At 36.5% G+C, this 127,722-nt stretch overlaps 6 protein-coding genes and 1 non-coding gene across 8 annotated transcripts; 5 read left to right on the forward strand and 2 right to left on the reverse strand.

Moving 5' to 3' along the window:
• Positions 1-16,398: 16,398 nt before the first annotated feature.
• LOC136821355 (uncharacterized) lies at positions 16,399-19,211 on the forward strand. The gene is made up of 4 exons (XM_067077592.1): positions 16,399-16,637; positions 17,778-17,900; positions 18,705-18,879; positions 19,140-19,211. The coding sequence occupies exons 1-4, from the start codon at positions 16,399-16,401 to the stop codon at positions 19,209-19,211; spliced, it is 609 nt and encodes a 202-aa protein (XP_066933693.1).
• An 11,021-nt stretch (positions 19,212-30,232) lies between these two features.
• LOC136821336 (uncharacterized) lies at positions 30,233-35,274 on the forward strand. The gene has a single exon (XM_067077574.1). The coding sequence runs from the start codon at positions 30,625-30,627 to the stop codon at positions 35,272-35,274; it is 4,650 nt and encodes a 1,549-aa protein (XP_066933675.1). The 5' UTR covers positions 30,233-30,624.
• Positions 35,275-48,481: 13,207 nt separating this feature from the next.
• Trnal-cag (transfer RNA leucine (anticodon CAG)) lies at positions 48,482-48,565 on the forward strand. The gene has a single exon. It is a non-coding gene; the product is annotated as a tRNA-Leu (tRNA).
• An 8,410-nt stretch (positions 48,566-56,975) lies between these two features.
• LOC136821301 (aspartyl/asparaginyl beta-hydroxylase-like) lies at positions 56,976-66,831 on the forward strand. The gene is made up of 8 exons (XM_067077533.1): positions 56,976-57,012; positions 57,470-58,212; positions 58,722-58,913; positions 61,128-61,267; positions 61,545-61,627; positions 62,209-62,348; positions 62,894-63,024; positions 65,472-66,831. The coding sequence occupies exons 1-8, from the start codon at positions 56,976-56,978 to the stop codon at positions 65,620-65,622; spliced, it is 1,617 nt and encodes a 538-aa protein (XP_066933634.1). The 3' UTR covers positions 65,623-66,831.
• Positions 66,832-72,106: 5,275 nt separating this feature from the next.
• On the forward strand, positions 72,107-83,588 carry LOC136821361 (neuroglobin-like). Its single transcript, XM_067077598.1, has 5 exons — positions 72,107-72,318; positions 73,238-73,348; positions 74,435-74,555; positions 81,399-81,510; positions 82,873-83,588. The coding sequence occupies exons 1-5, from the start codon at positions 72,134-72,136 to the stop codon at positions 83,016-83,018; spliced, it is 675 nt and encodes a 224-aa protein (XP_066933699.1). The 5' UTR covers positions 72,107-72,133; the 3' UTR covers positions 83,019-83,588.
• A 1,862-nt stretch (positions 83,589-85,450) lies between these two features.
• Positions 85,451-110,309, reverse strand: LOC136821365 (metabotropic glutamate receptor 6-like). Its single transcript, XM_067077601.1, has 10 exons — positions 110,235-110,309; positions 99,736-100,113; positions 98,384-98,633; positions 97,177-97,517; positions 94,694-94,930; positions 93,612-94,179; positions 92,182-92,370; positions 90,548-91,212; positions 88,044-88,218; positions 85,451-86,226 (listed from the first exon to the last, which is right to left on the reverse strand). The coding sequence occupies exons 1-7, from the start codon at positions 110,242-110,244 to the stop codon at positions 92,310-92,312; spliced, it is 1,845 nt and encodes a 614-aa protein (XP_066933702.1). The 5' UTR covers positions 110,245-110,309; the 3' UTR covers positions 85,451-86,226; positions 88,044-88,218; positions 90,548-91,212; positions 92,182-92,309.
• A 3,380-nt stretch (positions 110,310-113,689) lies between these two features.
• LOC136821317 (uncharacterized) lies at positions 113,690-123,215 on the reverse strand. 2 transcript variants are annotated; one of them, XM_067077553.1, is made up of 11 exons: positions 123,066-123,215; positions 122,812-122,882; positions 122,056-122,213; positions 120,742-121,589; positions 120,212-120,362; positions 119,294-119,456; positions 118,800-118,976; positions 117,963-118,105; positions 115,849-116,037; positions 115,441-115,579; positions 113,690-114,103 (listed from the first exon to the last, which is right to left on the reverse strand). In XM_067077553.1, the coding sequence occupies exons 3-11, from the start codon at positions 122,197-122,199 to the stop codon at positions 113,760-113,762; spliced, it is 2,298 nt and encodes a 765-aa protein (XP_066933654.1). In that variant the 5' UTR covers positions 122,200-122,213; positions 122,812-122,882; positions 123,066-123,215; the 3' UTR covers positions 113,690-113,759. The 2 variants fall into 2 exon arrangements, with proteins under 2 accessions (XP_066933654.1, XP_066933652.1); XM_067077551.1 differs by lacking the exon at positions 123,066-123,215 and having other exon boundaries at positions 122,812-123,002.
• Between the last annotated feature and the right edge of the window lie 4,507 nt (positions 123,216-127,722).

A 127,722-nucleotide genomic window follows, 5' to 3' on the forward strand; every position in this document is an offset into this window, starting at 1 on the left:
ATTTCAATGAGTTTATTGTGTTCATTGTTTAGTAGTAGCTGCATCCAAAAATGAATATCTGCAGTACTTCTTTTGATTATCCTACAGTAAATCTGATAAATGTACAATGAAACCCTCCTGTCTACGTCTAGGTAGATTTCCCTGAGAATCTTTTGGACTGGTAAAAAGTCCAAGAAGAGAGTCTTGTCTAACTTCGATGACAATGTAAAAACAAAACACAAAGCGACATTGTAATCTTAAAATAGCATATAGCAGATACCAGGAAACTTTGTGGACCTCATCATGGCATGAACCCCCCCCCCAGCCCGCAGGGGGGGGCTACAACCAAAATCTTCCTGAAAAAGGCTGGGGCTGGATTTTTTTTGAATTTCAGGGGGTACCTATGATCTCTGGGGGTATCTAACTTTTATGCAGTAAGGTCTGGGGGCGTGGGAACTATATTTTATCTTGCTTTTATCTAACTATCATTATTCTTTTTAATTGTAAAAATATACAATTTTTTCATTTCTTGACATATACTCAAATCACAGGGGGTACCAATCACAGGGGGTACCTATTAACGTCTGTTGTTTGGGGGTACCTAAAATTCAGGGGTACCTATTTTCTTAGGGGGGTACCTAAACCCCTGGTCCATGCCATGCTCATCAACAACCAAGCAAACCAAATTTTTCTTTGTGAAAGCTGATTTGAGAAATTTTTGAGCTGTACTGTTTTTAAGCCACGTCTCTGGAGTACCAAAAATCATGTTGAAGCCCTTCATGTCTTCTTGGACAGCACAAGCTTTAAAACCAAGTGGTGAGCTGTTAGCCTCATGAATCTGGTCCTTGATCAATGCAATCAGGGGTGAAACCACAATCACCAAAGGGGAAGGTGCCAAGTCTAGGTTTTTAGCAAGAACAGGAAGCATTTGATAAATCAAACTCTTTCCAAATGATGTTGGTAATACACACAAAGTGTCTTTACCATGTACAATATTAGCAACAGCATCGAATTGCTTTTCCTTAATGGTAAAAGGAAAGACTTCCATTATCTTCTCGACATGATTTCTGATGATTTTCTTCTTTAAGTTTTCCATAATTCCTTAACTGCTAAATTTGCTACTAACTTTGAGAATTTCTGATTTGTTTTTGTTTGGAACCCTGGAATGGCGGTCAAAATCAATAATTAAGCCGTGGTTTATCTCACTAAGATGAAAACATAATTTGAAAATTAACAACACGGTCATTTTATTAAACAACCACGGATATTGCGCAATTTTGAATTATTTTCAAAAGTTGACGCATGTGCCGACAGAAAACTGTCGAGGGGTTCCCTCTGACGTCCTATCGCAGCGCCATCATTCAAATCAGAAAGCGAAGGTAGTATACGGCAGATTTTCTGAGTAATATCATTCAAGATTTACTTCCCAAGGCTTTACGCAGCATAAATTGTCACTTTTTAGCTCTTTAAATGGAATCATATTTCAAAAGGTTAAGTTCTTTCTCGTTATCTTTTAAATTACTTTAATGTTATTATAGTTCAGGGAGATCAATGAGCCTTTCAAAGGAATTTCCCTGTAGGATCAACAGAGTTAGGAAATAGACTTGTCACAGACTTATTAGATTTGGAATTTCTATTTTCAGTAAAAAGAAGTACTATGACGGTAACTCATCTTTGAAAATGATTGGGAGAGACTGCAAAAACTTTGAAGACAATATTGGAAAGTTTATTAGCTTTTTCATCAAAGAAAATGAGGCAGTAGATGATAAAAGCTTTTCTAACACGAGGCAAGTAATGAAGCTGTATGAGTTATTCAGAGACTTGGCAAGAGATATCAGAGCAACGACAGTAGATTTGAAACGTATTGACACTTTCCAAGAAAGAGTTGAAGTCTTTTTTCAAACATTCAAATTGTTGGCGACTTCCACAGGAAAAAATCTTTAAATCCCAAACTAGTGAAAATTGAAAAACAGATTGGGAATTTCAACGCATTTCTTTTAGGATTAGGGAATGTTAACTTGGGATTCTTTGGAGCATTGGGTATCTGTTTTTACCATTCTGGAATTAATTTCCCAAATCTGTTTGGCATATTCGGGATCAATAAAATCCTCTATGGCAAAACCTAAATCACAAACTTAAAATTTTTGAAATAGGTAAAAGTTGTGACCAAGGTAGGGAAACAAAATAACACCAACCGCTAAAATTCATTCTAAATGAAAAAAGAAACCTATCCGAAAATACAAATTCACAAGTTTGGTAATCTAATTCATAAAGAAACTAGGAAAAATTAGAAATCACATCGTGAAAAATAGATTACATCGGAAATGGAAACCTATCCGAAAATACAAATTCACAAGTTTGGTAATCTATTTCATAAAGAAACTAGGAAAAATTAGAAATCACATCGTGAAAAATAGATTACATCGGAAATGGAAACCTATCCGAAAATACAAATTCACAAGTTTGGTAATCTAATTCATAAAGAAACTAGGAAAAATTAGAAATCACATCGTGAAAAATAGATTACATCGGAAATGGAAACCTATCCGAAAATATAAATTCACAAGTTTGGTAGTTTGGTAATTTAACTTAATGGCAAAATCGGAAAAATGAAGTATTAGTATGGGAAGTACAATATTCTATACATTCTAGGATAAAACGTCATCCGGAAATACAAACTTAAGCAGAATCATGTAAAGTACCAAAATTAACACATCATTATGTACCTTTTAGACTAATTTAAAGTTATTACCTCTGAAAACATTGAATTTTAATTGACAGGTTTTTCAAATTCGAATCGTAGGAAAAGAATTATCAAGCCTGAAGAAAGTTATTTTTCAATAATCAAAAATACAGCATATTAAAAAAATATAACTGTATTGGAAACAAGTTGTTTTAAAACCAGCGCATCAAGTCAACAGACAAAGAGCTGTTGAACTACATTAGAACTTGGCGGGAGGTATTTCATCGGAAACCGCAAAGCAGCCATCAACGAACACAGAGCTCAGTAGATTTCTACCTGCTCCATCAAGATTGACCATGAAACTTAACCAACCGAGGGCAAGTGAAGTGAAACTTACTTAATAACTTACTGTGAAGGAAAAGTATGGCCAATCCCGACCTCGCACGTGTCTTGTTTTTCGTCACGTTCAGACGGCGTTTACTCAGTTTTAAGAGTAATCATGCCTGACTAACCAAAGTCCTAATTTGATTAAATTCGGTTTTTAAAGCTTGCAATTCATTCATAAAGGTACTATTTCACTTCGTCCAGAAGTTTTAAAACCTGTCAATAAACAAAGCCTTGAATACTTCAACAAATTAACCTTAAAAATTAAGATTAGAAATAAATATATAAAAAAGAAATGTTTAAGGTAAAACTTCGAAATCAAAGTCGAAATCTAGACGGTCGTAATCGATATAAAATAGGAAGTCATTATTTCCTTTATACACAATAACCTTTCTTAGTACTCTGTCCATTTTAACTATGTTCCGAGTATTGATGGGCAGAAGTGTCTTAAATTGTTGAACCATCGAATTCGTAAGACTGCAACCGAACCAATTTTGTTGAGCAATCAGCACTTTTCGTAAAAATAAATTCTTCGATTTTTCCGACACTCCCATCGTCCAAGACAACAAACGAGCCAATTTTCAAATGTGATCTTTGACGGAGATGATAGCACGATCGAAACGATTGGTATATTTCTATGTCCTCTTTATCGAGCGAAGACAACACTACTTTAAGTTCAGGATCAACAATGTGAACGTTTTCGAGTGACATGGATGTTACGCCAATAACAAAGAGGGGATGCTGCGAATCACAATAAGATTTTGCTCCTTGAAGACTCGATGCAAGCTAAAAACAAGATAGGTCGGTCCTACTAAAGGTCTATTTATTGGGCTCTTCCAGAAATAGTAGGTGGCCCCCCGATGGAGGATATCGGACATCCAGGGGGTTAATGATTTTTGTCCAAAAGTAGATATCCAGTGGGTTAATTATCTACAAGAGAGCGGATATCTAGGGGGTAAAGGGTATTTCCAAGCAAAAAGTACGATATTCAGGGGGTAAGCATCTTTATAAAAGAGGATATACAGGGGGTTGAGTATATTTTTAAGAGCGGATATCCAGGGGGTCATTACTGATAAGGTAGGATATCCAGGGGGTTCGATACTTCGAAAAATCAATATCCTCCACCGTGGGGGTAAATTTTTTTCTGGAAAAGCTCATTCGACTTCTAAGAGTAAAAGTTTCGATTTCGTATACCGTATAACTTCGAGAAAACGCCCGGGCGTTTATTAAATTCTGTGGATTTTTGAGGGGTGTTTAAAAAAGGGGGCGTTAGTTAATAAATAATTTTTATACAAGGTCTAGTAACGTAACGGAACATTATTTTACCTTCCATATTATTTAAGTGTCAATTTAGGGATGTAGAAAAATATAAATATTCTTAGAGATTAATGAACGGGGGGGGGGGTCCTAATAAGGTCCGGGGGTTGGAAAATTTTCGAAAAATTAACAAGCGGGGGGGGCGTTTATTTGGAACCTAAGAGTATAGAAAAAACTGGCAACTGGAAGGACTACCCAGGACTACCTAAACTGAATTCGTTTATTTGATGAAAACACAAAATATAGCTTAAACTCACACCGTCATTGTAATCGACTTTGCAAGTCGTCTTTTTGTTTTTTTGTAATAAGGATAATACTTCCACGGCAAAAACTGGTTGGTATAATAAGTTATTCGGATTCCGGAAATTTAGGTTTTCCCGAAGTTTTCACAATTTTTACGAAGTTGTAGAATCCTAGGTTTAACGTACGCGGTTAACTTAGGTAATCTTCGGATAAATTTGGTAAACAGTTCGGACGAAAACTGAAGTATACGAAGTTGTGAAAACCACGGTAAACTTTGAAAAACTTAGATTGACTTGATTAAGTGATTTTACAAAGTTTTTAGAACAAATGACATGTTTCACAGTGCAACATATAAGTCTAAAGGCTTTTTTTAAAATTGCAATAGTAGGGTGGGGAGATTTTTTTGAATTAATTTATCAATGGTCACAAATTTACCCACATTTATATAATGATCATAAGTAGGCAGGATAGTTCTACCAATACATTCATTCATTTTACAATTAGAAAAACAAAGAAAGCGGCATCCAAAACAAAAAAAAATATATACATAACCCGATGAGGCCTCAATTGGTACTTCAATTTCATTTCTTCAAAATACCTGGAGAGATTGAACTCCTCCAAGTAAAAAGTGCATTATTTCGAGCCAAGTAGGCAATTAGAGTCAATAGCGGAAAAAAGCATTTGGCTTTGGGCGAGAAAACAGCTCAAGAAAGACACATCCTGCAACCAATGATATCATCCCCTTGAGGGGATTAATATTCACAGGAAGTTATTTTTGATAGGCGATTTTTTCGCGAGATTTGGCATTGTAAATTTTTGCGAGGATTAAATTTCGCGAGTTTCGTGAGAAGTGGGCCTATTTTTTGAAAATAAAGGGAATTTATGTCTACAAAATCCTTAAAATTACGTAAGTCTAAAAACTTAATTTTCGAGAGAATTATATTTTGCGAATCCAAAGGTTTTTTAAACTTTTCGCGAATTTATGGAAAAACTCGTGAAATTAACCCCCTTAAGGTATCTAGCGGATTGTATGTCCTTCTTGCAGCAACTAAATTAATTTTTGCATGGTTCTTGGCCTCTGCTAACCAAAATCTGATAGAAGAGAGTTTCAAATCGGAAGTTTCTAGGATGCAAATAATATAAGAGAAAAACCTTTGACAAATTTTGGTGTAATTTGCCGGATTTTTTTTGGCGATTTAATGAAATTTCTAAATTTAGCGAGAAATTATTTATAGGCCCGTATTTTAAAAAATATTTCAGCTGAAAAAGGAGGGTTAAGTTGTTTCTCAGGGAAAATAATGAAGAAAGTGAAAGAGAATTCAGTATGCTATCTGATTGACTTCCTAGAACATTTAAAGAGAACATACAAAAAAAACAATTGTGTCATTAAGCTAAAAAAAAGGAGAAAATTTGTTCAACTACGGGCCCGACTGATCAAGATCTTTTCAAAAAATAACTATTATACAAAGTTTTTAATGTTGAAAACTAGATTATTAATATTTCTAAGTTATTTTACTTGAACAGTTTGAAAACTAAATTGAATTCACAGATCTGGCGCTTCTTGCTTTGTTATTACGCAATAATTAGACTGACTTCTTAGGGTCGTCCCTTTCATTTCATAATAACAAACTAAAATTGTACTAGATTTCGCGCTTCTTGCTTTGTTATTACGCAATAATTAGACTGACTTTTTAAGGTCGTCCCTTTCATTGTATAATAACTAATTCCCCTTAAATGATGGATTCTGCGCTGCAACATTCAATTATCATGCAATAACAAGACTAGCATATAGTGAATCATGTGAAAAATACGAAATCATCAAGATATTGTAACTCATTTTCGAATAATTAGCAAAAGAAGAATAAAAACTTCAAGGCTGAGTTTTCTCCGTTTTTTAAATGAAATACATAAAACCGACGGGCCTTTTAATACACTAATGTTTACAAAGGAAAATAATCGCTAAGTAATTATATAAAGGTCAATTTGACGTCATTTGTCCGTAGCAAAAATCCCAATGAAATACGAAGAAACCAACTCTTATTTAACGAACTGAATCATTTCGGTTGGGAAATAATCCCCTTTGTTGGACAAGAGTTTAACACTCAAATGTTCAATTTCTGCCTTTTCTTCCGCAGGGGTATGAACCCAAATTCTTTTCACAATAGACGATATCAGCATTCCAAAACTATATATATCCGAGCTAAAAGATGGAGGCTGTTTACCTTCCAACACTTTAAATGGTAAGTGATTTGTCTGTGCAGACCTTTCTCGAAAATACTTTGAAAAGACTTGTGCACCATTCTTATGACAAGCCCAGCTGAAATCTACAATGACAGGCATGCTGAATTCTTCATATTTAATTCGAGTAACGGAATGTTCCGTAAGGAAATTCAAAATAATCCATTTTGAATGAATGAACTCCATCGCCGACATCAAATGCTTTAAAACCCATTTCAAATGTTGGACCTGGAAGCCACGAAATTCTGCAAGACTGGTAGCCTGGATATCCAGACCGTAAACTTTTTCACCGTCTAGTTTTTTTAATATTTTGTCTCAGGTTTACGGTCTGGTTCAAGTAACTCGTCTGCAGGGATATCTGTCCCTGCATATGCGAGTGTCGCTAATTGGTCAGTACGCGCCCAGTCACTGAGCAGAATTTTCGCGGGGTTTGTGATATTTTTCGATGCGCGCGCATAATTTATGGAAAAAGCTGACCTTGCAAAAAAAGATAAACAAAATGAAAATGAAAACGCAGGTTCATTTTTAAACAAAATGGCTGATGGAAAGGAGCCTTAATGAATGTGGCTTACGTTTGGATATAGTTTAAAGTAGTTTTGAAAGTTTATTGAGTTTGTAAAAGAGGTTTTATGGTAAGTGATTATGTGTGTCTGCCTGGGTTTCCACGGTTTTGAGATTCTGTCAACAAGGGTTCACTCACAGACTGTGTCATTCAAAACTGTACCAGACTTTTTTAGTTGCACCAGACTCTATAATTTTAGAAACTTTGTATGTTGAGGTAAGAGTGTTTTTTTCTAAAATTTTGAGTCTGGATACCCAGGCTACAAGACTGGACGATGGCACGGACTCGTAGACTGCTGTTGGTTTATTGCGTATTTCAGTAAAACCAATTTGTTTAATTATGTTTGGAAGGTAAGAAAGAAGGGTCAAAGTTTTCAATTCGTAAGATAGAATGAGACGCTCATCGTGGTTATTTGATAACAATTGCTTTGTGACTACTTCTTTCCCAAAATGTTTTCCGTCGTGATAGCGAAAGCGCCCAGCATATTCCCAACGATAACCAAGGCATATTTCCCCATCAAGGATATCAATGTCTATATTTAGTACATCGTCTAAGATTTTCCCTGTAAGGCCATTGCACATTGAAGACATACACAGTTCAGCCGTCCTTTTAGAAAAGACTTTGTTTAGGGTACTCTGGTTTAATTCTTTAATAACAGCATCGGCAACAGACTCAAACATCCTTCTTTCCACCAAGCTCATTCTTTTATACGTTTCATCAACATTCTAAAATTAACAAAAATAAATCAGTATTTACCTAAGAGGATCCAGGCAAAAAGAAGCAAAAAGAGTTTGGAATAGGCGGGGTGGATCGAAAAGTCTTAACAATTAATAGGCGGGAAGAATAGGGGTTGGAATAAGAATGTCTTGCTTAGATATTTGTCGAAAAATAATTGTAGCGGAGGGACGCTCATTAGTTACGCGATATTAGTGGAAAATCTTCTAAAATTAAGTTTAAGAGAGTTTATTGGATTCCACAGACGTACTGAGACAGGAGTGTTATTAATCTTCAATCAAATTTTGCAATGATTACAGAACTTGAAAATTTCAACATATCATTCTATTTATGACTGAGAACTTTGGGACCAAAGTTACTACTCACCAGCTCCGTCATTGCAATAGAGTCATTTGTAACGGCTCCTTTTTGTTCGGTTATCAAGTCAAACCTCTTGCTTATACTGTGGATAAGGCATTCTTTGATTTCATCACCACTCGTTGTCTTTATCAGATCTTCAATCTGGTTCTATAAAAATAAAACAGGTTCAGTGGTTTTAGCGTTATGAAAATTACATTCGAGTTTGTCTGCGTTAACTTTTTATATTGGTGAAAAATTAAAACACAGCACATGTTGACCAACATTTTAATCAACATACCTTCAAAGATCTTCCCAATCTTCCTTTTAGCCTACTAAGATGGCTTTTCGCAGATTTGCCTTCGACTGGAGGGAACAGTGAAAGAATTTCACCAATAATTTCTGTTGTTATACACATTTTAGTTACTTCTAAAAGAAAAATTAAATCTGAAGTAATTGATACCATGATAGATTGCGAGACGATAGATAGACATAAATCTTTATAGAAGTATTTTGAGAAGACACTGGGGGTGGCATAAATTTTCATCGTTCTATAACAATAGATTTTTTTGTCAAGTCCCCACCCAAGTTATGCTTATCTTACAAAAAATGAAAGAAAAAATAGTCAGGACAAACCTGTATAAAAGAAGCTTTATTATAAATTTTAGTTTCCTTTAAAACTCAAATATAAAATGTCAATCGACACAAGCAACAAACATATCGTAAGTTAATAAAAAAACCATCTCGTACGAGGTTCGTACCGTCGTTAGACAAAACTTTCAATGTTGTTATTTACCCATTTTTGAATTTTAGGCAAATTTGTTGAAAGTTTTGTCTAAGGACGGTAGTGTAAGAAGTTAAAATTAAAGAGGGTCAATTGAAAAACATGAGAAAAATAAACAAGCAAAATGTCGACAACTTTGAAAAGATTTAGAAAATAACATTACATTCACAAGTTCTTAATCGAGATGGTACCATAGAAACGAAGCTGAAGATGAAACCCTAATATTAAATCCTATAATTAAAAATAAGATGCAAAGTAATAATGTAAAAAATAATCGCCAATGAAAGAATATAAAAAATCACACCGGCAGAACAAAGTTAACAAGATCAGATTCTGTGCCTTTCCTTTTCTTGTATATAGGATGGCGTTTGAAAAATCTACACTTTTTCTTCTGTACAGCAATAAACTTGGATCGGACACTTGACAAGTGTATAAAAGTGTTAAAATCCCAGTGTTCATACGTTGTGTTCCAAATTTTCAACGGGCTACCATAACCGAATTCCTCTCGGTAGGGATGACGAGCGAACCAACGGCATTCAGCGATATAATCGACAGTTGTACTACCGTCTTGATTTAAGATATCAACCTGGAAAAGATTTACAATTTCTGCGGGTCGAAATTCTTCTGCTCCATTCAAATCATTTACGACTGGGGCGATTACGAAATGATCAGGGGAATTTCCTCCACGAAATTCTACCGAGGAATATTTACACCCATTGAAATGCAAAACCTTGAAACATTTAGCAAACTTCGAAACCTTTGAACCTTCAAACATTGAAGATAGTAATAAATGGTCTTCGTCTGAAAAAGTGAATCTGTCTTTCAGCAATTTATCGGCAGGAACATTTTTCGTTTTAGATGTCTTGAAGAAAGGTAAATACATACTGTGGTCCAGGGACTTAACGGTTTGGTGAAACACAACTTTCTTCATATAGGTACTCACGATATTATAGTTATTCGTGTGATAGCTTCCCAGAGTGCCATTGAAACGTTCGAACGAAAAGCACCAGAAGCTATAAACTGGACCAAAGTTTTCAATACATTCCTTCAAGTGTAGATGAAGGTGCATGTTAGGGGTACAATGTTCTGCACCATACAGGTTGACAAAATCTTTCAGGAACAGAATAAGAAGATTATGGGCTTGTTTCACTTCGTCAAGAGTAACAGACTTTTTGCATAGCAGTTTACAAGCCCTAACGTATTTGTACACGTTTTGGTATTTTTTTCTACCCAGCAACCGTTTGCAGCAATAAAGTGCATAAACTAGAACAAATGCTTTACATTCTTCTGCCTTCAACCGCTTATAGTATTTAGAAATCTGCCTAGGTAGTTTGGTTTGACCCTCTGGTACCTGAATGTGTTGTTGAAGGTTGTCGATTTTCTTCAATTGATCCTCGGTGAGCGTACCAGTTTTCAATCAGATTTTGATAAAGAGCTTTCCAGTTCCTAAAAGAAACAAGAAAGTGAAAAAAAAAATTAGCGAAGATGTTGGTTTTTGTAACATTTTTTAGCTGGTGGTTTACATTAGGCTGTTTGTTGTTAAGAAAAAGACTAAGGCTTGAATAATTTCGAAGCAACAAGCAAGGAATGTCGAGAAGTAGACAAAGGTTAAATTGAAGCTTGACAAATGTTGGATAGTACCAAAACTTAAAATCAAAAGGGTTAAAATCGCCCCATTTATTCATCTACAATGAACAATGAAACTCAGTCATTCATAAACATTACATGCCAAAAGATGTATACCTCAATACCTCCAAAAATAACTATGAATAATAGGATGTAGGAAAAGGTGAAGCGCCATTCAACTTACCCAATAAAATATTGTGCATGGGGTCGATTACATGCATTGTTATGGGATCAAAGTAAGGCAGGTCAAACAATTTTGAATATCTCGCACTATATTTCTTCTCCAATTTAGATTTTGCGGTTTTATTTTTGGCCTGTTCAACGATCTGTGCGGAGACTTTATGGATGGCACCGTTTCGTGAAATCCACTTGTTGAAACGAAAACCTGGATAGTCAGGTTTATTGTTTGGAAACCTTCCTCTGGGAAACCTCTTGAAACACTTACTACAGCCTGAAAATAATAATAAAATAAAAAGCATTTTAGTGTCTTTCTCGTCCAAGTTTTTTATAAGAATAAGGTAATTTCCCAGTCCACCACCCTCTAAGACCCCTATTTTTGGGTATTTGTAAGAACCTGTACTTTGGACCATCCGACACATTGAAATTTAAGCAATTGGTCATGATTTTGCTGAATCATGAAAATTTAGCACTTTTTAGGGTAAAACATAACTTGGCAGCCTTATGATCACATCAGTTCAAAATCTCATAGGCCCCTTCAATGAAAAAAGGGAGGCTGACACTGTCGCAAGGCTGAAGTCTTTTCAAGAATTGAGCCTGGATATGTTATAAAAATGTGTACAATGCATAGTTCAATCTTGATCTTAATCTTAAATCGTAATCTTGCTATGCTAGGCCCTATCAAACTCTTGTAACAGCTTCATTATGGATAGTGTCATATGCTCTATGACAAGAGTTCTTACCTAAATTAGCAAAGAATCCAAGGAAACCACAACATTTTCTGGTAGCAGGAATATCACTTGACAAGCTGATCAAAGCATATTTGTATAAGCTTTTCCCAAATAAACTGCTATCCTTTATCAAAACACCATTCCAGCCAGCGTGCAAGTCATCAACAATGGGACCCAAAAAAGTATTTACATTAAGAGATGGTTCTTTTGGGCCTGGTATAATACCACATACAATAAGATTATCATATTTGAACCGTTCCTCTCTTGGAAGATTCAAGATTACCATATAAATAATACCAAGACTGTATTCTGAATTGTCGAATGGTTGAAACCAGTCAATATTCATCATTAGACCAAGATTTCTGCGGTCAGAGAAAAAATACTCGCCATCTTTCCCCTTGAACGTTTTCCAAATTTTGCCATCATAGATGTCCGTCAATTCTTCATCAGAGTCAGAAGTGTTTCTTTGTTGAATCAATAGATTTTCAAAGCCTTTCCGCTCAAGAAATTTTTCAATGGTTACATTGATTCTTCTGGAACAGTATTCTTTCCTAGGATATAGGATTTTTTTCCCAGTTGAACTATACTTTGAATTCAAAAGTCTGCTGTTACAAAGTTGATTCTTTTTGAATGGCATTAAAGAAGAACAGTTTTTGGATAACTTAATTCTATCCCTTGTTAAAACACAATCTTCAAATTTATAGAGGGTATTGCACTTTGGGCACACAACCCATTTGTCAAAGTCATCAATTGATATGCCAGCAATTTTGTAGGCTGAATAAAGTGTTGTTGGGAAGGCATCCACAAAACTTTGAAGGCACCAAGCAGTAGAATGATCGATGCATTTGATGTAAAAGTATGGACTTGAAAAAGGAATACGATGCGAAGAACGACAGATAAACATTTCTTTAATGGTGACATTTCTCTGGTTTGTTCGTTGCTTTCTACTTCCTCGTCTTCCTAAAACAAAACATGAAGATACACTTTAGAAAGAGAAAAAGATGTGCGAAACAACAAGAGTTCATTAGGCAAGCCTTGATAAGTATTAATTATGACTTCCAAGAACATTTGAATATATTTTCAGTTTCATTAAATGAAAAAATTCAAAAAAAAAACAAGAAATTATTTTGTCACCATGTTGACCCTTAGTTTTGAAAAATTTATTTTTATCACACCAAACCCCTGCTTGTACAACAAATCTAATTGACTTGACTTTATAGAAAAGAATGTGCTCTCTTGTATAGAACTTTAAATCTCCAGAATGTATTTCTTTCCAAAAAAAATTCTCCAAAAACAAACGTTTTCATTCATAAGACTTCTCAATTTCTAAATAATGCTTTATCTTATATGAAACAGCCTATTTATTCCGGTTTCTGTCCATCCTAAGTCCATACATTTGAAAGATTATTTTACCTCACTTGAGCTATCACTTTCATCAGTAGTATCATGGGGGCTTGCTGGGTAATCCTCTTCCATTTCGTGTTCACTTGATATGCCTATGTAAGAAAGTGAAATGCATCGTCAAAAAATAAAATCAATATGAAAATACTCTAAAATACAAATTTTTTTGGATTACCACTTTTTTGAATTACTAATTTTTTGAATTACCATTGAAGAAATTCAATCTGTCAATTGTTCTTCCGAATGGAGGGTAGTAAAGGATGGGCGATTATAGCTCTTGCGAGAGGGTGATAACTGCCGCATGTATTATCAAAATTATTTTTTATTTTCCTTCGAAGAAGATTTGCTAAACCATGCTCTCAGGCCTTGGGCGTTCTTAAAAATTCATCTATCTTTCCACCCAGACGCACCCGGTGAAAACTGGGCGTCCTTGGGGGTCTTAGTGAATGGAGGTAATGGGATGTTTTTTCTTCTTTATTTTCTCTTAATATTTAAAAAAAAAGTGTGTGGAGTTGTAAAAGTTAAGTTTTGCTAATTGGAATCTTCTATTTTGATTTTCTACTTGTTTCTTCACATGAAATTACAACAAGTGCCCTCCCTAATCAAGGTCTTACGTGACAACCACTATTCTATGTATTTTGCGTACTATTCAAGATGGCTGTGGTATTATGGTAAAGGTCTATTAATTTGACAGTTGATTGACAATGTCTGGACATTTCTTCCAATAATTTCAGTGCCGACCAACCAATCAACAACACACATTATGAGGCTCTCTTTTTCAAGTTTATGGAACTAATCAAACTCCTCAAACACTCTCAATTTTTAGAAAAATTTAGAAGCTCAATTACCTAACCTAATCATTCTATTGGATTTCATAGACCTATTTGGATAATGTCGCGGCCATATTGAAATATAGGCAAAATAGCAACTATTGAGAAAAAGGCAAGTCGTTTCGGATTGGCTAATTATGCTATTTTCAATATGACCCTTGCATTATCGAAAAGTTTATTATCAAAAGTTTGATTAGAAAAACAGTTCAATTGATAGTACAAGGACCCCTGAGGACGCACGGTTGTTTCATCTGGGAGTCATCCGGGTAGCCCAAATCTATACATTAATAGCGCCTGGGTTTTTGTCTTAAGAAAAGCTAATAAAACCGACTTTCCCTAAGGGAACGTAGGCAAAAAAGGGTTTGTTTACCTCCAGAGACCAAACGGTGGAGAGCATCAAAATAATGCGCGCGCATTAGTTTTATGAATTACGGGAAAGGTGTATTGAACACAATCGAATAATTGCAATTGGATAGACCTTTTTTCAAAGAGGACGTTCTCATAGTTTGCAGAGGGGTATGAACCCCCCTAGGTTTATTTCATCCCCCCCTATATACCCATCCCCCCCTTTTGTAATGAAATCTTATCCCCCCTTTTTTTTACAGAAAATCTGTTTCGAAGGAAACTCGCTTTCCCACCTACCAGCAAAATTATCAACAAGAAAGAGTATGAAGTATTATAGTCACGAGCCAACAATGACAGAATATAACTAGCAATTTGTATTTGATTAGAAAATTGACCAAAATTTCCAAACCCCCCCTTTTTTATTTGATCCCCCCCTACATTCCCATCCCCCCTAGTTTTTTCGGCAGATCTCGGTACCCCCCCTACAAAGGCCCTCCAGAAAGTTGGCATCCCCCCCTATTAAAAAGGGGGGGGTGCAAACTATGGTTCTGTTGAATAATTATGTACTCCAGCCATAAAAACAATGATAGAGCCATGCATAATTTCTGTATCATGCATATTGTAATAATTATGCGTGCTTTTATCCAGGCGTAGTTAATCGATAATCTTGAGTAATCGATAAATAATCGATAAGTAATCGATGGATTAGATATCAATTAACCGATAGAATCGTTAGGTAATCGGACTAAATATTTTTTCAAAGCTCGATTATTTATCGATCAATTTTGTCATCGATTGTTTATCGATTATAGATCGATTATACTTCGATTAAATTAAGTATCGATTAAAAATCGATCGGCTATTGATCAGAGCTGTCGGTCACGATTGATCGATAACGATAACGATACGTGAGCGAAGATAAGTAACTGATCGATACTCAAGATTTTTTTAAGGTCTGATAACCTATCGATTCTATCGGTTAATTGATATCTAATCCATCGATTATTTGCCGATTACTCAAGATTATCGATTATATCGATTAACTACGCCTGGTTTTATCATTGTTTTTCTGCTGGACTACATAATTATTCAACAGGGTGGCCTCTTTGAAAAAAGGTCTATTGTCGAACGGTATCGAATCACAATTGAATATTTTACCCAGGATTTGCCCTTCGATTGTTCGATTGTATTCAAAAATGTAGATTACGTTCAATTGATTTAGATTTTATTCGCTTTCGGACGATACTTAACTGCTCCGGAGTGATCCAATGTAATTTAATTGCAATCAAACTCATCGAACATCATCACGCCGTGAGAAAGACCATAATATAAACCACGCTTTAATTTGCCTGTGTGAACGCCCGCTGGGCCCGGGTGAAGAAGTTCAATCTTTCAATCATTCTTGTGATGTGATTGAGAGGCCTGCTAAAAAAAGTTAGAGAAGAAAGATTACCTGTTTCTTCAGTGAAACTTTCCAGAACATCTGCAACAGAAACAGTGTCATTGATGATCGATGTGGTTTCAAATTGCTGCATTCCATCATCACTTTTGCTTTGTGTAAACAGTTTGTCTGTTGTCACTGTTTGTGTTTTCTTTTTTGCTATTTTCTGCAAGCACAAACCTTTATTATGTCCAAGTGCATAATAGTGAGACCTTGAAAAAGTTAATTTGCAATGATTACAGTATTTCCTTTTGTCTTTCATCTTTACTTTTTAAATCTTCTAAATACGTTGCTGCTGATCTCTGATTAGAATTCCAACAATGGCGACTGATGGCGACTGTGTTGTGAGAAAAGCGCGGTTCAAAACCGATAAGAATCAGTCAACCAGAAAATATCGGGAAATTTCGGGAAATCGGGAGAGCTGGGAAAATAGCGAACGAACGTACTACGTTATAATGATTTGAAAACCAGCCATAAATTATTTTTCAAGCTAACCACGGAATTTTCTCAAATCGGAAGACCGCGTGAGTTGATAATATGTTCTTTCCAATTTGCACTCCGTCGAAGCCGGTCACAGAATCTGAAAATGTCGTCCATCTCTAAAACTCAATTTTATACTTCAAAATCACAACAACTCAAAAGAAGAAGAAATATTACTAAGAGGAAAACAACTGCCTCGAAAGATCCTGATGCTATTTTTGCTGCCCAGATCCTGTCGACTCCACCCCCAACCGAGAAAAGAGCAAAAGTTCTCATGCCAGTCCACAATAACCCCGATAACTCTGACAACGACGAGGTTCCTTTGACAAATGGTAATGAAGAAATGTAAGTTTGAATTTAGTACATATGTCAGCACATGTATGTAATAAACTGTTCACTCAACTTTTATTGCATTTGAGACATTCCATCCATTAATCCAGACTTAATATTCCAATATCTATATTCAAAACTTCCAATTTCTGACAAGTCAACCCATAACCTCGCTCAAAATTCTGATTATTGGTTGATCGTTAATTGTTTTGATTTGTTAATGTTTATGTGCGTGAGTGGAGTTGATTCAAGCGTTGATTATGCAGAATTATATATTCAACGACGTCTTGTTTGAGAAATTTTCTAGGCAACCTTCAATAATGTGTTCGGTTTGCGTCTCAAAAATGTCCTTAAATCCAGTGGGTCAGGGGTCACACAGGTGTTAACCTTAAAAAGTGGATCTTATTTTCAGTACTCTGCGTATTGGTCCTACTGCGATGCTGAAATTTCAGGAAGGCGATCATCAAAAATATGTTCTGTCGCATCACAAAACATCTCCAAATCCAGTCAGTTGGCCGTATATTTCTTCGGGTTTTTAAGTTTTAGTAAATCCCGATATATCAAGTCAGCAATATACAAATAGACCTTTTTTCAAAGAGGACGTCCTGTTGAATAATTAAGTAGTCAAGCCATAAAAACAATGATAGAGCCATACATAATTACTGTATCATGCATATTGTAATAATTATGCATGGTTTTATCATTGTTTTTCTGCTGGACTACATAATTATTCAACAGGGTGGCCTCTTTGAAAAAAGGTCTATTCTTTTGCTGCCAACTTTGATTTGCCAAACTAAATCCAGTGAAATGTGCACGCGCAAAAGTTAACCTTTAGGTATCAGCCCTATACTGCGTTGCTGAATTTCGACTTGAAAATTTCAATAAGGGTACATAATAAATCTCAAATGGGACTCAATGTAGGTTCAGTAAACAAACACTCGTAGCGAATGGATGATTCAAAGAAGTACTTGGCTATCAAAAAAATTTTCCAACTCGTTCGATTAGGGAATGTTTTGAAGATGAGTCGGTCGGGTATCGCAAACCGAACATGTTATTGATTGTTGCCCTATTAAGTTTTTTTAATCGATTAAAAGCAGGTCATAGGTTGCTGCTCAAATTGTGAAAATTTTGACTGTCTTCTCAATTTAATTTTAGCTCCAATGTGGAAGATCCTGATATCGCAGAAATTTTGCAAATGTCAACTGACAGCATCAACAATGGAGTAAATAAAAGCACACCTAAAGTTAAGAAAACAAAGAAGTATGCAGAAGTTTTGCGGTAAGTTCTTTGGTCAAGCTTTGACCATTCGTCTTTCCGTCTGTCTAACAATTTTCTCTATTTGCTATGAAGTTTGTGCCAACAATTGGGATTACTTTCATAAGTGAGGGGTAACATTCATCACCTGACTACAACAGACTACAACATTTTCTCTGGTCCTCAATTTACAAAATCCAGAAGTCATGACTTGTTACATTTTAGCTAAATTTACAAATTGCAGACCAGAGCAGTCTGCTGTTTGGAAGTGATGAAAGTTACCCCTTGCTTTTGAAAGTAACCCCAATTGACGGTATAGAATAACTTTAATTGAAATTTTAGTTTAATGGTGTAGTTTGAAATCAAAAGATGAAATGATTGAGTCAAAGCCTTGCGGTTTTTCCTTGAATACAAACGACTTGCCCTATCTACCATTTGAAAACTTCCATTAATAGCGGAAATGCTGTAATTACTGAGATGAAATTATTTTATAACGGGAATCGAAGAACTTTCACCTGAATCTCCATGTTTTTTGAAGGAAAATTTAAAGTCGTAAGGTTTTTAACTTTCAGAGGTTGACAGGTCTGTAATCACACAATATGTACAAAATCTTACATTAATATGATGGTTTAGTTCATTCACATTGAAAAAATTAAGTTTCTGTTCTTCTGTTTGATCACTTTTATTACTTGCTGTAGCATCCCTTTGTACAACCTTAACAATGGCTCAGTTTTATGTGTATTGTTTTTATTGTGAATATATCATAATACTGTTCAAATTTTTTAATCATAGTACCATAATACTGATCAACTTTAATTTTTTTTACAGCACTATCAAGAATCATCATGATAATTACAAAGAAAAATTCGAAGAGCAAGATAATTTGATCAAACAACAAAAGGAGGCTATACAATTGTTGCAGGACAGAGTTACAGAATTGGAAGGCACGATGCAAGCAAGGGCAAGTGGACCTGTGGTTGAACCTATTGCACCAGAACTTGCTGTGAGTATGAGATTTACGATTGGCCTTTGCCAGTATCATTATTATTATATTATTCAGACAGAAAAAGAGCAATTTTAAGAGGGATTAAAAAAGTAAAGCCTGACAATAAGTGAACTTATTCAATTATTAAAATCAACTTATCATTTTAATTCATGTACAAAACTTTCTACAACACATGCACTAGATTTTAACCAGTGGTATCTTTAATCCATCTTGAAGTCTTGATTTTTCAATTCTTATTATTCATTGACTCTCTTCAGGATAAGGTACGCAGTATATTCAAATGTAAAGCCAGTACTGGAAAAGAAGTGTGGAATTTCAATTTAAGGTAAACTATTAGTAAATTCATGTGTTTGTTTATCTAGACAAGTGTGGTACAGTGATTATTACTTTTATTCCAAAATTTTCAGGTTTGATGCAAAAGAGAATGAATGTCCACATCACAGAACTTTTTGTTGATGAAATCACACCATTCACACCTCACTTTCATGAAAAGCTAGTTAAAAGTAAGAAACTTTCCAGAAAAATAATTACTCCTTTAAGTTCCAAAATAAAACTTACAGAGATGCAATGCTTGAGAAATATCATTATTAAGCCCCAAGTCCAATATGATTTTACGGCAATATGTATTTGTATTCTTTTCAAAAGATCTCAATAAATAGACAATGCCCTGTCTTTCACTTTCCACACACTAAATCTTGATTTGACCTATATTTTGATTTTTCAGAGGCTTGTAATCGTTATTTTAACCACCTTAAGAGGACTGAGAAAGAAAAGGACCTGTTAACGCCTGAACTTTGATTTTCCGATTTTTCAAACTGCCATGTTTCAAAAAAGGCACCCTTAAGGCCGGCACATACCCATACCCTTCTCTTGCCTAAGTACCCCCTCCCCCAGGCTGCCTTTTTTCGACGAATCGCATGTCATGTCTATTATTTCACTCCGCTTATCTTGACATCAAAGTTTTCCGAAACATCAAGAACTACGGCAAATATAACGCGAGCGAAGCGAGAAAAGAAATCTAATTGCAGAGCCGTCTCGGACGTCGCTGGTCGCCGGTATGGTGTTATTTGGGATGACGCCCTTTCTGTTTTCTGATCACTTCTGCCACAAAAATCTTTTTCAAAATATGGTTAAAAGATACGTCACCCGTCACGTCAAACTTTGAAGAGAATTCTTCCCTTTAATTTTGATTTCATCATGTTTAAGCCACCTTCCCAACATCTCAAAGGACTTTAAATGCGTTCAGCAAACAGCTAGTATTTCATAATCTATAATATGGATATAACGATAATGTTTAATTAATTTTATTTATACGACCCTAAATACTTGAGGACCAAGCCCTACTAAATCTAGCTTCCAACCACTATACATCACTCCACATTTTCCAGCTTTCTTGTTGCTTGTTTTGATTTTGTGGTTTGTTTACAAAAATCCTCGTCTTCTGTCCATCTAGGTCCGAACTAAAATCTCAACTCCAAGTCCCTGGCTCTTTTCTTCGCCACTCGATCATTGTGGGGTCCGCACTTAGGCCCTAGGAGGCAAGACCGCTTTCGAACATCGGATAGGCCCCGCTGGCAAGATCGATCTCTCCTCCATAGGGCATAGCGGATATCCCGTTTTTCTTAAATTTCAGTGCCCTATATCATATCATATATTACTGTTGCTTTTATTTTTCAGCAAAAGCGAAGGTGTAAATTTTGTTTTATAGCCTAAAGTAGAGGATATTGTTTAGTTGCATATACCAAATTGTTTTTGGTGGTAAAAGAGAATTTAATAAAAATAAAAAACAACAAAGTTGCTTGAGAAATGTGGCTTCTGCTGTACCTTATATAAGTAAATGAGTTGGAAAGTATGGGGTATGTCTAATTCATTGTTATTTTTATTTTTGACAGAAACAGAAAGCAAAAATTAACAACAGTGAGGGAGGATTTAAGTAATTCATCTGAACGTGTTCAAAAGCATGGAAGTGCACTAAAAGTTCGTCTTAACTTTAAAAAGAACAAAATCAATCAAAAAAACCTTATAAAAACATTCCCCACACAATAAAGTGCGATAGCAGAAACTTGTTCCGAAACTTTGACACCAAAATCAAAATTTTCTGTAGACGAACAAGTTGATTCCGTCATCGAAGACATCTATCAATCTATTGCAAGTAAAAGAGACAATGTATCAAATTTAGCTAGTTGAATACTTATGCATAACTTTGTTAAAAGAGCAGGCTCAACAAGTTGCATAGGAGCTATAGCTGACCATCACTTCAGAGCGCGCAATCTGGAGATTTGTCGTACATTATTAAATATTACAAAACAACAAAAAAATAAAAAAACAAAACATCTCTTCAAACGAAAGAAAAAATTCCTCACAGAGATTGTGTATCACGGCAGCTGCCTCACCAAAGTTTGACACGTAAAATCAAAGATTCTGAGGGCAATTATATGCGTGTTCCTGTTATGGAAATAACTCTTTTTAAAGCTTTTGTCTGAACATTCTGAGGTGAAAGTCTATCAACGCAATTACGCGACGGTCGGAATTAGCATCGGCAGTCCGAAGTATCTTAAACTTTGAAGTATCTTCTCTCGACGGTCGGAAGTAAAAACAAATTATTGCAGAATCAGTAAAATCTTGCTTTCAACGGCAAACAAAACAATGGCTTCGTTCAGTGATGTGCTGAGCGAAAATTGTGAGTAATTTTACTCTACGTCGAATGCAGCATCTGTCCATGAGAAAATGTAGATAAAGAAGATTCAAAGCAAGAATTTAGTATTTTCTATTTCCTTGCTATCGACTGAACGTCAAAGAATCAAAACATACCTATTCTTCAAGTTGCTTTGCAGCACGTGATTTTATAGCTGGTCTAACATTATTGATTCGTATTTTTACCTTCCCAAACTAAAACTAAATTCTTTCGTTTCTGGGGAATTCGTCAATAGTAAACATGTATATTGACACAGTCTGCTAGACATTAATATGGTAATATTTGTTCCTCATCTTTGATTCTTTCTACAGTGATCAGATTGACACATGCGCAATAAAATTTATTTACTTGGTCCTCAGAGGTTGATATGATTTTTTGAAAACTCAACTTCTGATACTCAGGGTAATTGTGCAAAGTGAAATCCCTGAAAAACGCTATCTCACAATACACCCTAGATGGATAAACCTCTTATTTTTTGGCCTTTTTTTATTTAGCTTTATTAAAGTATATTTAATTTCGCACTATCATAAAAGTTTCATGTGATCTTAAATCTACCGCTAAAACGATTCTTTATGTACAACGCATGCGTAAGAAACCAAGACTTCATTTTTAACAAAACTGACCAATACTTGGAAATGCCTCTTCACTCGTTGCGCTTATTGCAGTGGCAAAAATTAATCAAATATCCATTAGGTTATATGTTCCGAAAGCTCAAAATCGTTTTTTTTTTATTTAAGGAATAAAATTTGATGAGTAATATTTAAACTTTATTTTCTAGAAAAGTCAAAGTTAACGTCAGAAAAGTTCAGATAAGACATGGCAGATGCAAAAGAAGACCAAACCAAAAAAGGTAAACACTTAAAAACTCGTTGAAAGCCTCAAAATGTTAGACGATAGTATCAGGAAAGATTTCTTTTAAATCGTAGGCTTATTTTGGTAAAAATGGTGGTTCAAAAGATTTCGTGTGGATTTAATTTCGTGAATCGACGATCCCAAAAAATCGAGAATTTTGCTTTTAGAAATTTAAAGCGGTTCGTGTAATTCACGATGGGCAATCCAACGATGCATGATTTATGTCGACTTATGTTAATCATTCTAATTATGCACGAATAAGTGTTCATAATGCTAGCTACAAACATCATATAACAATAACGAAAAAAAAAAATAAAAAAAATAATTTATCATAATCAGAATGATTAAAATAACGTATATCTTCTGTGTAGAAAAACCAAAAATTGATAGCGAGAGAAAGAAAATGTTCGCCGCATGCCTCACTCGTTTTTAAAATGAAGAAAGAAAAAACCTCTAGAAAATGCCTGGACGTCATAGAAAAGTTCTGGCGCGAAAAATTTATTAAAACACAAACTCACTTTTGTACGTTTATGAACAGTGAATAAGATAAATAAGGAATCACTGGCTTCATTACTTTTGGCATGTTCTTATAAAAGCCTTTCACCAGCTGAATGGCAACTGGTGCTTTTATTTATTTGATCTATTTCTTTGTTTGATGATCAAGTTAATTCGTTTGATCTTTGATCTTTCCTAAAAAAGGTGAGTTTATACACGCGCTCTTCATTAAAAAAACGTTTCCTCTACTTTACCACAGTATTGTAAATTTTTTTTTATAACCCTGTCTCAATCCAATGCATTTGGTTGGTTTAATCGGAGAAACGTTTTTTTTAAAGAAAGAAAGCAAAAAGGTTACAAGATATTCAATTCAAAGCATGGGCTAGGCTATGTCATATCTCCCTCGCACCGTGCGTTAAACCTTCTTCTCTTCGGGATATGCGCTTTTGTTACAACTCCAATATTTCGAGATTTTCAATATTTTCGATATTTTTTCCAAGAACACTGCATTGGTGTTGCAATAGACGAGGCCCATGTAATGGCAGATTGGTTAGTGTCAAGTATTAATTAAATTCATTGCAGCATTGATTCAAATTTTGAAAAGTGCTGGCAATTTTCTCTTTAAAGTTTTCCATTATTTATGTGTTTGCTGTATATACTCTTGAGGATAGACCTTTTGCAGATCACGATGTCATGTTGAATTAATTAAAAACTCCAGCATCAAAACAATGACAAGAAGAAATTTCTTATGATATTTTGTTAACTTGTTGCTGTTTTGTCAATGTTTTTAAAAGTGAAAAGATTGTTGATAGTATATATTTTCAAAAAAACTTATATATATTATATACTTATATGACCTTTGCGCTATTAATGATAGAGATGATTTTTTCTCATATTATAATGATATATATCCGGAAGAGCTACAGTTGAAAGTTGAACATCATGGAACACATGCAACGTTTTTGGATCTAGATATAAGCATTGAAAATAACATCTTTCGCTACAAATTGTTTGACAAGAGAGACACCTTTCCCTTTTTCATCGTGAGAATGCCACATAAAGATAGTAATTTACCATCAATCATCTTTTACAGTTCTATATATTCTGAGGTCTTACGCATTGCTCCACACTCTTCTTTTTGAAGATGTTCTGCCCAGAATTTCAGAACTTTTCAAGCGCATGCTCAATCAGGGAGCTGAAAGATCTTTCTTGCGAAAACAAATTGTAAAGTGTTTTGATAGATTTCCAGAGACTTTTATGAAATTCGGAGAATCTTTAAATGTTGTGATAAACTGGTACCAACAACAATCAATATTTATTTTTACGATATATTTCGGATATATTTATCCATCATCAGGTCTAAAAGAATAAAAACAGTTAAAAACAGTTATATAGATTTAAAAATTATATAAGGTAAATTTCAAAAAAATGCAACGCATCCCTTCACTACATACACATAAGACACTATAAATGAATAAGCAAAATTGAATTGATACAGAAAATAAAAGGAAAAATTAGAAAAAATACATACAAGTATATGAATTGCTCAGGGAGTATAGACGTAGCGTTATTATGAGACTTTGTATTGAAAAGACCATTAGGCCGTCGATTTTGCAAAATAGTTCTGAAAAATTCGAACGAGAACTTTATATATTTGCAATATTTTTCTGAAATCTAAGTATGCTTATAAAAAGAAAAGATGTAATGCAAACATTTGAGGGATGATGCGTGATTTTGGCTATTTTTTGCGTGATGACAAATTTTAGCGATTTTCGTAATGCGTTATAGAGAAAACAATTTGCATGATGAGGGGTGCTGCTGGGAGGGAGGGCTCATTGTACGCCAAAGTTTCTCTTTTTGGTGTATGTTTAAGGGATTGAATTTTTGTTAACATTAGGAACTCTCTCTTTACCTTTATTTTCCCTTCGCCTTTCCTCTGTGCACGTATAAGTTTGTGTAGCAATAGAGACATATTTGAGACTTTTTCCGAATAATTGAAATTTGAATCTTCGGTAGTTCCTTTAATTCATAGATTATTTATTTTAATGTCCATAGTAAATATTCATAAAAATGGAAATTATACGCCTTCATATGTAATATAGTAAGGAGATAAAGATTCTTGTAAAAATATTTATTTCCATTTATGTCATATTAATAAATTATATTTTCCCAAAGACATGTATAATATTAAAATTGAAGCTGAATGTTGTCTATCATTAAAATTCAAACAGTTCTGTTCCCCTTTTGAAAAAACCATTTTCAGAGCTCTTCGCCCAACGTGGGCACACTGCATGAAATGTGTTTCTGGCGGAAATCTGAATTCCGAAAATTTAATTTTTTCGGAGACCGAATATAGAAAATATAAAATATCGTTTTCCGATTTTGGTTATTTTAAATTTACGCAAAACGACCCATCCGTTTTTATGATGTTTTCGTGAAACACGAAACTTTGAAATTTTCGCAAAAAGGAAAATGTGCGAAAATGTCATAAAAACGTGTTACCGATTTCGGAAAATATGTACTATCGAGAATATGCGAAAAGAAATACTTTTCTGAAAGCGTAAATATGCGAAAAGTTAAAAGAAACGTATTTCCGATTTCCGTAAATATGTACTATCGAGAATATGCGAAAAGAAATACTTTTCTGAAAACGAAAATATGCGAAAAGTTAAAAAAAACTTATTTCCGATTTCCGTAAATATGTACTTTTGAGAATATGCGAAAAGAAATATTTTTCTGAAAACGAAAATATGCGAAAAGTTAAAAAAAAGGTATACGGTGAAATGATATATGAAGTATCTCTAGTCCGAAAAAGTCTTGTTTCCTGGAAACAGAAGACGGCTCATCAGAGGGTTGCTAGAGGTTTGAGAGGTACGAGTTATGATGATGCCCGGGACAAAAATCGATTTTAAAACTGACTCTGAGGATATTTTGGAGCTTTTCAGTAGCGTGATTCTTGGCCAATACTAGAGAGGCAAAATTGAAAAAATCTCTTATTTTGCTCCCCCTTAAATAGAAAATGTTTTAGTAAAATTAGGCTAATAACTGCCTTTTTATGGGGTGAAAAAAGGGAAAGGGGCACAAAATTTACTTTTCCGAGGCACCTTTTGATGCCCCTTCCACTTCGGCGCCCCCTAAAAAACCTAATGGGGACAGTTTCCCTCACCATCCATCCCTGCAACCAAGCCATTAGAGAGAATTTTCTTAAAGTTTTAGAAATAAAGCACTGAAACTTGATGGGGATTGATATCTCCATTTGTTTTCACGCTAGGCATTTGAATTTTATTGTTTTCATTCCATAAAGTGCTGTAGGGATGGAAAAATAGTATGTGCAGGATTTGATATGATATAGGATTGGGGTGCATGTCACTAGTCCGACACTTTCTAGTCCGACAGTAAAATAGTTCGAATCTATAAAATAAATTTACAATTTGGAAGTCTTTTTTTCCGACGTCACTTTTGTCCGAAAACGAAAGGTTTTAGAGTGTCGAATGTTGAATAAGGGTTTTTCACTGAGAAAATATTTTAATAAAATTTCATTTTGGCGGCATTTTGACATAATTAGAAATAAAGGGCCAATCAGGGTTGTAAATCACTAAAGAAGGGTCGTTAAAACAGCCAAATCCAATTTCTTGACTCTTAAAAGCCTAATCCTAACAAGCTTCCCAAAATTTAAGAAAAGTCGGGTTTAGGGTCCTAACCTCAAAATCGGGACTTTGGATTTTTAAATAAAAGATGTGCCTCCTCTTCCGCGATTCATATTTCGTTTTTTATATGTTTTTTTTTGACTTGTTGTCGGACAAAATTGTTGTCGGAATACTGACGCATTCGTCAAATTCAACGTCGGATATTTTTACTGTCGGAATAGAAAGTGTCGGACTACTGACGACCTCCCATAGGATTGGTTTATTCATTTTCAGCGGGGACATAAAGTTAAGTAAATTCTTCCGGGTGGAAGGATCTCAAAGGGTCGGGGTAGTTGGGAAAAAAGGGGTGCGGGAATGCTCCGCTGGTCACCCGGGTAGGGTCGCAAAATCACCAAAATAGAAAAATTAGTCTAACGTAGGGTACCTTTTTGGAAAATTTTGTAAAAAAGTAGGGAGTTTTGAGAAAACTTTGGCAGTACCATTTAGAGTTACCTTTTCAAAATGTTCCGGGTAGGCTCAATTTTTTCGGAGCGGGGCAACCTGGTGGGTCGACAAGGATAGTACCCTTTGGGTGAAAACGACCTGTACAAAATCTAAGGTTAACAAAACGTTACAATAGCAAACTTTCAATCTATTTAAAATGAAAATGATAGAATTTTTCTACTGAAGGTCGATTTCCACTGTGTGCTAACGTTTGCCTATTTCAGGAGCTTTTATCACACTGTGACAATGTGTGATAGTGTGTTCTTGGTTTGAAACGAATTTAAAAAAAAACTGTGAGATAACGCGTGACAAGGAAAGGTTAAAAAGGCACCGCCACTCACCTGGCCAATTCTACGGCAAATATCTTTGTTACCTTTGTTGGAAATTGAATAGAGAGAAAATAACAGCTCAAGTTTATCTCACACACCATCTCACAGTGGAAACCGACCGACCTTGAGACATATTATTTTGTTTACAAATCGCTTTTACAGCTTGTTAAATAGGGAAATCGGAACTCTGAAGGAAAATTTTGACAGAAAGATGCGGATAAACAAATATTATATAAGTTCTTTTAAAACCAAAGTTGTTCATAAACGCAAGCAACAAGCTCGGGGAACAACTGCAATCAATTTTTGGCAATTTCTTTCAAATTTGAAATGTACGAATTTGGCAAATGTGCGCTGAACGGGCATAAATGAGGAAGCCCCGTTAGGTTTCGTGAGAACATTGTCCCATACTTCAACTGGCTTACCAAATAAATCGTGTTGATCACTATCAAGAAACCAACAAATTTTTGCAAATACGTGTGCATAATCTACTTCTTGAAAGAAAATATTGTGCTTGATAAAATATAAAATCTGACCAGGCACTGGTTTGAAATACATTTCACCAGGTGATTGAATTGATCCATCGTCAGACGGCCAGAAAGCAGAGATGTAACTGGATTTATGGCTTCTTGATTTAATTGATCCAAGCAAATTTTCGCCATAAACCAATTCTGTTGTTTTCCATGCCGTTTGTGGAATTACAAGATTGTTGTAATCTGTAGGGTAAAGGGTCGAATACGTAGACTTTAACATTTGAAATTCCCCTTTCTCTAGAGTGAAGGGTTGCAGTTTCCTCGAAAAGCGAAAATAATCAAGATCCATCCAGCATTTTTTGTCCGTAAAATCAAAGTTACGGGATCTTTGCATCATGTGTGAAATGTAATCTTGTGATAACTGGTCATTGAGAGTCCCACGGTTAGTGTTTCGATTGATCAAATCAATAGAAAGCTGTTCTAGTTCTTTGAACTCACTCTCACTTGGCTGATCGTCGAAATTCATAACCTGAACAAAACATTCAAAACGACTTATATGAACAAAGGTTTTGAAATTTCCGTAAAATATACAGGGTGGGCAAAAAAGAGATGCTCAAACAAAAAAATTTGATACTTGCAGAGAGATAGTGTCATTGAAATTTTAAAAAACTGAGAGTGTTTCTCTTTGTCTTTTTATACACCCCTGTCTCAGTGCCCCGGTGGCCTGATTTCAGTACATGATTTTTTCCTACGTCACTGCAGTAATCAAATTTTTATTGCACTCATTTGTAATCATCCTAAATGGCTTGGGAATTCAAGAACTGTTTTTTATTGTCGCTGTCTTTATTCAATTTATATCTCAATTCACAAATGAGTGCAATAAAAATTTGATTACTGCAGTGACGTAGGAAAAAATCATGTACTGAAACCATGTACTGAAAAGAATCATGTACTGAAATCAGGCCACCGGGGCACTGAGACAGGGGTGTTTTTATGTCAATTCTCAATGTCTCAGGAGACTTTCGACTGAATTTTTAATAATTCTACTTCCTCAGGACAGTGAGACAGGGGGTATGTTACTTATGGAAAGGGATTCTCACCTGATTATCTCTAAGGAAGCGTTTCATGATCTGACATTCGATATTTCGCTTGTTGTTGGGTAAAGCACCAAGAAGACCGTTATATCTCTCAAATGAGAACAACCAAAAAGAATAGACAGGACCGAATTCTAGCAAGCATTCTTTTAAATGACCATGGAGATGGATATTTGGCGTAACTCGATCCGACGTGTACAACCGCTGGAACTTTCTGCAAAACCTCAGGAGGGCAATATCTGCCATTTTGATATCTTCGAGTGTTATAACTCTGACACAAAGATGGGTACAGGCAATGACAAACAATCTCCAGCATTCTAAATCTGCTTCAGGGATGATACCTTTTAAGGCGTATATCGAATATATCAGTGTCCAGTTTTTGAGTTCGTCTGCTGTGAATCCATCAAATCCACTTTCCAATTTAGTGGGGAGTTTTCCTACATCAGAGGAAACAACAGCTGAATCAACTCGTTTTTGTAGAACTGTGAGGTTGATGATGATGAATAGTAAACTATAATGAATAATGCAAAGGAGGTTGGGACTGAGCCAACACGATGTTAATGAACTGAAAAATGAATAGACATCAATAGAGTGGGGCTCAGGCCCTCGAGCTCAGACCTCTGAATAGGGCGAGAGATTATGAGTGAGAAAAGGAAAGAAATCAGGGACTTGGAAAGGAGGGCTCGAGGAAAGAGGACTTGGTAGAAAGAGCTCGAAGAAAGAAGACTTGAAAAGGGGGACTCGAAGGAAAAGGACTTGAGAAGGAGAACTTAAAGGAGAAGGACTTCAGGGACTTGAAAAGGAGAACTTGAAGGAGAAGGACTTGAAAGAGAACTATCGTTAATTACATGCCAGAGTTACTAAGTTATTTGATGCTATTTATGTTACGCTTATTTGATATTTATTGCTTAATTGGAGAAACAGAATTGATGTTGATTGAAATCTATTAGCGTACCTTTACTACGTGTCCATAGACTTATCCCCAATAAGGGATACCCTGATCGAAGGAACAGATAAGTGATCTGAGAGGTCCCCTCAATAACTAAAGGGTGACCCCAATCGCCTAACTTCCCTTCGTCACACTGAAGGTGAACCAGAAGAACTCGCTTCGCAAGATTCAGAGATCCAAAAGGAGGAAGCTACATTACACCAAAGAAACGAGAACAGTAAGAGATTGTAGTAGAGTACTACTTAATTACACCACAGAAACTGAACTATTGTTGATTGGTAGTTTGGTTGATTTCACGTTTAATAAGGACACGTTATTTTGAAAAGGACGAAAGTGATTTTACATCGAAAGTATAAAAAACTATCAAAACGAGAATTTTACACAAAATCAAATATTTAGAATTGATCGAGGAGAGAAATATAAACATTAAATCCTCGCTTGGCATCAATTATTCAAGGGCCTGAAGGAAAGTTGGAAAGAACTGTTAATCAAGCATCTTTGATTACATTTGATTCAAGTCAAACAAGATACGAACACTTGCATAATTAAAAGATTTACGGCGGTTGAAGAAGAAACAAACTTTTCATTGAAGTGCCATCAAACAGAAGTTGAATGCATAAATAGAAATCAGGAAAGTACAACAACTGCAGGTAATACTTTTATTACTTATAAATTATTCAACCGATAAATCTGAAGAACGAGAAGAGGAGCTGTGAAAGAAAAACAAGATGGCGAACGTGAGGAGAAGACTCAATAACACGCCGGTGCCAATCGACAGAACAACGCCAAGACTGCCAGCTCCGCTGCGTCGAGCACATCGAGACATCCTCGACACCTCTTCTTCGAGTGACGAACACATTTACGAAGAGCCATACGCAACCAGCTCGAACGACAGCGTTGCCCCAAGTGGAAATGGAAGAGCAGTAACCCACGTTTTCAAGATGAATGGCCTCCAAGTGACCTTGGACAAAATACCTCAATTCAACGGGACGAGCAACGAGAACATCAAGACGTACCTACAAAAGTTCGAGAACATTGCGACCCTTGGCAAATGGAACTACCAAGAACGCCTGGATGCACTAACGGGTTACGGTTTGCAAGGTCACGCCAAGCACTTTTACAGTGCACTGTCAGACGACGTGAAAACGTCGTACCAACGGATAAAGGATGCGATGCTGGACTATTTCTCGTCGCCTGACACGAGAATGTCAAAGAAAGCGGAATTGGCCAACTTGAAGCAAGAAGGATGCTCGACTCTAGACGCATATATAGACCGTGTTGAAGATCTAACGTATCAACTGGATTACAACGGAGAGCAGAAGCTGGATGCCCTCATCGCCGGACTGAAGGACGACTTACGAACGTCAGTAACACTACAAAGATTTAAGACCTTCAGCGATGCAGTGGCCTACGTTAGACTGGAAAACGCAATCAAACCAAAGGATAAAGGCGATTCTGCCAAGCTAATCAAAGAATTGACTGAGAAAATCGACAAATTAACAGCAGGCGCAGCTGACAAAGTATGCACCGTCCAATCTGCCAATGCACCACGAAAACGAGTATCGTTTGATGACTACCCCGATGACGGAAGAGACTTGGACGATAAAATCTCCGAACTGCTCGAACAGAAGCTACAAATGGTGGTACCTCAGCCAATCAACACATTTGGCCATCCAAACTTTGCATCAACAACAGACGCAATGAGGGAGATCGAACGAATGAAGAATGAAATCAAGGACCTCAAGCGACGACGAAACAGACCCCCTCAAGATAGGAGAATTGGCTTCAAAACCAAATATGAGAGAACGGTGGATGGGCAGCCAATTTGCAACCAGTGTAGGAGAGTTGGTCACATAAGCAAATATTGCCAAGAAATTCAAGGAGGAGGACCAAGACAGTATGATCGGAGGTACGATTATCAACAGTATACCGACTATCGAGGCGGACGATATGGCAACCATAATTATACCGGGAACAACAACAACAACAACAACAATAATAACAACAACAACAGCAACGCCCTTATGTACAGACAGGATAGTGGAGGTCGAGACCCAAGGATCCCGATCACTGACGGGCGCCGTTACATGGCAACCCGAACGCCAGCAATAACAGGTCCAACACCTCAGCAACAGCACCATCAGCAGCGCCAACAAGTCCAATACCTGAGAAATGAGGCAAATGGTAAGAGTATCACATACCCTAGGAAGAGAGATTCATTCAACTTGATGGGGCAGCTGCAAGCAGCCGATCGAGATCACCAGATGGATGCGCCGCCACCAATGAATTTCAACCAAGCAGCCATTCCCGATCTAAATGCACCTATCTCTCCTGAGGACGCAATTAACTATGGTAGTGAGGAAATCCCTATGTTTAGTGACGAGGAGCCCAGCGTAGACATGCTGAAAGAATTCCAAACTCTTCGGGAAGTCGACGTATTACCAAACCTCGACGTTAATGAAATTGCTGTCTGCATAGAGGAAACCCATATGACCCCAGGAAATAATAATGATTCCCTTCCCGGTCTAACTTCTGATAGCGATGACTCCCTTCCTAACCTTAGTGGTCCCCACATTACATCCCAACTCGTTGAGTACCTACCCCCTGAAACAGCTCTAATGGACATTGGTACACCTCCAAACCTTAGTGGTCCCCACGAACCTTCCAGAAGTTATGAAAGAGACACAATCCCTGGGCTCTGCTCCAACTCCTGTTCCACTGAGGGATCCCTGCATAACTCATTTGCGGAGATATTAATAAACGACGACAATGGAATGAAACGAATCATGGCTCCATGGAAAGAGGTACCGTTAGACGAACCTTTCATCCCAAAAGACATGTCGGAGAGGAGGAACGAAGAAGATATTAGTACACCACAGTCGGTCCTCAACGTAGTTCGGGGAACAGAAAGGACAAATTCATTCCAGACAGGAGGTCCTGCTCAACCAGAAGAGAAGAATTCAGACAAAAAGAAAGACGGTTGTCGAGAAGAGCCACCATGCGGTGAAAAGACATCAAAGTCACAGGTGACAGTTACGTTTGCAAGTGGCACAGCGACGTCAGTCCGCATTTGGGGAAAGCTCTTGGGACGATCATGCCAATTCTTAATTGACAGTGGTGCAGCGATCAGCGCTATGAGCAACGACCTATGGAAAGATATCAAACAGTATGTACCGATGAAACTTTCATCGCAGGATCTTCCGAATCTGGTCACAGCCAACCAAGGAACACTAGAAATACTCGGAAGCATCTCTTTACCCTTGGAAATTGAAAAGGAACTTTACCTAACAAAGATGTATGTCATTAATGGTTTAAGCTATAATGTGGTGTTAGGACACGACTTCCTTGATGAAAACAACGGCACAATCAACTACAAAGACCGGAACCTGACATTGGAGATCAATGGGCCCGAAAAGGCGGGAGGTAACAACAAATACGAGCCCCTGCCAATACGAATGTTAACCAGCAAACCTCAAGAAATTGAAGTATTTTCGAGAAAGAAGAAGACTATACCGGCTTGGTCAGAAACAATTTGGCAATTCAGACACCACTTCCCGACGGGCGATGATTACATTTTTGAGCAATCAGAAGAGCTGAAAGTAAAGACGTCGATTTCGATCCAGCCAGCCATTCTCAGAGGAGAAAGCGGGATCATCACATTGAGAGTGATAAGTACCAACCGAGATCCAGTGGTCATACCAGAAGGATCGTTGCTGGGTACGATGTCAAAAATCAAGACAATTGCGCCGATGATTCAGATGGATGGTGATGAAGAGGAGGAAGACACATTGGACGAGGACGCAACACAGAGAGGAATGGGCAATAAAGAACAAGAAATGGGAGATCGAGGACAAGGAGATGACAACACGTCCAGAGCTTCCAAAGTGAAGATAAATCCCGAACTCAACCCGGAGCAAAAGCAAAGACTTCAGAAATTGATGAACCGATACGAAGACACGTTCGCTTCTACTATCCAGGAAATAGGGATCACGCCGATGGTTAAGCATATTATTCACACAGGTGATGCGGCTGCTGTTAGACAAAGACCGTATCGAGTGACGCCGAAGCAGCGAGAAGTGATTGATAAAGAGCTGGATCAAATGCTGGAACGAGGATTGATCCGCAAGAGTGTCAGTCCCTGGGCGTCAGGATTAATTGTTGTGCCAAAACCTTCAGGAGGAGTAAGAGTATGCTTCGATTATCGAGCAGTAAATAAAGTTACGACGCCAGACAGTCACCCCCTACCCCGAGTGGATGACTTATTGGATCACCTCCAAGGTGCAAAATACTTCACGAAGATCGACTTGAAAGCAGGATACTGGCAAGTCCCAATGGAAGAATCCTCCATCCCGAAGACCGCTTTTTGTTGTCATCGTGGTCTTTTTGAGTGTTTGGTGATGCCTATGGGAGTTAGAAACGGAAGTGCGACTTTTCAAAGACTCGTAGAGGCAGTGATGGCAGACGAATTATGGCACTTTGTATTGGCTTACCTGGATGACATCATCATTTTTAGTGCAACCTTCGAGGAGCACGTCGAACATCTACAACGTGCATTTGATAAACTCGCCAACGCAAACCTCAAAGCTAACCCTGGAAAATGCGACCTAGCAGAGACGGAGATTGCGTTCCTTGGCCATATCGTAACTCATGATGGGGTGAGACCAAATGAAGAAAATACCAAGAAGGTGAAAGAATTCCCTCGACCGAAGAATGCGAAGCAGATGAAAAGCTTTTTAGGCCTATGTAGTTACTATCGCCGCTTTGTGCCGAAATTCGCAGACTTATCGGCACCACTGTTTCATCTCACCAAACTAGGAGTCAAGTATGAATGGACACACGAATGCGAGAAAGCCTTCCAACACTTAAAAGACATCCTAACGTCTGATCCGGTTGTCGCTATGCCAGATTTTACAAAAAGGTTTTATCTTCAAACAGATGCATCCAACACTGGAATCGGATGGACTCTTAGTCAGAAGCATGATGGAATGGATAGAGCTGTGCACTACGGAGGAAGAGCGTTAAAGCCAGCGGAAAAGAATTATCCAGTGATCGAGAAAGAAGGTCTAGCCATAGTAGCAGCGGTGAAAAACTTGCATAATTACCTGGCAAACGATCAATTTACTATCCTGACCGATCACAAGCCCTTAGAATACATGCTGAAGACACGGGACCGATTCAATAAGATGATTCGATGGGTTCTTTACCTACAAGCCTATGATTTCGTTATTGAATACCGCCCCGGAAAGGCAAACGGAAATGCAGACGCTCTATCAAGAATCCCATGGGAACAACTTCAAGCTGAAGCAGCAAAAGATCCTATTCAAGAAAAGAAGTCTACCAAAAATAGAAAAAAACGGAACAACCAGAATCAAAAATAGAAAAGGAAGAGGTATTTTTCACCCCAAATACAACGGTGGAAGGAGAAGATGAATCAAACGTCATGAAATATGAATCAGAAGCATTCAAGGAGAGAAGCAAACTCGAGCTCGACGAGAGAAATTTGAATAATTCATCTCCATGCATTATAGATGAACAGAAAGGAGAGAAACAAAAGTTCTCGGCAATCACAGAGAGCCCCTTTGATAAGGAATCGATAATCAGGCATCAAAAGGCCGACCCACAGCTACTAGGAAAAATGGAATACCTCGCAGACAAAGTTCTACCCGAGGACTCAAAAGAAAAGAAGGAAATTCTTCGCGATATCGATAACTACCTCATTGATGATGGCGTGTTATATCACGTATTTAGTCCAAGATTGCAACAACAGAAGGGACATGGAAACAACTGGTTATCCCAAAGAAGTATCGTGCACAAATTCTGCAACTCAACCATGATGAACCGGCCTCTGCCCATTTTGGATTTGCAAAGACAGCAGATAAAATCCGCAGACGATATTACTGGCCCAATATGCTGACAGATATCCAGACTTGGGTGAACACATGTATTATTTGCCAACAAGACAAAGGAACAACCAAAAAGAATGCACCTTTGTATCCAATCGCGACAGGAGAAGTTTTTGAAGCCCTTCATTGCGACGTTGTCGGACCATTTCCAAGAACGGATGCCGGTAACAGGTACGTAGTCGTATTTATCGAGCGCTTGACAGCCTGGCCCGAAGCGTTTGCAGTGGCATCAACCGAGGCAAACGTAATAGCAGAGCTGCTGCTTCACCACATCATATTTAGATTCGGAGTACCGAGGCATTTCGTGACAGATCAAGGAAAGAATTTTCTTTCGAACCTGATGGCAGAAGTCTGTAATATGCTGAACATTAAACAAATAAAGACCACTCCTTACCACCCCCAATCCAATGGTATCGTAGAGCGCCTCAATGGAACGTTGGTAAAAGGAATCTCACACTTTGTAGCCTCCAGACAAAACGACTGGGATCAATATCTGCCATCAGTGCTTTTCGCTTACCGAACGAGCGTCAATGAATCGAGAAAGGAGTCCCCATACTACCTGATGTTTGGGAGAGAAGCAACCTTACCATCTGACTTACAGTTCAATCCGGGTAAGAAGCTATCACCTCAAGTGGAGGATCATCGAGCTCGAATAGTCGGTCAAGTGCAGATGGCGCAAAGGATAGCCAACGAAAATCTGAAGAAAGCTCAACGCAAGAACAAGCATTACTACGACCAGAACGTGAAAGGTAAAGAGTTCAAAGTAGGAGACGAAGTATGGTTACACAACAAGGCCAGACAGAAGGGACTGAGTCCAAAATTGATGGCGAAATGGATTGGACCATTCAGAATCACAAAGAAGTTGTCGGAGGTAAACTACGAATTATCTGATCCGCTCAACAAAAGAAAGCCAACAGCAGTTCACGTGAATAGATTGAAATCATTCAAAGATCCTAACTTCCGAGTGATGGAAGATGAAGATAAAAGCAGTGACGAATCCGAGGATATTGAAGGCTCAGAAGACATAGGAGGGGAACCAGAAGAGGAGAAAGACGACTCAAGTGAAAACAGTTCCAATCAAGAGAACCAAAACGGTGGAACCGAAGAACACGAACAAGGAAACAGTAGTCAAAATCCGGACCAAGATGGTGCAAACGGAAGAATTAGCCAATCTCTCGATCCAAACGATGACGAGAAAGGAGAACAAGAGGAAGAAAAGATGTATATGGTCGAGAGAATACTGAAAATGAAGATGAAAAGAAGCAAGAGATACTTCTTAATCAAATGGCAGGATTTTCCCGAAGAGGAGAATACATGGGAACCAGAAGAGCATCTAGACAGAATTTTGGTCGAGCAATACCTCGAATCTCAAACGCAAATGAATGCAATAGCAGTTACAAGGAATCGAATTAGAGGACCGAGACCCTACATGAGATGGTCAATAATCATGTTATTGGCAATACTGCCCATAGTATTCGGATCCAGACTAGGTAACCTGTACGACTGCACAGCAACGACACCGATGGGAGTATACGAATTTCCAACAATTCCAGATTGTACCCATTCAATGAACAAAGATTCGAAATTGATCACCAAAGAAATGGAAGTATTCAAATATTCCCCCAACATAACGCACTTCCAAATACACTATTGCTCTCTATATGAGACCACCTCAATTTGTGATTGGAAACCTGTCGTAGCATGGAGCAGAAAAAGGGCATCAAAAAAGGAATCTGAAGAATCCGAAGAGACATTCATTAGCCCAGCGGCATGCATCCAAGCGTACAACAGCCGCAGCTTCAATGGAAACCCCCTGGAAAGAAGAAGTGGGAGCCGATTGGTCAGCACTCACCCGAATGGAAAAACCGCAACTTGCAGATATTGGAGAAAAGTCACGTTGGAAATCAAAGAACTGACGATCCGATCATTCCCAGCACAAGTGGTTGGAAGATCAAAATACATCGAACAACATTTGACGCAAACGAGATGTCCCAGTAAGATACCAAAAGGGCAAACCTATGGGGTTTGTCACATGAAAGACGCTACGAAAGCTGCGTTGGTATGGAATGATCCGCATCATCCCGCCCAGGATTGGCATTCTCTCGGGAAACACGAGATCAACCAGATGGAGGACAACATCGTTATACCATCCCTCAGGATTGGAGGATCAATACAGAACACGTACGGTGAAACCGACTCGACGTTGCTATTGGATAACGGTCTGCTACTAAAAGACCCTATCATGAAAGAAAACATGTTCGAAGCACTGAAAAATATTGTCACGGACTACGCGAAACGAATGTCATCAGATGTACTTGGTCCCATACTACAAGCCCACATCATGCGAACCTTGATCAACCAGAAACAAGATATCATAGCGGAATGGGAAAGGACGTGCTTCATACAGCAAGAAGTCACGAGAATTCAACAATGGATGATTGAAGTATTTCCAACAACAGCCGCGCGATGGATTCACCAGGAACGAGGGGTGATGGTACACCTCATTGGTGAGGCAATGCAAGTTCACAGATGTTTGAAGATCTCGAATTACCGGTTAATAACAAGCCGCAGAATAGGAAATTCGTGCTATCATGACATTCCAGTGAAAGCACCTTATCACGAAAAGATAAAATTCTTGCGACTAATTGACCGCCACGTAGTTGAAAAGTCCCACAAGATCAATTGCTCTGAAAGACCACCAGTCACTTATCTCCGAAACGAGGAAGGATCATACGACGTAATTGACAAGGAAGGAAACATAACCAAGGTGATCCCAAAGAAACAATTCAAAGGAAGGAACTTCGTGAAACTACCTAAGATAAGAGGATGGGATCCGAGGATGATACGAAAACCACCACAACATTTGGCACCCTACTCTATGCTGAATATATTCTCAGAGATACATGACGCAATGGAAGAGGTGAAGCAACTTCAAATGCAACATGGGAATGGAGACTTATTAACTGGCATTGGAGTCGGTTTAGGAGGAATCCTTGAAGGTGCTGCAAGTGGGACTAGTCAAATCATTGGAGCACTAGGAAGTGGCATACAAGGAGTGTTAACAGGAGTAGGTAACCTAGATGAGAAGATAGTCACTTCCCTAGGTTCAGCGGCTAGCAACATCATCACATCAACTGGCGACGCTGTTGAATCTGCCGGAAAAGGGATCGGAAACCTGTTCAATGTATTTGGAGGAGTCAGTGGTACAATCAAGTGGATTATTATTCTATTCCTCATTGCAGGATTTGCGTACTTAAACAGAGATTCGTTAATAAAGATCTTTAAAAGAAATGTCAAACAGAAATTTACACCCGAAGAAAGCAAAGCAGGCGAACCAAAACGACTCCATCATGAGGACAATCAAAGAAGACATCGCGAGAGACGCTCCCATCACAGACATCACCACGCGAGACGATTGATGACGGAGACTGTCAACAGACAGGAAGACGGAAGTGCAAACGAAGAAGAACCGTCACAGAGAGATGTATTCACGTACGTGCATCATAACAAGAAACGTGGACACTCTCATAAAAACAGAGCAAGGCGAGGACACGTACTTGCGGTGTCAAGCCAATCTAAAGGAGATGAAGAAAAGAAACATGGAATCACAACCAGAGTTTACCTGTCAATAGAAGGTGAGACAAAACCATACATGGCACTAATCGACACTGGATCAACACACTCACTTCTAAACAAAGATATCTGGGACGCTGCAGAAATAGCACCATTTCTAACACACGTTACCGACACAACGTTGAATTCCATAACTGGAGAAGAAATAGAAACCACAGGAAGTGTAATCATTCCAACGAGCATTGTAGATCCGAAATCACTAAAGAATCAAAACTTCCTGGTAGTCCCCGGTATCGAAGAAGAAGCGATAATTGGGACAGACATCTTAAGTGCTGAGAAAGCCATCATCAATTTTCAGGAGAAGACCATTACAAGCGGCAACAAGAAAACAATTTTCCAGAAAAGTAGCAATCGAGAAGGAGTATCAAAATGCTGGATTGGCCTGGGAATTTTAGCTGCGATAGCGATTACGGCCTTGGGTACCGTTTACGGGTTGACCTTTATGAAACAAAATGTACACGAAGGAAAGGAAATTGACGGAAATCTCACACGAAACTTTGTAGAAGTCCCAACTACCCTCATGATCAAAACCGGAAAAGTATTATCAAAATGGACCAAGCACGTGGTTGTGCTTGAATTCCCGCTGCCCAAAATACTATACCCTTTCCTGAAGAAGACAGACACGAGAATGGTATTGGGAATAATTGTAGGTAGCGGACAAAGGGTTAACGCAACGGAAGAGTTCCAGAGGCTCAATGCAAAATGCCGTTTGCGGATACTCCATTGAATAAAAGAAGCAACGAAGAAAATGTAAATAGATGTAAATAACCTTAATGTTTTGATGTTCGAAATTGTGTTTCAAACTACAAACTAAACCGCACTTATATCACTATGGTAAAGACTCATTAATTTTAAAAGAGTTGCAATCATGGTAACCGAAGTACCGCAAAAGTTTGTACTATATGTATTGTGACGAAACAAAGGAAGCGGTGGAGGAAAGGAAATAACAAACGAAATTTTTGTGAAGTATATAAAAGAAACAAAAAATCATTATATTTCACGGTTCAACATTCTGATGGTTGGCAAGATGGTGCTGCGATTGTCCACGCTCAGCTTTCAAGCACTTCTGGCGACAGGACGAGTAAATCTAGAAATCAAAATGGATAAAATTATGTCACAGAAGCAACAGGCCATGCTGTTAAAGAAAATACTAGTCGACCTCATGATGAGCGATCAATCAAGAAAGAAGGAAAGATGGTTGAACTACACCATCACAAGAATTCGCTTTCAACTTATACAGCTGAAGATAGCGCCCTGTATCGAACTGCAAAGGGATATAATAAACACAAAACCCCAACTTATTCTTTCGTATTTTGGAAGGATGCACAGTGAGATAATCTTGACAAGACTTAGAAGAAGATCACCCAAAGAAGCAAGCAGTATCAGGGAAGAAGACCGCCGACTAGATATCTTAATACGTTTGACAACAGAAGAATACAGAGCTGATTATCTTCGACGAATGGGATTGAGGAAAGAAAAATTCGGAGCGTTTACGGTGTGGAGATATGAGAAACCGCCTCCACCACTGCAACGAGGAGCTCCCGTACATGAGCAATGGCCGGAAGTATTGCAAACAAAGGAAAACTTACCGAGCTACTCAATCACTTCGGCTGAATCCGACAATTCCGAACAATTCAATTCGTCATCCCAATCGGGCTCTTCTTGCTCAGCTTTAATCTGAGCCCAACGCTCGGACGGACTTACGGGGTTGTTCTTCAGTTTATTCCCTGAAAAGTAATGAAAAGAAACCATCAGGAACTGTAACAAGAATGTTATTAGTGAATCATAAAATGAAGATTTGTATATAAAATTTGATTAGAATTTTTCGATTAAAATTTTTTTTGTAGTATTTTATTTATTTGGTTCAATGATCTGGTATCAGAGAACTTTAGGACGTTTTAATATTTAATATTTGATTGTAAATTAATATAGAATTTTTCCACTTACGTTCGATGTTGTCTTCCTTATTATAGGATTTCCGAGGTGGCAACCCATCCCAAGGAAGCACTGGCCAAAATGATGACGGTCGCACAACCTCGGGCTCCGTGGGGAAGCACGGCGCACGGAAAGGCTCGTAGGAATCGGGGAATTCCAGAATCAAGGTGAAACCTATTATTGTCTCGACGACCGGCCGCGGAAGATTGATACCGGAGAGGACACTGCGCATCTCCTGCAACCGCAACGCCAATCCACCAGTAACTAAAGAATTCGTTCCCGTGGCCAGTCGCAGCGTCGAATAAATCATCCCCTCATCCATCCAGCTAGCCTTGTCCTCCGTGGCCGCGATCCACGATCGATGGGATATCTCTTCGGTGAAGAATAACTGCCGGGGAGTTCGTTTCCTCTTGATGGTAGGAAACGACAGCGCAACAAAAAAAAGGTAGAACATTTTGAAAATCGTGATTGATAAATTATAAAATCGAGTCCAAACGAACGATTAAAAACTCAAGAAGCAAATGAAGCTCACTCAAACAAAACGAACTTATCATCCCAAGTGAACGGATGAAGACTCAACCAACGTTGAATAGTCAACACTCACGGACGCGCAAGAATGGCGTCTTATCAAAATCATCACAATCCGACAATTGAAATGGTGAATTTAACGGTAGTGCACTACGTATCAAAAATAACTTTTGAATTCAAAATTAAAGAATGGATAATTGAAATACACATTCAGCATAATGAAGAATGAAATGCTGTTTATATGAAGCAAACAGCTGAAATTATAACCTGGATCCAGAGACAATTTTCGAAGAAATCACGTTCGGCCGGCTTAAGGGCGTGATTTCCGATTGAAACATGCATATGGTAGATATGAATTATAGTATTATGAATTGTTTAAACTGCAGTATTATGAATGAATTATTATGAATTACCGAACTATGAAAAACTTATGAATTTTTACAATGCGCATTGGAAGAAATAATAAAGAGACTGAAAAACTATCTTACGTTGGTAGATCATTAACTATCAACAAATTGACAATTTTTTTTTAAAGTGACGAGGACGTCACTTGTCGAACGTCGGAGATGTGAGGTTGATGATGATGAATAGTAAACGATAATGAATAATGCAAAGGAGGTTGGGACTGAGCCAACACGATGTTAATGAACTGAAAAATGAATAGACATCAATAGAGTGGGGCTCAGGCCCTCGAGCTCAGACCTCTGAATAGGGCGAGAGATTATGAGTGAGAAAAGGAAAGAAATCAGGGACTTGGAAAGGAGAAAAAGGACTTGACTTGAAAAGAGAGAGGACTTCAGGGACTTGAAAGGAGAACTGAGGAGAAGGACTTGAAAGAGAACTATCGTTAATTACATGCCAGAGTTACTAAGTTATTTGATGTTATTTATGTTACGCTTATTTGATATTTATTGCTTAATTGGAGAAACAGAATTGATGTTGATTGAAATCTATTAGCGTACCTTTACTACGTGTCCATAGACTTATCCCCAATAAGGGATACCCTGATCGAAGGAACAGATAAGTGATCTGAGAGGTCCCCTCAATAACTAAAGGGTGACCCCAATCGCCTAACTTCCCTTCGTCACAGTATTACTAAAGAACACTCGATGGTCAGTCTCAAAAAGGCGAAGGAGCTAGAAGTATCTTTTGACGCTTTTCGGTTCCGGAATACGAGCGGAATTATTTACATTCATTGTTCTGTACTGATTTGCTTGGCCAAAAACAATGGGGTTGGAGATTGTGCATTTGAATGCGACGGTGGCTCTTCAAGAAGAAAACGTTCAACTGGTGTCCGAAATTCACGGTCTACGGATGATCATTTTTCGGACAGATACGAGATGGAAACCGGGGCTATTGTAATTCTGGAAAATAACGGTTCGTCTTTTTCTTTATTCTACTTTAATCAGATTCATTTTTGTAAGATTAATTTCGCAAATGAACCAAAAATCAACTGAAAATAATGCCTAAAACGCTAATACTTTGTCTAAAATACAGACAAGTACAGTTTTTACGCCTCAAATATCTTTTATATTGCGTGCGATTCATTATCCCTTTTTTGGAACTACGAATACCCTCAACTCAAGTACTATGTAGTACATATCTAACTGGACGGTTTAAAATGTTTAACAAAATAACACTTTTATTCGCATATTTCTGGAAAACAGGCTCAGTTATGTTTAAGCTACATTTTGAAATCAAGCTCAAATTATGCTGTGATATGCTAATATCTGAAAAAACTTTGTTCATTGAAAATTGAAAAGCAAACCTTCCTAAGTACACAAACCATGACCAATGACCAATGCTAATGAAATGCTATTTTTTTATTTCTTCCCCAAATCCAGCTCTCAAGTATACTTATAAACGTTATGCTTATAAAAAACATACACGTCTTGTCTTTTATAAGAACTATATAAGAGCATAAGGCTTCGATGGCCAAAATGTTAAGAACAACTTAAGAACACTTTAAGGCTTCGCGGACTCGAAAACAGCCAATTTCTTAGGAAAATGGACAAAAATACTCAAAAAAATGCGAAATTAAGAACATATTAAGAACATTTTAGGCTCAAAACTTAAAAGAACATCCGAAGGCTTTAAAAAAATTTTGATGTTCTTATTAAAAAAAAAAACATATCTAACACGAGTTTTTGTGTCTTTTTTAGACGAGAAGAAGCAAAGTAGTGAACATCAACAGGAATCAACTGGACTTTTTCAAAACTCGACAAGTTTAACACTTTTTGTGGTCTTAACAGTTGTCTTGATGATTGGTGCTGTTGTTGTCCTTCTTGTCCACCGAAACCGGAAAAATCAATTGGTGTATAAAATGAACGAAACGGGAACAGCTAATCAAGCAATGGAAATGGAATAGAACGATTGAATAAAATACACCTTTTCGACCGTAGTCGTGCGGTCAGGCGGTCGTGCTACTTTATTATTCCATTTACCCTAAACTTGATCCAATCCTTTTTTTACACTTTTTCATTTTGTCTTTAGGTGCGAAAAAAAGACTGGCGCGGTTTTAGGGTGGTAAAACGAACAAAAGAATGCCCGCGCGGCAATTGGCGGCTACGGTAGAAAAGGTGTATTGAGAAAATCAGAATCCAAGTCTTCCAATAAACTATACGTTTTTTTTTTAATAAGGAACCTTAACTTTGCTCTGAGCCTGGAGTTCCTTATTTTTACAGAGAATTTCAGTCTCAAAGTTCCTTATCGAGTTCCTTACTACATAGGAAATTTTGAACTTTTTGCCCCTTGAAAGATCAAAATTTGGTCAAATTAGTCCCAATAAGGTACATTATTTTCAAATCCACTTATTCTCAGCCTGAGCAGTTCTTTAACAATTCCTTATTTTTTGAACCATTTTCAGCCTCGAGTTCAGCCTTGTCAGTGCTAAGTAGGCAGGATCGACAACTTCTTTGAAGACCCTATATATTTTGAAATTTTGAGAGACCTCGAAGTTTTCAAATCTTCAAAGTCTTCTTTTATTTTCTTTTTCATCAAAATTATCGTGAATCTAGAAGCTCACGAGCTTAATGCTTTGTATCATGTAAATATATCATTATATGTGATGTAAATATATTTTTTCTAATTTTGTTAACATTACTAACACCAAAGTGCAAAGTGCAAAGATGCTTCTTGGATAGCTATTCAGTGTTTTTTTTCTTGACAGCTCTAAACTTATACTTCTAACGGCTCCCAAAGTATAAGGGGTTATAATTTTCTGGGGCTTGAGAAAATGTTCCGAAGGAGAAAAGAAGAATCCCTTTCTTTGCTCTAAATGGCCTTAGTCTATAATTACCTTATTTTTGGGTATTTAGAGGTATGACAACGTTATATGGACGTTGTGAACATTAGATAAACGTTGAAACAACGTTGTGTGTCAGCCAGCTAATAGACTAGTTAACTAGTCGTTGAAAACAGACCCATATACAAAAAATCAAGCTCCAAATAAAAAGAATCGAAGGGGTGAAGTTGCGTCTCTTTTCTGAATTTCAACGACTAGAAGCTTCTTCCCTCAAAAAACGTTGTTTAATTTTACAACTTTTTTTAGGTTTTTGAGAATCCATCAAACTTTTTTGACTAAATGATATTTCATAGTAACATTGAACATGGGAACATATAAATAAATGAGCATTTCTAAAAACGCAATAAACAGAGAGAAAAATAAATGCAATCCCGCACGGGTCAGACATACAGAAATCTGTATGTCTCTCCTTACGATTTTAGGTGAAGAAAAAAAGGCGTTGGAAGTAGCTTCTAGTCGGTTATTTTCCTTTTCTCTCACGCGCGCTGAATATTTAATTAGTGTTTACATTATTTGATTGGCAGTCTTATTATAAGGTTATAAGTAATAACCGACTAGTTTACTAGTCTAGCCAGCTAACTGAGTAGCCCCCCCCCCCCGTTAATCAAAATATATATTAGGCACCTGAGAGTATTAATATCTTTACGTTATACAATGAAGTCAAGGAATATTTTGTATAATACCTAGCACTAGTTTCAGATATGAAAATACAAGTAATATCGTGCATATTGTGTACATTTGAACGACCACGAATGCTGCCTTCTCGCTTAATAGTCCTGGATAATGAGTATCAGTAAGAACGTTTAGAACATGTTTTTTAGGATGAATACACCTTTTCGACCGTAGTCGTGCGGTCAGGCGCGTGTCACTTTATTATTCAAATATCCCCCTTAACTCGATCCAATCCTTTTTTACACCTTTTTCTATGGTCTATAAGTGCGAAAAAAAGACTGGGACGGATTTAGGGTGGTAAAACGGACAAAAAAATGCCCGCACGGAAATTGGCGGTATGATCGAAAAGGTGTATGTATATGAAAACTATGTAAAGTACCCAATCTAATAAAGGTGTTTAAGTCATGTGATTGCGCACGCGTCCTTTTTCTCCTGGCTTAAAAAATTTCAGTTCTCAACATTCAACCAACAATTGAGCTTTCCTGGGTCAGTAAAAGGGTTAGGGTTCGCTTAGACTTTTCTCAATCTTGTCTGATTCATTTAAATAAGAAGTGGTTTGTTTGTTTGTTGTTCTGATAACCTTTTTGTCGTGCTCTCTTTCACAGTAAGGAACATCTGCAAATTGGCTATATTTTCCGACTAACTTGGATATGATATCCAAATTAGGTTACAATTTATAGCCTAATTTAGATATGAGAAAGGAACATCTACAAATTTGATTAAAAAAGATCCGCATGCTGAATTTTTGGTAAAATGTAGTTTTAGATGCTTGAGATTTCCATTGTTTCAATTCATTCATTCAATTCGGTCTTTCCGTAAAAAACGATTACATTACCGGTAGGTACAAAGAATAAAAATATATAATAAAATATCTCCCGACGAAAGGAATTGAGGCATTATCAGCTTTGTCGATAACTAACGAAAAGAAGCAGTAGAAAAAAGTTGTATAACTATCAACGATTTATGATAATGTTCCACTCCTTAGTGTTTTTTGCAATTTCTATTGCGTCGTCCCATTCAATATTTAATGTTTTAAGGTCATTTTTGACGACAACACTGAGCCAAGTTGTAGTTGGTTTCCCTCGCGGTCTTTGGTACTTAGTGTTGGCATATTCGAGTGCTTTTTTCATAGGTGTTGAACTATTTTCTCGTAATACAGTTCCCAGCCACTTCAGTCTTCTACTTTTGATACGTTTGCTCCACTTTACCGCGTTGGTCTTTTGATACACTTCGGCATTCTTCACGATTTCTGGCCAGCTCACATTTAGCACGAAAGTTCGCAACAATCTTCTTTGGAATGCATCAATGGAATTTTCAGCTTGGCAGGTTGTTAAACTCCACAGCTCGCAGTTATACAGGAATATCGGTTCGATGTAGGTCGTGAATGCTGACATTTTTGTTTGTGTAGTCAACTTTTTATGACAGAACAACGTTCGTAATTTGTTGGCAGCTGAAATCGACATTCCTTTTCTTCTTTTGATGTCTTCTGATGTATCAAGCATACTGCCGAGATATTTGCACTTTTTCCATTCGTTGTTATTTCTTGTGATGGTAAATTGTTCCGTTTTGTCCTGATTTATTACTAGATCTCGTTTTTCTAGTTCTGTTGGGACGGTCTGCTTAAACTTTTGCAGTGCGCGATAGTCTGAAGTTACTTTCCCGACATCGTCAGCATACTCCATTTCAATATCGTTTCAATACAATAAACTTATTCATTTTGATATGCGCCATCTTTGTAAACCCAAGGTAAACAGTGATTTTTTCTTTTGCAAAATATGGTCTAATTAGGCGATGGATGGCCAAATTAGGCTTTCTATTCTTATTGTAAAAGTCCTAAAGCTTTGAGGACTCTAAAACACCCAATTTCTTAGGAAAACGGACAAAAATACAGGCTTTTTTTTATTAGAATACACTCATGATGAAAATGGCCAAAAAAAGAATAATGCTAAAAATATCACCATCATGGAATTTTGCTACTCAAGCAAAGAATGCCATTTTTAAAGCATTTTCAATTATAAATTGTCAATTACCCCCAAGTACAGCTCACTCTTTTTACAAAAGAGATGTTTTCTAGAGACTGATTTGTTTATTTGGCTTCCTAGCACTTTAAAATTGGCTGAAATGTTAATTTTCGTTGAGAAATTTAATAATAAAACCCAAAAACGTAATGCCGAGTTATAACTCTTTTAACTCGGAACTTTGAAACTAATTATTGTAAATCGTCACACATCACGTATACTTTGCAAAAAGTTAATTCATTTTCTAATTATTCCACATTTCAAAACTTAAAACTTGGATTAACTCTATTTAACTCCGTTACAACAAATCTTTAGGATTTCTATACACTATTTTAAGGAAAATTTGATCGATTTTTTGTCAAAATTACAAAAGTGCGCAAAAAAATTACAAAACTGCGCACACTGCGCATAACAACGACAAAACAAAGAAATTGACGACGAAATTAAAAAAAAATTGCTACATAGAAGTATTTAATATACGAAAAACTGATTTCCTAATGTTTGTTCTTATAAAAAGACAAAGAGAGATTATCAATCAATTATTTATAACAACAGATTAGAAATTATTATTTCTCTTTCATTTATAATATAAGTCAGGATGGCCGAGTGGTCTAAGGCGCTGCGTTCAGGTCGCAGTCTACTTTCGTAGGCGTGGGTTCGAATCCCACTTCTGACAAATCCTTTTTCGTGAGGTATCATTTAAGCTTCTACCGACGGTATAAATCAAGAAGATTTCACTAATTTATACCACTGTAGAAGTCTCTTCAATCTCGGAATTTCGTTTCATCCATGCCAAAGAAGTCTATATATACTAGACTAGTAAACTAGCCGTTGAAAACAGACTCTATCTAAAAATTCAAGCTCAAAAGAAAAAGCATCGAAAAAGTGATGTTGCGTGTCTTTTTTGAATTTCAACGACTAGAAGCTTCTTCCCTCAAAAAACGTTGTTTAATTTTCAACTTTTTTTAGATTTTTGAGAAACCATCCAACTTTTTTGACTAAATTTTATTTCATAGTTACATTGAACTTAGGAACATAGAAATAAAAGAACAATTGTTAAAACGCAATTAAAAGAAAGAAAAATAAACGCAAACACGTACGCACCTGACATACAGAAATCTGTATGTCTGAGCTTATGGTTTTAGCTGAAGAAAAAAAAGGCGTGGAAGAAGCTGGGAAGAAGCTTCAAGTCTGTAATTCTCCTTTTGCACGTACATTTATAGTTTACTTTTTATTATTATTATTGTATAGTTCTTATAGCCAGAGTAATTACAGACTTGTTTACAAGTCTATAGATCCAGCTCCATTTTGGGCTAACCTTTTTCTTTATTATTACGAATCTAAATATGTACAAAATTTGATATCTACTAGTTCTCCTAGAGCATACAATTTTCATTCAGTTGGTAGATTTATTGATGACCTTTGCGCTATTAATGATAGAGATGATTTTTTCTCATGTTATAATGATATATATCCGGAAGAGCTACAGTTGAAAGTTGAACATCATGGAACACATGCAACGTTTTTGGATTTAGATATAAGCATTGAAAATAACATCTTTCGCTACAAATTGTTTGACAAGAGAGACGCCTTTCCCTTTTTCATTGTGAGAATGCCACATAAAGATAGTAATTTACCATCAATCATCTTTTACAGCTCTATATATTCTGAGGTCCTACGCATTGCTAGATGCACTCTTCTTTTTGAAGATGTTCTGCCCAGAATTTCAGAACTGTTCAAGCGCATGCTCAATCAGGGAGCTGAAAGATCTTTCTTGCGAAAACAAATAGTAAAGTGTTTTGATAGATTTCCAGAGACTTTTATGAAATTCGGAGAATCTTTAAATGGTTTTTTAGCGCAACTGCATTTTTGAAAAATTGAAACATTTTTTTTTTTTTTTTTTTTTTTTTTTTTTTTTATTATTATGTATGTTAGTTTAGTTTTCTCAGTCATTTCTTTTTCGTTCTTTCCCGTACAGACGGCTGCACGGACTTTAGGTGTCGAACCGGGTTCTGGGCCTACTTTTTAAAAAAATTTGTGTTTTTGTCGTTTTGTCTTGTTCTTGTTCTTTGTCTGTTGTTACCTTTTTTGTTTCTTTGTATTTGTGTGGGAGTTTTTGTTTATTTTTCTATGTTTGTTAGTTTGTTTGGACTGCGGGTCGGTTCAGGGTTATGCAATCTGGGGGAGGCTGAGTGTTGGACGTCCATAAAACATGTTTAAAGCCGCTGCACCTGTCGCAAGTCAGGGACTCCAGATTGCATTGGTTGGGTTTTTGAGTGGGTTTTGGTGTTTGTGTTTTTCTGCTTGGCTTTTTAAACTTTATGTCTATTGGTTTGTTGGTTCTTTTTCGCATAAAATTCTCATTTCTTGACAGGATGTTTGATTGGTTTGATTTATATATTTAGAAAAATTCAAAAAAATGGAAAAAAAACGTATAATTATAAAAATATTAGTGCCTTTTTATGTTTCATCTTTATTTTATTTCGTATTTTCAACACTTTCTCTCCTTGAGGTCAGATCTCTGATCTTCACCATATATATACATGAGCTGAGCTCTACGAAACCCCAGGTAGTATAAATGAGCAGAATGAGCAGTACGAATCCTTTGGTGGATGCCCGGGGGGGTACTAGGTTTGCGAGGTGACGGGTATGTCCGAGCCGAAAATCGAAAATCGACCCTTTGAGAGACAAAATTTTGGTGATTTTGGGACCCTTTGAGAGACTTTTTCCTAAATTTTGGTCCATTTGTTCCAAATATTGGTTTGATTTTCACCAAATTTTGGTCAAAATCTTTGGAAATCGTGACCATTTGAGAGAGAAATTTTTAATTTTCGTGATTTTGGGACCCTTTCAGAGACTAACTTTTGAATTTGTACCCCTTTGAGAGACTTTTGAGGAATGAGAAAAGGTACCCTTATGGCTCGCACATACCCGGCACCCATTTTGCCTAAATCCCCCCCCCCCGGGGGTGGATGCCAAGCCTAGATGATTATCGTCAACACCAAGTCCTAAATTTGTATAAACGGGGAGTTTAGCCCGGGACATATAGCCCATATAGTGGCGGAGGTGTTTTACATAGACAATACTCCAAGCTCTACCGCCACTATTTTTTCCCGTAAACCACCGTGATGGCTGTAGCTAAACTATGCGCATATAAATCTTTCCCGCAAGTGAGAAATTTTAGCGGGTTCAAACCATACCCTGTGTCCGATTTTGAAATTTCTAAAAACTAATATGTGTTTTGTGGAAATTTGACACGCAAGAAAAGAAGGGTAACCGATGACTGAGATGATAAACATTACACGAAAAATAATGGAGTGGGAAAAGAGTTTAAGAAAAACAACATAAAATGTCATCACAGATTCTTAAAAAGACAAAAATTGAATTACGAGAGATATGATGTGTAGTGTTTAAAGCTCTGAAGATTTTTTTAATTTTGATAAGATTTTTTTTTATACGAGAGAAATGGATTTTAGAGTGAAATTTCAAAACATGTCTTGAAATACTGTTGTACTGTAGAGCACAAAGGAGTAAAGTAAATTTAGGAGGCCTTATCGGAAGAAGTGATTCATTGGTTTATACTAGAAATTGCGTTATTCAGTCAAATCAAATATTTCAAGAGATAAATTCTGTTAAAACAGCGGGATTTATTTATGGTTTCTTGGTTTGGGGTTTATAGACAGTCCATATCCAGTCAGAGTCAGTCAGAGTCTAACAATCGAGCTTTTATGGAACGTTGGTATGGCCCAAAATCTCGAAGATTGTCACGTCCAACCGACATACACCTGGGAGTGGGGTACTATGTTTGCAAGATGACTAATGTCAAAAATTCAGCCAAAATTTTCATATTTTAGTCCAAATTTCAAGAATTTATGACCATTTGAGGGAGTTCATTTTTGATTTTCGTAATCTTGGAACCCTTACAGACACTCCGTTGTTTTTTAAATTGTTTTTGTACCCCTTTGACTTCTGAGAGTGTGAAAAAGGAACCCTTATGGCTCGCGCACATACCCGGCTGCCACTTTGCCTAAGCTTCTAGAGGAAAATACGTAAGAATTATAAGCTGAAAGAAAAAAACTTGCGGGCTAATGTGTATTCTTAAAGGAAAATCCTTTAACGCAAAGTGTATTGTAAGATGATAATTCGAAATGTTCGATGTATTTTCAAGGGAAAATGATGGAAAGGCTTGACTAAGAAATGTATATAATAAGTCATTTTATAAATCAAAGTTTCAAAAATCCAGAAGCTTGATGGTATAACTGTCATGTACATAGAGTTTTCTCTTTAATGTTTGTTTTGAAAAGGAAATTTGTTTTTGACCACAATTCGGATGTGACGGTTTACACTAGAAAGTCTCATGTTATGTTAATAAGCGCAAAAATATGAAAGTTGAAAACGTTGCGTTTGAATAACATGCATTTAATATAAAGGTTCTGGTATAATTCTATTGAAGCCGGGGAAAGTTTATCTACCGTAGTTTTCCAGAAGGGAAACAGAAAATACTGTCTATGGTGTATCTAGAAAATCAAATAAAAAGGATTCATTTGCGAAAGAGAAAGGAATTTAGCCTGTACGGTTCACATATTTCTAGGGGAATCAATGGCTTTGTTCAAAAAATATATTCGTGAAAGAGGGTATTAGATGTATGTTGATTCTACTGAAAACATTGGAAGAAAAATGGAGAAAAATGAAAAAGATGCACAATATTTTATAGAGGCACACGAATCTTGACGTTAGAGGCTTAAGAATATACGCTATTTTATAAGAACAATTTTATAAGAAAACGAGGCTGAAATTTGCCAAAACCTAAGAGCAAATTAAGAGCAAACTGAGTCTCAGATTTCAGAAATTACTATTAAGACAGTACTGTTTTTAACAGATTTAATTCAAAAGATTCTTAACTAAAGAAACTAAGCGTATTAAAAACATCGCAAGAACGTATAAGCCTGAAAATTTCAAAAATTAAGAACAGCCCAGTCTGAGCGAAAATTTACTGGTTCTTATAAAAAAAAGCGTGTATCGGATTGATGAAACAAGAAAAACCTTTTTTTTTGTTAACAATGATGAAAGAACTATTTATTGTCCATTGATCATCAGCAATAAAACGAATCGATCTTGGGAAAAATGAATCATTACTATAAAACCATAGTTCATACAGTAAACTCCCTTCATTTAATTCAGAAATCTTAACAAAAACCGGTAGAAGTCAAATAAATTCATTGTTATAAGAATCAGTAAAAGTTTTTGCAGAGGCTGGACTGTTCCAACCCCCAGGATTCAAATGTCCCTAAATTGTTCTTATAGAAAGCTTATTAAGTTTATTGGTTTAAAAAGTAGCATAAACTCAGGGTTTTTATTTCCAACTCTTGAGGCTGAAGTTTTGCCAAACGTTCTCATGTTCTTATAAAATTATTCAATAAAAAAAAGTGAATACTCTTATGATGCGTGTTGGTTCAATCGCCTTATATAGAAATAAGCACCCCCTCCATCGCGTGAATGTCGAATCCTCATAACTATCGTCTCTAGCAGGACTAGCATCAAATTTTGTAATGTCACCTGACATTTTGTTAATATTTTTACTCGAAAATTTGTCTTCGATTATTCAATGTGTTTTTTTTTTCGGATTAGAGAAGAAGTCGATTTTCCATGAACTGAGAGACCATCGTTTGAGTTCGAATAATAGAAAATTTCTAATAAGAAAGACCTGATATTTGACTTGGTTGACTAGAACTAGTAAAAGTTAGTACGGCCCCCTAAAATTTTGAGATAAAGAGAGCCCGGGGGGGTACTACCCTTGTCGACCGACAGGGGTGCTCCGCTGAGGTTCGAAAAATGGACCCTACGTGGGACTCGAAATTTGCGAAAAAAGTGACCCTGAATGGGACTGAAATTCCAAAATTTTCTCAAATTTTCTACTTTTTCCCCAAATTTTCCAAAAATAGGCACCCTACGAGGGACTGATTTTTCTATTTTGGTGTTTTTGCGACCCTACCTGGGACTCGTGGAGGTTGAAAAAGGTACCCTGACCAGCGGAGCATCCCCGTAACCCATTTTGCCCTAGTACCCCCCCGGGAAAGAGAGAGACAAGCAAAGTCAACTGTAAGTACATCTTAGGATAAGACAGTCTATCGGCCTATCCAAAGCCAACAAAAAGAAAACTTTTACATATAAGGGTTTGGCCATAAAAACCACATTTTATAGAAATTTACTTTATGATTCTCAAAATTCTTGAATTTTGTAACAGATCTACTGTTTTTAGAAAGTGTTATGAACGTCATAACTTTTTATGGGTTGTAGCGGTTTTACGGATTTTGAATATCTTTTATAGCCTTATTTTTTTATCAAGACCATCATTGTATGGGTGCTTCGAAACTTTTAAAGACATTTGCTTGGACTCTGTCCTGTCATAACTGACGTAACTGAGTAAGTAGCAAGTTTACGTATTTGCACTTTTTTTCACGGAGTGACTAAAGGGATTTTGAATAACCCACAAAATTGAGGACGGTTAAAGTGCTGATTTACCGTCGTCCTCAATCAATTAGGAACTAAATGAATCGAAAGCTACCCGTCTCCATTGCAGAAAATACAAATGCTTAAACTTGGTAGTTACTGCATGCAAGGAAAATCATTTGATAAAGTCAAGTAGTCGTCTGTAGGAGGTATGTATGGAACCCTATGTAAAGTCTGCTTTTTATGTTATTTTCAGGTAGAAAAAGAGATCCTTAGACATTCGAACAGGGTCACAGGTTTTAAAATGATCTTTTCTGTTTTTTCTGTAAGTGTGGTGGGGAGGTCTCTATGTTAGCAATTATCGAGTATGCATTAACTGCTGTAATGTTACAATATACTAAAGTAGACTCAGCAACAAAGATTAAAGCTGGGGATTGGACTTCATTCGGTTCATTGCACATTTTCTTTTCATAAGCAACTCCAATTTCGGGGTCAGACCAAGAGTTGTTTAGCATTCTAGGACATTCTCTGAAATTTTGGTATTGTATGCTTATTGGGGGGGGTTGTACTTTTACGGTGTGACGGGATTGGCCCTTTTTTAGTACGGGATTACGGGATTTGACGAAAAAAGAGACGGGAAAACGGTATTTTAAAATCAGACGGTGACGGTATTTAGGTACTTTTTTGCCCTGTACAAGCCGGTGCGACGGTGTTATTATTTTTTCAATTTTCGGGATTCCGGGATTCAGCAAAAATTTTGACGGGAAAACGGTATTTCGAACCCCTACAAACCCCCCCCCCTTATTGGGTCAAGGGCTATCTATCGTTTGCCATGATTATCTAAAAAGCCTTTACTTTACGAGTTACACGCTTTTTTTATAAGAATACACTTTATAAGAATGTCCATGATGAAAATGGCCAAAAAATTAAGAATAATGCTAAGAATATTACCATCGTGGAATTTTGCTACTCAAGCGCTAAGAATTCCATTTTTAGAGCATGCATTTTCAATTATAAATTGTTATAAATTCTCACTCCAGTCACAAGAATGCCATTTTATGCTTGAGACGTATGTACTAAATGTTAAATCTAGTCTGAATTAGGGTCCTAACCTAAGAATGCTGTAAGAATATTTTAGGATGATTTTCCCAAAAAAGTTAAGAATATCCAAGATGAAATGGATTTACAGCATTCTTATAAAAAAAAAAGACGTGTAGTGAAAAATCTGTTAATTTGAGGGGATGGGGATGAAACCAAAGTCAATTTTCCGGGCTGAAATTGCAGGGTATTTTTCCTACTGGGAAAAGATATAAACCAAATTTTCCAGGGGATGAGTGGTCCCTACAAAGAGGTGTATAGTACTTTCAATCAGGTTAGATTAAAAACATCAAACAACCCAATAAATTTTCGTTTTTTGAATAAAAACTTTTGATAGAGATTATTCCAAAATAAAAAATCTTTTTTGAATACAAAAAGGGAATGATTTTTATTGGAAAATGTAGTTATTGAAATTTACCGCAGACAATAATATAACTTTGTCTGATAACCAGTCTAGCTATAAAGTTAGGTTGTTATGTAATGAAAAATGTTATTGAATATGAAGATGTCGAAAGGCGAAGATGACTTTGTGTCGCGAGGCAAGGCGTTGACAGAGGTATTTTAGAGATTTAGTTATAAAAATGTTAAGGAAAATTTCATTCAAAAAAAGTACAGGGGAATGGATGATTAAATGAATGAATAAATTATGGGACGATCGAACGATTGAATTTGACACGCGATAAAATAAACGAACGAACGGACGAACGGACGGACGGACGGATGGACGGATAAAACTCATGATAACAACACACACTGAAATCGAAATTATTAGAGACGACTTACATTTTGATTCTTGTGGTCAAACAAACTATACTGAACAAAAATAATCCAGTTTGAGTATAATACTTCATTCATATTAAATACTAGAAAGATAGTTTTATCATAGTTTTAGTTAAGTATCGCATCGTGTCATATAAACATGATCTCGTTCTTTTGATAGCACTAATTTTTCATGATGTTCAACTTCCAGAATAATTTGTATATAGTGCAGTCTCCATAACTCAAATACGTACAGGGAAAGCACATTTGTTCGAAAGATATTTTTAACTTCGAGGAACCTGAAATTTGTTCGAGTATTTAAAGGTGAGTGAATTGGAAAGCTTTGCGTGAATAGAAATTGGGCTTTTCCAGAAAAAAACCGTGCACCCCCTGTTGAGGAGGTCCAACCTTTGTGACCTACCCCCTTGGAATTGCAGGCAATTTTAGGATCATACCCCTCTGGAATTCCGAATTTTTACAAATTTTCAATCATTACCCCCTTGGAATTCCGCTTATTTTTGACGGATTTTCGTCTACCCTAATGGAATTCCACTGCATTTCAAACCTTACCCCCTTGGAACGGAAATGGACCTCCTCAACAGGGGGTGCACGATTTTTTTCTGGAAAAGCCCATTGCGCGAAGGCGATAATTTTGAAAAAAAACTTGTGATAGCATGAATTAAAGGTCCGATGGGGCCTCTTTAATGGAGATATAAAGTAAGACTTGCGCACATGTTTAATATCTTTTTTAGAGAAAAGTAGTGACTAAGAAAATAAATATGCCACCACCCAAAAAAGCAAAGACAGAAGAACCAGGTAAGGCTTTATTTACATTTGCACCATTTTGATTAATTTGGTGTACGATTTTGTCTTTTTTATGTAAGATGAATTTGCTCTATTGCTCTAAGTGTGAAAGACTGACAATTTTGAGTCAGCCAATCAGTGGCGGATTCGGGCAAGGGAGTTGTAAAACTATGACAGATGAGTATTTCTTTTATTAGCCATACTCCTTATAATGAGATGAAGACTGTCAGTCGTAAATTTTGAAATCCCTGAGGTCAGCCACACCCCATATCAGTCTTAAAAAGGATGATCTTACAATCCGAATCCCAATGAGATTTTATTTAGAAATTTTATTATGTTTATATCAACAACGTCTGACAGTTTCAGATTTTCTTTGCCTCTTCGACCTGGGCAATTAACCATTTAAATGTCACATACCTTCCCACGTTCGATAAAAAATAGTTAATCACGATTTTTTTTCAAATCATAGATTCTTCAGATGAATTCGAAGAGAGAATTGTTAAATATCACCCGAGAAGCTCAATCTCATCCCTCACATTGCTACTTTTCATCGTATTCTCTCTGGCAACCGCTTACGAAAAGCTGGGATGGAATGATAAAAATACCAAATTACAGATTAAAAACAGTACAATTAAATCGAATCTAGATAATCAAACTTTAGACTTGAGTAGAGACAATAATGCTGATGTCAGCAAAAATAGTAAGAATAAAGACGCTCGACGAAAAGAACGTACTCGAAAATCGGAATCGGTAAAAAGTAAAATTAATAGTATCACGAACGCTTATGATCGCAAAATATTATCAGAAATCAATGACGGTGAACATTACTTCAATAGGGGTCAATACCCAGAATGCGTTTCGCACTTCGAAAAACTTTTAAAACAGTATCCGCATAGCCCGCGTGCCATGTACGGCCAGGCTAAGTGTCTAGACAAACTGTCTGAAAAGATGCGAAGTAACGAACTGCTTTCGAAATCAATTGACGCCTATGGTGAGGTTGCTAAGCAACCAGGGATCACTAACGAACTCTTAAAACTATCATTATTGAAACAATCTGAGCGGCTTATATTTTTTGGTAAAGGACGAGATTCAGTCAACGTTTTAGCAAAGCTGGCAGAGCACCTACCGAAAGATGTTGATGTTCTGAATAAATTGGGAACCTCGTATTTGATTATGGGCTCCAATCGTAAAGCATTTGATATTCACAAAAAGGTGAAACTCGTTAATTATTTAAAAAAAAAACTATTTGAAGCCGTCAATGGGCCTGAGCGAAATTGAAATTTCCCTAGGCCAGATAGATCCCTTTTATTATCTTTACCCATTTTCTTTTGCTAGAAATGAGGACAGATTTCGAAAACAATGAAACATACAACCTGTTTTAAGCATATTATCCCATCCTTCCCTCACTGACCCGAGGGAGGTTTCTCGTAAGTGGAGTTCGAATAAAGGAGTTATATATCCAATGAAAGGGGAGAATATAATCCTTTTTCAATATCTTTTGTTTTCACCTAGAATATTGCTTCAATCCCAGTTTTATTATCGAGAAATAATAGTTTTTCAGTCTATACAGGGACAAGTCAATCTCATCCCCGTGTATTCCAGGCTTTTTTTACGTTAACAATAGACGCTTGAGAATATTTGGCACTATCAGTAAAAATAAAAGAAACCGATAACACGATAATGGTGTCAGCCTTGTAAACTAACCCTCGTTTTATTCACAGGTCATATCAGTGGACCCAGGGAATGGTATTGCAAACGCAAATATCGGTTACATCCTGAAAGCGCTACAGAAGTATCAAGAAGCTATTCCTTATCTGGAGGCTGGAATTGAAAGCGAAGATCCGGAGACTAATCAAGCCAAATTTTATGTTTTCCTTGGTGAGGCATACACCAAGTCTGGTCGAACAGATGACGTAAGTATTTCAAGTGTTTTTCTTTTCTTTGAACTTCGTTCTTATACTTCATTTGAGGATAGAGTGGGTGAAAAAGCGACTCAAAAACCCAATCAATGTACACAGAAACAAGAAAAAAAGACTTTTTGATGAATATTAGTACTGAGGAAGGATACACATCTTTATTTAACTACTAAGAGACTTCGCTAGTGACATAGTCTTTTTTAAGCTTGAGTGTCCATTTTATCGAAAATGCGTTTGATTACATATTCAAAAGGTCTATGCATGTTGAAAATTGAAGCTAAAACCCTACAACAGACTATAGAGTTGAGTTATTTAAAAAAGAAGATACAGACCCCCTTCTCACAGACCCGGTAGAAAACTCGATGGGATTTGATATTCCCATATTTTTTATAGCTAGGGGATGGCTGGAACCCCTCCCCCCCCCTGGCCTGAGGGGGGGGCTAAAAGGTCAAGCGGCAATTGGTACCTGATTTTAGCCTGTGGCTAGGGGGGACTAACCATGTTATGGGTCACCTAAATTTTTTCAGATGGACCTGGGGGCTAGATTCTATGTTTGGGGATTTTTTTCTGAACTTGTTTTTATTTCATCGTAAACTTCACTATGGAATGTCTTCTGTCTAAACAGGTCTAAAACTTAAAATTTGTTATCTAGAATATTATCTGTAAAAATCTTTTAATCCTGTTGCATTTACTTAGATAAAAAATCTGTCTGGCAAGGGATTTGCACCCTGAATAACAAAATGTTTCTGGCATGAACCCTAATGGCGTTTTTTGGACAAAAATGTCCTTCATCCACCAAATTAAATTCCCGCCAAATTTAATTTTTCAAGTTAACCACCAAATTAAATTCCCTCTGAAAAATCTTTTCCGGCAATCCGCCAAATTAAATTCCCGCCAAAATTTCTTCCTTTAAGGTAGCTTATCTCCTATTTCTTAGGGCATTTATTCTATTTAGCAATAAGCTAAACTAACTGTTGTATTTGTTTCATTGTTTGAGAAGGATTTTCGAAAAAATTTGACGCGTCATTGGCTTAGGGGTCACCTAAAATATTTGGCAACCAGGGGTTACCTAAATCTTAGGGGTCACCTGAATTCTTAGGGGGCACCTAAAACCTGCTGCCAAGCTATGTAAGGGATTTCAATTCATTTTCTTTTCAAGTCAGAAAATTCAGTGGGGGGGGGCGATAAGAAAAATAGCATAGCATTGGAGGAACGTTTTTCACCGGGGACGATATTCTGGCCAATGTTTCCAGTGGGAAGGGGTCCCAGTGGGTCTGTCAGAAGGTGGTGCATCATAATAAAAATTAACTTCATACCTGGTCTTAGGTGTAAGTGGGGCGTAAGTGAAAACATCTTCCTCTCCTAAGGAGAAATTGCATCTTCCTTAAAATAGAATCAAATAAAAAGAATCTTCAATACACGGATTGCAAATTTATACCAGTGTAGTCAGAACATGTGATTAGTCGGAAAAGTTCACGTGATTTTATTCACATATTACTTGCTTTACAACTTACAGCTGATAACTTTATTAGTGTCAATAAATTCGAACCAATCAGAAATAAATGCCATGTACATAAGAATTTCAAAAAGCGTGATTTGTCTTCAGACTTTTTTGCAACCTGTGTATTATTGTGGCTCAAATTATTTGATACACGAAAGGAGCATTAAGTACTTGTCACAATACGACCGAGCGCCTTCCAATATCGAGTTTTTGTACAGTTGACTCTCTCTAATTCGATCTTTATAGGACCAAAAACTTTCTTCGAATTAGCGAAAGATTCGACGTACAGAGAGTAATTTAAACCACTTTCCAGCTAAGGGGACCAATATTTTAGTTCGAATTACAGAAAGACTCGAACAATAAAGGTTCGAATTAGAGTGAGTTGACTATATGTGTGTTTTTCTTCAACGAAGACGGTTAAAGGTTTTGTTTTTTAATAAGAGTGGTATCGTTTGCTTACTTGTCAATCTTAATTTGCAAGCTTTTTCACTTTGGATTGACACGGATGTGGAGCAAGATTGGTTAGAAAGAGGAAAAGAAAAACAATTTTTTGCTTATATCAGTATAACATAACAATAAGTAGACACTGTCCTGATATGAAATATGTGTCCGATATGAAACGGGAGCACTTATGCAGAAATAAAACCTTTAACTCCAAATTTGTCTAGATCCAGATTAACTTACCTTTCTTAAAATTTTGTTCTTTCCAGGCATGGAAACTATACCATCAAGGTGCTGAACGCGGCTTCTTCATGTCGGCAGCTCAACGATCTACAGAAAATGCAGAATCTAAACTTCGAGCACAACCTTGGTGGACCGTCGAACAATCTGGTTACGAAAAAGAGATTAGGTACCCTCATCTTCAACCTCCTGCGTATTATCAGCTTTTAGGTGCTTGTTGATGAGAGCCTAATAATACTCTGGTATTCTCTGGCGTCCATCAGTAACTCAAATAAAGCTTGGAATACAGGGGGGCGACCATCCACGAGATAAATTCCCGCCAAAAGTCCTTCCCTTAAGATATTGTCTCTTAAAATAAATCTAAATGCTCTGTTCGAGAAGGATTTTCACTCAGAATGTATTCTGAGATGTCAAAAAAATAATGACAACTTATAATTTTTCCACAGGAAGTTGGAATATTACTGGAAAACGATGCGTGATGAAGCAAATAAAATTCTGAAAAAAAACCGTTTCCCACTAGAAGACGAAGGTATTTGTTGATTGCGCATTTCTTTAGAAAATTATAAACACTTACGAATGCCGAAAATAACAAAAAATTTAGACATTTAGAAAGCTAAAAACACCCAAAGGTTTAAAAAAATAAGAGAAACGTGCAAGAGAAATTAAAGGATAAAGAAATCTTTAAAGAACCATATTGGGGGGGGGGGGTACTTGGTCAAAAAGGAGGTACGGGGATGTGCCGCTGGTCAGGGTACCTTTTTCACCTCCACCAGCCCCAGGTAGGGTCATAAAAATACCAAAGTAGAAAAATCAGTCCCTCGTAGGGTACCTTTTTGGAGATTTTGGGAAAAAGTAGAAAATTTTGAGAAAATTTGCAAGTTTAGTCCCATTCAGGGTTACTTTTTTCGCAAATTTGATTCTCACGTAGGGTCCATTTTTCGGACCTCAGTGAAAGACCCCCGTCGGGGAAAGGGTAGTACCCCTCCCCCCGGGATCATATTCTCGACAATTTCACTTTTTCTCGCTTGAACCAAATCCTTGGCACTTCAACAAATTTTCCAAATCCTTAAGATGCATAAGATAAAGAATGTCTATACTTTCTATTTGCAGGGCTCTTAGATACAGGGGACTGGAGACAATTGACATTATATCAACGTGGTCAACAAAACAAAAAGAATTGCCAACTTGTACCAAAGACGTGTGAAATCATCAGTCAATTCAAGCAAGCTACTGGAAACATAAGAGGACAGGTTGGTTAACATCTAACTCTAACATCTACGTCGTCTACCGCCCCATCCCCCCGCCCCCGGCTCGAAGACTGAGTGTGCGGACCCTGGGGGCCAACTACTGGTGGCATTGCAGTTGCCCAGGTCTCGGAAAATGCTCAAATTTCGAGGGGATGAAAAAAGTTAATTAAAACGAAATCCTGGAGGATCGATAACTTTAAAATAAAGTTTTCAAAATCAACTTTTCTTTGCAAAATGTTGATTTGTCTACTCCCATGGTTTAGCTTCTTGGGGTAGAGGCCCGAGATCTGGTTTCTTATTTTATACATAAATGGCGAAATTAATTGCAACCGTTTTATTAGGCATCAAATTTTGTTTGGTTTAATTGATCTTAATGCAACCTGTTAGAAGAACTCAAAATGTCCAAAGCTCTGTCTGGTATAGACTTTTGGCTAACGTGATCAATTTAATTCTGGGGTTTTTAATTATTCAACATGACATCCTGATTTACAAAAGGTCATTTTGTATAAAACTGATTTTATTTTTTTATTTTTTCAAACAAAATTTAGATTAAATTTTCGATCATGACACCTGGCACACACGTTTGGCCGCATACTGGACCAACCAATTGTCGTTTGAGAGCACACTTGGGTTTAAGCATACCGAAAGGCGTTGAAATCCGGGTTGGCAGTGAAACTAGGTATGCATTTTTGAAGACTATAAGTGTAAGAGAAAAATGCCATAAATGTATAGGAGTAAACCCTTATAGTAGGACCCGCGAATAAGGCCTAGAAAACATGTCATGGCCAAACGAATGACATCACAGGCAAAACTCCTAAATCTGAAATGAGTAAAAAATTGACGATTTTTATAAGTAGAATCTAAAGAAAATGTCTTGAGCAAATTTCTTGGTCTTTTCAAATTTTCGCATTTAATTTGCATAAATAATCCCAAAACTCAATATTAAGTCCTTGTCTCCTTGACAATAACGTGAATTTAGGGTAAAAATTTAAGCACTAGGTCTAAAGAAAGACAGTGCCAAATGTCATCCATATTCGACGAGTCTATACTGCTCTAGACTGTAAGGCAAATGGAAAACAGCTGTTGGATACAGAGGCGTATTTAGGGTAGGTCAAGTAGGTCAAGTGACATAGTTCCGAGAAATTGAAAAATATGAAAAATTTTTATACAGGCTTTCTTATTCCTTTTAGTGATACACAGTCCCCTTCGGATGCTATGTCTTGTATCAACTTTATCAATTTTATGCGTGCGGCAGTTAAAACTTAGACCAAAATTTATCTCCGCAGTTTTACCTCCCTATTGTTTTGCGAGTGAACCTTTCGCTATTTAGAGGCTTTTATTTTGATAATCCGAAAACCTATCTAATACCCCCGACCCATATCGCTCCGCTTGAGTGACCTAGCAACACCCTTTTTGACCCCTTTCGCCCTAGCAAATCGGGATCATATTATTACTGAGCTCAACTTCTCTAAAATTTCACGTGTAATGACCTTGAGTGACTGCTTATATTGCTGGCCGCCTTTCATTTAGAGATAATATGAAGCTGAGAGACATAGCTAGAAATGGCTGAAACGACCTAGCAAAATTTCTGAAAAAATCGGGGTAATAGCTATGAGGCTACGTACAGCTTCTCTGTCGAGTTTATTAAAAAACAATACTCGATTCACTTTTTCTAGCTTATCTCTTTCACATTTTTTATTGAGGGAAGCTCAGTTTCCAGAGCTGAAATTTGCTAAAGCGACCCAGTTAACTTTTGAGTTTGTTCTGAAATTTTGTGAAAGTCCAAGTAACTTTCACGTCTTAACTGTGATTTTATAGCTTTAATTCTTATGGATCGATTATTAAGTATCAGCACCAGTTGTCGCTGCTTTAAGCTGAACTAATAATGTTTATTTTTTAGCAAAAATGAAGCATTTTTCAAAGTCTTTTAAAACTTTGTTTTTCACCTGCTTTTTGGTTGTTGTTGTCAGCGGAAATGAATATCTTAGAATGATTTGACACCATTTAATTACCTCCTATTCAATTCAAAACATAAAAAAATAATTTTAGGGATATAAAGGCCCACAAACTCAACTATTAACTCATCTATATTTCTTGTTTTGGGGAAACGGACATTGCTCCACATCAGTATCTATTTTTTTACCACAAGCGGTTTATTAGCGTAAAAAGGTAGTTAAAACGTGAGACGAGATATTCGTAGAGTAAAAAGATTCTCATAATTTATAACAAAGTACGAGTGCGATACAAACTACGTCTAAACAAAAGTGGAATCTTGCATAGAATTACTCAGATTAGTTTAGGTACTCGAATAGCGGTTAAACGAAAAATGATAAACGCGAGATGCAAGGAATATAGCCTTTCCAAGAACCAGACCTGAACCACTTGGCTTCAAAATTTTGACCTACTTGGCAAAATTCCTAAATACGCCACTGCGGATAGACATGAGGTTGGTTTAAAAAAGACAATTTTTTTACTCAACAGATATTTTTTTAATATCCTTCTGTTACCGTCCACATTTATAATTTAAGACCACAAAAAAACTAGTTTGAGATGTTTTTTGAGAAAATAAGTATACACGCTTTTTTTATAAGAATACACTTTATAAGAATGTCCATGATGAAAATTGCCAAAAAACTAAGAATATGCTAAGAATATCACCATCATGGAATTTTGCTACTAAAGCTAAGAATGCCATTTTCAATTATGAATTATCAATTATCCCCAAGTTAGGCTCACTCCTTTTACAAAAGTGCCATTTTATGCTTGAGACGTATGTACTAAATGTTAAATCTAGTATAAATTAGGATCCTAACCTATAAATATGCTGTAAGAATATTTTAGAATGATTTTCCCAAAAAAGTTAAGAATATCTATGTTGAAATGGATTTACACCATTCTTATAAAAAAAGCGTGTATTATACCAGGATCATCATTGCCTAAGTTTACGCGACCCAGCTGGCACACAACGTTGTTTCAACGTTTATCTAACGTTCACAACGCCCATATAACGTTAGATGAACGTTGAAACAACGTTGTGTGCCAGCTGGGGAAGAAAAAAAGTTTTAACTCTGTAAACTATAAACGAGACTGCTGAATAACAAAGAATCTTCTTACTTTTCATTCTAGGAGTTGGGAAAATGGCAAAGTATTGATTTTTGATGATTCCTTTGATCATGAAGTTTGGCATCGTGGAACAGAATCAAGATTGATTTTGATTATCGATTTTTGGCATCCTGACTTACCTTTATGGGAAAGACAAAGTTTAGCTCCTATTTAGATTTTCTTCTGAAGAACTAGATTTGGTTTTCGAATTTCAAATTTTTAACTCAAATTTTCATTGAGTTGTGAGGTTTCCTTGGTATTCAAATCAAGGACAAAACTAAGTACACTAAGGACAACCAGGGTGTACTTGATTATCCCTAAATTTTTAAGAGTAATGAAAACAAGCAACATGCTGAATGGACCTACCTAATGATTAACATCAGATGAAAATAAGAAAAAAGTGACAATAATTGTACAAAAATTCAGAATGGAAAAAATGGAGCTTGTGTGTTGAATAATGCAAAATGGTAAAAAGGAATTTCCCGAACTACGAAAATCACTTAAACCATTTAGGCCAAAAAAAACCCTATTTTTAAGCAGTTTTTGGCCCAAATTTGCCCAAAAGATTTTCCTTAAAAATCTGGCTCCGTCACATTTTGGGCATTGCAAAAAATCAGAAAAAAATAATAAGTCAACATTGAGAAAAGTTATATTTTCTTATTTGGTTGAAGGGAATTCCCCCACAATCTGTCTTTTAAGGCGAATAAGAATTTTCCGGGAAAAACCACTTCAGCCATTCTTTAGAGAATCTTGCCTTCCATCTTTGTACAAAAAATCAGAAAAAGGTAATGACGGCATTTTGCACAAAGTCCAAAAAACCCTATTTTTAGGTAGTTTTTGGCCCAAATTTGCCCAAATAATTTTTTTCTCAAAAATCGGGCTCCGTCACGTTCTGGGCTCTGGGCATGTTCTGGTTCTAATGAGCCAATCCTGAGAAAAGCTGGTAACAGACAGACGGACGGACAGACGGACGGACGGACGGACGGACGGACGAACGGACATGGGTTAATTTAAAGGACCTCCACCGGGGTACCCGGAGGTAGGTCCAAAAATTAAGTATAAACTATGGATAGGAGCAGCCCAATATTGTAAAATCAAAGCTAAGCACAATTAAGGACAACTTTGGATAGTTTGCTTATTCAAGGATAATCTGATATCTTAATCTGATATCCAGGGACTTTTGCTCCCAAGGTGTATTTTGTTTGTTTCTTGATTTGTCCAAAGGATAACCAAGGATTGTCCTTGATTTGAATACCAGAGTTTCTTTCAAGAACGCACAGGTAAAGCTTTCCATTAAATTTTCCGTCTAGTCAGATTTGGTCGGGTTTAATATTTTCCTTTAGAATTACATTAAAATTTTCCTATGAAAATAAAAAAAACTTCTTACCTTCCTGTGGTAAAGCTACAAAAAATCTTTTACCTCAAACATACAAGCCACTTTTTCCTACAAAAATACAAGTTACTTTTTTCTTCAGAAATACCTTAGGACCCCGTGAGATCTTTTATGCGACGCAACTAAACCTGGTCCATTTCAAAGAATGAAGAATTATTCGGTAACATCTTTAGATACTTCATTCTTTAAAATAGACCAGGTTTGGTTGCATCACATAAAAGATGTCACGGGTTCTAAGGGTTTTGTCCCCTACTAATATTCTGCAAGTATTTTCCCTCAAAAATACAAGAAACTTTTCTACGTCAAAAATTCCGAAAGCTTTCCCTCAATATACAAGAAGCTTTTTCCTTCAAAAATTCAATTCCTTCGAAAATGAATGAATAAATGAATTTTTCCCTATTAAAATACATGAAAAATTAGGGGCGTTCATATTCACTGACTTAGAAACAATTTACCTTATCGGGGAAAAAAATGTCGGGGGAAAGTGACGAAATTTTCAGGGGATGACGAAATTTATCCCTGACATTATATCACCCAACCTAAACTTTTACCCGATCTTTTTATCCCCGACCAAAACTTTTACCCGAAATTTTATATCCCAACTAAAATTCAAATCTAATTTTTTAGACCTTTATTTACCAAAATTAATGCTTTAAATGTCGAATTAAAACATCTGTTTTCAAGCTAGTAAAGGAAACCATTTCATTTAGACAAATTAGATTGATCGAAATGACTAAACTGTAAATTTGGTCGGGGGAAAGTGACGAAAATGCCTCTAGGTGACAAAATTTTTCCCCGACATTTTTTCCCCGATATAAGGTACATTTTCAGCTTTTATATCAAAAATTTTAACCATGAATATATTTGTTTTCTTGAATTTTTATTATCTTTGATTAGGTAGATATTTTTTTTCTTTTAACAAGATTAATTGATTTCCCTAGTTTGGAAATAGTTGAGCGATTTTCTAGGAACTACATTTTGCTAACTAATGGGTATTATTATCCATATAGCGGTCATTAAGTAAGCCATTAAAGGTTCAATCGGCGGGCGGTATTGAAAGGTTTTGTGACTCAAATTGTCATATCCGCGCTGAGGAAACTAAAACGCCAGGCTTCAGAGGGCTAAAATATCATTAACGGCCTGGGTATAGGGCAATAACGTCATTTGCGGCCTGCTCGGAATTGGATTGGAGTCGTTGCATTGAAGCGAAGAGACTAAGCTAACGTCAGAAAAGTAGTTTTGGTCATTTGCGGTCCACTCGCAAGGTGCTAAAAATTTGTTGAAGACATTGCATTGAGCGAAAAGAATTGGTTGACGCTAGAAAAAAACGTCCGATATGGATAATAATAGTAATAGCGTTAAGTTTTCGTTCGTTGTTATCATTAATTCTGCCCTTGCAGTTTGATTATTAGCCCTCTAGTGCCATTTGGGCCCGGCGCGAAGCGGAGGGCGAATAATCAAACTACGCGGGCAGAAAATAACAACAACGACCTCAAAATAAACACTATTGTTATATTATCTAATTGCATTTAGAAATCTAATGAAAATTTGACGCTATATCTTTAATTAACTACATGTTTTTTTTTTTATAAGCAAGTGTAAACCCCTTGGTAAGGCTCGTGTATGCTTAAGTTCTCAAAGCATCCAGGCATAGCTTATGCTTATTATATGCTTAAGAATCATGCTTATGATTCACCCCGAGCCAAGTTTTTAATTGAATTTCAGAAATTTTGTAAAAATTTGTTCAGACTTTGGGAGCAGTGGAATGTTAGTGAACCGTGGAATGTCTTATTTTTTACTTGACCTCTACCAAACCTTTTTAAATACACGTTGTTTTTTTTTATAAGGAACCTTAACTTTGCTCTGAGCCTGGAGTTCCTTATTTTTACAGAGAATTTCAGCCTCAAAGTTCCTTGTCGAGTTCCTTATTTACGCATAGCTGCTAAGTTTGGATAACCATCTCTTACTGTTCCTTAAAACTTGTTTTCTTATTCTCAGCCTGAGCAGTTCCTTAACAATTCCTTATTTTTTGGACCATTTTCAGCCTCAAGTTCCTTATAAACGTGTTCCTTATATAAAAAAAAACGTGTAGATAAAAATGACCTCTTGGAAAATATTTTAGGCTGACTTATATGCTCATGTTATGCTTAGGAATTTTGCAAATCTGAGCCTTCGTATGCTTATAAGCGTTATGCTTATAAAAAAAAACATGTACCTCGTTTCTTTTTATATAAATTTAAAATATCAAACTTATACTATTATTTCGCATCAAACTTGTCTCCAATAACTTTCTTCGAGTCGAAGGTACTAAGATTGCGAGATATAGGGGACATCCGAATACAAAGCTCGAAATTCAACCCTTAGAGACTGAATTTTGAAAATTTTGATGTTATTACGACCCATATAGAGACTATTTTTCCAACTTTTAGTAGAAAATTTCTTCATACTTTCTGTCCAGGTGGGTACCGTAAAAGATTCCTATGAGAGTCAATAAAGTTTCTTAAAAACAGGCAAAAATTCAAAACTGGTCTCGTAAAATTGGACAAAACCAGGGTTTAGGACCTTCCAGAAAATGACCTCGACCAACATAGGATATTTCTTCATGGAAAACTTGATTGTCTTAATTGGCCATTCTAAAGAGTGAGTTATCGAGTACTTAATTAATTAGCCCCTTTAACTGTTGTTTGTTAGGGCAATCGAAATAAGGGGAAACATGAAAACATTATTGTTTGCCCTATATCTCTTCTTATAAGTCTGAAAAAGAAACTTTCTTTTTAATTAATCATATTTATTATTTTTGTTTCAAGAAAAGAAAATATTTTCCCAACAAAAAATTTAATTTGAAAAACAATTTTCTCAAGAGCTACCTATCAGCCCTATAACTTTTTGTTTCATAAAAAATACGTTACAGAACGACGTCTTTTGGTTGTAATATATTTTATTTACTCCAAAACTTTTTCTTCACGTTGGAGCTGGGAGGCTTGGAAATGAAACTTTTTAGAATACAGCATATATGAGGATGGTGACCAGTAGCGTGGTGGATCGACCAAAATTGGGCCAAACTGGGGAGGCAATTTTTGAAAGTTGGGATTTTGGCACCCAATATAAAAAGTGAAATATGTTGTAGAAACTAAAATTTGGGGTTATTTTTTCTATTGTTATTATTTTTCTAAAACGAGATTGAATAAGGACCTTTTTATACAGAGGTCTTTCGTATTCAGGGAATTCGAGAAATATTTTGATCCTTTTTTATGACTTAACACGAAAAATTCTAAAGAGTTAAATAAAAATAAGTTTCTCATGTTTTATATTGTAATGAGAAATTCTGTCAAGAAAAAGCTCTCCCATTAATTATAAATTGCGCAATTTGAGATTCACCTCAAAAATCATTTGAAATTTTCTTTGAAGTTAGAAATTATCGTTTTCTCCTGTATTCCACAATAATTTTACAAAAAAATGAACAGTTCAAAATTTATGACAATAAACATTTTTTTCAAAACTACAGAGGTTTAACATTTCAAAGCAAATATTTTGAAAATTAGTTAAAAAGTTTAGAAGACAAACTGCTTTTGAAGCAAAGCTGGCAAAATGGTAGAACATAATGAAAAAAGTCTTCAAATTTCTTCACCATAGAAGTGATTATAATTTTTTTCGTAACCATATGGTCTGCCTATATAGTCAGGTATGGTAATCGTTCGTGGCTAGAATATTTGCAGGGATTTCTAAGCACTTTTTTATGCCCGTATACCGGCCGTTTTTCTAGCGAATTTAACTTTTTTTGTAGTTTATGAGCAACAATAAATAATTATTATCTAAATATTCTACATATCATAGAGTTTTTGGGAGCTTCGCCCTTTGCTGAGCAAGTTCCATTTCAGGCATATTAGAAACTCAATCAAAGTTTACAAGAACGGCCTCAGCTCAAAGTGCTTGGAAAATCCTTGTATGTAGGATGTAAAATTTATTATTTGTCATGCTTCTGGTTTACCACCTGGTCGATTTATGTCGATTTGCATACTAAAATCAAAGGGGAATGTATGCGTACTTACTTTGTATAATCAATTATTACGATCACTCTTAATGATTAAATTGTGAATTCATGCAATACAGTTGACGCTCTCTAATTCGACGTTCTACTATTCGATAGGCTCCCTTATTCGATGAAACTTAAAGTCCCCGTCAACAAGAAACTCTCATAAACGACACTCCCATATTCGATAAGCTTATTCGATGAAAATTCAATTCCCCTTGAAGATCGAATTAGAGAGCGTCAACTGTAGTTACGATGTTTTCACCTGGTAGATACGGCAATTTTTTCGTTTCTCTGTATTACCAAATACTTGAGGTAATTTTTAAAGACCGTTTTATAGGCCCCAGCCGTTTACGTTAAGGTGTGCTTGGGGTATTTTTCTTGCGTGATGGTGTGATTTAAATAAATTTTATTATTATTATAGAGAATTACAGTTCAGGCACACAAGGGCCTCTAAACCGTTCTTGTACAAAAATTTTTTAGAAATATAATTTTTCACGAAGGCTTCCTTGTACCCTCCATTTAAAATTGTCATTCGATCTGGCTTTTGTCATCTCATCTACTCTCTTTTTCCACGCTTTGATTTGTTTTCTCTCCATTTTCTTTGGTATACTCAAGATTTTGAAGTGTTGCGTGACAAGGCAAAAATGGTGAGTAGTTTTCGGCAATTTATATCGAAATAAATTTTAAAGAGGTTTGACTAACAGTACGGTGCAGTCACCTTAAAGATTTGTAAAGCACACAAATGGAAGAAAGGACAAAGATTTTGGGAGAATTCAAATATAGGGAAATCCTTTGTGTATTATTATAAACGGGTTTTCCTTATTACGAGCCATCAATCATTATCGAATCGTTAAAATCAAAAATAACCCCAAAAATATTTCTCTACGAATTGGGCCATTCCAATTTACATTCATATCCAGTGGTGTGGACAAATATTTCCCAGGGTGTAATCGAAGAAAAATTTCCAGGGGGTCTAAGTAAAGTTTTTTATTTTTACAGGGGTTAAAAAGTTATTCACGAACTTCCAAGGAGTAAAGGACTGATTTTAGTTAGCCCCACTTTAAAGTATGAATAAGAATTTTTCTAAGAGTTTTTCGCAAATTTGCGAAAAATGGATTTTACACAGCAAATCAGCATATATTCTTGAAATTTTATATATGGTGAATTATACAGAATTTTGAAACGGAAAGTCTTCTTTAACAAAAACTGCTAAATATTGGTTTTCTCAGAGTAAAAATAAAAGAACGTGAAATTTATAACATGGGAAACAGTTGTGCACAGAACTCACAAGTAAATATACAGAAAGAGGAGAATTTGTCATCCGAGGGAAATTATTGTATCAATCCTGAACTTCCCATCACAGACAATGAAATACAACTACTGAAAGAATCTTGGGTGACTGTCAGCCAAGAATGGAATGAGATTTGCACTATGGCATTTCAAAGGTACTTTTTTAAGTTCAGTATCACAGGAGGGAAAAATCACCATGATATTTTCAAAAAAGCTCAGGCTCAAGAGGCAAGAGTGTTGAATTAGCTTGAAATTGAAAAGTACGTCCTATTAAACGATTCCAGTTTAAACGATTGGTTATCCCGTATTTCTCTCGTTAGAACGCTAGCGGCCTTGGTCAGCCGTGATGGCTCGGTGGCGCCTAAAGTCACTGCCCGATTCTAAGCCCTCTGGGATCGACCGCACCCTTATTGTATTCTGACTGTAGAAGACTCTTCACAACCTGAAATCTCTCCAAAACTATTTTTTCAATATACGGTCGCACGGTCGGTTGTAGACTATGTTATAGTCTAAGACAAATCACTATCTAAGAAAAAAGTCCAAAGCCGAAGAAAATTCGCAAACGGGTTTTTTTGCCGAAAAGAGTTTACAGTCGGTAGAGTTGCCAGTTTCTTCGAAACTCTCCCGCCGATTTTTTTCCCGTACACCGCCCTAACGCCATACCGCCATATTTTCCCGCCTTTACTATCACCGTAACGGACTAGGTCGGTTGGCTCGATGTTCAAATAGTTTTGATTGGTCAAATTTCGAAATTATATACATACTTTCATTACAGTAAAGTGGTGTGTGTTGAGAAAGTCGAGTCAGGAAAATGTGAGAAATTCTAATTAGTCGATTATCCTGACAAAGATTTTCTAAATAAAGATTCTGAAATCATGGTAAAATGTCACCATCGTCCTAAGTTCGTCCTTTGTCACCAAAGTGGCATGAAACTGCCAGTAGCAGAATAAAAAAATGTCTTTTCTTCCTGACTGATATACTTTCATGGAATTAATTTTCACGAAATTTAATTTCGCTTTATACCGCGAAAATAAATCTTGTGAGAATTTTTTAAATTTTTTGGATTTTTTTCAGGTGGTTCAAGTTATATCCTGAGATAGCGCATCTCTTTGGTACAACACTCAACAATGAAAATCAGTTATCTCAGCTGATCAAATCACACGCTATACAAGGACATGCTAACAGGTCTGTGTACATCCCTTTCTCTTTAAAGGGGACTTAATTTTCTTAAATATCTACCAGCCTGAGGGATCCCTGAAGAGTATAAAGAGAGCATGGCAACACTTTTGATGTGAAAATTCTATTAGTGCTAGTCTATTAGTTACCTTCAAAGATCGATAATCACACTCTTCGATGGCGCGCCAATATTTACAAAATTGATTTTAAAGGGATAATAAGATGTTTTTTTCTTAATTTTTTTTTCATCGATTGTTTTAATTGCATGATGACTCATGCAATTATTCTCGAATTGGGCTCGTTATCATGTGATTACATATACTAATTCATCCAATGTGATGCAAATATGGATTATTTTTTTAGGAAATCCTTCAACTGTTTTTGCACTTTGGGTATGGATCCCATTCGGGGCACAGAAACAGGAGAATTTAAGCGCTACGTGACCAAGGGTCGGAAATCGGGCAGCATATGATGCCCGATAACTAGCAATAGAGATACTAGCCTTTGTACCCTAAAGGTCATGGCTCCTTAACAGAAACTGCCCTGGTTGGCGAACTGCTTTGATCTTTTTCATACAGATGTGGGATGTGGGTTTTTTACGCAGTGATTGGCCAAAGCAGAACAATCGCACCAAAATCAAGCGCCAATAATAAATATAACATTCGAATCCAGTAGCTTTTACTTTCGTTTTCATTTCAAACAAATTGCGGGTTGAATGTTTTGGTTGAAAAACCAAGGTCAGATCGTCACATTCGCCATTATGGCCCCATTAATATTAAATCCCTTTAAAGTAGAGTGTGGTATACGCAGAATGAATGAGTACTCCTCTTTTACTAAAAGAGGCATTGATTTATAAAGCCCGAAGGGCTAGATGTCGTGCTTTGGCTGAAAAGTTTGCCTAGGTTAGGTAAGAAATCCTACCTAGGTCACATGATATTACATAGAATTTCAGCGCTTGACCAATAAGAAGTTTCTAAGTTTTTCGAAAACAATAGCAGCAATATTTTTTGCGATATTCACTTTTTATTTGCTTGGAAGAGATTAAAGCACGACATCTGTGATTGATACACTTTCTTCAAATTTCCTTTTTGCCAGGTTCAAGAAACTGATAGAGAAGGTTCTACAACAAATGACCGAAATTGGCAAACTTTCCAAAACACTCATTGATTATGGAAAATTTCATCATTCGTTTGGTGCTGAACAAAAATACGCCACAGTAAGTACAATTGAAACTCCATTAATCGAACAATTACAACTAGAATTGAAAAATCGCCCCTGTGAAAATGGTAATTATATCACATTTCTACAAGAAGCTGATTTTTTTCTTTTCATTTTCATTTTCCTTTTTTTTTCCAAATTTTTAATTGATAATATTCCACTCAAAAATATCTTTTTAATAAGCACAAAATCGCAACTTGATTCGAATTCTATCAAAAGTTACAGTCATTTTTGTCCCAGCCGCAAATTATTTTGAGACAGACTTTAGATAGCGGTCGATAAACGGTCGATGAATTCTTCTATTTGATGATATTCCACCTTCCACTATCTATCCAATGAGCAAAAAACCGCTATTTAGTTCGAATGATACAGCCTTAAAACTGAAACCGGACCTGACCTCAGCCACGATTCCTTTCGTTACTGTAGAACGAAACAAATAAGAGGTGTGGTCAATCCCAGAAGGCTTAGGATCGGGCAGTGACTTTAAGCACCACCGAGCCATCACGGCTAACCAAGGCCGCTAGCGTTCTAACGAGAGAAATACGGGATAACCAATCCTCAACGGACCACGGTTTAGATAAAGTGATTCAATTTAATACATTCAAACAGTTTTTGTTTAAACTAAACTTGTGGTTTTTGTGTCGAGAATACTACGACTGCGCAAGGATACTTTCACAGATTGATAGCGTCACAGTCATCAAATCCCACTGAAAGTTTTGTTATTAAAAGATTATTGTCAAAACAGACCGTACAGTTATGTCTTGTCACTCATCACAAATCTCAATAAGCCTTTTCATAAATTATTTTGAGTGCAACGACTGCCTCATTTTGAAACCATCACCAAGGTGATTATGTCCCCTTGAGTTTTCAAGTTTTAATTTTTAAATAGAGTAAACCTCTTGTGAACTCTTCCGGGGGGCACTCGATTTCGAAACGACGGTATGTGCCGCGCAAAATCTGCTTTTCAAAACCGTACCCTCACAGTGCAGTTCAATACGCTATTTACCTCTTCATTCCATAAACTGGATGTTGAGCAGCACGAAAATCGTATAGAAAGTTACTACCCCTCTAGGTTGGCGCTACCCGGCACTCAGGAGCTGGTCTAAAAACACATGGCTTGAAGCTGTAAGGAGATTCGCTGCCATTGAGAATAGGGAATACTACTACATAATTCAAAAATAGTTGGACGGTAGGGTCTTTTCTGATACTCATAACTCTTTCTGTGTTTACGACACGCACCCCTCATCAGGCAGAAATTAACGCGCCCACCAGCTCCGTGGTTAAAAGATCTCAACATCAGCGAGAAGCAAAAGGAAAGAGACTATTTACGAACCAAATGTCATTCCCCGCAGTCCGAGCAAAAAGATTGGGATCTGTTTCGTAAAATCCGAAACGAATTAAAAACTCTTATTCGAGTAACAAAATCCAGTTTTTACCGACGCGCACTATCCTCCAAAAGACCGAAAGAAGTATGGTCAACCATCCATCGCATCCTGAAACCATCACCACAAAAGATATCCGCTGACCCCGACACACTCAATGTCCACTTCAACACAACAGCCGAGAGACTTCTTAACCCTATTCGTACTAGGGGGGGGGGGGCTCTTTCTGTTCGGAAGTCAAACTATTGGTAATAGCTCCTGAAATAATAGAGCTTTTGCCGTGAAATTTTCTGTAAATTCCTAACTTTTATTTTGCTTCAAAATAAAAAAAAATTCGGCACCTAAATATTTTCACACCTTGAGCATGATGACATTTCTGACATTAAGGTGTCACAAAAATTGACACTTTTCCAATACAAATTTATTTTTAATGTCAAATATATCGTTTAAACCGTAATTTATTGAATATATAGGATAAAATAAGCATTTTAAACTCAGGCAACTTTTTTCTAAAGCCTTTGTTAGAATACAATAGCTATTTATAAGAACAATGGAAAATTTCGGTTTTTGCTCACTTTGGGAATGATGAATGACGTCATCAAAAAAATTTTTTGTCAAAAGTTACCTTACGTGACAAGGATCTTATGTGCAAAATTTCATCCAAAAAGACCCACAACATCAAAAGTTAAGGGGTGGTACAGGAAAAGCCCCCCCCCCTAGTTCTGAACCGCCCCTAAAAGCCTAGTTTGAATAGGGTTAACTCAAAACCTAAATCAGAGCAAATCCTACATCAACTCATCAACGAATTACCTGAACAAGACAATTCATTCGACATAAACGAAGTTTCCTACGCTGACGTTCGTAAAGCCTTGTGTAATCTTCGAAACGACTGCTCAACCGGCCATGACCAGATACCGTCGAAATATATTAAACTCGCCATCGATGAAATCTGTAGTCCCATTTGCCATATTATCAACTCTTCCATTCGACAATCCGTCTTTCCTAGCCAGTGGAAGATCTCGAAAATCAGCCCTATTCCTAAAATTGAGTCACCCGCTGATCCGAGCGACTACCGTCCAATCTCCATATTACCGATCCTTTCAAAAGTATACGAGAGACTGATTATGACACAAATGACAAACTATCTAGAAAGTGAAGAACTACTATCAATACATCAATCTGGTTTTCGAAAGGGTCACTGCACAATAACCACCTGCATCAAAATCAAAAACGACATCCTGAAAGCGATGAATCGAGGCGAAATCACTCTTGCAGTTCTCGCTGACTTTTCAAAAGCATTTGATACAGTTGATTTTGAAACTCTTATCAAAAAACTTCACACACTACGATTCTCAAAAAAGTCACTCTATGTTATCTCCAACTATCTGAGCAATCGACTTCAGTACGTACAGATCAACGACAAGAAGTCATCCATTCTCACAGTTACTAATGGCGTCCCCCAAGGAAGCATACTTGGACCCATTCTCTTCAACATTTACGTGTACGACATGGCAACAAAAACCACCGCAAAATGTGTTCAATATGCTGATGACACGACTATATATCGCCACACCAAACCAAACGAGCTTGAAAATTGTGTCACTGAAATGAACTCTGATATTAGCGTAATTGAGAAATGGTCACTTGATTCGAACTTGATATTTAACGCCAGAAAAACTAAATCGATGCTCTTTGCCACATCTCAAATGGCAAGGAGGCATAATTTTGAATTCGAAATCAAGTCAAATAACGAAAATTTGATTGAGCGTGTTCCCCTATTCAAGCTGTTAGGAATCATCTTCACCGAAAACCTAACATGGAATGAACATGTCAAAAAAATCGTCACTAAAGCATATGGCACGCTGAAGAGTCTATCCCTCATCAAACGATATTTACCATACCGTGTACGACGCCAATTGGCAGAATCTCTTGTATTGAGTAAAATAGACTATGGTAATACCGTAATTCACAACGCACCGCAATATCTATTCAACCAATTACAACGAGTCCAAAATGCCACAGCTAGCTTCGTCCGGAAGAGCTACTCTCGCAAGTCTGACGTAATAGATATGAAATGGCTACCTGTCAAAGAACGGACCGAATACAGTTTGGCTAAACTTGCGTGGAAATCAGTGAATATGAATGACTGGCCTAAATTCCTCCCTATGGAGAAATATGTGCAAGCCAAGACTCGAACAGATGAAATTGGTGGAACTAAATTGCGTGAAACCTGTAATGTTAGTGGTTCCTTTGAATCTGAAGCTTCTAAAATTTTTAATGAACTACCTGTTAACTGTCGTGACTCAGAAACTTACAAAGCCTTTTGTCAAGAAACAAAAAAATATTTTTTCGACAAAGCCCTAGCTAGGAGCTTGCAGTAGTACCTCTTCTACCAACTGTAGTCCCTCCATCGCTACTCGCTTTTTCCTAGCTGGTGCTTTCTATGTTATATTATTTCTTAGACCTAGTTTTAGTCTATTTCTCGATTTGATTCACGCGCCATTTTAGTTTTAAATTAATTTTGACTTTAATTCTTCCAATATCGCTACTCGTAGCCTTGGTTCCCTAGTCTCCATTCTGATCTTTAGATTTAGCCCATCAGTTCTTAGGTTTACTTAGTTTGTATTTTCGTCAGTGCATATGACTTTATTATATTTCTAGTTCTATGAAGTTTTTTTTTTATTTGATGTTTAATTATTTTCAATTAATTTAATTTAGATGGTTGATAGCTCACTTATTTATGTCAAATACTGGTCGTGTTTTGCAAGGTCCAGTACACTTTTACACAGCCTTCGGTGTTGCAATCTATGCAAGTTTTGCTCATTCTATCTTTCGCTCTGTCGTGATTCTATCTCACTGAGTTCTTAGATCTATTTTGTCGCTTAGTTTACCTCTAGCCACCAATAGTACTTGAACCTTAGCCTAGTCTAGCTTAACATTATGTTAGTATTTTTTTTAAATATATTCGTTAATTTTTTATAATAGCACACATTGCGATGGCCTCAGCTAGCATACTCAGATACTCGGATTTGTTTAGGTTTTAGTCTAGCTCTATCATATATTCACATTTTACCCCTCATACTTCTTAATCCTATTTTATTCATCATACTAGCCCACCGCTTCGTCACTATCTGCTTGTCCGCATACGGCCCCAATTTTTCTCCAGTGTACTACCAGGTTATTTTTCAATTTTTTTTCTAGACATTGCACATATATTATATACAGAATTTTCAGGTGAAGAGCCAAATGTAAATTTTGGAAATGCCAGAAATATATCATTATTATTATTATTATTATTATTATTATTTCCATGACTTCTTGTAAGCAAATTTTTTGTTTGTCTAGAAATTATCTTTCTTTTGATATATAATACTTGTATATTTGAACAATTTTATTTCGGACATATTTTCCGGACATGTCCGGTTTTAAAGTGTCCGAAAAAGTGGTCCCCCCTGTCCGGATTGATGGGGCTTTTTTTTTGGTAACTCAGTATACCCTAAAGAACATCTGTGCCAATTTTCAGCTTGATGGCAATTTTGTCCGGGTTGTGGTGAAATTTCAACTAATTCTACCTGACTAATATGGCTGAAAAGGTACCCTTTCATTGCATTTTCTCTTGATTTACTCAGCCCTTATAGTAAGTATACTACTAGCCGTCATCCGGCGTCGCACTATATTTCTCAGCTGAAATCTGCGTAAAAGAAGAAACTTGGGAAATTTTCTGTTTCAAAGAAAAACTGAGAAAATTATTCTTGTCAGCTGTAATTATCAGACAATAGAAACTTTTTCAAACAAACGATAAGTTAAAACCTTTCTTTTTAAAAATTATTTTGAATTTGTTTTAAAATTCTACCCTTGCAGTGCAATCTCACAGAAACCCACCCTTACAGTGCATTTTGGGATGCTGAAAACCCCCGCACCCTTAAGCGCAGCACATGACGTAGGCCAGATCATATGAGTGCCCCCCCCCGGGGGGAACTCTTTTAGGAATCAATTACGATTCATGCCATAGAGATATTTTCAAAACGAGGTAAGCGTTGTTCGTGAAGTAATTTATGAAAAGGTCTATAAGGAAGAACTAGAAACTCGGGAGGGGGGTCACTCAAGGTAAACGACCTATCGCACGTGCGGCCCTCAAGGGTCCCTTTTCCAAGTTTCCCAGAATGCACCGTAATGGTCTACTTAGTCTAGCAAGCTAGACGACTAATTCAAACATAGTAGAAACATGGATTTATTATAGTGACTCTGGATAAACATCGAATGAAACGGTGGAGAGCGAAGTATTGTATTTCCATTGTTTCAGAAAACAATCAATGTACAAGCTTTGTCCGCAAAGGACAACTGTCATGGCGGCTCGAAGGACTCTGATTTTGAAAAATGATTAATACTTTTATTTCTAAAAAGTTCTCTAGCTTTTTCTGATCGTACTTTTGCTAACCTGATAACAGCTGTTCATAATTTTCTTACGTGCACGGTAAACCTCTGAAGGCACTTGAAAATTAAACATCTGAGGAAAATAGTCCTCCCGCGGAAAATTTTACAACAAGAATCTTGTTGTGCGCCAGAAAGTCAAAAACTGATAAGGCGCCCTATTCGGAAACACAATCACGCAACTTTGTTGTCATCCTCAGTCTTTTTAGCCGAACGCGATCCTTACGATTTTGAGATAGCATATTCGTCAGATTGTATGTTTTCGCCCATCCTTTTAGAGCTTCAGCGTGGTGGGCAGAAAACAATCACAATCTGATCTCAGGTTAACTTTTGCTGGCTAAAAGTTTGAAAATAAATACTAGAATACCAAGCGAATACATTTATGAAATCTGGTGTGAGAAAACATCATCAGACGAGTAAAATCAGACAAAATGCTTATAATGACACGAAATTTTGAATTGGGATTATCTTTCCAATATTTCTCCGAGAAGAGCTGAGACTGACATATATTAGACGTGAGTCTCATAGCTCCACTGTGGTATGAAAGTCTTTTGGTGGCACGTGGTGGCACGGTGGATTTTTGGAGGTTGAAGTTTAAAAATTTCTGGTGTCAATATTCAATTTCTTATACATAGCATGTTTTTGCATCATTCTCGAAATTTCAAACGTCATAACGACGTATAATTAGTAATTAACTAGACGAGTTTGAATCTCGGAGGAGAACTTAAAGTCTCATTTGGGAATTGGATAAGTGTATTTTGATGAGAAATGCAATTAAAAATGCTACGAAAAATCATTTAATGGTGGTAGGAGGGTGAACAATAATGCCATTACTGCGGACAAGGCTTGCACATGAGAAATTGGCAAAAATCAGCCCGTTGTTTTTCCAGTGTCTATAATAGTTCCATGTATACACTTTTGAAACACTTGGTACATTTCTAGCCGGGCCAGCCCGCCTGAATATAAACAGCGCCTTAGTCGCATCGCTACCCGGTATAAAAATTCCTTCCTTTTCTTTTCTCAATCAGTGTTTGGCGATCAGTCTCAAATACGGTGTTTGCGAAGTATCAAAGTGTGATTTTAAAACAGCCAATGCATGGGACAGTTTGTTTCAATATCTGGCTGGAATGCTGAAAAGAGGTAAGACCGTAGATATTCTATCTACACATTTCATTTTATAAGCAACCATGTTGCTAACGCTTGAGTCCTCAAATAAGCCGATCAAGTGAAAGATTTTTATAGATAACCTAACCATGACAAACGATAGCCCTTGAACCCTTATTCCATAAAAATGTTAGTTAGTGGCCTACTAGACACGGACTTGACTTAAGAGAATATCTTGCCCCCCGGGGGGGGGGGGCACTGGGTTTGCGGACTGACGGTATGTGCGGGCCAAAAATTGGCTTTTAAAATTGCACCCTTACAGTGCAGCAAAAATCAGTGAAAATCGAATCCTCAAATAAGCCGATAAAATAAAAAAAATTTTATAGATAATCTAACCATGGCAAACGGTAGCCCTTGAACCCTTATTCCATAAATATGGTAGAATACCAGGGGTTGCCAAGGTAAATTTTTCAGAAAATGACCGAGAATGCTAAGCAACCCCTGACCCGAAAATTGGAGGTTGCTTTACAAAAACGTCTATTTTCATTCTTCGACTACAGATGCGACTAAGGGGCTGTTCATATGGAGGCGGGTTGGCCCGGGGCTAAGTGAGGTTGGAGAGATTCTCAAACGTCACACGATCGATATTTAGCCATTTTATTCGTCGTAAGATGAGACGTAACGTTGAGAAATCCATCCCACCTCACCTAGCCAAGCCTTCATAAATAAACATCCCCTTCAGTAAATTTTTGTTGAGGTTGAGGCACTGCTGTTCTCGTTTGTTTCGTGATTTTTAGGCTTGTTCTTCGTATGTTCCTAACTTGCTTACATTATTCACTCATTGAAATAAAAGAGCTTTAAATCAATTCCTTGGTCGTTTCTGAAATCTGAGGCTTGAATTGTTCTTAATTGATTGAGATTGTTCTTAAATTGTTCTCATAAAGAACTGTATTCCTTACGAATTGAACGAACTCTTAGAAGACAGACTACTTTTCGCCTAAACATGGATTTCTCTGGGTAGGTATATTCAATCTACACACTAAGCAGTATGATACATATAAGAATAAACTTGAGCGTAATGGGCTGTTCCAAAAGATTTCCATACAGGGGGGTGTGGGCGTACCTTTTCAAGCCAAAACAAATTTCTTAGAAATGTGTGGATACCCCCTGGAAAATGGCAAAATTTGCAAAAAAAGACCCTGGAAAAATTATTTTCATGTCTTAAAGTGGACGAACTAATATCAGTCGTTTACCCCCTGGAAGTTTAAGAATAACTTTTTACCCCTTGAAAAAATGACAAAACACTTCTTCAGACCTCCTGGAAATGTTCGTCCACCCCTGTAAGGATATAAAATGGAATGGCACAATGCACCCCTCTTATTCGTCTGTTACATTCAGGGATGAGGAGTGCAAAGGAGGAAGAAAAGATATCAGAAGCGAACCAAGAGAACGACCAACCAACTGAAAACCTAAGTATCAGGAATGTGATTGGAGGAGAAAATAAAATTGTAGTCAATGAAAATGATGAAGGGGAGTCTAACTAAGTCTAGTTAGTCAAAGAATAGAAGGTTAAAATATTGGCTTTTTGGGACCGTGGCATTTGCCTTGTATGGAGACAAAGGCCGAGATGGTTGAGAAAAAATATTCCCTCTTCAAGTAGATTTGGGTAGACAACTTAAAACCGCCCTTTGGAGAAAATTAATAGTGCTTGTGATAGCAATTTGTTGGGCGTTTTGGTACGATAATATGAAATCATTATCATCGTTTTCAAGAAAGACTTGAAATAATACATCAAAGTAAGTAGAATTTGATTTCAAAAACTGTGATGTGGAATTACCTTTGACTAGATTAACAAACATGTAGCCACCAATGGATTCTTTTCATTTTCTGACCAACTTCGTGTCTTGTAACCTCCACCGGAATTGAGATGTGTATATTCAAGACCAGAGATGTTTCAATGTACGTATTTTGATGACCAATGACGACAATAATTATATTATGTTCCAAGAGTTACTTTTTATGGCCATTTTTTAACAGTCTGTAAATATAAGATGAAATCATATTGTAAAACTAAATTATGTTAAAGAAAACTAGACCAACTTGGTCAGCCTAAGAACAAGGAAAAAATCACAAGACTACTCTCGTAATAAGATAACAAATAAACATGAGTAAAAGGGTAAAAGCGTTAGATGATCATATTCTCTAGACTAGAGTTATTATAATGCGTGTAATACAGTAGTATAGGCGTTATATGATAATACGATTATTGTTACGGGATTTTGTTTGTAAAATTGTCCCCTCCATTACTTTTTGTTTTATTTCTACTGTCTGAGTTAGTCGTCTAGCTTGGTAGACTACATATTCTCTAACATTTCAAGCAGCTTTGCAGTATCGTTAAAAAGATCGTGTCTTGTGTCTAGTAAATAAAAATAGATTTTGGGAAAGAAAAAACCAAATGTCCTGGCTAGAAGAAATACCAAAAATTAATAAGCAGGGGGGGGGGTTGGAATAAGAATGTCCAAGTTGGAAAATTGTCGAAAATTTAATTACTCTTAGGTTCCAAAAAAACGGGCCTCCCGTTTGCTAATTTTTCGAATTTTTATAAGGTACCCGAGAATACTTATTAGGTACTTAGGAGTCTGACCCTGTCAGATATGAATGTTTGGTATAAATTTTGGACCCTTTCAGAACGAAAATTCAAAATTTCCCATCTTAACTCTGAAAAGTGGCAAAAATAACTAAAAGCATACGGAAAAAATTTGAACAATTTTTCTAATTTCCACCCTGAAAATTGTCCAAAATGACCAAAAATCAACCCTGTCAGGATCACATCTTTAAAATTAGTAAATTTTGGACCCTGTCAGATATCTCTAGAGTCTGAAAAAGGGACCCAGATCAGCAACACGTCCCTGTACCTAATTTTGCCTTTGCGCCCCCCCCCCTCCCCGGGCTCGAAACTTTTATCAATAAGAATGATTTCGACTCGATTAGAGACGTTCTACATCAGAAGAAAAATCACTGATACTGGTATATTAATGCAAGAAATTTCAAATTTGACCTTATTTGGTCCAGAAAATAACAAAAAGATTTTCGAAAAAAAGCCTACAAATATACTTAAAGGATAAAAAAAAATGTAAAAACACTAAAAATTATATAAAATAACTAAAACAAAATTTTCAAAAACATCAAAAAATAAAACACGATTAGTTATCTCTTTCTTTAACGCTCAGGCTAATGCTTATGCTTTTTGAAATTTCTTACGGTTGCTGTAAATTTGATCAATGACCTAATTTTATAGTCTGGTGAAAATAGCTTTCGACGAACCCAAACTTGACCTTTTTTACTTTATCTTCAACTGATGAAATTTGAATTTGGCACTTTAAAAGAATGAAGAAAAAAACAAAAACGATTTCATCAATTTTCGCCGAAAAGGAGTTTAAAAAGTTCTAATTGAAGCTAACAAAATACTAACACTTGAAAACCTAGGCCATCCATTTGATCAATATAACCCCATAGTGAGTGAATTAAAAGGGTTACAGAGTAAAATAAGGAAATGTGTTCCAGGCTTATCAGATGACGGGTGAGTGCCGACAAAATTTTCGAAAATCGGATATTATTTGGTAAAGATCGAGGAAAAATTTAAGAAGTTTGGCATTTTGTGACTCTTCTTTTATCGACACTTCTTCACGAAATTTAACCTTTTGAGGCGCAAATATCGGGAATTTTGCATATTTCTAAAACCCTTTGAGAAACTAAAATTAGATTCTTTTAGCGAGACCTCCCACCCGTATATTAGTATGGATACTTGACCCAAGTTAACAAAAAACTCAACACAACAAAAAGAAAGTTCGAACAGAAAAAAATATGGCCTAAAATATTTTACATATTTACAGACAAAGCGAAACACCTTTACAGAAGAGCAAAACCGCAAACTAGGTACGTTATTGTATCAAAAAAAAACCTAGATTGATATTTTACAATTTCTGCCCCTTACTATTATTCGTTCAAACAAACCCATTTGAAAGTACTTAACAGTTCAGACATCAAACTGAACTGGTGTTCACCAGGCTATCCCTACTCTAAATAACTAAGTATAATAATATATCGCTAATATATAAGAGCTTTTTATAACCAGTATGTGATATTATTTACATTCTTTAAAAACTACAACAAAAAGTCGTCCAAATCTCGGCTAGAAACGTCAACTTTAAAACAAGCAAACTTTGTTCGATACTGACAAATGTAAGCAGACCGACACAAAACGGCAAAACGTCGTCCATTTAATGTTTGACGTTCAAATAACGCAGGAAGCCACCTTCTGAGAGGATTGCCGAATCAAAGGTATAACCACGCTTATGAAGCACAAGTATAAAAAACTCTGAGCTTGGACGAAATGTTCAGAGTCATGGCGAAAATGATAGGACGATGTCGGTGAATGGTGGTGCCAGTACCGCTACTAATCGCGATGATTGACCATGTTGACATTCTCGTTAGCGTAGTCGTTATTAGACGGCGTTCGATTACGTTGGAACGAGTACGCGCGGTCACGGGAGCCTCCGGACACGGAACGATCACGCAAGAAGGAATTGGCCGTGAACGGGGGCACGTCGCCGTGTCGCAAATACATGAGGCGTGGTACGAAGAGTGTAAGAATGATTAGGTACGCAATCAAGACGTTATAGATTGCGTTGGCCATGTCATGGTAATAGTTGTCTGATTCTTCGATCAACTGAAATGTGACCATGAAGGTAACTAAAAAAGATAAAACGTAAGGTCAGTCCCAGCTGGCACACAATGTTGTTTTAACGTTCATCTAACGTTATATGGGCGTTGTGAACGTTAGATAAACGTTCAAAGAACGTTCTGTGCCAGCTGGGTGTCCTTTATATACCCCTGGACCAAGTTACTCAATCCCAGCCAACCAAAAATCGTTGATCGGAGTTCTTTTGGAAATAGTACCCTAATGGCGGCACTACTCAATTAGCGGTGAAAATGCATCAAGAGCGCTAGATCTACTTTTCCTCGAATACTCGGGTACCAATTCAAAAACAAACTCCGCGGATATAACTTGGTCCAGGGATATATAAAGGTCAGTGAATGCTAAGCGTATCCAGATGTTTTTTCCAGGCACTTTTTCCTCACCACCGTTCCGGTCGGAAAAATTGAGTTTCAATGCAGTGGTAACAAGCTAGATGCTGAGTGGACCTACCTAATGATGAATATTAGATAGCAATGCGAGGAGAAAAATGAAAAAAATCAGTCAAAAATATAGCGTTTAGCAAAAATGCATAACGCAATAAATTCATCATTGATTGTTGATGGGGAGAGAAGGAAGGCTTGTAGGGAAAGAATAAATAGAAAGTTCTAGTCGCAAAAATCAGTTTTATTGACAATTGAATCATGCTTGATGGTGAACATTGTTATCAATAATGTTTTTGTGCGAAAAACATAGAAATATAAGGAAAAAATCCAATGAAAATCTACAAAAACGGCGATTTCCGGCATTTTCAACCGGAAAAAGATTTTTCTCAAAAATCGAACTCGGCCATGTTTTAAGCATTGCGAATACGCATCTTTCTGCAAAAAAATCAGAAAATCTAATGATGAAAATTAAAGAAAATATCAAAAAACCGATTTTTCCGGCAAATTTCTTTTTTTAAATCGGGCTCCGTCACATTTTAGGTATTGTCATTTTGCATCAGTGTGCAAAATTTCACAAAAAAATATAAAGTACAGCTCGAGAAATTCAAGAAATACTGTCTTTCCGGCGAAAATAGGTTGTTCCGACGATTTTTAAATAGTTCCAGCTTCAAAAAAACAATTTTATTGAAAATTAAAACATGCTTGATGGTGGTATTGATAGTGTTTTTGAATGAAAAAACAACCAATTATAAGGAAAAAGTCCAATGAAAACCCAGAAAAACGGCGATTTCCGGCACATTTCCGCCGGAAAAAAATGTTTCTCAAAAATCGGACTCGGCCATGTTTTGGCATTATTAATACGCATCTTTGAGCAATAAATAAGCAAAAACTAATGATAAAATCTCAAGAAGATGCCAAAAAAATAATTTTTCCGGCTTAATTTAAAGGACCTCCACCGGGGTACCCGGAGGTAGGTCCAAAAATCATTGCCCTCTAACCGCCCTAAATAGGTGATTTCATTCATCTTTAATAGCCTAAAAATCCTAACTTGAACAATCTCGCTACTTGTTGTTAGACTCATTGCAATACAGCATCTTGATTTTCCTGGAAGTTTTTGTACCGTCGTTTCTAGACTTTGCGTTATATAATTTTTCACATTTTTTTCTTCGCAAAATTGACTTTTAAAACTCAATTTGATATGAGATTTTCCTTGAAAGTCGGTGGTAAAAAGTGCCTGAAAAATACCCTGGTATCCACCACACATTGAATTCAGTTCCTCCCCATACACTCAAACAATAAGTCAAACATTAGCTTATCATCGCGAAATGTTAGACATCTGTAGCTTTTCTGGCCTTTTTCTAGCCGATTTTCAACTAAAATATGCTTGAAGAAGAACGATAAGAAATATCATAATAATAGAATCTTACGTAGAAGTGTGAAGCTGCAAAATGCAGTGAAGATGTAGAATTTCGTTTCATTGTACGTTTTAGGTAGCCCACGGATTTTGTAGCAGTAAATACAGCATGCTGCAATGATGAATATGGCCGGGAAATAGTTTAAGACAAATCGCACCTTGTGCGTTTTCGTGCACATCAGCATCACCTGCGAAAAAAAACATGTACAGTAGTGGGTCTAGCCTGCACGCATTCCCTCTGACATGTTTTCTATATAGAATCCTTACCGTGTATAAAATTCCCATCCGAGAGCTACCCGTTTCAATTTTCTTAAATAAGTTTAGAAATCCAAGGACTGTAATAACCTCTAGACATAAAGATTTCTAATATAAAACTTACTAATCAGGCTAATCAAAAACACAAAGACGGGGGTAATTCTCGGACGGGAGTTTCTTCCACGATTAGCATCCCCTTTATCAAAACATATCAGGGGAAGTTTGCAGCCTACAGCGGGTCCAAAAATACTGAATAAAGTTTGTATATGGTGTTTGAAAAAGAAAGAAAGTATAACATCAAAACAGATACAAAAGTAAAAATTTTGTTCTGCACGCTGGAGAAAAAGGAGATGAAAAAATGCTATTGAAAGTCTGTTTCAGTATCATCTCCATCCAACCATACATTTTCAACCAGCGAAAACCGCAATTTTTAGAATTCATATTATACAACAGTGCCGCCTGAATCTTAGCTCGGGGATTATCTGATATTCCAATGGCGGACTGGCGGCCGCCCACGCTAAGCTCTAAAGGAGCGGATCAATTTCCCACCGGAGAAGAAATGTTAGTCGACCTTTATGTGCTGCATCCTTAGTCGGGTTTAGATGAGCCAGGGGCCACTTATTGTTTTTTGATAGGCTGGATTGCGCTAATAAGTGGCCCGGTGTAATATGACAGACTGCATGCATCGCAGGCTTCGCAGGCTTCGCAGGGAGTACGATTTTGGTAGGTATTAAGTAACTTAAGGGCTCTGGTCATAGTGAAAAATCTATTTCAGAATTTGAAGATAAAACCTTATGTTTTCGCTTCTTTGACATGTTTAAGAAAAAACTGCTTTTGAAAAAATGAATTGAAGTAATTACATCATGAGTAATTAAGGAATAAGTGTGGCATGGACCTTAATAAAACGTCATAACGACGCTATTCATATAGGTCGTGTTCAGACCAAGGTTTAAAGCAATTAGGTCTACATGTTTCTTTTATATTCCTTTTGTATCTAACGGCACGCTCCTCATTAGTTAAACCAAAGTTTAAAAAGGAATCACCCTCTGGTTTAAAAAAAAAGATTTTACGATTTCGTTACAGTTTTCTGAATAGACGAAATCAGAATTCGCAAGTGAAAAGCATGCTCCTTTTGTTAATGAAGAAAAAAGAACGTGAAATTTATGACTTAGAGACGCTCGGAGCATCTCTAGCAGTAATGGCTTAAACGAACACGAATTAGTGTTTTGCAGAGAGATTCCCTGAAATCTTTTTTGTTTCAAAGTATCTCAAGAGAGAAGATGACATGCTTTCAAGTTAGGAAAGGAGATTCCTCGAGATCGCCAATCGATGATGACAAAAGAAAGTGAAATTGAATTCCCATATCAACAAAGTACTACTTCAACCTTAAACTTAAACTTTCAGATCTGAACACGACCATACTTTTCACAAAAAAGCCTAATCTCCTTGGGGAAATTATTTTATTGTTTCAAACTTTTTTTAAGTTAATGAAAAATAATTTCTTTATTTAGATTTTTTCGGAAAAATTTTCTATTTGGTTACATCCCAAGTTATAGCTGTTTTCGTATAGAAACTTAGTGGAGAAAATTGCCAAAATGAGGTTTTTGAAGATTTTAAAGGAAAGATACTTCCACAAAAATTTTGCGAAATTGTATTTTTAGATACTAAATAGATACATCACCTGAACCTTTGATTTTTACCGAGATTAGGGCTTTGAAAGGTGAAATACTCTTCTTCGAAAAACTCTTCGTTTTCTTCTTCATGTAATTTTTTCATTTAAATTTTTCAATTGTTAAATTCTAAAAAGGTAGGTTTAACAGGACATAGAAAAAAAGTTATACATTTATCTTTTTAAAATGCAGAAATTGCCATTTAAGTTGGCGTAAAATCGAAAAATTGTCCAGAGCCTAATTGTAGTGGCTTACTTTTTTTTCATTTTCAAAGGCATCTGATCATTGTAAACGAATATCCATAAAAATCCATTATCCGTCTTTTTAGAAGTTACCCTGTAACCAGTGAGCTGGTACAAGCTATGAAGTGATTTATAAAGCCCGCAAAAAAAATCGCAAAAAAAATTACTGCTATTGTTTTCAAAAGCCCACGAAGCTTCTGATTGGTAAAGCGCTGAAATTCTATTGTAATGTCACGTGACCTAAGTAGGATTCCCTCTAACTACGGCACACTTTTCAGAAAAGTACGCCCCCCTTCGGGCTTTATAAATCTATGGGTAAGCCAAAATTTTTTTATGAAAAATGTAAGTACCTGCTTTTCATTGCTAGTCAAAACACGTGTAACATCCGGAAGTCCATCGTAAGTCCAAATGAATGCAAAACCAATTTGGAAGGACATTATGATTAATAAGATAATCACTTGTGATTTTGGGCTAATGAGATAGGGCTGCGTCACTTTGCGATCATAACGCTCAAAGATACGATACAGCCTGATATTCTTGAGCAGAAAGCTAGAGTAAACCACCACTTGTGCCATTGGTGGCAATGCGAAACGAGCGATACAGATGGATTTGCTGGGATAGACCAAGAAAAGGATAGTGCTGATGAAGAGGAAAAATATGCCGGAGAGCATGCAATATGATAACTCACGACCGGCCGCTTTAATAACATGTTTATTATTGTTGTAGATTAAGATGAATCCGAAGGCTATGACAATGATGATGCCTAACATTGAGGCTATACCCAATACGGTTGCAAAGCTGTTGGAGAAAAGGGTGATGTGATAGATGGGGAGTGGTTCACAAACATTCTTGATGATGTTTGGCGTTTGGAAGCGGTCGCATCTGTGACACTTATTCTCCACTACAATATCGTGCGTGTCACACTTCTCACATTTCCAGCAACATTTACGGACTTCGCGCTTTGACAAATAGTACAGACGAGTGTAGCCTGGAGCACAGTCAAGAGCACATTTACCTGAAAGAGAACAGATTAGAGAACAGATCTTATAACAGATCATGCGGGGGAATTGGGTAGACAGAAACTCGAGAAGCCTGTCGGTGACAGTGCTAAGTAGGTATCGATTCCACAATACATCGTGGATGAGGTGGGAGAGTGCGCTGGCCTTTTTATTCCCTAGTGGTTCACACTGGATTAACTTGCACTTGATCCGAAAAACTGTGTCAGTGTCTCGCAAGCTGGCAGGCAGTGTTAACCAAAGATCTGTCAAGCCCGAAGGGCTAGACCTGCGGCCTTTATCGAAAAGTGAAGAAGTTTTGGTAGGATTTCCTACCAAAAAAAATCACGTGACAACAAGCAATTTCACTGGTTTGAGAGATGCGAAATAGCGTTTGCCGCCTACTTCTTTGAGATCTCGTGCTCCGAAAACAATTAAGATGCTAGATCTTATCCATCAGCACGAAATTTAAAGTCAAAAACTGGACACTGTATCCTCCACCCCCTGTACTAACATGTTCTGGAAGAGCCCAGTGCTCTTGCTAGTTGTTGGGATCAGTTATCTAACATTTTCTATTGGAAGGCGGATTTCAATCTTCATCAACTATTTGTATTGCTTCTTCGTGTAATAAAGCTCTTCATAAATAACGAGACGAAAATGTATTCCGAACGAGTTTCTTAGGGATGCATTTGCTCATTAAAAGAAATGATTAAAGCCATCACAAGGCAATTAACAATTATCGACTTTGGCATTGTTTCGAGATGGAGGTGTTGCTCGTGACGTAATGAGAAGTGGTTCCTGCTAAAAAAAACCTTTATTTGTAATATTCATGACGTAATGTTTTCTACGTAAACACCCCGGTTTATGCCAGCAGTAATGACATATTTTTAACAACTTTTATATAGTTTTCAATTTAGCCACTACTGGCAGAAACCGAGGTATTTCCGTAGAAAGCATTACGTAATGAATATTACGAATATAAAACATACCTTCAGGTGCCGATCCATTTCTCCAGAAGATTCGATCCGTGTCAATGACCATGTGAGGTTTATTCATCTTTAACACGTCTGTTGGAAAGTAAACTTTCGTTTCATGGGCCGGAACTTTGATGGTCCAATTACCAATGGGGAACACTTTGATAACGCCCATTCGTGAAAATGAAATTCGAAATCTCGTAACTAAAAAAAGAAGGTTTTTTTAATTCCAACGTATGTCAGACCATGTCATGTTCGCACGCAACGGTTCCGTTTCGCTCCGAAACGAAACGAAGCCGTTCTATTGGTTAGAAATGACGTAAAGCTTAAATTTATCCAATGGAATGGCTTCATTTTGTTTCGGAGCGAAACGGAACCGTAGCGTGTGAACATGGTCTCATTCAAATTTCTCCTTTTTATAAACCAGTTGAAAGAATTATCGCCTTTACTTCGTTTCCCAATAGAAATACGTCTCCTAAACGGGACACGTACCCCGATCGAGGTGGATTACCCAACTGTCAACCGCGTAGAGTACGTTAGTGGGAATCGAAGATGATGAATGCTCTGAGTTAATAAGTTTTGCGACCAAAGTTGAGGGCGACCCACTGGCTCCCTTTTCATATAACTGACTACCGAACTAAAGCTAAAGGTTAGAGGAGACCACCTCTCTCTTCCTTCCTTAGATCTTTCCTTTTATGGTCATTCCAGCGGAAAGGGTACGTTATGTCACGATCATTTTTGACTGGATATTGCCAGTAGGGCGGAAGGAGCGCCGCAACCCATGCACCATTTGATAGCACCCATAGAGGCGGTTCAATCTGCCATACAATCTCTAATCGTATTCGACAATTTCTCGGAATTGATCCTTGATCAATCTTTTTTGTTGCTGAATAATTATGCTTCATCTTAAAACCCATACATGGTGACCTAAATCAATTGTAGCCCCCCCCCCCCCCCCCGTTTTGTGCATACCGTATTACTTCGAAAAAATCGAATAAAAGCCCCTCCTCGAATAAACGCCCCTCCTAAAAGAAAAATTATTTAATAAACGCCCCTTTCGAATAATCGCCGCTTTAGGAGAGGGGCGTTTATTAGAAACCTGTGACTTTAATACTTCAATACCAGTGTTAACTGGGTTAGAAAAGGAAGATTTTAGTCATTTCTTGTAACCAGAGCAGTTTTCGATGCAATTTTAGTCGTTGAACCAAAAAAATGTTGCACTAAAATCCTGATAAAGAACTAAAACAAAGGGTATATTTGCTCTAAATATTCGACTATAGACAAAATAATTTAATAAACGTCCCCTTCTTTTAAACGCCCCTTTTTTAAACACCCCTTCTTTTAAACGCCCCCATGAATAAACGCCCCTCCTAAAATCGAAAAAATCAAATAAACGCCCCGGACGTTTATTCGAAGTAATACGATATTATGAAATTTATGCTTACCTTGCGTTTGGAATGTCACGTGGATGGTTGTATTTCAAACTCCACCCAATATCGGGCAATAGCCGTTGATAATTCAACATGTTGATACTCGGGAAGACACCTTCAAAGAAACGATTAAAACACAGCGTGGTGTTCCAAGGACACTTGTCACAGCCGTCCTTACTCCAAATATTTATAAGGTCTTTGTTCGAAGTGACCCATTCACAGGACTGGGTCGAAATCAGCTCCATCCGGTATAATGTGAAAACGATAGCCTCCACTGTATCCATGGCTCCCCGGAATAAATTTCTATCCGGGTATACGCCCTTCCCGATTTGAAATTGCTCGTCGCCCGTACATTTTTTCTGGTAAGTGCCACGTTGATCAGGCGTCAGCATACGGTCTAGAATATGGCTATTGAGTTCACATTCGAACGTTTGCTCCCAATACCAGTGGAAATACAGGTTGCGGGTGTTAGTTGGATTCGCTTTTAACATCCATTGTTCAAAATCGGCTAATTGCTCCAAATGCTTTTCGTGGAAGTTGACTGGTTCAATGGTGATGGCTCCGACTGCTATATCTTCGTAACCTGCATAGATTGATCGATGAATTAATTTATTACATTCCGGAAAATCTCAGACGCGGAAAGCCAAATTTGAGACTCTCTTGAGGTCACTTTAAATCTACCAGAAAACTATCAATTAAGCCTAAGGACATAATTTGGCTGAAGAGTAGAACAAAAATATTTTTTCAAGCAAATTCTACAATACAAATATCGTTTCATTTTAAAATCGCATTGAAATATCGTATTGTTGTAATAGAATGTCATAGCAAAGTTTCTCTTGTTGACGGTGATTTTCAATATTATCGAATAATGGAACGTATCAAATAGTAAAACGTTGAATTAGAGGGCGTCAAATATATGCTTCCTTCAATTCATAGATACATGATGTTTGCTTTTGCCAGTAGTGCCAAATTTAAGCTAGAGAAAAATTGTCTAAAATCTGTAACTTCTTCTTCGTAGAAAACATTACTTTAATGAATGAGCCCCGGTTGCTGACTGTTGATCTCGATGGGAATTTAAGGCAACAAATTTTACATACCTCGAACCACTTCAATGTCGTTGACACCGCGATCCGCAAAGAGTAACGTGAAATGGTTTTGCAGGTCTAATTCCTTGATGGCCTTCAGTACACTTCTTGTGTCTGCGACATCGGTTAGTAACAACAAAACGCGTAGCGTGGGATGATTTTCTCGTAATTCGATGATTCTCGCTTTGATGTTCTCATCAGTATTGCCTTCTATCCCTCCCTTCAACCGAGTGCTTGGGATACATATACCTACCAATTAAATGATAATAAATAATAAAATAAAAAGAATATGGATTTTTTAAATATCGGAAATTTTCGGCTCAAGCCGCGAGGAAATAAGTCAAAAATTTGGGAGTTTTGGGAGTTTTGGGACGCTTATCAGGACTTTATCTAATATTCAAGATAACAAGTGATACTTTTATGGACCTCCCTGGGTTATGCATTTATAATACATATATAATTTATATCTACGTGAGCATGACCATTAAACAATCATTCAGAACACAAATAGTGACGATCTATTAAAATTAGTCGTTTGTTTCTTATAAAAAACGTTTAGAAATCAAAATTTCATGCTCTTCAAATATTCTTTCATATTCAAGACTACGTGAGCAAAAAAAGCATCTAACTCATCAAAAAATTGAGTAATTTGGCTAAGAACATTGATGTATGTTTATTAATGTAGTGATTCTTATAGATAAAGATGCGTTTTTGAGCTGAAAATGTGTTTTTTACAAAAATCTGCTTGATCCATCTTTTACCTACTTTCATGCAAAAAAATCTGAAAAAACAATGATCCAATATTTCACGTCTTTTAGCCGTTTTTTGGCCCAAATTTGCCCAAAAATTTCTTTTTTTCTCGAAAATTTCGAGATTTCCCTCTTCATTATAAACTTTGGAGAGTGACTGAGATTGGATTTTGTGGTTTTTACGACCCGTGGGATTTCAAAGATCCGAAAACCTTTAAGGACGGCACATATCTGTTTTCTTGATTTGGCAGATTATGTTTGAACTCAAATCCGGGGGGGTACTTAAGCAAAAATGAGTGATGGTATGTACGGATGGTAAGGGTCGGTTTTTCCATAGTCATTATAAAAAAACCCCGGTCTGGCAATGTATTGTTTTAGCTTTTTGTTCAATTTTCTTTTGAGATTTGCATACTTTTTTATCACGTTACCAAAATCTCCTCTTGGGATTGGTCTATTTTCTAATCACATAATCAAAAGGTTAGCAAAATTAATCGATTTTGGTACGTAAGCTCCATCTTTTAACTATAAAAAGAAACAAAAGCCTTCCAGACCAGTGTTTTTATAACGACTATGGTTTATCCACCTTTCAAAGTCTCTCTAAGGGTCGGGAATTTCACAATTTCTAGGAAATTTTTTTTATTAAGAGTGGAAAAGTTGTAAAAAAGTCTCTAAGGGTAAGGAATTTTTCAAAAATCGAAGAAAATTTTTCAAAAAAGTCTCCCTAAGGAGTCACCTTTTTAGCAAAAATCAGTCTCTCTTAGGGTCGGTTTTTGGAGGTCCCATCCGCACATCCACCCCACCCCTCATCCACCAACCCTAGTATCCCCACCTGGGATTTTCAACACAACCACTAGTCAAACTTTGATAAAATCTCGACTAAAAGTTCGTATTTTATAAACCTTCATACTGGTGAAAAAAAATTTCAAGTCAATAACACTTTCTAATCAAATGTGATTTGTTTCGCTTTATGAAAGCATCCCTGCTGGCACACAACGTTGTTTCAACGTTCAAGTAACGTTATTTGGACGTTATGAACGTCAAATGGACGTTGTTTTGACGTTGTGTGCCGGCTGGGATGTGTCATGTACACCCGGGGGGGGCACTCGATCTGAAAACGACCATACGTTCGGCCCAAAATTTGGCTTCTAAAATCGGACCCTTACAGTGCAGTGAATTTCTATGAAAAATCATACCCTTACAGTGCACTTTTTCAAAATTTCTCGCCCGTAAGGGCGAAAATTTTTGCAATTTTCCAAGAAAATGTGGAATTTTTCCTCCAAAATTGACCAATTTTGTGCCAATTTTACCAAAAAATTGGCCTTTTATCACAATTTCCTACCCTTACAGTGCAGTTCAGTGCAGTTTTGTAATTTCCTACCCTTACAGTGCACTAGCTGAACTATGAAAAACCTACCCTTAAGGGCCGAACGTCTGGTAGGTCATTTACCTTGAGTGCCCCCCCCCGGGCATGTACAGTGTATCTCATAAAAAGCGGACAAATTTTTATAAAGTAAAATCCTCAAAACTCATTACCTAAAGTGAGTTTAGAACAATTGAAACAAAATTCTTTGTTCAACCAATAGACTATCAATTCCTAAGATGATTGAATAGGTTTTGAAGAAGATTGAAATAAAAGTTAACAAGTCATAAAATTTCGCATGAATCATGAATCATACTTTTGTTTTAAATTTGTCCGCTTCTTTGGGACATGCTGTAGATTCTCCAAGATAAAGGATATGGACAAACCTGATTTATCAAGGAGAAATAGGACGTCACTGGTGCTTTCGCCGATATAGAAACTGGAATGAAAGACCGCCACGAAGTTCCATCCAAACTTCAAAATGATATCTAAAATAACTTGATTGCGAAACAAAGTGGACGGGTTGGTCTGTAACGTATACTTGTGAATTTGATTCTTGCTTTTACCGAACTGGTATCGCAATCGGTCGTCGTTTTCTTTCGAGCTACTTTGCGACATGAACGTGATCGGGTAGATGTGCGTCATCGCCGCTAACACGTCGTAATTGTCTTGGTAAAACGGCCCGTAAAAAGCCGTAACATTACTGGTTCGACATTTGAAACCATACCTGTTTTGAAGGAAAATCAAAGTGAGTTTTCTGTTTGAAGGGACAGATACAAATATAGGTGACTTTTCCATTCAATTCAAAGCTCCCAAAGGGGTAAACTTTAATCACTCTGGTGAGAAATAAAGTCACTTATTTACCATCCAAAACGCATGACCCCACGTTGTTTTGCGACAAACGCCTGATTGAAAGTAAAATCCATCGAAAGATTTTGAAAGTATATCGCACGAAAAACAAAGAAAGCGCTAGATGAAATCCTAGATTTAAACTTGAGCGCAATTAACCATTAGCATCAGAATTATATAATATATAGTAATCAACTACTTACTTTGATGGTGAAAAATTTTGCTGGAATAAATTTCGCGGATAAGAGTGTCATCCGCGAATTTAAGTCCCAATGGAAATTTGGAAAGGGCGGCACAACCACGAAATATTTTTAAACATATGGCTATGTTTTAAACAAAACTCAAAAAATGTCAAATGAATGCTTTTGAATGTTTAATGGCATCAAAGAAGCGCTAATAATGCGTATTTCAACAAACATCATGCATGACTTGGCACAGATAGTAAAAGGCACAAAATGGTGAAAATATTGTCTCCTAGTAGTGCCAACCAAGCGAAATTAGGTCCCCAATAAAAATCTTAAAATTTCGTGGATGAGCTCAACCGCAAAATTTAATCCCCGCGAGATTTACTCCCATTAAAGTACTAAAGGGACTGCGTTCAAGTTTGAAATTCGTGATATTTGTGACATAATGGCTTTTGCCAGTAGTGTAGTGTTTAAAGCTAGAGAAAAATTGCTTAAAATTCCCCACTATTGAATAAACCGGTGTGGTTCCGTAGAAAACATTATGTAATAAATATCATACCTTATTAAACTCGGGTCACCTAGATTGACTGATGGATACAAGCGACGTAGACGAATGGTCCATCCTCCCATCATTAATAAACTCTTCATTCCTGCGTTCGCTAGTTCCACAGCATATCGCAAACTTTGAAAATTGGTCATGCCACGACGCGGGTTGATCTTGAAATCAGTTTCCATGATAGGGATGACGACACCGAGCCATAAGATTTTGTCATCGTGATTCATCACGAAAGCTTTGTTGGTTGGTTGGTCTGTTGGGCAAGTAGAGGAGGGAGTGGAAAATACGTGTTTTATATAAGCTTTATAGACAGTACGGCGAATGATATTTTGAGAGATATAGCTTCATTGTCTTATGCAAATATATTACTAGATACTTTATTTATGAATATTGCCCTTATGTATTACAATGAAGTGAATACAGTCGCTCTCATATTGTTTTCTGATCAGCCACCAGAACCGTTGGAAAACCAACGGATCCAGCGAGACTCGAACTCACAACCATGCCATTCGCGGGCATTTGCTCTTCCATTGAGCTACGGGTCCATGTGGAACTAGATACGAATTTTTAAATAATTAAGCCGATACATTACGATAAGGTGGTATAATTGTTAAATGTATTCAGCAAAAATCATTGCCTTGATATCTCTCATTCGTTCTGACGTGTAACTGAGTCCCGACACTTTTGTCACAGGCAGAACAACCAACCCAGCTGGCACACAACGTTGTTTCAACGTTCATCTAACGTCATTGTGGACGTTATGAACATTAGATAACGTTGTGTGTTAGCGGGGATGTTACCGATTTAAAGGCCTCACGACGATCGACAGTTGTACAGGCCCTAGCGAATAAACGAGGCCGCCTTTAACCTCATCTTTAGCACTGTTAAAAACTGATTGAATACACCCTAAGCGATATTTATCCCTAAAATAATACACATTTTTAAAGCAACTTGGGCTCGAGCCCTGAAATTAACCAATTATTTTTTTTCACTATCCAGTAAAGTAAAACCTATTGAGACAATCTAACTATGGCAAACGTTTCTCTTAACATGGTATAATACTCAGGAGTGCGGTCACTTTTAAACAAAAATAGAATGCTAAGCAACCGCTCAGCCCAGATTCGAAAATTGGATAAGTTGCATAACAAATTTCTTAATAATAAAAGTGGGAAGTGAGGTGCAAATGTAATAGACGATATCGGATTTAGATAAATGCAATGCATTCTGGTTTCTAGGGACTCTCAAAGGAATTATAATCATTGATCTATGATCTATTATAATTCCTTTGAGAGTCCCTAGAAACCAGAATGCATTGCATTTATCTAAATCCGATATCGTCTATTACTACTTCATACCTTCGTATTCCATGGGCAGACATTCTTCTAAGCCATCTTTATTGATATATTCACTCCTTCGCTTTTGCTCCTTCTCTTTGACTGATTCTGCAGTAGAGCTCGCTGACCGTCGGTGTCGCTTCCCATTCTTCATCTGGTTTGGTGGTATTTTAAAGTCATCCGTAGCAGTAGGACGGCCTTTAATTTTTACTGAATTGAAATCAATTCGACCAATGCGGTAGATTTTACCATCTCTTTCATATTCCACTTCACCATTTTTGGTATGATAGAACTTCGAGTCACTTTTGACGTATTTGAAGGAGTATACAGATACCACCAGAAGGAATATTACAGTTAAACGGTACCATGGAATGCCAGGTATGGTTGAACTCATCGCACCTAATGTAAAATGAAAAAAAGCCGGGTCACTCACTGTATAAACTCGAACGCTAACACAGGGCCCACGCCATAAATTGAAAGTGGGGGGGGGGGGTGAAAAAAGTGGTGTCCCCCAGTGGCGTGGGCCCTGTAAGAGAAGGGACCATACATTTCTTAAATAAAACACTGGGATGGGTGGATATTCCTAGCTGAAGAAAAATAATGCGCCAGTTCGGAGCCGGCAATATCAAGACCATTCTCTCGCCTCTTCACTTCGCGTCATGCAAGCTGTTCGTTTTTAATTGAACAAAATACCGGTACCGAACTGATGTCTGCTACTGTGGTCTACATAGTCTAGTAAGCTAGACGACTAATTCAGACATAGTAGAAATAACGCAACAATTAATAGAGGGAACAATTTTAGTCGTCTAGAAACCTTTGTGCACTAACTCCAAACAAAAGAAAAGTGTCAACATTTCAATTAAATTTTTTTCCCGATTAAAAAAATTCTTGAAAAAAAAAATGTGTGGATTTGTGTGTTAAAAGTTTTTCATTTTGAGTTGATTTTGTTTAGAGAGTTTGTTGTTGCTTGATAAATTTTTTTCTCGCTACGCAAGTTTTTTTTTTTTTTTTTCTTTATTGAAACAAAGACACGTGTACACTACGAACATATATTACAAAACATTACTTAAACATAAAATATAGTCCCTCCCCCCGCTAGGAACTAACGTTATATCGCCAGAGGTACTAGACTATGTAAAAAATAAATAAATAAGTAAATAAAGAAAAAAAAAGAAAAAATCTTGGAGAAGGAAGCTACAATTGTTAGGTAAAAGCCTAAAATAAAGCACCGCTAAACCTTCCAGTTTCGTTAAGAAATTCAACAACAGAACAAAGAATAGATTTATTTAGATTTGAAGTCAAACTTTCATCTCCATATAATAAAAGCCGACAGAAAAAAGGAGGGTTACGTGGCGGATGAAAAATAATGCCTAGGGTCTGAAGTTTGTCGAACAAAGATTGTCTTGCATGGGAATATATAGAGCAGTGCAGAAGAAAGTGCTGGGTGTTTTCAACAGAGTTAGTTCGGCAACCACAGAAAGGGTCTAAAGTGTCGCGGAAGCCATGTCTAAATTTATGCTCGTTGAGATGGCTGAAACCGACCCGAAGTCGGTTAAGAAAGATTCTGCGTAGCTAGCCGGGGTATCTATAAGGCTGGAACACCGGATTCTTCCAGTCGTTTATACAAACTAAATCCCGTATTATTAGTATTAGTATTATTAGTATTACACGCATTATAAACGACTCCAGTCTATGGTCTACAAAGAAAAAGATGGCGCATTACAAAATTTTACTTCAAGTACCGTGGCTCGGGAAAAACAGAGTAGCTCTATCTATTGTTTTTTAGATATCTGTGTTATGGACCTGCGATAAGTTGTTGACGACATAACCAGGGCTGTACTAGGGTTGAGGGATTCTGGGTATGTGCGTGCCGGAGGGACCCCCGAACCCTTACCGTTAGAGAGACTGATTTTTACTAAAAAGGTGACCCTTACAGAGACTACTAATTTAAAATTTTCTGATTTTTGCAACCCTTAGAGCGACTTTGAAAGGTGTAAAACCCGACCCTAGTATTTGAGGGTGCTGATTCGGAATTTGAAATTTACCATGCTTGAAAAATTTTCGCGTTTTGGGGGGTTTTCAGGCAAAATTTTAAGGCCAAAAAAATCATCATTTTGCAAAAATCAAAATCAAAACCTATACCACGTGATAGAGCTCTTAGCAATCCATCTACAGCCTGGATATCCACAGCGTAAACTATTTCTATTATCTTTTTTTATAATTTTATCATTTGTTTACGGGCTGGTTCAACTAACTCGTCTGCAGGGATATTTATTTGTCCCTGCATTAGCGAGTGCATCTAATTGGTCAATACCATAGATTTATAAAGCCCAAAGGGCTAGATGTCGTGCTTTAAGCCATCGCAAGCAAAAAAAGTGAATATCGGAAAGAATATTGTTGCTATTGTTTTCGAAAACCCGCGAAGCTTCTGATTGGTCAAGCGCTGAGATTTTATTGTAATGTCACTTGACCTAGGTAGGATTTCCTATCTAACCACGGCACACTATTCAGCAAAAGTACGCCCCCCCCCCCTTCGGGCTTTATAAATCTATGGTCAATACGCGCCCAGTCACTGATCATAATTTTCGCGGGATTATTGGTCAGCCACGGTGACCTTTCAAATCCCTTTCACGATTTTTTTCTCCGGTGGTCGTCAAGATGTTTAAGTTTAAATCCGATTTCGGATTATTTTCGGAAAACAAGTTATCGGGAGAACTTTGGCGCGAAAAATATTTTTTTATGGAAAGAGAAAAGAAACACATAACTTCATTAAAAGATTTGCGCTTAGTAATAAAAGAACACTTTAATTAAAAGGAAGAAAGTGAAAAATGATTTTTTTTTGTTTATTCAATAAATTGAAAGCTATTGCTTGTAAATAAATAGAGAGTGTAGAAGAAAGTTTTTTATGATTGGTTTTGAGGCTTTCTTGTCTGGAGAGTGTTTGTGTGTATACCCACTCAGCATTTTATGGTCGGCGAACAATGCGCACGGCTCGGCCAACTTCAGCGGTCGAAACCCAGCTTAGCGGTCTAAGCCCAACCTAACGGCCGAAACCCATTTTACCGGTCGAAACCCATGTTGGAAATGGAAGGGGGATTTTTTAGCGACCGAAACCCAACGCAGGTGAGTAAACAAACTCACAGTTGAATGATTCTTTTGTTTTCGCCGTGCGCGCATTGAACGGCGACCAAAAAAGGCTAAGTGGACCACGACCTTTAAGTAGTCTATTGTATTCATCACTTTTGTATTGTTTATGACGTCATTCCCCTATCATTTCAATGTTCGTCTCATTTATCCATGTTCATTATGCCACATTATCCTTAGAGCTGTTAAATTGATTTACTTTAAGCGAGACAATAATTTCACAGCTGTTTTAAAACGCATGCGTAAACATTTTGTTTTTTACTACAACGATTTTGATAGTAAAAGAAGTGCCTCGAATTGAAATTACATGGTTTTTTAACAAAATAACAATAAACAGTTTTTAAAAAGGTAAGGTTCACTCGACCATTTTTCTCGACTTTATAATTTCGTCTACCTGCTCTATTCTTGCGTTAATTTATCAGAGACAGATCCGCATCGCAGAGTGTAAAGTAATAAGCCATCCCTTCCAGACACATTGAAGAGTCATTTTGCTCTATTTCTCATCATTTTTCACTGAAACTGAAATTTCATTGTCTACAACCTTTTGTCTATGATTGTGTCTGCTTTGGACAAATTCAACTTCGTTTTAAACTTTTTTTTGTCTGAAGTTCAACCAAAATGAGCTTTTCAATTTCTTTGGCTTTAACATCGAATTCGGTTTCTTGATTGTACTGCCTTCTAATCGTTTTAAGCTTATTGGGCTGACCTTCCAGCGCAGCTGGTTTATTTACATTTTTCTATGCACGCGCATAATTTATGGCAAAAAGCTGACTGATGTTTGGGAGCTTTTATTAATGTTGCTGATGTATTTGATGTTGTTTTTAGTCGTTTTGAAAGTTTTAAAAGCTTGTTGATAAGGTTTTATGGTAAGGCTTTTTTCACATGCACGCAAAACTTTACTTTAGACCATACGGGAAATCGTTCGTAAGGCTGTCTTTTGGAAACTTCCCCGGCATAACGTAAAGTTTTTGTTGATTAAGAGGGTCTTACGCGACTTTTCCTTCTGTTCAAAACTTTTTTAACGTAAGCTTTGGGAAATTCCCCACCCTTCAAGGTCTTAAGTAAAATTTAACGTACATGTGAAAAAAGCTGCACGTAAAATTATACTTTAGACCTTACGGAAGATCGTCCGCATAGCTGTCTTTTGGGAATTTCCACGACATTATGTAGATTTTTTGTTGATTAAGAGGGTCTTACGTGACTTTTCCTTCCGTTCAAAACTTTTTTAACGTAAGCTTAGAAAAATTCCCCACCCTTCAAGGTCTTAAGTAAAATTTAAGTCGGTGTTTTTTACAATTTTGGCGAAAACCTGACACTTAATTTTTGTCAAAAACAGTTTTTTTGGTCTGACGGAAAGAAAAATGAGCATTTTTGGATGAAAAGTTCCACAAAGATGCAAAATCGGATTGTATAAATGTATTTTTTTTTTATTCGAGCAGAGAGGGATCAGATATTCCAAAAATAAAGGTTTTCTGTTTTTATCTATTATGAGACTCTAGCAATCATCTCGAAGGATATTATATTGTTTTCCTAAAGTCTAATGCCTATATTTTATAAATCCTCACTGAAGAGCACTTTTGGATTAGGCATTCCAAAATCAAGCTGGTTCGAAGTTAGAGAAAATAAAGTCGAATGTTTCATTTTATTCCACGCAACGTCAGACTTCATTAGTCTTTAAAAGATATCAAACCTTCATGGCAAAGTATCATAGAGTAGTACAAGACCCTTTTAGGTTGTTGAGAGGCGCTTAGGATCGGCATACTGGAGAAGTGGGACGTGGGACGGTGGGACGCTCAGGTGGGACGCTCGAGTGGGACGCTCAGGTGGGACGCTAAAGTGGGACGGTAGTGGGACGCTAAGGTGGGACGGTAGTGGGACGCTAAGGTGGGACGGTAGTGGGACGCTAAGGTGGGACGGTAGTGGGACGCTAAGGTGGGACGCTAAGGTGGGACGCTAAAAGGTGGGACGGTAGTGGGACGCTAAGGTGGGACGGTAGTGGGACGCTAAGGTGGGACGGTAGTGGGACGCTCAGGTGGGACTGTAGTGGGACGCTAAGGTGGGACGGTAGTGGGACGCTCTCTCGTAAGGCTTTTGTATTTTTGCTTCTCTGATAATTATGTACGAGTAAAAAAGAACTCAATATGAGTAAATGAATACTTTCACAAAACACATATACATGATCTGTTCTTCAGTTTTCAACCTACACAGGATTTCGGCCAAAATATATATATTGATTTTTTTTATCATATAGTGGATGATAAACGAATAATAATAATATTCAAATTGGATGTTTGATCGAAAAGCTACCAAGCAATATGCGTGCGAGTCAGAAATAAACACCGGAAAATGTGTAATCAATTTCTGGCTCCTTATCTTCAGGCTCATATTGTCTAATTTATAGAACAATTTTATTATTTTCCAACACTTTCAATCCTTTGCAACTTTGTCTAGGCTAAATCTGGGAAAAACCTAATGGCCAGTAAAACTTTTTTACCGCCTTTAATCATATATAACAGGTTTCAATAGGTTTTAGATTCTTCACACTAAGGTTTTTACAAAAGTGGTCCAGCAGCAGCCTGACTATATTTCGAAGAGTTTATATTTATTGAGAATAACAAAGTAATCATTCGAATCAGAGGGGTTTCCCCAGAAACACGATTTTGAATTCGAATGAAAAGAAAACATTCTAATTGTAATAAAGGGCTTTCCCCTCAGCATGAGTGGGACGGTAGTGGGACGTTCAAGTGGGACGCTCTTTTATTAGAATATTGTCTTTTTGTCTTTATAATTATTTAATGAAAAATGTGAAATCAATTTCTGGCTCCTTTTCTTTTGGTTTGGCTAGTAATTTATAGAACACTACTGTAAGTCTGCGATAACGTATTTCGAAAAAAAATGACCTTCACTAAGACAAAATACATATAAAAGAGCGTCCCACTACCGTCCCACTTGAGCGTCCCACCTTAGCGTCCCATTACCGTCCCACCTTAGCGTCCCACTACCGTCCCTCCTTAGCGTCCCATTACCGTCCCACCTTAGCGTCCCACCTTAGCGTCCCACTACCGTCCCACCTTAGCGTCCCACTACCGTCCCACTTGAGCGTCCCACCTGAGCGTCCCACTCGAGCGTCCCACCTTAGCGTCCCACCGTCCCACGTCCCACTTCTCCAGTATGCCCTTAGGATCAAGGATTCCTCTTTAAACTCATAATGATTGAAACATAAATTTTTACTTTATTGCTTCAAGAAACATATATTTGTTGGAAATGTTTAAAAATAGAAAAAAAAGACAAAAACTTAACAAATTTAAACTGTAAAATCATATGATATTCGTGAAAGAGCGAGCAATTTGGGATCACTAATTCCAAATAAAAAACTTTCAAAGCTTGAGGAAAATGAAAAAGTTTTGAAGTTTTAGTGGCATTAAATAACATCGAAAAAATAAGGATTTTCTTGATCCTAAAATGCTCTTTTTCAGAACTAAAATATTGCTGAGCGACTCATTATTAACTGCTCTCTCGTATTCTTGCATTTTATTGTTCAAAATTACAAGCTTTACAGGATTAGACGTTCCATTTTCAAACCTTGTAAATGTAGGAATAAATGGAATAGGCAATCCTTAAGCACTCCAATAGTCTTCAAACTGAGTTTTCTGCATGCAGTAATATTAAAGTGACCCAAAATCAAAACAGTCACTCACAATGACATTCATTATCAAGAAATAGAGCTCTTTCAAACAAATGTCCAAAAATAGCAGTGCTAGGTTAGTGCTGGTCGAAGACTGGAATTCTAGAATCCCTGAGTGCTCCCAAAGTATTGAAAATACGATTTCTAAATAAAGAAGAGTTTATAGTTATTACATGAATAGTTATTAGACATGGAACGCATAATCCATTTTCATTTTGGAATCACATAATCCTTAAGTGCTCTCATCTTTCAGAGGCTGTAAAATGTGCTGTAAATTTCCTAGAAAAGTGGGGTAAAAGACAATGGAATGCCCAATCCTTTCTTTCTTTGAATTTTGCCTAAGCTTGACGCTAATACTCTAGGGGCTGAGTTCGTATGCGCATCGGCGTATAGTCATTTTTTTCTTTTGATCATAAAAGTATAGTCCTTGAAGAGTCAGAAAACGTGGCGGATTTTAGATTTTCAACCCTTTTTAGCCCTCTGGATTGAAAAAAAAAATTTTTTGACTTTAAACATAGACATATTATATACCAATCGATCACAAATTTTATGCTGATTAAGAAAAAGGTCAGAATCATGGTCTGAAAATTTCGTTATCTGGAGATATGAAGCACTTTCGATTTCGATTTTTAGAAATGACTACTTTTGGTTCCAGATTTGCGTGGCTGTAACATTTGATTGGCTTACTTAATTTACTTGAAATTTTCGGAGGGTCTTGCCTACCGTTCAAATAATAAAATTCAGGAAAAGTTTTTTTTCTACATGAATTTCGAAATCCATAATGGCGGATTCAAAATTTTCTTTCGTCACATGGGCTCTTAGGCTCTGCTAGCCTAAGAAAAATATTTTTTGAGCTTAAAACCCTGCATATTATATACTAATCGATCAGAAATTTTATGCTGATTAAGAAAAAGGTCAGAACCATGGTCTGAAAATTTCGTTATCAAGAGATACGAAGTACTTAAGTTTTCTAAGTTTTGAAAACGAAAGTACTTCATAGCTCGAGATAGCAAAATTTTTAGACCATGGTTCTGACCTTTTTCTTAATTTTTCAATCAAGAGGGCTAAAAAAGGTTGAAAATCTAAAATCCGCCATTATGGAAATTTGTGCCTGATCCAAATAACGCCACACACGTTTTCTGACTCTTCAAGGACTTTACTTTCATGATCAAAAGAAAAAATGACTATACGCCGATATGCATACGAGACCTAACTCAGCCCCTAGAGTATAACGTGCGCAGTGAGATAACAATGACTCGTTTTCCTAAGGTGGTCAATTTTTCACGTTTTCGCTAAAAGTGTAAAAAACACCGACTTGACGTACATGTGAAAAAAGCTGAAGCAAACTTTACATAAACAAAGGGGTTGGTGTAATTTAAGATGCACGATCTAACGATTTACGATGCACAATTCGCGATCCGTGCATAAAATATGTTAATTCATGCGTAATTATGCAAATTATGATTAAATATTTAGGCAATTTACAAACTTTCATTCGCTGAAACTCAAATTATATTTAAATCAGTCATATTTTAAAAGAAAGTGAAAACCACGTGCATTCACCTTCTGTACTCTCTCTCTTTTTCATAACTTGAATCAATAGGGGAATTGTTTACCGAAAGAAAATTCTTTCTCATAATAGAGCACCAGTTTTTTGCTTCGTACATTACGGTCCGCAAAACATATTGTTTGCCAATTATGAGAAAGTAAAAATATTTCTTGTGCATTGATTACTTACACTATCTGTCTATTGTAAGATTATGTTCACAAGGTAGCTTCCATTATCAACATTATGATTATGTAAGTTATGTAAGTTTTTTTCATAATTTTACGGTCGTAATTATTCGTAGTTCCATTACTTACTCATTTCTTTTTTGTTGCATAAATTTACCGTGGTAAACAAAAGCGAGAAAAGATTATGCCATTGTTTTAAAATTATGTTATGTAATTTAAGTTTTATGATAATTATTAGGAACAATCAGCATACTTTATGCATGGATCGCGCATCGTGAATCGTAAATCGTTAGATCGTGCATCTTGAATTACACCAACCCTAAACAAAGGCCTTAAAACACTACTAGTGAGAGCTACAATGTTCTTCGTGTGCACAGACTTGTTTTTAAAAGCAAACTAACTTTTTTAAATGATCAATTAGGTCTATAAGATCACAAAAACGAGTGGTGAGAAAATTTTTGACCATTTTGCTGGTCCCCATGCGACGTCATCACTTTTGCTGGGGCTTGAAAATGAAAGTAAAAATTAGAAGCTCATATTAGGCTCAAATGAAAGATATTTATCCAAGGATTCCAAAAAATATCACAGCATATACCTGAAAATTAATATTTGAGAAGCTATATAGGAAATTAGCTTAAAAAATGACGTCATCGATGACGTCATCGTCATCGGCAATTAAAAAATCATCGAAATCGAAAAATTTTTGTTTCATTTGAAAGAGGGTCTGCTTGGGAACAAAAACAGAAAACCTTGAATTTCACTTGATATGATATTATTTTGTAAAATGCGTTCGACTTGACTCTCAAGCTTTTTAAAGATTCTTGGGCGTGCCCGAAGCTAACCTTTCGCAGGCACAAATTTGCTGACAGGGGCTTTTAAGGAGAAATTCAGATTTTTTTGTAGTAATATTTTTTGTTCACTAGATGGTCCTCTTTCAAACGAAACAAAAATTTTTCGATTTTAACAATTTTTTGATTGTCGATGACGTCATCGATGACGTCATTTTTAAGCTATTTTCCTTTATAGCTTTTCAAATATTGATTTTCAGGTACTGTATATGTTGTGATATATTTCACTTTTATTTTCAAGCCCCTTCAAAGGTGATGACGTCACATGGGGACCAGCAAAATGGTCAAAATTTTTCTCACCACTCGTTGTTGTGATCTTATGGACCTAATTGATCATTTAAAAAAGTTGGTTTGCTCTTAACAACTCTGTGCACACGAAGAATGTTTCCAGAACATAGTGGCTCTCACTATACGTAAGCTTAGGGAAATTCCCCATCCTTCGAGGTCTTAAGTAAAATTTTACGCAAATGTGAAACTGTGTGTCTGCGTGCGTGGGTTTCCAAACGTTTTGAAACCCTTTCAACAAGGGTGTACCCACAGTCTGTGTCATACAAACTGGACAAGACTTTTTTAGTTGCACCAGATTCTAAAATTTTAAAACTGTTGAGGTAACATGGTTTTTCTGAAATTTCGAGTCTGCATACCCTGGCTACACTTTTTTTATGAGAACATCCAAAATTTTTGAAGCCTTCGGATGTTCTTAACTTAACTTTTAACTCTGTAACTTAACTTAATTTTTTACCATTTCCCTAAGAAATAGGGTGTTTTGAGTCCACAAAGCCTAAAGATTTTCTTAACTTGCTTTTAACATTTAGGCCATCGAAGCCTTAGGTATGTTCTTATATACCTTGTTCTTATAAAAAACGTGTACAAACCATCGAGCAAAAAATGTACTACACCAGTACAACAAATTTCCAAAATTCCTAGATCAAAAGTTATATATTGACGTTTTTTTAATAAAAAAAGGTCTTTAAGTTAACCATGGCCGCATTCATCTACTGAGGGAGAAAATCTTCGAAATCTTTTTCATCATATATAAAGACATTCATTCCATTAGGAAAGAGCAACAAATTAAACACACACGCAAGACAGAACAAAGTCCAACTTACCGCGCAGCATTTTTCAAGCTACCAGTACTATCACTATCAATGAAATTTCCAAATAAAAAATACTCCACTATTAGCATTCAAAAATCCATCCAAGTAAAATATCTTTACAAACAAATTCACTTTCTAAATTATTTTCAAAACAAGCTCGTTTTTTCTCACAACGTTGTGGAAAGAGAAAAAAATCTGAATGAGAAAGTGTGCGCACATTTTTTTCTCTTATTTAACAATAGAATGTTTTTATGCGTTCTATTGATTTCGCACTTCAATACAAAAGAAAAACAAACAGTGAAGGAGAGAGCTGCATGTTGCAAAATAGAAAAATTCTTTTATCTTTACGTCTCCGGGGTGTCTTTTGTAATTGAAACCTTTTACGTACGATAAAAAACTTCTAATAAAATTGATTATAAAGAATGTTTACTGGTGTATAATGAAATTCAATAACCGAAAAACAAAAGCCTCATACTGTTTTTCGAATTCAACATTCAAAAATTCAAAACTTGAAAAAAGTCCTTATGTGCACTTCAAAAGTTCTTTCAAAGCACACTTCAGCCGCGAAGGAGTGCAATCGCTAATTGATTGGTTGATTTCAAAAGTAGGGTCCCAGTAGGGTATTGTTCTAATTATTTTTCGGCTGGCTCCAGAAGGGTGTGTATGTTTGATTAAATAATATTTTTCTTATAAGAACAAAGTAAAAACAAAGTTCACCGTCAAAGTCTCTCTTCCCGGTCCATTGCTTGGAAGGGGGTTGGGGTGTACTGTATGAGGGTTCTGAATTTTTTAGATTTCACGAAATATTGAAAATTTTATCTATTGTAATTTTCGTAAATTGCTATTCTCGTTTTTTTAATTAGCGATTTTGCTAAGATTTCGAAATTTAAAAATTGACTGAAATCTCCTCTCATTACCAAGAAGATATTTCAACGTAAAAAGCTTTATTACCTTTAGGAAAGGCTTTAGAATACCAAAATAAGTTTGCATTACCAATTTCAGGGAATAAAAGGGATTGTTGGTTGTGAAATTTTTGTCTTTCTTATCCCGTTCGATAATCTAATTGTTGGGGCGTACGGGACTTCGTAATAGCTAATACCGATGTACCGATCACATTTTATCCCAATTACCGATGATTACCGATAATTGTTTCGATCGAATACCGATACCGATCGATTTTGATATTTTGCACCAACACATTTGTAGATTTTCTAGACTCCCTTTCCCTTGTAAATTTTAATGAAGTGAACATGATTTCTTGATTTCACTTGATCTTTGCGATACCGGTGGTCCGAAAATTCCGATCAATACCGACATAATTTACTAAAACCAAAATGCTCATGAATTACCGATTTATTTTTTCCCTCATAACGATGTTACCGATCTAAAAATAAAACCAATGCCGATGTACGTAAACAATAGACGATCCTATCGTCTACACATTATCACTAAAACGGAAATAGTTTAGGAGGCGGGATAATTTGAAAACGGCGTGGTTAGCCCGCCAGGGTGGAGTTAGCAGTGGCGGAGGTTTTTACAGTGTTTGTTCCGCAAACTCTCTACCACCACTTTTCCCCCGTAAACCGCCCTGACGCTCCGACTTTGTGCGCATATATTATATATTCTATTCTTGCGTATTTTACTGACCCTCTAACGGACAATAACATCGTCTACGATGTCTACTCGTACGCCCCTCTTATTTTAATAAAACAATCGAGAAAAAATACGTCTAATGAACTCTAGGAAAGACCATACACTCGCTAAATGATTGGGATAGAATCTTTCCCTGCCCGAACTAAAATCGAAAAAAATCGAGTTAAAAGTTCTCACTCACCTGAGATTTTGAAACCTCATCAAATTTTACTACATCTCATAATAAGTGTTATGATATGTTCGGATTCTTAAATTCAGCGTTATTCGCAAGAAAAAAACATCAACTATCGTCATCGAAATTGTTAAGAAAATCAATCCATTTTACAATGTTCATGGATGTACATCTAAATTTGAAGAAAAAAATGACCAATATTGGTAATGGATCAAAAGATATTAATGTTTAATGTTTCTTTAGCTTCTGACGTCATCAAAATTGACACAAAATTTATGTTTTTCTTCCAAATTACGCTAAAAATTCATGATAGTTGTTCTGAACATATACCATATCGGGATAAATTTTATTAAGCCCTAAATTAGCTTGTACTCGGGGTACCTATTTTTCAGCCAATTTTCATGATTTTGATGACGTCACAGAAATAAGAATTTGAATAACTTCTATTAGTAGGAAGCTTTTGACTTCAAATTTTCACCAAAGGTGTAAATCAATAAAAGGAATCCACGAAAAAAAATTAAATTCCTTTGCTGACGTCAGCATATTTCAGCCAAAACGATTTTTTTTCACCTTTGGTGAAAATTTGAAGTCAAAAACTTCCTCCTAATAGAAGTTATTCGAATTCTTATTTCTGTAACGTCATCAAAATGGGGCGAAAATGAGGTTTTTTCGAAATTTTTCGATTTTTTAACAATTGGGACCATCTGACCATGCCCCATCTTATTTTCTATATCGACGAAATGCTTCGAAAAAAATTAAAAAACATTTACGTTAAGGTGCAAGCGTCATGCGACCATTCGGGAGTGCCTTAGGTACCCCAAGTAGCACAACCTCCAACACCATACCGGGACATTAAAACCAGTTTTAAAATAAGGAGAACCGCTCCAAAGGTTTGATGAAGTAGAACAGTGCCGTAACCACCGGGGGGGGGGGGGACTTTTTCAAATATTATGGTGTTTTTTTGAAAAAGGTGTAAATTTCGTCAACGTTGTTTGTATATTTACTTATTTGATTTATTTGCTTAATCTCTATCTCTTCCTCCTTTTTACCACTTTTACGTTGAGCCGACGCGTGCCACAGAACGAAATAACTAACTAACGCACTAACATGTAAGAAGATAGTCTTGTGATTTGAAAATATACTAATATGCACGCGATTTCTATTTGCCTTTTGCTGAAAATTGACTTTCGGAGAGGCAGTTTTGGCTAATCTGGAGGGTATAAAATGCAAAAATTTTCCTGGCCCGTCGGCCCCAACGATGATGGGGCCTCCTTAGATACTAAACATATAGGACCCCCCTAAAATATAATTTGTGTCTACGGCACTGTAGAATGAGGCCATGCTGAGACATTACGGCTTCGTGTCACTCCGGTATGGTTTTATTATTTATGGATCAAGAGTGTTCATATTGGTTTCGGAACGTTTTGGAGTAAGGAGCAGTTCCGTTCCGATGAAAAAAAGTGGAACAAAATGATGAGACCATGTTGAGACATCACGGCTTCGTATCGCTCCGGTAGCGAAACCGTTTCGATCCATTGACGTTTTGAATTTTGACGTTCACACTTCTTTCGGAACCGTTTCGTTTCGGACTAATACGAAGCCGTAACGTCTAAACATATGTTCTGAAAAAAATACAGGAATCTCATGTTTGTGAAATTATCCAGATGATTATATGAAGAAAAAAACAAATGAAGATGAAAATACATAAAAAGCTATAAATGCTTGTATTTTCTGGTAGTTCTTGAGAATTTTTTGATTAATGTTTGTCTTTTGATTTTTACGGGGTCGTTGATCATGTAGCCTCGTTTTCGTGAGCCACTGTCCGAATTCAAAACGAGGTCACAAAATTTAAAGTCTTTGTGGTTTCCAGTTTTACATTTAACGTAGTTTTCCAAGTGAAGTTTAATGTAATCAAAGGGCGCTTGTCCAACGGATAAAAGGGCGTAATGAAATTCGCGTATGTCGAATTTGCTCCCAAGTTGCTGACGTGTATAATTACGTAACTTTAAAATGGTCTGTTGACCAAGTGTATATGAGGTGGCTTGACCTGGTGTTCCTGAAAATTTTTGAAAAAAATGAAATTATTTTTTCTTTTATAAGAACCAGTATATTTATGAGGTTGTATTTATTTGTTGCAATTTTGAGCCTGAAATTCTTTTTATCCTGTATTATTCTTAGGCAACTCATTTCAACGCACTTTAGAATGATTTAAGCCCTTAAGGGAGCGGTCATAAAGTATCTACTAGGGGGGGGGGGGGGGTGGGGGGGGGAGGATTCTAGGGGGGGGTTCGAAATTTTTTTCGAGGGTTTAGGGGGGGGTTCCAAATTTTTTTTGAGGGTTTAGGGGGGGGTTCCAATTTTTTTTGGGAAACTCAAGAGAAAATGTAGGAAGTCTAATTTCATAGTTTTACGTTTGAAGATTTCAAAAATTTTTCGGCCTTACGGCCGACAACTAATAATTTATCTTATTGGATATATGTACATTTCATATTGGCATTATTTGGGCATCATCGCCTTGCCCTTTTGGTTTGTAACATTGAGCTAGGTGAGGGAAGTAGGTTAGTGGCTCTCACAGCTCATCAGAGTGGTTTGAAAAAGTACTTCTTAAAAGAAATTTGTCAAAACAAAGTGTCTGTTAGCTAAAATGGTGGTGAAAAATATTGAAATTTTCGCCCGTCGGCGCAAACCATGGTTGCGCCTCCTTAGCATCTGCTAATGTCAAAACACCTTATATTCAAATTACAAAAAGCAAATTCCAAGTTTCTTGACTCAAAGATTCCGGGCGTTACTTTCAACCATACTGCTCTTACAGTTTAATATTTTCACTTAATAATGGAGGGCGCAAGTAAGGACAAAAAATACCAGGGGCGCCAATTTCATAGTTTGCACCCCCCGAAAATTAAGCCAGGTCGCTACTGGGGAAAATAAGCCGTATTTTTTTCCAAATTTTACAGAAGCTCAGAGAAAACCACTAGATGATTCTTGTCTTAACCCTGATTATACTTTAATTTAACTGGGCTAAACTATCTCCCTTACCTTATTTTGACATAAAAACTGTCATACAAACAAATAATACTCTTCGTACCGCATCTGGATGAATTCTTTTTCGCGTAAAAATTGGGGAGGGGGGGTGCGAAAAAATATTGGGCCTTATGAGGGGGGGTTCGAAATTTTTTTCGAGGGTTTAGGGGGGGGGTGCGAAATTTTTTTTGGATTTTTCAAAATATCCTCCACCCCCCTCTAGTAGATACTTTATGACCACTCCCTAGGCAAATAAACGAAATGCATTATATCACAAGACTTTTTCCGATTTGAAAAGGTTGAAAAAGTTATTCGCTGTAGCCAAGCCTCATCTAAATTTTATTTGTCTTTATAAAAAAGTGTATATTATACCTTGGTAACGTGTCAATTCTTTTTCAACAGTGTCTGAAGTGTCCCATGTGTATTTTTGAAATTTCTTTAAGATTTCGTCACGTGAGATACCACGCTGATGAAAACCAACATCAGCCACCAGGCGCAGTGCTCTCCAAATCTATCAAGAATCATGTATACATATTATCTTAAAGGTTTTAGTTTCATTTAAGTGTTCGCATTTCATATCAAACACATGTTTTATATCGGTCCGGTGTCTCCTTTTGTTATATTGTGTTCGATTTCGTGCTAAATAAGCAAATAATTTTCGTTACCACTTTCTGAGCAATCTTGCTCCACATCCGTGTCAATTCAAAAAGCTTGTAAATTAAAATTGATGAGTAAGCAAACGATGTCAACTTATCTAAAACAATTCCTTTAATCCCTCACCTGCCATTTCAAGGCGCCATATTTCGGGTACAGCTTGTCCTCCAATAGGTTAACATCTTTCAGTAAGATTGGATTTTCAGAGTATAAACCCCAACCTTCTGAGAACGATGGATAATAATCGACCAAGTTGTTTATCCACATTGAAATGTCTTCGCATTCGTCCATAAAATTCTCCAAATAACCTTGAATCTGTAACGAAAGATTTGAAGGATTTCAACACTCAAATTCTCCAAATAACCCTGAATCTGTAACGAAAGATTTGAAGGATTTCAACACTCAAATTCTCCAAAAAATCTTGAAAAATAACCCTAAAATTCTCCAAAGAACCTTGAATCTGTAACGAAGATTTGAAGGATTTCAACACTCAAATTCTCCAAATACCCTGAATCTGTAACGAAAGATTTGAAGGATTTCAACACTCAAATTCTCCAAAAAATCTTGAAAAATAACCCTAAAATTCTCCAAAGAACCTTGAATCTGTAACGAAAGATTTGAAGGATTTCAACACTCAAATTCTCCAAATAACCCTGAATCTGTAACGAAAGATTTGAAGGATTTCAACACTCAAATTCTCCAAAAAATCTTGAAAAATAACCCTAAAATTCTCCAAAGAACCTTGAATCTGTAACGAAAGATTTGAAGGATTTCAACACTCAAATTCTCCAAATAACCCTGAATCTGTAACGAAAGATTTGAAGGATTTCAACACTCAAATTCTCCAAAAAATCTTGAAAAATAACCCTAAAATTCTCCAAAGAACCTTGAATCTGTAACGAAAGATTTGAAGGATTTCAACACTCAAATTCTCCAAATAACCCTGAATCTGTAACGAAAGATTTGAAGGATTTCAACACTCAAATTCTCCAAATAACCTTGAGAAATAACCCTAAAATTCTCCAAAGAACCTTGAATCTGTAACGAAAGATTTGAAGGATTGGGGTAACACTCAAATTCTCGAAATAGCCTTGAAAAATAACCCTAAAATTCTCCAAAGAACCTTGAATCTGTAACAAAAGATTTTAACACTCAAATTTCCAAATAACCTTCAAGAATAACCCTAAAATTCAAAGAACCTTGAATCTGTAACAAAAGATTTGAAAGATTTTAACACACAAATTCTCCAAATAACCTTGAAAAATAACCCTAAAATTCTCCAAAGAACCTTGAATCTGTAACGAAAGATTTGAAAGATTTTAACACTCAAATTCTCCAAATAATCTTGAAAAATAACCCTAAAATTCTCCAAATAACCTTGAATCTGTAACGAAAGATTTGAAGGATTTCAACACACAAATTCTCCAAATAATCTTAAAAAATAACCCTAAAATTCTCCAAAGAACCTTGAATCTGTAACGAAAGATTTGAAAGATTTTAACACTCAAATTCTCCAAATAATCTTGAAAAATAACGCTAAAATTCTCCAAATAACTTTGAATTTGTAACGAAAGATTTGAAAGATTTTAACACACAAATTCTCCAAATAATCTTAAAAAATAACCCTAAAATTCTCCAAAGAACCTTGAATCTGTAACGAAAGATTTGAAATATTTTAACACTCAATTCTCCAAATATTCTTGAAAAATAACCCTAAAATTCTCCAAAGAACCTTGAATCTGTAACGAAAAATTTGAAGGATTTTAACACTAAAACCAAGGGTTCTTTGTTCCCACTATCTTCGTTTAAATAGCCGAGTCGGCTGACCGCAGACCCTTTTGAAAACAATTAAAAGATTATCTAGAAAGTCCTTGTTCACTGGGCTTTACACGTAAAATAAGGACTCTATCTATCTACATTAATGGCCTATTTCAATCTTATTTAATCAACTTATTATTATATCGATCTCATACCCCAGAGCAATTCCCTCGGCGTTTGAATTAGAATGAGGGGGCAAAAAATCATTCATTCATACTTTACTTTGCTTTTTCGAGTCCAGTTATAAACCAAGTAAACATCAAAACCTGCCAAAAGTTTAAATTATAATATTTAAGAGTCTTGCAAATTCTTAGCAAATTTCAATGTTTTGATTACAAGTTGAGTTGGAAACTTAAATTTTCGGAAAATATTTTCAAGTTCTTTTAGCTGGGAAATTTGCCAAGAAACTGCCCATGATTTACCTGTAAGTGATGACCCGGTCTTGCTTCATGAAAATTTGTATTATAATCATCAAATGAAGGTCCCATTTTGTTTTTAAAGAACGGTAAAAAATATTCAGCCGGTTCGTCACAATCAGGATCACTTTCTAAATAACTGGGAACACCTAAAAAAATGAAAAGATGAATGTTGAGATTAAAACTAATGAAAATTTATGCATCTGAGTGCCAGATAAACATTAATCAGGGAGACTTAATGAACTTAAGAACCATTATTCATGCCCTTGATTAAACTAAGGCCCACAACCTTGTACACCCCGGTTGGATTCTCGCATCGAGGATAAAAATTTCATTCAAAACCCCAATGGAAATAAAAACTATTGTTCCAAGCTCAAAAAATCACGTGGGATGATTTTAGGGTGCAATTTTTTTGCATTGAATTTCAGATGGGAATGAAATCAAAGTCAATTTTCCAGTGAGGATTAAATTGTAGGGTTTTTTTCCAACAAAGATGAAATCTTTGCCAGATTTTCCAGTGGGCCCCACCGGATCTGTGGCACAGGGTTCTGTATCCTTCCAAAATTCTCTATCTTTAGACAACAGCCACATATTTATAAAACCCGAGGGGCTAGATGTCGTGCTTTGATTGTGCCGTGTTTCGATAGGAAAACCTACCGACAGCACGTGATATTACAATAGAGTTTCAGTGCTTGACAAAACAGAAGCTTCGCAGATTTTCGAAAACAAAAGGAAACAATATTTTTAGCGGTATTCACTTTTTTTTCTTGGAAGAGCTTAAAGCACGTCATCTATAGCCCTTCGGGCTTTACATAAATCTGTGATTACTTTGATATGACTCACCATTCGTTGGGTCGTAATCAGGAACAATTTGGACTTTACAATCAGGGGTTGTTTTGTTAGCCCCTTCTGTATAAAACAAATTTTTGATACTACTTGATGCTTCCTTCAAAATTTCCGTATTGTTATTTTTCCAAGCCTCGAATGCTTTCCATCGTTTAGGACAATTTAACTTGGCATCTAAATATAAGAAAAATTCGTGATTACTATCTGGTTTTGATATTATTTAAGCGGATTGCCGACTTAATCCCCTTTGTTTTTTTTACCTGAAAATTAGCAGCAGTTTTCAGTCATAGAAGAAAAAATTATCCAAAGCTTTACGTGCTCGCGTCGATCGCGGGATTTTTCGAAAAACTTTTTTCTTAATAGGTAGGAGGCGGTAAAATTGCCAATTTCAAAAATTGCCTCCCCAGTTTGACCAAAATTCGGTCAACCTACTACACTATTGGCTGTGTTAACATAACGGTTTTAAAAGAAATTTGAAAAAAAGATCCTACCCTCTTCCGAATCGCATTTTTCGTGAGCTTCGTCATCGGATTCACTTTCTGGAAAAGGCTCTTTATTGAAGATGAAATCCTTGGATTTCAATCGTGTCTTCAATTCAGTGATTGCTTCTTTTTTATTGTCAATGTCAGTGATTTCCATGGCTAGTTCTTCAACCTGTGAATAGAAATTATACCGGAGATAAACTGGTTTTAACATAATCCAAAGTGATCCTTTATAGATTACACTTTTTTTAATAAGAACCAGTAAAATTTTGCTCTTATCATTCTTATTTTTTTGGCACTTTGAGCCTCAAATTATTCTTATCATGTTCTTATTTATGGGGCGCAATAATTGAGGTATTATAGGCATTATACCCAATTTTTCCTACGGTACTTTGACTTCTGAATTGATTGAAATAGAGTAAGTTCTTTTTAATTTCAGGCTCAGCATTGTTCTTAAATTGTTCTTACTTTTTGGAAATTTTGAGCCTCATTATTCTTATAAAAAAAACAGTGTATACACATAAATAACTATCATCACATCTTCTTGTATCTTTTTGATATTATAATCCAGATTTTAATCCAGACTATTGAAGTCTGAATTTAAATTATTATCGAGCTTTTGGACGGTGTGACACATACAGAATAATTTCCTCCTTTTTTATAATATCTAAATAATGATATCCGTGGACTATTTTGTTTTCAGGTATTAATACTCATATATTCGTTTAGAATCAAAAATGAAAAAATGCAGTGCTAACTACTCACAGTAAAACTGACGGTGGACTGAAGTCGTTTTTATGATAACCGCTCGGTCCCTTCGATTAAACCCAAGATATTAACAACAGCAAGAAATAAAAGGCTTCTAGAGTAAATTTTTTATACGGAGTAACCTTACTTATCATTGGTTATATTATATAATAAACCTACCTCTTTATAATATGAATCAGCCAGTTTAGTACCCACTTCAAATGCATTGTCCCCTGTGTAATTTCCCGAAGTGTAATATGCCAATAATCTTTTGTAACCAGCTGTAACGTTGATAGGTGTTTTCGTTCCTGGTAACTTTTGTGTTGCATCCCTGCAAAGGAAAGAGTATTTCGAACGTCGTTTTGATGTGTCGTAAACGCTTTTCTTTTTAAAAGAATATCCATGATGAAATTGGCCAAAAATTAAGAATATACTAAATATATCACCATCATGAAATCCGGCAACTAAACCATGATAATGCTATTTTTTGAGCATTTTTAACTGTAAATTGACAATTATCCCCCACTAAGATTTACAAAAATACCATTTTATGCTTCAGGTGTGTATTACATGTTAGATATAGGTTAGATTTGGAACCCTAAGCGTAAGAATACCGTAAGAATATTTTAGGATGATTTTCCCGACAAAAGTTAAGAATCTCAATGATTTTTTATAAAAAAGTGAGTACCGGCTGGGAAAGAAAAACTTACCCATCTTTTCTTCCATTTTTGTAAACATATTTCAAGGGTAACGATCCTAGGCCACTTGAAATACTACTAGGTGGGCAGTGTTGAATGTGTTCATCTTTCATATACTTTATCAGATCATGGACAGGTTTTCCAATATATTCAATAATTGTTTTGTTCAGTTGAGTCTCATAATCTCCATGGTCTATTCTGAACTGTTCCAATTCTGGACCACCAAGCTTTTTATATAAACCCTTTTGAGTTCGTATACCATTCATTAAAACTTTCGCAAACTTCATTTTGAGAATACCTTCCGGTTTAGTGCGAACATCCCTGTATATTTTACGGAACGTTTTAGAGCTTGCTTTACAGACTTCTTCACTCCATACCATTCCGCTATTTACACCGTTTTTCATATTTTTCAGATATTGTTCGAATGTTTTACGATGTTCTTTAACTAGGGAGATCATGTTACGCATATCAGTTAAAGTCAAAATAGACCCGTCAATTTCTAACATCCTTTGTAAGGCTTGATGGAAATACTCAAGAGCGTAACATATAGGCTGTTCACAAAAGTAGTCTGGCCCGAGCATCCACATTCCATCATAATAACCTTCATATATGGAATCAAAGTTTGATTTTAAGAAATATTTGAATTGATGTATAAGCCGTTCTTCTCGAGGTTTTAACTCGGATCTGACACCATTCCAATGTTCCAGTTTGGTTAAAAGATGCGCAGATTTATTGGCAATGCGTTCCAAGTTTTCAGGAGTTGGTAAGTATGGTGCATACTGCATTTTAACATGTGATCCATCATATTCTAAGTTAGATGCGATAAGGTATGGTTGTAGGGTATAGTATTCCGTTTGGATCTGTAAAAATAGAATAAAAAAGAAATTGTACAAACAAACATCCTCAATGCAACATCTAACATTGAATAGCGTATATTTTAATGAAAACTTTTTTTTATAAGAACAAACTTTATAAGAGCATAACGCTTGCCAAAATATCAAGAACATTTTAAGGCTTTTGCAGACTCTAAAACATATTCCCAAATGGTGAAAATAAGAATATCTTTTAAGAATATTTCAGGCCTCAAAAACTTCGTACTTTCTTATAAAAAAACGTAAATGAAACAAAATCGTGTTAATCTGAGACGAGTCAAGAAAGCATTAAATCAAGCTAAAATTGAGGTACGATTTTGAGACTGCTAAGCAACCAATCCGAAATTTACCAACAGTGTTTTGAATTTTACTCCCGGCTTTTACTCTCAGAATTAGAATATAGTTTAAGTTCCAGGCAAATTTGAGCCCCAAATGTTAGAAGTGAATATCAAACCTCTCTGAACTGTTTGAACAAATGTTTATTTTTAGCTTCTGATGAAAGACTGCATTCGTTACTTGATGCTCGAGCACAGGCTAAATCCAACATTACAACCACAATTATAGCAATGTATAAAATGTTGTGATAGAGGTCCTTCATGGTGAATACAGTAGCTGAAAAGAAGGAAAAAAGCACGTGTTATTTCAGACGCAGTTGGTTGATAGAAAACAATGAGAGAATAACAGGGGGTCGGAACACTAAAGAGCCGACCGAGAATTATTAAAGAAATAGTCCAATTCATCCAACTTCCCTAAACTTGTGCATAATAGGTCATTCTATTATATATCCGTACAGGAGTACAGGGAGGAGAGATGGGCAGGGACGAAAATTTGCAAGCCAAGAAGAACTTTCAAGGGGATTTGTGTGGAAGGGTTCTTCTAACCTGATTACTAAACGGAACAGCCCCATTTCTCCAAAAGAACAAAGGAGACTGAATAAATAATTGTTACCACAACCAGGAGCGATGGCTAAGTGGTCTAGTGCGTCACCTTCTCAAAGCAGGAGTTGGCAGTTCGAATCCCCGCTCCTTCCAATGTTCCGTTCAGTTCATAAATAAACGAGCCGGCTGGCCGTGGACCCCGAAAATCGAAAGACTGTCTAAAAATCCTAGATTACTGGCCTATTCACGTAAAATATCGACTCTATCTACCAACAAGGAGCAATTTCACCACTCTAATAGTTAATAAAGCTGTAAATGGAAGTCAGGGTTACCTTCTCAGCGTTATAGTGTTTTATTATGTTCAAGTTAGCATCATTTTTCACTCTCTGATTTTCCAGCGAATCTGATATTTAGAAAAAAGAAAAATCTAATGTTTTCCTAAATCGAAAAAAAGCCGCACTTTCAACCAATCAAGATTAAGTGTTTTGGTCTCAATTTGTATAAGCATTCGATTTCATTGTTTGCCTCGATTATTCGAACAATCAAAATACTGGAATCTTTTGTTTTGTTTCAATTTTTTACTCACTTTGAGAACATTAATGTTGATTTCATCAATTATGTATACACATCTTCTGAATGGCTAATTAACAGGGATTTTTGGATAACAAAAGCGTTCGAAAATTCTAAAATGAATAGATCATTGATAGACTAATTTTCCCGCGAAAATTAGTTAGAGATACTAAAAATTTAGATTTTTTTGTCTGATGATGTTTTCACCCCACCAGATTTCATAAAAATATAAATGTATTTGTTGTATTTTACACTAAAACATCCGGTATTGACATTTCGTGCAAACTCTTTCGAATAATTCTGAGTTTACTAGTCTAGCATACAAGACAACTATATTCAGTCATGGTAAAAACAACTATCTTACCACTAGTCATAGCTTTCACTAAATGCCCCCACATAAAGATCATGTCATGCACTTATAAAGCTTTTTAATGCTTTAAAGATTAAAACATTAAAAAATAGCCAGGAATATTTGATTGATTGATTTATTGATTGATTGGTTGATTGATTGAGGCATTTGCTTGAAAAAAAAATTATATTCCATTAACAAAATACTTGAAGAATTCGCAGCTTGATAATTTAATAAAATTTAAGGTAAAGCTGGAAAAGCTTCTCAAAAATATATTTCAAAAATTATGGTATCATTAGCTTACAGGTTTTCACATCTCCTGTTTGTTTTTTTCTCCTTAGTTTCTTTCTTACAACAATATATATATATCGTGATTATTATTCACTAAATAGACCTTTTCTGATAATGCCGCAGACATCTTAGATTGTAGGCAAAATATATAGTGGTGTCAACAAGGTAACCAATCAGAAATAGCTTGTTTTTTTCATTGGCTGCTATATTTCAACAATTCTCTATTGCAACTTTTCCTAATAAACAATAGTCAAGAGGATACTGTGTATGAAATTTATCAAAAAGTTCTGCGCCATCTTAAATAGGGTGAAATAGAAACCAATCCTAGTTAAGGCCCGGCCTCCACTTGGGTACGCTGTGATTGCACTTATTCTCAAACAAAATCTTCTATTTTATTGGTCAAAAGAAAAATAAAGGAATGCCATTGTGGTCCATTCAGACCATATTCAGACGTACAGTCGAGAAAAGTTGAAATGCGCCTAAATTTTTTTTCAAGTGCATAGTACTTTTTCATGGTGCAATCTTTTCTCCAAGCAGCACAGACAATGAAGAGACGTGCCTTCAGGAAGCTAGACCTTTTGAGTTTATAGCTATATGTACTTTCACTTTATGGTGTTTCTGTATGACTGTCTTTGTACCTAGTCTAACCAGTGTTAATGCCTTCGGGAAGGTCCATCCTAACTTGGAAAGCCAGAATTGGAGCTATTTCACCAAACAACTGGAGCGTAAGTTATTTAGGCTATCACAACTGCATGAAAAAGTTGAATGTGTGCATGTAGTGCAAGTGAGGTAAATCTATTTTGAAGACCAAAAGAAAAAGTTTGTTTGCATTGATCTGCATTGATTGACATTAACAACATTCATTCAACCACTTTTGGATTCAACTTTACATATGCATACATTCAACTTTTTTGTACTTTGCCGGTATCTTGTTTTACTAAGTTAAGAAGGACTATGATGGTATTTAAAGCTCGAGAAGCTCTATAAACAATAAAGGTAGTTATTAATAAAATAAAAGACAAAGATAAATTAGAGTTTGAACAAAAATATATTGAAAACTTGAGCAAATTTCTTTAAAGATTCCGGAAAAAGAATTGAAATCATTGCTGAAGGGGAGAAGACAAACCGTGGACCCCCGATATGGACCCCCAATATGGACCCCAATATGGACCACCAATATGGACCCCTAATGGACCCCCTCAAAAACGGCAAGAAATACCAAAAACAGCTCTGAACAACCCTAGTTTGAAATAATTAATGTCTATTTGCACTTCCAACATCACATTGAGTACGATAAGTCTTTTTAAGATTTATTCCGAGTTATTCCGAGTTATTCGAACTTAACGTTCTGCTGAGTTTGATTTTTTACTTGAGCTGCTCTGCTCAGTCATCAGTCCAAATAATTATGGATATACTCAAGAAGAATGTTTTTTGGCTTAACAAACCATAGATTGAGACATGAAGAGCCGAGTTACAACTCAAGTAACTCGAACTTTCATAATATTACCCATATCGTTTGCCTCTGAAAAAAGATTTCGTGGATGATACCTATATAAAAAGTCCCTCCTATGATAATAAACTTTTATTTTCTAGAGGAAGTTATACTAGCAACTCGAACACTCCTAAATGTAACTCTTCAATGTAACTCGGGCCTCATGTGCCATCAATCTAAAACCACTATCTGAGAGAGCTCATTAGCTTCTGACTTTAGTAACAACGCCTCCAAACCTCTTACCCCCACCCGGGAGCACTTTTCTCTACAGTACTTTACACTCATGCAATACTTACACTCGTGTACATAATTTTTGTGCATTTTTTCTTTCTCCACCAAGTATTTGCTCTTTTTATGTATAATAGTGAGCAGCAATATTTAATCATTTAAGAAATATCTTTTCTTTCATCAATAGAATGTTTTTCACCCTTTTCGATTTGCAACTCGCAATTATGATTTGCAACTCGCACTTTTAATTTGCAACTCGCACTTTTAATTTGCAACTCGCACTTTTAATTTGCAACTCGCACTTTTAAAATGCAACTCGTAACTCGCAACTCGCGATTTTATTTTGTTAAAATGCAACTCGTAACTCGTAACTCGTGAAAAGTAACTCGAAACTCGTGGTTCTAAATGCAACTCGTAACTCGTAACTCGTAACTCGCAACTCGCATCTTATCATATATCACGTTTATATTATATAGGACGACTAATACAACACAAATAGCTACCTATTTAATGTTGGGAAATACCCACAATGCTTTTCTCGCCATTTTAAGGGGGTCCATTAGGGGTCCATATTGGTGGTCCATATTGGGGTCCATATTGGGGGTCCATATCAGGGGTCCACGGTTTGTCTTCTCCCTTGCTGAAGTGAACTTCTGACTAAATTACAGTAGTTAGTATTCAGTTTCAAAGACAAGAAACAAAATTTGACATACAAAACACTTTTTCCAGTCAATGAATCAGCTCATCATCATAAGAAGAATATTCTCATCATAACCAGTCTGCCATTTTGTTTGTTTTGATTTGCACAAGTAATATTGTAATTCGTGTTATATCATACACTGTTATGATTTGCATTTATAACACTCGCTTCAGCTTTTCAAAGCTAAATCAAAACTAAAATTGTAATATGTAATAATGGTAATAGCATATAACGTAATATGAATATGAAAATATGTATACTACCGTCCCAGAAAAAACCGAACATTTACGGAAGAGACTAACTACGGGGATGCTTGGGCGACAAAACAAACGCAACAAAATTTCGAGATTCCAGTCCAATATCTATGCGTGAAACTATGAGTGCCTCCTCGTCGCTACGCTCCTGCGGGGGCAATCATATAACACTCACATCACTGTAATAGACAGGAATTTAAATGACTCCATAGTCTGCACAAGTTTACTTGCGTTGAACTCGAAATGCCTTGACACTTTTCTTTTACGCTGTATAAGATGTAATGAGATGAATTCTGAGGGAATGAAAAGTTAATTTCTTTCGCAGTGGTTTACGCGTACACCATGGATCACTTGAGAGGATTAAAGGTGTCGAAGCACTTGACAAACTTTTCAAAAATTAAAGCCCTTAAAAGGACCGATTTCTGGACCGAAAATGTCTATGACAGAAACACTCAATGAAATTGTACCATAAAGTATTCTTAAACCCCTACCTGTCTTTAATGGTCAAACCTTCCTTAACCAGTGTCAGAGTGTGGTCTGGTTGACGTGTATTCTAGCTCTGAAAAGCTTATTCAACCATAGTGTACACTTTTGGTCATAATTCTTGACTGCCAGATTTAAAGTGACATGAAAGATACCTTGTTTTCAAATAGTGTTCAAATGGCACTACATAAAATATTATCTAAAAGTTAAGCTTTTAGGCAACTTTGAACCATCATTTTAAGTAGCGTAAAAATATCTTAAATGAAGAAATTTTAGTGGGAATTTTAATTTGGGGCTACACGATATTTATGGCAAGAATCCTCTATCAGAAAAAAAGATTCCGATTTTATGTATTAAGTCACACGAATATGGCGATAAGGCAATTTTCTAATACACCGTTTAGGAGTCTCGCCATTTCACGGTACTCCATTGCAGAGGCCCGGTAAAAATGGTAGGTAAAAATGCGCACTTTAGTACTGTGAAAGGTTAGAGGAATGTAAACATTGTGAATTTTTGTCTCTCCTTTTAAGAGAATGATTTAGATATTTGAACATGATATCAATGATAATTTTATAAGTCTCTCCTGAAAATTTCACAAAAATTCATCAAGAGGAAAAGAAGTTATGATTAAAAGGAGTTCTTTACCTACCGTTTTTCTGCTATGTTTCCTTATGAGAACCAGATGTTTACCTACCGTTTTTTTACGGAGGAGAGTGAATTTTCCGTGATCGCTAAAATCAAAACAATGGAAAATTGGATTGACGCGATTGACGGTGTATTTGAATAAGTCTAAAAATTTAATGTCAAGATCTATTGTCAGGTAAGAGAAAAATTTAGAAGGGAATTTGTATAGGTCTTAGGACTTATTAGCTTTTT

This window comes from Clytia hemisphaerica, unplaced genomic scaffold (assembly GCF_902728285.1).
Source record: "Clytia hemisphaerica strain Z4C2 unplaced genomic scaffold, Clytia hemisphaerica genome assembly, whole genome shotgun sequence".
Taxonomy (NCBI): Eukaryota; Metazoa; Cnidaria; class Hydrozoa; order Leptothecata; family Clytiidae; genus Clytia; species Clytia hemisphaerica.

What these genes read in the sequence shown, in the direction of transcription:
- LOC136821355 (XM_067077592.1), top strand. Translation starts at nt 16,399, where the DNA reads ATGTCGTCCATCTCTAAAACTCAATTTTATACTTCAAAATCACAACAA. An exon ending in AAGTATGCAGAAGTTTTGCG is followed by an intron (nt 17,901 to 18,704) that starts GTAAGTTCTTTG and finishes TTTTTTTTACAG; the next exon opens with CACTATCAAGAATCATCATG. An exon ending in CTATTGCACCAGAACTTGCT is followed by an intron (nt 18,880 to 19,139) that starts GTGAGTATGAGA and finishes GACTCTCTTCAG; the next exon opens with GATAAGGTACGCAGTATATT.
- LOC136821336 (XM_067077574.1), top strand. Translation starts at nt 30,625, where the DNA reads ATGGCGAACGTGAGGAGAAGACTCAATAACACGCCGGTGCCAATCGAC.
- LOC136821301 (XM_067077533.1), top strand. Translation starts at nt 56,976, where the DNA reads ATGCCACCACCCAAAAAAGCAAAGACAGAAGAACCAG. An exon ending in GGTTACGAAAAAGAGATTAG is followed by an intron (nt 61,268 to 61,544) that starts GTACCCTCATCT and finishes ATTTTTCCACAG; the next exon opens with GAAGTTGGAATATTACTGGA. An exon ending in CTGGAAACATAAGAGGACAG is followed by an intron (nt 62,349 to 62,893) that starts GTTGGTTAACAT and finishes AACAAAATTTAG; the next exon opens with ATTAAATTTTCGATCATGAC.
- LOC136821361 (XM_067077598.1), top strand. Translation starts at nt 72,134, where the DNA reads ATGGGAAACAGTTGTGCACAGAACTCACAAGTAAATATACAGAAAGAG. An exon ending in TGCACTATGGCATTTCAAAG is followed by an intron (nt 72,319 to 73,237) that starts GTACTTTTTTAA and finishes GATTTTTTTCAG; the next exon opens with GTGGTTCAAGTTATATCCTG. An exon ending in ATACAAGGACATGCTAACAG is followed by an intron (nt 73,349 to 74,434) that starts GTCTGTGTACAT and finishes CCTTTTTGCCAG; the next exon opens with GTTCAAGAAACTGATAGAGA.
- LOC136821365 (XM_067077601.1), bottom strand. An exon ending in TCTGCCCATGGAATACGAAG is followed by an intron (nt 98,634 to 99,735) that starts GTATGAAGTAGT and finishes CTTGCCCAACAG; the next exon opens with ACCAACCAACCAACAAAGCT. An exon ending in CGACATTGAAGTGGTTCGAG is followed by an intron (nt 94,180 to 94,693) that starts GTATGTAAAATT and finishes CAATCTATGCAG; the next exon opens with GTTACGAAGATATAGCAGTC.
- LOC136821317 (XM_067077553.1), bottom strand. Translation starts at nt 122,199, where the DNA reads ATGAAGGACCTCTATCACAACATTTTATACATTGCTATAATTGTGGTT. An exon ending in TGTTCAAACAGTTCAGAGAG is followed by an intron (nt 121,590 to 122,055) that starts GTTTGATATTCA and finishes CTATTTTTACAG; the next exon opens with ATCCAAACGGAATACTATAC. An exon ending in AAAATGCGATTCGGAAGAGG is followed by an intron (nt 118,977 to 119,293) that starts GTAGGATCTTTT and finishes TCTTATATTTAG; the next exon opens with ATGCCAAGTTAAATTGTCCT.